Below are 124830 nucleotides of genomic sequence, written 5' to 3'. Positions count from 1 at the left end.
GTGTGTGTGTGTGTGTGTGTGTGTGTGTGTGTGTGTGTGTGTGTGTGACAATGTTGGTTTCTCCCAACAGAAAGGTAAGATTCTTAAAGACAAGGGTTGGGTTTTTTTTGTTTTGTTTTTTTGTATTTTGATGCCTGACACATTGTAGTCACTTACTGCTTGTTGAATGACTGGCACACAGTAACATTTAATGCTTCTTGAATAAATGACTTAAACTTATTTACATATAGGTTTTATCTATTCCTCTTCCCTGGACCCGTAGGAAAATGTAATCTCATTGGGAATGAGGACTTTGTTATTTTTCATATTTGTATTCCCAGTGACTTGGGTAAATTATTTGAAGTTAATTATGTGTTTGGGGAGGGGCATCAAAAAAAAAGAAAAGTTACTGAAAACAAACTTCAACCATTTTACAATTTTGCTAAGGACCACCTAAGGATTACCATATACCATGTTGCTGTGTTTTTGTGGTGCCAGGCATGTCATCTTACTTCAATCAATCAACATTTATTAAGCTAGTATTATTTATTAAGCTGGCACTGTGCTAAGCCCTGGGGATACAAAAAGAGGAAAAAGGATGTCCCTGCCCTCAAGGAGCTCACAGTCTAATGGAGGGGCAACAAATACAAACAAGCTATATACAGGATAAATAGGAATAATAAACAGAGAAAAGGCACTAGAATTAAGAGGAGTTGGGAAAGGCTTCCTATAGAAGATGGGACTTTAGTTGGAATTAAAAGGAAACCAGGGGATCTAGTAGGCAGAGTTGAGGAGGGAGGACATTTCAGGTATAGGGGACAACCAGAGAAAATGCTGGGAACTAAGAGATGGAATGTCTTGTTTGTGGAATAGCAAGGAGGCTAGTGTCACCATATCAAAGAGTACATTGTGGGGAATAAAGTATAAGAAGAAAATGATAGGAGGATGGCATCTGGGCCATGTCCAGTCATTCTGATCTATATCTTGCCACTGGACTCAGATGGCTCCAGAGGAGAAAGTGTGAGGCTGGTGACTTTGCACATCCCTCCCTCACTTAAATCCAATTCACTTGCAAGTCATGGCATCATGTTCTTGATGTGATGGTCCTCTTTGAGAACAAGGACAAACAACAATTTTTTGATCCTAGAGGCAATGGGGAGCCACTGGAGTTTATTGAGAGTGATATGATTAGACCTACAATATAGGAAAATCACTTCAGTGGCTGAATGGGTTGGAGGGCAGAGAGACTTGAGGCAGGCAAACCCACTAGCAGGCGACTGCAATGGTCCAAGAGGTGATGTGGGCCTACATCAGAATAGTGGCTGTGTCAGAGAAGAGGAGAGAGCATATTAGGGAGATTTTGCAAAATCACTGCTTTCACTGCTAAACCTGAAAAAGTTTACACTAAATGACTCAATTCCTCACTTCTCACTCTTATCACCTTGTAATCTGGACCCTCTTTCAAAACTCTTTACTGAAAATACTCTCTCAAGGTCATTGTTACTTCCCAAACCAGCAGCCTTTTCTCAGTCCTCTTCTTTGCCTCTTCTGTAGTATCTGGCAGCGTCAAACATTGTATCATACTATTGAATAATCTCTCTTCCCTTGTCTTCCTATACAGTACATTTGCTTGTTTTTCTCTTACATCTCCAATTTCTCCTCTTCTGCCTCTTCATTTTCTTAAGGTGAGAGTACCCTAAGGTTCAGTCCTTGGATCTTCTACTCTCTTTTCCATTATACTCCCTTTGGCCATGCCATTTACCCCAAAAGCTCAGCTATCATTTCTACTGGCCCAACTCCAGGTTTGGTCTCTGTCCTGGGCTCTGGACCTACATGTCTGACTGCTTACCGGACATTACTTAGATGTCACACTGGCAACTCAAACTTGACATGCACCAAACCAATCTTGTTCCCTTAAATCATCTTCTTCTTTCACTTTATCTATTGGAGGTACAACTATTCATCAGTTCTTCTACACTTAAAACTTAGGTGTTATCTTTGATTTTTCACTCTCCCTAATGTTTCAAATCCAATAAATTAAATTTAACATTTAAATGTCTTGCTCATTTTACCTCCATATTTCTAGAATCTGTTCCTTGCTCTCCATTCCCATTGACACCATCCTAGTTCAGATCCTCATCACTTCTTGCCTGGATTACTGCAAAAGTCTCCTTACAGGTCTTTCTGCTTCTTCCACTCTTCATATAGCTTTCAGAATAATCTTTGATGGTCACCTTAGTCCTCAACTTCACTAATGTTCAGTGGCTCCCACAATTTCCTGACTAAAGGTCAGACTTTTTTGCTTGGTGCCACACTACCTTTCTAGCATTCTCTCATATTACTGTCCTCTATTATCTATGTTCCAGCAAAACTGGAAAATTTATAAACAAACACATATTGCAAATATAGTATTCCTCATCCACATATTACTAATACTGAAGAAGAATCCAAGTGTTTTTCAAAGTTCCTTGAATACACTCTGCACTTCATCTCTGTGCTTTTGACCTCTCTGTTCCCTAGGCCTGGAATGTCATCCTTTGCCTGTTCAGGTCCTCTACGTTTAAAAGTCCAATTTAAATGCCAACCACTTCAGGATGCCTTCACTGACCCCATCCCTCTCTAAGAGCCTATCCCCGTAGACCTCACAAAGCACATTTTTTGCACCTCTCTAATGGTCAGGTGTATCATCCTGCTACTAAACTGAAAGGCTGTACATGCTTATCTAAACTTTGTACTACCCCCAGCACTCAGTACAAAGCTCTGCAACCAATAGAAGTGGAATGGCCGGAATGAATTCCTGTCAGCCAAGGATTCTTCTGTCTTGTGACAGAACCTGGAGCCCTCGAAAGCGACAGGAAAGCTCGTTATCCAGAAGAAATCATTTCTCCGATACTCCTCCTTTCCCTACAGCTTCTTCTTTTATTTTTCTCGCCCTCTCGATTTTTTCTCCATTTTAGTTCGGGTCTGCACCCCCGACCCACTCCAGTCAACTCCATTTTCAACTCCATAGCCCAAAGCAGGAGTGGAAAACCCCCAGGCAAGCAGTTTGGCTCGCAGATCAACTCCACGCATGCGCAATTGGTCTGGCAGGCTGCATCGCGAGAGGTACTGTGCGCCGTCGGTTGCCCTCCAACCGGCGGCCCAGGCTCCGCCAATCAGGGGCCACCTTGTTGCCCGGAGGGCCCCTCCCTCCATCCGGGTTTGGCAGTATGGTGTCAGAGGAGGGTCATGAACCGTAACTCCCTTTGAGGTAACCGCAGCCTGGGTCCCTTGTAGCTTGGGCCAGGTCGCCGTGCCCTCCCTGGCCTAGCTTCTGTGTCCCTGTCCGTTGGGGAACAGGGAGCCGGGGGAGTCGGGCTCCTGTTCAGGGAGCAGTCCGCCCGCCGGTCAGCAGGGCAGCCCATGCAGCTGAGGGGCTGCGGCGCCGGCGGCGGTGGTGGAGGCGGCGGCCTCCGCGACTCCGGAGCGGGCAGGGGGAGGGGGCCGGGCAGTCTGTGGCTAGGGACTTTCCTTTGGGCCCGGTGATCCCTTGGCGGCCCGGAGGAAGGGAAGGAGAAAGGGAAGCAGCAGGAGGAGGAAGCCGGGCCACAGCATCGCGAGCGAGCGAGCGGCGGAGCAGGAAGATGCTGCTGTCCCTGGTGCTCCACACGTACTCCATGCGGTATGCCCTCCCGGCCGCCGTGATGCTGGGCACGGCCCCCACCTATATCTTGGCCTGGCTGGGCTGGCGCCTCTTCTCCTTATTTCTGCCGGGAGCACGCATCTATCAGGAGGTGGACGATCGCTTCTACACCATCTACCAGAGCATGGTGCTCTTCTTCTTCGAAAACTACACCGGCGTCCAGGTGAGCACCCGCCTCTCCCTCATCCTTCCGGCCTCCCTCCCCCTGTTCCGGAGAGGCCCCCTTTTTGCTCCCAGTTACCTCAATTCCCCACCTCCCTTGGGCCTCCGGTTGCACCGGGACTCAGAGGAGCAAGGAATTGACGTCCACTGACCCTACACGTGGTGGGGACAGAGGCTGGATCCGTAGCATAGACAAGGGGCCGATTGTAGTCTGTAGGCCCCAGTTTCTCTGGGAAGACTTTGAAAAAGGTCCCTTCCAATCTCACCCTCGTTGATCCTCATTGATGCTTTTGGCACGGCTGGCCCAGTTTTGGAACCAAAAATTTATCAGACATAGGTTGTGCTTTAAGGTTGGGAAAGATTCTCAACAGATGCCCCAGTTCTGTCCAGCCTGTCCAGAGGCTCTTTGGGCTATGTTAAGGTAGTCTTACTGTTTTGCTACCTAGATGAAAGTGCCCACCACTGGAAGGAAGTGCTTCTGTGGTTGCCCTAAGTATAAATAATAGGGAACCTAAAAAAAGTTAATTTCCCCCTCCCACAAAATATTGAGTAGAGCTTATTAGTAGTACTCAAGTCCTTGTAAATATAAGTGTGGCATGTAAATTGATTACTTCTGACTTTTTGCCATAGAGTTAGCTGAGAATTGCCAATGTTATGACTCGTTTATTGCAGAATTCAGGAGTGTGTTTCTAATTGTTTCTTCCTAAAAATGGTCTGTAAAGGTGAGCAGATGTTACCTTTTGGAAATGAAACACAACCTCACAGATTCTTCTCCAGTATTAGTAATCTGTAGGTGAAGGAATTAGCCTCTCATTTGGCCAATCTTCTTTGTGATTTTTAAAAATTTACTAATCACAGAATGCTTATCCTTGCTCTATTGTGTTTATTAAATGTATACACAGAATATGCCAGGGTGAAGCAATAAGATGTATTAGGAACTCTAACCCTAACTTCAATTTCAGCTGCAGTGTTTTTATAAAAAAAAAAAAAAAGGTGTTTTGATTTTTATAATTTGAAAAATAAGAGCTAGCCTATATTTAATACTATTTTGTTGAGATTTATAGTATGAATAATTTAGACTTTGATTTTTGAATGCTGTAGACATTGTTTAGCCTTCAACATGTAGTTGGAAAACTTACTTTAACTTCATTTTGCTGACCGAGGTAGTTTATACCTAAGGGGAAGTGGTGAAATATGGATTAGAATTTTCACTTTGTGACTCCTAGACCTAGTTTTTTGTTTGTTTTTACTTTCAGAATAGCTATTTCTATTTCTATGCTTGGCATTCAGCTCCTGATGACTCTGCAAGGAAGTTGCTAATTTTCATTTAAGTTTTGCTAAAGCTGAGTTGAAGAGGGAGAGGAGAGTTGAAAGAGGTTTAGAAAGAAATAGAATCTAATGGAAGCTAACCTCCCTCTAACCAATAGCTGTTTAAGTGGTTCACTGGACAGAAGGGAGAAGCATTGTTTCAGACTGTTCTATTAAATTACTTTAAAAATAGCTCATTGGAGATTGTGGGTAGATGGCTTTTTGCTGTGCTCTGATTAATGTATTTCAGTTTCTCTATACACCACTTATGCTAAGTGTAGGATTTTCTAGAAAGATTGGATAACTTTACTGCATAATAGTTTTGTTTCTTGTTCAATAAAAAAGAAATTTAAAAAATGAGTAGTATGCCATGCATTCTTGTTCTATCTCCTAAATATTTCTATTAAAGAAGTTTTTAAAAATATAAAAATTATGTTTACTCTTATTCACTATTTTGGAAAGTTCCATTTTGGACATTTTTTAACATAACTATTAAATAGCTATATTGACAGCATGCCCAGAAATAGTAGAATAAAACTTCATTTATTTGCTTCTAACTAATTCAGAATTTGTGATCATTTTAGATCAGGGTTGAGTTGATCCAGTTGATCCAGTGTATTTAATTTGCATAGTAAATTTCCCCCCCCCCCCCCGAAGTTCAATATTCATGAGGGAAATAGCTTGATGATTTAAAAATAAACATTTTAAAAATACTCATTAAACAGCGCTCTCAATTTAAATAGTAATTAGCTTTATTTAATTTGGGTAAGTGATAATTTACAGTCTGTATTGTAAAAGGTCCTGTTACTGGATTCAACAAAGTGCCTACTTTGTGAAAGAGGAGTCTGGGGGACCTGGATTCAAGTCCTGACTCATACACACTGGTTTTTTGACCCTGAGTAAGTCACTTAACTTTATAAATTCTAGAATAGTTTCCAGTCTGCATTGGTAAAGGGAGTTTCTTCATGAGGAGCTCCTATACTGTCAAAATTATAGGTCCAGATAAAAAATGTGAAAGACATTTAGCTTCTGAACCTCCACTAGGCAATCCTTCATTCCACTTACTATGCATAATTGCAAGTCATAATTGCATTAAAAACTTATAATTTAGGCTTTCCCCCATTAATTTAATTTTACTCTCATCTTTTCAACTTCCTTTCCTATCAATAGTTTGAAATGTTGAGGCTTGATGTGTTGTTTAGTATTTGGACCTTTTAGTGTCCAGATTGCTGAACAGGGTTAGGACTGTGATTTTGTTGGGTACAAAACTTCCTTAGGAAAAACAACTCAAAAGTGCAAGCAAGTCTTACTGATGGTACATAGGTAAGTGACTAGTATGTCAACTGCAGCTGGCTGGTTCAGTAGATAAAGTGTTGGGCCAGGAGTCAGGAAGATCTAAGTTTCAATGTGACCTCAGACTATGCCAAAAAAACCCAAATGCAGTCATGACTAATTGGATAACAAAAAGCATAGCAATTATAATGCCTTAGTTATATTTGTGTAGTACTTTGCAATTCTTATTTTAAGATATAATTTATGAGTCTATATATAGAGAGATATTTTACGTATATGTCTACATAATTATAGATATATAATATCTATGCCTACCAGTAAAACACTTAAGACCATTATGCAGTTTCTATCATTCTAAAAGAATAATTTGTGAAATTGCCTATCTTATTTTATATACTGTTTTGTACTGCTATGGTGTTTTATTAATAATATAAACCCCTTACTTTGTAAATGTAAATGAATTTCACTCAAGTCTTTTGAGTTTAAGTACTTCAAGAACATTTTATTTTATTTTATTTTTGCTTTTTGGTGAGGCAGTTGGGGTTAAGTGACTTGCCCAGGATCACATATGTTGAGTGTCTGAAGCTGGATTTGAACTCAAGTCCTCCTGACTTCAAGGCCCGGTCTATCCACTGTGCCACCTAGCTGCCCCTCAAGAACATTTTACAATAAGATAAGATCTTATCTTATTGTAGGGGTGTTAAGTGACATCCCTAGTCTCATAGCTAGTATGTTGGTGATTAAATGAATGAAAAAGCACTGAAGTAACTCTTATAATGTGCCAAGCATAGTGTTTAAGGAGATAGAAATTATAAAAGCAGACAGTCCCTTTTATCTAGTAGCTTTTACTTTAATAGTGGGAGAATTTAACACAAATTAGGGAAGTAATGGCATTACAGTAATTTTAATTTGAAATGGTGAATGGAGTCCTGGAATAGATAAATGAAGATGATGATGATAATGATAAACATTTATATAGAACCTGCTGTGTATGTGCCTGGCACTTTGCTAAGTACTTTGCAAATATCTCATCTGATCTTAGCCCTTCGAAGTAAATACTATTATATATCCCCATTTTACAGATGAGGAAACCAAGGCAGACAGTGGTTTAGTGACTTGCCCAGGATCACACAGCTAGCAAGTGTTTGAGGCAGGATTCAAGCTCAAGTTTTCCTGATTCCAGGTCCAGTGCTTTATCCGTTGTTGTGCCACCTTGTTGCCCCTAAGAGATTGACAGCTCTTTCCGAGTTCAGTGAGCTAATAAGAGATGGAGTCAGAATTAAAAAAGAAAAGCTTTTTTAGATATGTTGAATTGAAACATGGGAATCAAAAGACCCTGGATTTAGCTCCCCCCTGCTACTATTCCAGGGATAATCCTTATTTAGAAATATGAAGAATATCACTTGATACATAATTCTACGTACTAAAATAGTGAATTTTAGTCATCTTTTTATCATTTTTTTCAGTTTAAATCTTTTTTATACATTTTATTTTATTCAGAACTTAAATAAAACAAGGATTTCCATAACATAGTGAAATAGGAAAAAAAAGATGATTGTACATGAAACTGGGACTCTATTATGTATAATTTACTATTCCGTTTAAATATATAGTAAAGTTATAATTATTGAGGAATGTTAATGTTGACATCATATAACTTTCTTTTTTTTCTTGCCCCCACTCGAGGTGGCTACCATTAGACACAAATATATGCGTTTATACATGCATACATACGTACATATACATATATAATACATATATATGTAAAATCATTCTTTACATACTTCTATTAGTTCCTTCTCTGGATGCAGATAGCATTAGTTCACATTTATAAAAGTGATTGCCACTACTATACATTTTTTAAAATGTCAAAATAGGACCGCTTAAATCCAAATAAACCTGCATTATTTTGGTGAAAAACCATTTCCTAATTGTGCTGTGTGAAATAAAGGGAGTGTGGAAAGGAAATTTGCAGTAACCATGAGGGCACTTTCTAAGTCTGGAATCTCCATGAAAGAGGTGCCCCTCTCTGACAATATTTCAACAGCTGCTCGTTCCTGTCCTCTGTTCTTGGTCTAAACTTGAATGAAATGGTTTTTTCTTCAAATACCTTAAAGGGAGGAGGGGGAAAGGGATGTATTACTAAATAACTTGTTTTTTCTTTCCAATGGGTAGTTTTTAAATGATCCTGTTATGAAACTTTAGAAATGAATTCCTTGTTCTTTCCCTCAGCTATTTTTTTTTACTTTTTAAAAAATTCCATTTTATTCATTTTTAGAGTAGTAGTGATTCCTGTCCTTTTCACCAAGTAAAACATTCTTGACCTTTTTTAAAATTTCTTCCAAGGCTCAACTTGGATGCCATCTCCTACAGCAGATCTTTCCTGATCTCTCCCTAAGAAAAATTACTTTTTATATTCTTTGTATTTAAATATTGCATTCCTTCTCTAGAAATGAAAAAGCAAATAAAAACAAAAAGACAAAAAAAAGACAAAAAAGAAAGACAAATGCCTTTGAAGGCAAAGGACTACTTCCATTTTGTTTCTGTATCCCTGTTATTGAACGCATCATCTTGTAAGTTTCATAGGTGTGAACAACTCTTGACTGGAAACTTCTTTCATTATACACACGAGCACACTAATCTTCAAATTGTAAGTTTAAATCTGGCCTTAGACAAGTAGTAACTGTGTAACTTTGGGTAAGGCACTTAACATCTGACTGCCTCAGTTTCCTCAATTGTAAAATGGGAATCATAGTATCACCTACTTCACAGAGTTGTGAGTATCAGATGAGAGAATGTTTGTAAATCACATAGCAGAATTCCTGGCATATAGTAAGGTAGGTGCTTAATACATGCTTATTACTTTCCCTTTCTCCTTAGGGGCACCAAGAGGTTAAGTGACTTGCTCCAGGTTCGCGCAACTAATAAATTATCAGAGGCAGGACTTAGTCTTCTTGACTCAAAGTTAGATTCTATATTCACTATGCCATGTTCCTCTTGTCTCATGCACTTAATAAAAACTAATTAAGTTGAAATGACCCCTAAAGTATTACCATAAAAGTCAAACCATTGAAGGAATTAGAGTTCGTTTCTTTTTGAAGTGGCATATTTCTCTTAATTTTCAAACAAAAAAAATGATTTGTTATATAGTGACTGAATTTTTTTCCCTTTACATAGAATATTTAAGATGAAGAGAAGTAGGTCCATGATGTTCATGATCTTCTATGCTTGGCAACTAAACCTGCTTTTAACAAATATTCTTGATTATTTCATTGGATTCTAGTTTCTTCCCAATTCAACCAGTTTATATTCTTATAAGGTACATAGAAAAGAAAAAAAAAATCACATTATAGTTTTAGCTTTCCTTTGATTTTCAGTCATAGCTTGTTACACTGCAGTTTCACATCTGACTTATTTTAACATCAACAACTTTGGAACATAAAAGAAATTAAATTTAACTAAGATGCTATTTCACCATATTTTTTCAAGTTTAATATAAATGATAAAATTATTATTTAAAGTAAAAGAAGTATTTCAAGAATTATAGTCTGTCATTCAGATCTTAGAATCTAGAGGCAGAAGGAATCTTTAGAGATTACATAGTTTTTCCTCTTTTCTCTACCCCCTGTCGTTTTACAGATAAGGGAACCGAAGCCTAGAGAGTTTAAATAACTTGGCTGAGGGCACAAGGTAGTAAATAACAGAACTGAGAATTAAACCGAGGTGCTCTTACCCCAAATCCAGTGCTCTTTTCACTGTGTACAGCTTTTTTATGCTCATTTCATAATTTGTATCTCACTTAAAGTACAGGAAATATTTATTGTGATTTTCTATGCTGTGGTTTTGAACATGCAGTGAGTGTATCAGTGAGTCTCTATAATAATTTTCTTTTACATTTCTTCTGTCCTCATATATGAGAATTGATTTTGTATTTTACTTTAAAACTAAAATTCACATAAAAACAAATTGACCTACTTATGTGTTATGCCTTAAATACAAAATAGTCTTTAAATATTGGCCTATAACAATGGAGCAAAGAAAACAGAAAAATCTAATGTTTGATGTTTCTATGACTCTTTAAGGAAGTTGATATAGTGATTTAAAGCTGAAACACATTTTCAGATTCTTAAGGGAAACATTTTAAGGCTTTCATATCTAGAGTACATTTGTAATCCCTTCTTTGTGTATGCTTGAGGCTTCATAAATACCATACACTTTATGAATTATATTTAATACTTTCATCTAAATTACACTGATGAAAAGGCTATTATTTATATATAGTATTCCTTGTATAGGGAGACTGATAATTTTGTTCTTTTTTCCTATTGCATTTTTTATTATGCTGATTTGAAACCAATGAATTTCATCTTTTGCTCTACTGCAAAGGTCTTAAAAGATGGTAGAATTATTTAATTTGGAAGAGCACAATAGAACTTGGTAATAGCAAGTTATAAGCTTTTACTTAAATCTTATTTAGCAAAATGACTTTCTTAAATGGGACATAACAGATCCAATAGAATATAGTCACTTTTAAACTGAGTGGTAAACTCACTGGTGTTTAAGTCTTAAGAAAAGCCATGTAGAATTCTATTTTTGTACTTGATAGGAAATGTAAAATTTTGACAATTATTCTTCGTAGTATTATTAAAATTACTAAATATTCTTCATAGGTTTCTTTTTAAGGACCTTATTTTATGTAAATTAGGTGAAAAACTCTTACTAAATGAACAGTAACATTTTAAAAAGGCCTTTACTGAAAGAAAGCCTGAAAGCAACACAAAGAATAATGGTACTCATATCACTTCTTGAACCCTAGGGATCCACAGAGGGTTTTCTGAAATAAAATTTAGTTATTATATACATGTTTAATTTGTTTGCATTATCCATAAATGTGATTGTAGTGTGTATAAGACTGTGAAAAAGAATTGCAATCACAATGATTCACCAATACTTTTTTTTTAATTTTTAAAAAATTTTTTTCACCAATACTTCTAACTAGGAGGTAATAGTTGTCCATTGAGTATTAAAATGTCCAATAGCTTTTCTCATGAGATGACTTAAAAATTACCATCAACACTGAAAAACCTTGGTGATTCTATTAAGTATATGAAATATAAAATAGAAAAATTATTAATTTAAAATGTTGGGTAAAATTTTAATGTATGTTTTATTATGTTAATATTTATGCATAGGCCTGTGAATTTATATCTATGTAGTTTTATAGTCTTGGAAATGTTAACCAAATGATGAAAGACTCCAACATTGTCTATTTTCTTTGATTTTATAAACTTTATTACCTGTGTTTTGCTTTCTTTGTGGTCATTATCTCATTTATCTTGTGAGATTTAATAATTCCAGTTAATAGGAATAGTATTTTTAGGAGGAATAATAGTTTGCAGTTTGTAATCTCTAACTTGATATTTTCAGATATTTCTACCTTTTACATTATAACAAAAAAATGTTTTCCCCATGGCTTTATTTCTGTTGATAATTGTTTTGAAAGTAATGGACAAATAAACAATTATTTCGAGGGAGAAAATGTGTAATTAGTCACAAATATCTTTTGAGAAAATCTCTCCCTGATAAAATTACTCATGAGTGAACATGTTAGGTTTGACTGTCATCCTTTGTTGCATAGTATCTGCAAAGCACTTCTGGAAAGGCCAGATATGTTTGCATGTTGAGGAATCTCGAGAGAAAGAGCAGCCCTTTTTAAGGGGGTTTTATTAAGAGCAGCAATTGACTTGATATAATTCATGAGCTTTTCTTAATCAACTAACTGAAATCTATGATCTTTAATTTTTTTTTTTTTTTTACTCAATGAAATGCAGGGTTTTCTCAAGATGTTACCCACACACTTGTTTAGCAATGTTTCGTGTGTTGAATTTTGCAACTTGATCTAATGAAAGGATTTTGTTGGACAGTTTTGAATTGTTATCATGTAAGAGAAAGTATTTAATTTGTAGGAAAAATACATCTAGTGAATATTGTTGGAGTCACACAACTTTAAGTGTACATAGAGAAACAAGCAATAGATTCTGGATTAGGTACCAGAGTTTAAATCAAAGCTCATGATTTATCATGACTTGCACAGTTTTGACCAAGTCACTTAACCCCTTCGTCCCTCAATTTCTTGTCAAATGAGGAGGTGGGTGGGACTAGATGATTTCTAAATTCTCTTTCAGCTCTAATTTTATGATAAAATTAGAAATCCTAGGGAGCTATACCTTTTCCACTGGCTTCCATTTGGGGCAGTTAGGTGGTGTAGTGAATAGAGTGCTGTGCTTGGAGGTAGGAAGACTAGAGACATTTCCTAGCTGTGTATCCCTGGGCAAGTCACTTAACCCTATTTACCTCAGTTTCCTCATCTGTAAAATGAACTGGTGAAGGAAATGACAAATTACTCCAGTATTTTTGCCAAGAGAATCCCAAATGGGGTCATGAAGAGTTGGACACAACTGAACAACATTGTTCCATTGAACTTCTCATTGCTCTGCCCTCAAAAATCTCATATTCTTTTTTTCTGGACTGCAGAGTGGGTAGATTTTATGTCTTTATGTAGTTTTAATATCCAACTGAATTTATTCTGCCTAGGTAATGCTCAGATGGTTTTAATGAAACTTTGTTCGCTTATTTGAGGATTTGATGATCTTTTTAAGAAGATGAGTATATTTGTTTTTAAAAAAGCAGTAATTAGAATTATATTGTTTCTGTTTTTGTGATGTAGTGTAATTTATGAAGAATTTCTTAAGCTTATTGAGTCTCCAAAGGCTGTAGCTTCTTCCTCTAATCACTAAGCAAGAAAGGGAAATGAAACTTTCTTAAATTGTTTAAGCATTGTTTTTAACCTGTGGCAAAATATTCCATGCTGTCTAGGCATGTCTCTGAAGGGAGCAATTTGGGTTGAATTAATTAGCCCCAAAGGCTTAAATGTGAATATCTTATCCAGAAAATTTAGCCATAAATACTAAAAAAATGTGTCTTGGTTTACTGTTTCTGTAACTTGTTTTTACATACACTTTCTCTCTCTCTCTCTCTCTCTCTCTCTCTCTCTCTCTCTCTCTCTTTTTCTCTGTCCAAAACTATACTTAATTTTAGACCTAAAACTTTGTGCAGTGAGTACAGAAAATTTAATTTTTATCTCTAAAGGTAGAGAAACAGATCTATTTGACTTTTATTTTTAATTAATGCCTCATTTTGTAGATTCAAAGCCTACATTTATAATATTTTTCCTAGGATGTGTTAAAAGTAAAAGAATAGTTTGAATAGTTATTTGTTATATTCTTGCTCTATGCTTAGTGCTAGGCACAGGAAGATTCAAAATCATAAGACTTGATCACTACTTGCTTTTTTATAACTTTTGCTTATAAAAAATCACAATAATTAATAATGTTAGCAGATGGACTTCTTTTGACTTCTTTCTTTGGTGGAAAGACTTATTAAATGATCAAAAGGCAAACCAAATGGAGAAGAAAGCCGTTATTGTTCTGTTTACATAGTCATAGAGTAATGGATAGCTGGCTATAGGTTGTAAGTATATTTAATTAACAAAGATTTTTCATGTAGTGGTATACAGGAAAAGTTTTTTTTTATGTATTCTTTATGTTGAATTACTGTGACAGCAAAATACATACATACACACATGTATATATGTTTTACAATGCAAATATTATTGATTTGAAGTGCAGTAAAAAAGCAGTAATTTGATGTAAATGGAAGATTATGTTTGAAAGGTTAGGGAAAGGACAAAATATTTATAGCATTACATGTTTTTAAAAAAGGATCTCAAATTTCAGAGTGACAAGTCTTTTAAATTTGATTTTTTTAAAATTTAAACATTTAAAAAAGAGCTATATACTATCTAGTTTCATTAATGACTTTTCATTTTTACTAATATATCACCTTGGTTTATTTAATGTTTAACAAATTTACATTGGGTATTTTTATAGGTTCTTTTACTCTCTTATTTCCCCTCTGCTTAAGTAGTATAGTAGAAATAATAATTACTGGCATTGAAGTAATAATTAAAAGATTTGCAAAATGCTATATACATTCACATTTGATCCTCAAAATGACACTGTGAGGTAGATACTGATGGTATTATTTCAATTTTATTGATGAGGAAATCAAGTTAGCCCCTAACAGATTAAGTGACCAGGCCCATTGACTCGGAAGTACTAAGTGTCAGATGCAGAATTAAGCCAAGATTACTCCTGACTCCCAAGTCTGGCACCCTAAATTAACTTATTCTTAATAACATCTGTGTGAACAGAGGACAGTAGAAATGACTGTTTTGATCAATTTTTCACCTTTTCACTTCTGACCTGCCTCCTATTTCTTAGTGCCACTTGGTCTTGTGGGCTGTGAGGGGCCCCTAACTTTAAATCACTGATTGTTGTTGATTGTGTACATTTCTATTCATGACATCTTGTATATACATGTGCCTTTGTTAATACTTCATTATTTTTGTTGTATCTTATTTTGTAGGTTAAAGTGTTGAATGTTAATTTTAAAAACTACACCATCAGAAAGTAATGTTTTCCTTTTTGTTGTTGTTTTATCTTTTAGATAATACTATATGGGGATTTGCCAAAACATAAAGAAAATATAATATATTTATCAAATCATCAGTGCACAGGTTTGTATTTTGTTTGTCTGCAACCTAGGTCTTTTTTTTTAGGTACATAATTAGTAAAAATAGGTCTACCATCCTTAACCTTTTAAGTTGAACTATATAAAATATGTACCTTGAGTGTGGATGTACCTGAGCTTATTTTTTTTTATTGTGCATGTTTTTGAAAAGTCAGGCATGTTAAAACCTTTTTTAAATCTCTTCCACCTTCCTATTATAAATATTTATGGTATATTAAATCACTACCAGTTAAATTGGGTCATCAAAAGGCCTTTTTAGAAAGCTATAAAAACTTGTTTGGCTAAATGTGCCTGGGAAACAGTGTGACAATTGATAAATTTCATGTTGGATTTGGATGAACAACTTTTCATTATATTATGTCTGCTTTGCTCACTACCAGGTGATTTCCCCCTGAGTGCTATTTTTCCCCCTCCTAATGAGTTGGGAAGAATGCCATGTTTACTTTAGGCTTCTGGGAGAAATATGTATGTATATGTTCATGTATAAAAATAATCTTACACTTTTATATTGATATAATTGATAAGTACATTGTATTACATAAGGAGAGGCAAATAGAGAACCAGCAAGGTTTGGGTTTAAGTCCTGCCTGTGATATGTACTGGCAATGTGACCCTGGGCAAGTCACTTAACCTTTCAGTGTTCTAGGCAACTGTCTAAGATTATAAATTGTGGCAAAGATGCTGAAGTACTTTGGTGGAAAGAATATCCTCATTTGGGATTTCCCTGTACCAATGAAATCACAGGCTTAAACCCTATCTCTCTCTCAAGCCTGGTTACACAAAAGTGGTGAAGTTGACATTGCAGAAGAGTGATATTTGTGGAAAACCTCTATCTTGTAAATTATCTTTTTTTTTTAAAAAAATCTTTAAATTTTATTGATGTACTTTGTTTTTACATCACTTTCAATTCAGACTATATCTTTTTAATCCTCTCCTAGTGAGTAAACCACTAACAACAAAATAAAAATAAAGAAAAGTTAAAAAAGGAAATCAGTACAGCAAAAGTCACCAACACATCAATTGAGCCTTATAAAATAGGATATGCATTGTTCCACATTGAATCCCCACACATCTTTAATGAAGAGAGGGAGATGTATTTTCTCATCCCTTCAGGGAAAAGTTTGGTTATTATAATTGTACAGTGTTCAGAGTTTGTTTTTGTTTTTTTGTGGTTGTATATCATTTTTTCTATTAAATACTTCAGTTTTGTATTTTACCTAAAATATTTGGAAAAGGATGGTTTGTTTTAGACATATACAGGATTTTCATAGTTCATATATAAACAATTTTGTTTAGGAGACTGTATGACCTTTGCAGAAATAGGATATTTTTAGTTCGATCTAAATGCATATGAAATATTGGCAGTTTGAGTTCAGTGACTAGAAATGGAAAAGGATTTTGTTACTTGATCCATTTGTCATCTTTCAGGGATAGTAATATTCTTACCATTCCAGATGAATTCTTCTCTAAGACCATGAGGAAAGAGATAGAACAGGTTGCTATGGAAGTTTTTCTTTTATTTAAGAATTGTATAGGCGAGTTTTTAATGTCTGCTGATAACAGAATTTTGCTGTATTTAAAATCTGCTTCATTTTTGTTATAGTTTAATATTTTGTTTATGCACTTTGTCTTTGCTGTTATAACTTAGCATACTTTAAAATGAATCCAATTTTTAAATATCTTCCCTTGTCCCTTTTGTATGCCTTTGGTGACATAGCTCCAATTTCCATTTTATTTCCATTGTTTTTTAGTTAAAATTTTTTTTTTGGAGACTTAGGGCTGCAAAAAGTGGTTCTTGTAATCACTAATGGGCCTGATTCTACTTATTGGTATGGAAGCTCTGGCCTGTTTCATTTCTGGCCTGTTTCATTTCCAACCTGGCCCAGTTCACCTCTTCTTGGGCAGTCTAGTGTAATCCCTGCTCCCTGATGCTCACTATATTGGTACGCTTAGTTAGGTACCTTTGGCACCTGGACCAGAATGCAGGCAAGGGAAATAAAAGATGAAAGTGAAATTACTTGGTTTTGCTCTATGTTGACAATTTTGATAGGAGAGTAATTTGAAGTCATAGGCTACAATTAAGATTTGGGGTTTATGTTAAGTTTAATATATCCGTATTCTCCCTGACCCTGATTAATGTGACCAGCAGGATCTGTATGCTGTGACTATAGCTGAAAATACCTATTTAACATGATTGATAGTTGCTTAAAAACATGTCCTGTATTTTGTTAAATTTCTTCCTGTACTTTGCTTTTCCTTCTGTTAGCACAGTCATTATTATTAGAAGCACATTATTACTAATTGGTATTCAGGTGATGGTTGATTTCTTCTTTTTTCTTTTTCTTTTCTTTTTGTTGAGGTGATCAGAGTTAAGTGACTTGCCCAGGGTCACACAGCTAGTAAGTGTTAAGTGTCTGAGGCTGGATTTGAACTCAGGTCCTCCTGACTCCAAGGCCAGAGCTTTTTTCACTGTGGCACCTAGCTGCCCCCATTGGTTGATATTTTTGTTCAAGTACAGATATGCAAATATAAAGTACTTACTGCCTGAAGCAAATATGGGATGGATTATTTCCCTAAGTTCTTCAAAGACATTTCATCTATAAGATGGAAACCCATCTAACTCCAAGAAGGTAGAAACTCTAGAACCATATCAGATTAAAAACCCTTTCTTTTTTCCTAGATCCACTAGAGGTTCCAGGCACCTCATAATGATATTTTGCCAGTTAATCATAGACTATTTAATGCCTAGTTTTTAGGTGAGACAGTCTTATGGAAGAGTACTTGGCCAGCTTCCCCAAAATTCAGTGGATATCTGATGGAAAACAGTAGATCTTGATACCATTATCTTTGTAGTTACCTCAGAGTTATCTTTGACTTGTCCCCTCTCCTTATACCATATCCAGTCATTTGCCAAATTCTGTCCATTTTTATAAAGTTCTATTACACTTCCAATTTCAGGCCTCAGCCTTTTTCTCTATCCTAGTTCAAATATTCATCATCTATTGTAATAGCTTCCTAACGGCTCTCCTAACCTCCAATCTTTCCCTGTACTTTCATCCTTCCTAAAACTTCCAGAATCATCTTCCTAAAGTCATTTCCGAATTCAGAAACCTTTACTGGCTCCCCATTACCTTTGAGATCAAATATGAAGTCCTTAGATTGGCAGGCTAGTAATCTCTACAGTCCAGTTCCAGTCTTCATGCAGTCAATATTCCAGCCAAATTGAAACTACAGGACTGCTGGCTCTTTCCATATTGCATTTGCCACCATTCCTATAGTGCACTTCTTCCTCATTTCTACCACTTTCTCATGAAACCATCCTTGGTTCCCTAGCTATAAGTTTTCTGTTTCTCAAATGTTCCTGGAGCACTTCATCTGACTTGTCCTTTGCCTTCTTCATTATCTTGCCTTGTATTGTACATGTTGTCTTATCCCTGCTGGTAGAATGTAAGCTCATTGAGTTCTGGGACTGTGTTTTGTCTTTTTTTTTGTCTCCACTGCTTATTACAGTGCTTGGCAGGTGTAAAATTATGAAGACACATAGTAGGTGCTTAATTAAAACTTGTTTACTGCTTGAATAAAATGTTAAGTTAAATTGAATTGCCTCTTCTATATGAATGCTGATAGGCCCAAGAGAGGTGGTAGTCTGGGAATCTAAGTGAACAGGAGTTACTGAAACAGGTTGAAAATTCTCACAGGCATCTAGGGGTAGAGGTAGGGGTGTATCTCTTTTTATTTCTGTAAAAGAATCTTCAAGTGTCTGTAGCATTCCCAATTTTGAACTAGTCCAGATCCTAACTCTAAGGAGCATTCAAATTTCTAAAGTTACCTCACAATGTGGTGCTTGTAACATAACGCATTGAACCTCTTAACTATTATATCTGTTTGTTTGCTAGTCTTGGACACATTATTCCATCTTTACTTCTCAAAAATTATAGCTAAATGTTTTTGCAAGTTATAATTTTAATCACATGCGTGTTAATTCTGGTTTGACATGTAAAACAGCTTTTATTTACTGTTATATGTGTATTCCCCTCTTATTAATCTTTCCAACTAAATCACTTTTCTTCTTATATATACAGTCTCTTGTCCATTTATCACTTTTACTGTAATCAATAATTATTTAACTTTTGATATTTTTCCCCTTGTCTTCTGTGAAATTTCCCTACCTCTCAACTGCCCTTTGGTTCTTATTGTCTTTGATCATTTATGCTTACTCTCCCCTATTTGGTCTACCTGTTAATTCGATCCTGGTTTTGAATCTCATCACAGCTATTCATTCAATTCAACAAGTATTTATTAAATACCTACAATTTATCAGGCATAATGCTAGTTGATGGTGATTTCAAGACAAAAAGAAAACAGTTACTGTTTTCAAGGAGCTTAGGTAATTATGGGGGAAAGCTTGTACAAAAATGAGTAAATTCAAAATAGAGTATATCCACCATAATTTGGGGATGGGAAAAACACTAATGACTGGGGAAGTCAGGACAGGCCTGGGGACATGCTACTTGACTAGAATCTTAAAAGGATGATGTGGGTGTGATGAGGAGGAAGAAAATTCCAAGTATGGAAGACAGTCTGAAAAGGTACAGAGATAGGAGAACATAGTGTTGCATAAAGTAAGTATGTCAATTTGTCTAGAATATAGTATATGCAAAACGGGGTTAAAATGAAGTAAATCTGGACAAGTTGGAGCCAGATTGTGATAGCACTTTTAAGTATTGAACCTAACCCAGGTGTATTATCTTAGGTAAGTCCCTTAACCATCACTCTGAGTTTTCGTTTTCTAATTTGCAACATGGGGATGATAATTATTATACTACGTAACTTATGGTTGCTTTGGGAGAGACATTTTCTAAATGTTAAAGCACTATGTAAATATGAGTAGTTATTATTATATCATTCTCCTATATTGCCACTATAAGAAAAAAAATGTCAGAATTATTCAGGAGGGAAGTGTGTTTTTTGAGTCAATGTTGGGGAATGTTATTCAAAACATTTATTGATACCCTAAGTATAAACTGTACTTGTAATGATTATTAATACAGAAAGAATTGTTGGTGCTTAGCCATCTGGCAGCTTTATCCAGAACATAGCCAAGAACTCAAAAAGGAAGCAAAAATAAGGCTTCTAAACAGCAAAAGTGTATGTCACAAACTGCACTTTATGGTAGAACTCATTCTACCCACCCCAACCCCTCCCCCCTTATTCAAAGCCTATTTGCTTATTAGAATTTGTGTATGGTCAAGGTTTTGTTACCTCGTTTCCTAACTTGTAGTGACTTGGGGAAGAAACACTGTTAGAGGCATACTGATGTCATTGAAAAGTGACAGCTGTTTTTCTGGTATCATGGAAGGAGGGAGGAAAAGTATAAAAAGCAGACACGAAATAAATCCTGCAGTCTAGAGCAGACTTAAGGGTCGCACATCTCTATATCCTTCTACAGTTGCTGAGGGCATCACTTTGTTAGCCCATAATAAAATAACAGGTATTAGGGCTGCAAGGTACCTGAGAAATCATTGAACCTAATGCCTTAATTTTTCAGAGTAGAGGAAAGACTAAGAGAAGTGAAATAACTAACTTGTCCCAGGTTACAGCCAGTGTCAGAACCAGATGAGATAGATTACAGGTGTTTTAACTCTAGCCCAGTATTCTTTTTACTTTATCAAGTTGTTTTACTTTAGAATTGTGACCCTTAGTCATCAAGAAAAGGTTAAATTATGTTTCGTGCATTTCATCTATGTTTCCTGTAGGCAGGGAAGTGTTTAGTTCTTCATTGATTTTGGATGAATTTTTGGTGCTTCAAGATGGGAGGTAGCAACATTTGTAGAGAGGAAGATAATACTCTTGGCTGTAAAGAAAACAATGTAATATCCTTAGAAACAAGAAACAAATAATATCCTTAGAGCTGACAGTCATTTAAGAGATCATTTAACTCCATAGCAGAGCTAGACTAGAGAGATTTCTCACTGACTACAATGTTTGTTCTACTATATCATGTTGTTTTCCATTCTTTGAGGGATCAAGGCTGCACCACCAACAACAACCACCTCAAAACAAAATTTCTTCCATCATATAAATGGGATATGACTCAAAGAGGTTCTAACTAGGCCCTGGGAATACCTGTTCATTCTCAGGATTGTTGAGGGGGGAATGATAGAGAGAAGGACAAACTCTGGATATCAGGCAGGTGTGCCCATGTTCCAAGTACTATGTTGTGAAATTATTACTTACCCCATAAGAACAGCCTGTGTATTTTCCCAGAGAAGAATTATATAATTTGAGAGTTGGAAGGTACCTTAATGACCATTTGGTCCAACTCCTGGACAAGAAATCCCTACTAAAACATGCCCAACAAGTGGTAAATACAACTCTTTGCCTTGTAGACCTTTTTGGGTAGTTCTAATTGTTTTCTTGGCATCAAACCTCAATTTGCCGTTTTCGTACCATTTGAACCATTTACCCTTGATTCTGTTACTTAAAGTTCAAATGGAAAAAGTCTAGTTCCTCTTCGTCATGACAGACTTTCAGATACTTGAAGACAGGTTTTATATCCTCCTGAGTCTTTTATTCTTCAGGCTAAATATGTGTAGTACCTTCAAATCTTCATTCATTCCAATAAGATACTAGTCTTTCTTATAGTTGGTGGCTATCATGTTTATAAAAAAAAATTTCTAAATCAACATCTTCAATCCTCTCTAATTTTAAATTTGTAATGGGCAATTTCCACATGGATATCCTGTTCACACATTAATCTTAACATTGCCAACTTCACCATCCAAAATATATTTTACCCTTTTATAAATTCTAGATTGATCTCAGTATTAGTATTCTGGCCAAAGCCCACAGCCTTAGAATATTTTTGGTTCCTTCCTATCTTTTGTCCCTTTTATCTTATTTGTCAACGGTATCTACTTTTTAATGTAGTATTGACTTTATGCTTCCTATTTCTATAGTCTAGGACCCTATGATCTTGTGCCAAGATGGCTGCAAGAACTTCATAGTCTTCTCTCTTTCAGTATATTTTTTTACTCAGTTTTATGCCCAGCTAATAGAAGTACCCTTTTCAAGCACAAACCATGTTTTTCTCTTCTGTTTAAGAATCTGTTGCTTGTTTTAACATCCAGATTTTTCTCCTTGTCCTTCAAGGCCTTATATCGGTTATATACCTTTCTTTTATCCCATTTCCTGTTATTATTAGCTTTTCTAGTCCTTCTCTTTAAGTGAAGTTAATTCACTTTCCATTATCTGCATATAACTTGCATATTTCCATTTCTGTACTTACATATTTGACATTCCCTTTGCTTAGAATGCTACCCTCTTTTTTTTCTTTAAAAATTATTAAAAAAAACTTCTTAAAAGTTTTATATTATAGATTTCACCAGATCCTATGCTTCTGTTTAACATTTTTTAAAAATCAATTGTCTTTTTGTACTAAATTGTGTTGTACTTCGTTTATATTTTGCTCTGTAAATGTGTTTTCAGTTAGTTTACACACACACACATGCACACACATACAGATACACATATTATACATTCAATTGAGCATAAACCTCTTGAGGGGAGGCACCATGTCTTTCCTGTGTACTTCCATACCATTTGTCTGTGCAAACAAATTCTTAGTAAATTTAGGCTACGGGTAGGGAATCTGTGGCCACATGTGGCCTTCTAGGTCCTTGAGTGGGGCTTTTTGACTGAGTCCAAGTTTATAGAATAAATCCTTTTATTAAGGGGATTTGTTATGTGAAGAAGGCCTCAGGTTCCCCAACCCTGATCTAGGCTGTCTTTTCTGTTATGGATCCCATTTGAATTTTTTAATCAACAGAAGTTAGATACAAAGAAAAAAACCCACAAAGTTTTACCTTTTTGTGTTATTTCCCATTTCCATTTTAGAAGAGAAAATATTTTTCGACATTTTTATATTTTTTTGTCCCTTATGTAAGTTTTATTTGTGACTGGGTTGTTTATTTTTTTTTTAAATGACCATTTAATTCCTATGATATTTAAGAAAAATGTAATAGAGTTTTGCTTCTTTTAGGAACTGATTTTATGTTTATTACATCTAAAGTTGTTATTTAATGACATCTATTACTATTATTTTGTTTTGAATTATGGAGTAGATGGAACTTTTAGGCAACTTTTGAAGCAGTTTTGGACTAATGAATTCGGGTTTCTTTTGGCAGTTGACTGGATTGTTGCTGACATTTTGGCAATCAGGCAGAATGCTCTTGGACATGTACGCTATGTTCTGAAAAATGGCTTAAAGTGGCTTCCGTTGTATGGGTGGTATTTTTCTCAGGTAATTTGTTTCATTTATTTTCTTAAGTTTTATGATGACATTGTAGGCCCCAACATCTTACTCTAAACTGAAATACTTTTATGATAAGCTTCTTTCTAATTTTACATGTAGATCTGAAAGAATTTTAAAATGTAGTAAGTTTAAAACTTTAAAGTGTATAAAAGATAAAAGTGATTTTGAAGGTGTCATATTTCACATAATATTATCTTAAGAAATAAAATGGTAAAGGAAATAATGCTCTCCAGGATTATATATTCCTTAGTAATTAGTCATTAATTCCTTATGATCTTTCTCTCATTTTATAAAGTGTAACTGTCCATGTTTTTATTTTTCCTGCTAAAATTATTTGACATTTAAAATTTTCTCAAGTATGAAAGTGGTCTTATTATGTGAAAATAATCATAAGGTATGGGTCATGTTGTAGTAGAGGGATATTTTAAAAATAGTTGAAGGATATAGATTTCAGATAAAAATTCTATGGTATAGTCTTAAAGATGTCAGACTAGAAAGGATTTGCATTATTACCATGGATAATATATACCCGCATTAGTTTGTGTCATCCATCAATTTAATTATCTGTTATAAGTGTTTTGGATTTATATTTTATTTTTTTTTCATTCATTTTGCTTTACTATGTATTTTTCTCTTTATTGCTCTGTTTACACATCCCCAAATTTCTTGAAATTAAAACCCATATTATCTTACTGGCAAATAAAAGCGATTGTGTGTGATGTGTAAGCTGTTGACTTCATCAGACTGGCAAAAGGGGATTCATGACAAAAAAGATTTAAGAACCCCTGCTTTAATATTCTTAGGTAATAAAGCAGGAACTAAATATGTACTGATAGAGGAACTTTAGCTCTTGAGAGTCCCCTCAGTGAGCGAATAGTCGAAGGTCTACACCAAAAAAAAAAAAAAAAAGTATGTGTGTCTCTTTATTGTGTGTATATATATTTTAAGAAAAACCATTACTGACTTTGAGACTTTATAACAGGTTCATATTGATACATCTTATTTAGCAACAGGTGTTATTTTTTTTATAATAAAGACCTATTATTTTCATTCACACTTACTGATAAACCCAAAACTCATTTTATGAAAAGTTCTCAATATAATGGATATATAAACAGAATTTTGCTCTGAATTTTATAATTTATAATTTATAAATTCTTTGACCTGCTTTATCTATATGGAATTTGACTAAAATAATTTTTTTTTATTAGAAATAGGAATCAAATAAGGGAAATAACAGAGACTGGTAATGAGATTTTTCAAGACAAATCAAATTGGCTGGGACAGTTTTATCTAATGAGTTATCTTAAGATTTTAGGACAAAATTGTCAAAGGCCAAAAAGAGGTCTCAATAATAATTTACTAAATCTATTTTATATCTGCTTCGCAAATAATGTCTACTATTACACCAGAGTTTTTACTCACTTCTTTCCTATTACAAGTTATTTCATATCTCCTTACTCACTGTTTTTAGCTCTTAAGTACAAAACTCCCATTCTTTCTATTTATCTTTTATCATCAGCGAGTACAAAGATTATGATGTATAATCAAAGAATGTCATAAACATTGATGATCACCCAGCCCATTGCCGCAATTTCACTTATGGAAACAGTCTGCAAATAATACAGTTGAGCTTATATAGGTTTTTCAATGACATTTAAAATTAATGTAATTTTAATAGCCTATTGCTTGTAGGTATGTTAATTTTTTTAAAAGATGCCTAGGGTTAATTAATAGATGCTGTTATATTTGTAAATTCTTTGTTGTTTTTGTCCAAACTTTCATCACTGTGGGGTTAACCTTCCTTTTTTCCTTACGCTTATCAATGACAATATCTTGTATTTATATAGTGCTTTGTGGTTAAAGAGTGTGTATGCATGTATGTGTGTATATATCTGTGTGTGTGTATATATACACACATGTACATATATAGACATATTTAAAACAACCCTATGAGGTAGATAATGTCATAGTTAGCAGTGATGATAACAATAACTACTTATATTTAAAGTGTATTCTACAGAGTTCTTTTTAGGAATCTCATATTTAACCATCACAGCAATCCTGTGAAGTAGGTATTGTTTAAGTGTTATTTACTAGTCAACTAGCATTTATTCAGCATTACATACAGGCATTGTGCTAAGTAATGAGGTTATAGAGAAAGGCAAGAAACAGTCCCTGCTTTGAAAGGAGTTACTATCAGTCTAATGGGAGAGACAACATGCATACAACTGTATACAAACAAGATAAATAGATATTTATCTATGCACACATACATACATACATACATACATACATACATACATACATGACAAATTAGGGATAGTCTCAGAGGTAAGGAGGGACTGGGGAAAGCTTCTTAAGTGGGACATTAGCAGAGACTTAGAGGAAGGCCAGGGAAGCTAGAAGGTAGAGATGAGGAAGGAGAATATTCCGGGCTTGGGGGACAGAAATTCTGTCTAGAATTGGAGTGTCTTGTCTGAGGAACAACAAAGAAGCCAGTATTAATGGGTAGTAGAGTATGCTAAGAGGAGCAAAGGTAGGAGGGGGCCAGGTTGTGAAGGGCTGTAAAATGATATAATATAATGGAGTTGATTGAATAGAGGGGTAACATGAGGCAGCCAGGTAGTGCAGTGGATAGACTGCCAGACCGGGAGTCAGGAAAATCAGAGTTCAAATCCAGCCTCTGACACTTACTAGCTGTGTGTCCCAGGGCAAGTTACTTAACTCTGTTTGGCTTAAAATAGGCTGGAGAAGGAAATTGCAAAGCACTCCAGTATTTTTGCTAAGAAAACCCCAAATGAGGTCATGAAGAGTTGGAGACAACTGAAAAATGACTGAAGAGCAACATGGTCTGACTTGTACTTTAGAAAGTTCAGTTTCACAGCTGAATGCAGGATGGATTGGAATGGGGAGAAATTTGAGCCAGATAGACCAACAGGTTATTGGAATAATCCAGTCATGAAGTGATAAGGTCCTGTCACCAGGGTGGTGGCAGTGTCAAAAGAGAGAATGGGATATATACAAGCGATGTAATACTAAAGGTAGAAATGACCCAGATTTGACAATTGAATTAAATTATGGGGAGGTGAGAGTGAAGAGTTAAAGATAATGCCTAGATTTTGAATCTGTGTGACTGGATGGTGGTGCCCACGAAAGAAATAGGGAAGTTAGGAAAAGGGGATGGTTTGAGGGAAAAGATAACAATTGCTGACCTCCCACTGCTCATTAAAAATCAGAAGTGGTGGGATTAAATCCTTATAACAAATAAACATATATGTCAAGCAAAATAAATCCAAATAGTAAGCCATATCCAAAAATATGTCTTTTTATCTTGTGTTTATTACCTCTCTGTCAGGAGGTAGGTAACGTGTTTCATCATAAGTCCTCTGGAGACATGATTGTTCATTGCAGTGATCAGAATTCTTAAATCTTTTAAAAGTTTTTCTTTCTAATTTTGCTATCCTTGTATAAATTGTTATTCTGATGCTGTTCATTTCATTCTGTATCCCTTCATACTACCCAGGACTTTCTGAAATTATTTTTTTGATTGCTTCTTACAGTGCACTAATATTCCATCACATTCATATACCACACTTTGCTTTTCCATTACTTAGTTGTCTACCACTAAGTTTAAGTATTTCTCGTTCTCCCCCCCATTTTTAATCCCCCTTCAAGACTAAGAACTATGTTTTGCTTGAGTATTCCCTCCCTAGTATTATCCTCCCTCTAAACCCCTCTGCTGCCCCCTCCCTTTTCCCCTTGTTTCCCTGTTGAATTTGCTGTACTTCTATATCAAACTTTATATGATAGTATACATGTATTCAACAGTCCTTTGCTGATTGTGGATGAATGAGATTTATCTAATGCCCACTTTCTTCACTCCTTCCTCCATGTTTGTATATTCTTATGCATTCCATTTATGAGGAATAGCAAGTTATACCCTCCTTTTCCCTTCTACATTCTTACTCTCCTCTTGAATCCCTCAGAATAGAAACACTTTATCTCTTAGGACTTTTTTTTTTTACTCCTTGAATGCACTTTGAAAGCATTACTGTACTGAAGAGACACTTCTTTCTTTTTTTCCCTGTTAACATGTTAGCACTCCATCATCCTACAACTCTTTCTTACATAAATTTACCTTTCCAAGTCTTTCTGGGCTTTTGTGTTTGTATTTCAAAGTTCCTTTTCAGCTATAGTTTTTTCAGAAATGCTTGAAAGTTCCCTCCTTCTATAAAGGTCCATTTTCCTCCCTATAGGTTGTATTCAGCTCTCCAGGGTAGGTCATTCTAGCTTTGTCTTTTGGAATATTATAAGATCTCTTGAATATAATGTAAGCTGTCCAATCTTGTGTGAGCCTTCTGAATGATTGCAGTATCTTTTCTTTGGGGGAGCTCTAGATTTTGTCAATAGCATTCCTGAGACTTTTCCTTTTGAGAATCCTTTGAGGAGATGATTGGTGGATTCCTAACACTTTAAACTTGATCTCTGGTTCTAATAGACCTAGGCAGTTCTAATTTGTGATTTCGTGTAACATAGTGTCAAAGCTTTTTTTTTTTAAACATGGTTTTTAGGGTGTCCAGTGATTCTTGATGATCTCTCCTTACTCTGTTTTCCTAGTCAGTTCTTTTTTTTTTAAAATTCATTTATCTTACTTCTTCCAGCAATGTAGGCCAGTACCTTTTGTACCATGAACTGTCTTAGAGAATTGCCTAAAGCAACTTTCCAGTCTACACCATGTTGGTTCATATAAATAGCAATATTACCATATTGATAAAAAAAATTCTACAAAAGCCCTTATTTATGCACTGTATAAACAATGATAAAATAAAGATTAAGAGTTACATGATATTTAAGGTTTATGTATGTGGGAGGGTTGTCTTTTGAAAAACTGAAATTTTCCTTGTTTAAAGCAACAATTACTATGTAGGGTTTTTATGTATATCTTTAACACTATCCATTAATTTTTGCTGTCTTGGGGCTTGTCTCCAACATAATAGCACCTATTCTTATCCTTAAACAGGACCCAAATCTGACTGCTTCCTCAACTCTGCAAGCTACCAACCTCTTCACTGCCCATCTACTCCCAACTGCATGTCATGATCTTCAGGATACCTATAACTCCTGTATGACACTAAGAATAGCCAGAGATCAGATGGTTTTGAGAAAATTGCTACCTCCCCTCAAGCACAAGGGTTGCTCCTTGCCTTTAGGAGAGATCCTTCAGAGGCCAGATTCTGTTCTGAGTTAGTGATTTTTGAGTAAGAACCCTGATTTGTTCCCATGTCCACCTTAACTACTCCTCCCCTTTTTTTGTTTTTGTATGGGATAAATTGAGGTGTATGGAAGAAGCAGGCATGAGTGGGATATGACCCATTACAGATCTTATATCTTTTTTTTTCTTATCCATTCTTTTCCCAAATTTATCTGTTTCTAATAAAGAGCATCACCCACTTTCTGGTCATCTAAATTTATAACCTTACTGTCATCTTTGACTCCTCATTTTCCTTCATTTCACGTATCTGGTCGGTTGCCATATCTTCTACTCATAGAGCCACAGCTCTAATTCAGGCTCTTTAACATTCATCATCTGGACTACTGGCATATATAATCATATACAGATTTTTACTAAGTATGTCCTGGTTTTAAATCCCACCTCTGATACTCACTGGCTGTGTGATGGTTAATTTCTCCACTGTGTTCTTACTTGTAAAATAATGCCTACCTCATAGGATAGTTGTAAGACTGAGATGAAATAATTTGTGTAAAGCATTTTGTAAACCTTAAAGCACTATATAAATGTGAATTGGAATTTCTTCTAATGTTATATTTTGAAAAGGACAAAGTTGGTTGAAAATGCCAGTTACTTTAAAAGGGACCTTAATATAAAAAATAATTCATTCCTAAGCATAAATAGAAAAAGAAATACTGCTACTGACTAGAACTGAAAGTTTTGTCTTATTTAAGCATTAAATTGTTCTTTGTATCAGCTCATTCTGTTTAATATCCATTACTTAATGTAGTGCTATAGAAACTATATTTGGCTATACATGGAATTGTTGATTTAAGAATAATGTGTAAGGGATACTAAGAATTTCATAGTTCTAGTATCATAAGAAAATTGTTTTTATTGTTTTGGTATATATAAAATTTGTTTTCTCAACACTATCTTTTGAGTGCTGAACATTTGAATTTTAAGATGAAATAATTTCTTTTTAAATTTTCTGTGTTTAAGCATGGAGGAATCTATGTAAAACGAAGTGCCAAATTTAATGAAATGGAAATGAGAAACAAGCTACAGAAGCAGATGGATGCAGGCACTCCAGTAAGATTATGCTATGTTTTCCCTTTGTTAATGTAATTATTATTTGCCTATGATCCACTATGTTTTAATTGAAGAAACCTTTTTTCTCAAATTAGTGTAAAGTTCATATTGATTTTAATTAAGGAGGTTTCATTTTTTGACAGTTCTTATTCAATAGATAACCAGTATTAGATTTAGTTACATATTTTGTAGTCTTTCTATTCAGTGCATTTTTGTTAGGGTCATGTATAGATAAAATGATAAACACAAAATGGATGGACAAAGGTTTTATTCATCTTGATTATTATTAAGATTAATATGAAGCAATCAATTCAGTGATTAGTATTAACTAAAAATATGGCTAACATTAACATTTTAAATTTTATTTCTTTTATTCAGTGCACAAATATGGTATAGACTTAGTAAAAACTAAATGACCTTCTGCCTTTCAATAGTAAACCTTTTTGTGTTGAGCATAGGTTTTTTTTAAAAATTGCATTCATTGAATTGTCTGAAAGTTGTTTCAGGATTCATAAATTTACAAACATAAAAACATACTAATTCATTTTTAGCAATATTTTGTAATGGTGTGACTTTGCTACCAAAAAAAATTTCAGTAATTTTCCTTTAAAAGTATATTGTTACCAAATGATTTTTTCCCATGACTTTAGAACCAAAGCTCAACGATTGTAGTTGTCATATTTTGATTTGTTCTTTTTATACCCACACCCCCTGTCTATATATATCCCTTCTAAATTTGATTTGTTCTTGATGTTATAATGTAGTATAACTTTCTGACCAACTGATTCAAACTCAAGTGATAGATTGCAGGTAATTTTTTTTTTTTTTTTTTTTTGCTGAAGCAATTAGGGTTGAATGACTTGCCCAGAATCACACAGCTAGTGAGTGTTGTATGTCTGAGGCTGGATTTGAACTCAGGTACTCCTGACTCCAAAGCCAGTGCTCTATCCACTGCACCACCTAGCTGCCCTGACTGCAGGTCATTTTAAAGAAGATTATTTTAATGTAGTCTAGTGAATCATGAATCAGTTTATAATATTGATAAGTTCGTATTTTTGTCTTACCATAAAACCCTGTTATTACTGAATGTTTTTGCATTTACACACATGAAAGCTTTAAAAATATAAATGTACTTGGTGTTGGAAACTTGGGAATTCTCTGTGAGGGGACTTCCTTTACCAATGTAGATCAGCATCTATTCCACAATACAGTATTAGATAATTGCCTAGAATACTATGAGACTAAGTGACTTACCCAGGGTCACCTAGTCAGTAAATGTCAGAGGTGGAACTTGAACCCAAGTTCTCCTGACTTGGAGGCTAGTTCTCTAGCCACTATACCACATAGGCTGTTCATAAGTAAGCAAAATCAAAATTTTTTTTATTATAATTTAACAGCTAGCAAAATTCGTTTCTATATGTGAAACCACTAAGTGACTACCGTAGTATTTTAATAATAATGTGTAGTTTGTTTGTTTTTTTTAAATTAAATGAGTTTTCTAATTTCCATTGCTTTTTGTTTCTCTACCTTAGGGGGGAAAACCCAATTTGAACTTAGAGTTATTCTAAGGAAAAGGTCATATGTGACTGAATATTATTCATATTCCTTTCCCTATAGTTTTGTTTATACTGTGTTATACCTTTATCTCACTGAAAACAAATTTGGTTGTTCCTCAGCTAAAGTTAATTTGCAAGAAAATGGTTATAATGCCACCTTTTAAAGAAGAAAAGATTGTTCCTTTGCTTTCTTAAAGTAGAGGTGATTTAGTTAGTATGATATGTGTGTAGTTTTATGTAGCATGATATGGTTGTGGTTTGGTGATACGTGGATTTATCAAAACTGAGATTGTGTAGAAAGAATTCAATGATCGGTTAGTCTACCTGCTTCTAATCATAACTAAATCATTTCAGGAAGATAATGACGTATTCTTACCTTTTCTTTTTTCTACACTCTACCTTAGGTAACCAATTTTGTAACATTTTTTAGTAATAAAGGAAATTTTTTGAAGAAAGATTATCAATCACTCCTGCTTTGGAATGACATAACAGAATGTCATTACAACCCCCTTTCCTATAATTTGAGGCCAGATGAAGGGGATTTAGATGTTCTGCCATGATCTGAAATGACCTTTAGATTCTATGTAAGATTACTTTGACATCTGAAACCAAAATGCAGTTTGGGGTTTATTCTTCAGTAGGCCTTATTATCCAGAATCATTTAGGTTGTCCCGTTAAAGCAAACCTATTGTTTTATTGCTAGAAGCTAGGGTCTTTTGAGTGTCTTTGAGAGCTGAGTTGGTGACTTAGCATTACATTGGGCTTCCTGGCACCACTATGGATAGAGACACAGATTACTTCAGTGTACTTTGTTTCAGGATTATACTGGAACTAGACTAGCATCAGTACCTAGGATAAGCAGTTTTAAGATGCTTATTATATTTCATGTTAAAATAATGTAATTTTTGTCTATTGCTCCTGGTTCAGTGAAAATATGTTAGCTGGTTTATGTTTTCATTTAAAATAGTATATTTAAGATTTAATATATTTAGATAGTTTATATATTATATATGTATTTAATATATTTAATATAATAGTATATTTAAGTCATTCCTTAAGCATAAACTTTAAAAAATTTTATTTAGAAGTGTCACACAGCTGGTATTTCACTTTAGTATATTCTTTGATTTTAAGCACTACTTACTTATTATGTTGCCACTGTAGATATGAGTTTAGTAAGGCAATGCACTAGTTCAAAGTCTTGAGCCTCTTGAGGACATGCCAGCACTAGGTGCCAAATTAGTATTGCCTCAAATTAGGCCATGCCACCAAGAATAAAGAAGGTAGTAATTAGAATAGGGAATTCTGATTTTTTAAAGATTTATTTTTAAGGGAAGAGTCTAATACTTTAAGTATTTTAAGTAGTGCTTTATAGGCATATGTGGATAGACTGCTGAACCTGAAGTCAGGAAGACCTGAGTCCAAATTCTGTCTCAGACACTTGTTATTCAACCTGAGGCAAATCACTTAACCTCTTGTTGCCTCTGTTTTCTCAACTTTCAAGTAAAGATAATTCTAGTAACTAACTCCCAGGATTGTTATGAGCATCAAAGGAGATAATATTTGTAAAGCATTTAGCACACTGCCTACCACATAGTAGGTGTTTAATAAATATTCTTTCCCTTCATTACCCCCTTAAAAGCTTATTTTGTACTATCATGTGCAGATGTATTTACACTCATACATTCATTATAAGTACGTAGTCTATCGGACATATAGGAGGTGAACAAACACTACTGATGTCATGGAAAAAAGGTAGGATTTTGTTTGTGTATACACACATATATCTTATGTATATGATTAAGATTGTTTTCCCCCAAAGAATCTGGTTTCACTGGGCCTTTTATTTAAAAAGAAATACTATAAGGCACTTCTCAGGACTTTGTTTTTCCACCTTCAATCTAGATTAATAATCACTCTTTTACGTCTTCAGCCTCTATTCCTTATCTAGGTGCTAGTTCTTGTCCTTTTGTATACAGTCTTTAGATTCTTACCGGTTTCCTACAAATTTTGTTAACTCAGTTTTGACAGATACCTTTCAAACAGAAAAGAGAAATATTAATAACATTAATAGAATTAATCTCTTTAGATTACTTTGCTTCTTTTATAAATTATAATAAAGTTATTTTAGTTTTATAATAGGTCTCTAAGTCTTTATTGGTTCACTAGCACAGCTTGGATTTTAGATTACCTTAAGCAATCATACCTTGCTCCTTAAGTCTTACGCCTTTCGGCAAGAGGAATTCAGCAAACACTAAACACCTAAGTGCAAGGAACTGTTCAGTGCTGGAGATGCAAAGATGAAAATGGGAGTCTGTTTCCTAAAAGGAACTTGTATTCTCTTGGGAAGTAGAGTGGATATAATATGCAGATACATAAGTAAAGTATAAGATACAGAATGCCAGACAAAGCATTGGAAGAGAATTTGAGGTGGGAAGGAGCTTTAGCAATTGTGTGAGGGCCAGAGGAGTTTGGGAAGGCTTTGTGGAGAAGGGTATTTCCTGACTAAGCATTTAAAAAAGATAAGGATCTTGAATGACTAAGATGAAGGAATGAATTCCAGGCTTTGGCAGAGACTTATGCTAATGCCTAAGCAGAGATTGGCATGTCATGGAACAGAAAGTAGTCTAATTTGATTGGAATGGAAAAAACTATGAAGAAAATCATCTTAAATTAGGCTGGAAAGGTAGGTTGGAGCCATATTTTGGAGTTCTTAAATTTTAAACTGAGGAGTTTGTGTTTTATTCTAGAAGCAAGAGGGAACACAGTAAGGTTTTATGATCAGAGTAGTAACGTGCTCAAATCTGTGCCTTAGGAAAATTATTTTAGTTGTATGGAGGATAGATGATAGATGAAGAGGAAATATGAAAACAGGGAGACCAATTAGAGGGCATATTGTGGTAAAGGCAAGTATCAATAAGAGAGTCTAGATTTTGATGGCTATGTGAGTAGAGGGGTTGGCTGTGAGCAGATTTATGGAGGTAGACTGGATAGCCTTGGCCAATGACTAGATAGGGACTTGAGGGACAGCATGGTATTCAGTGTATAGTTAATTCTTTTGCCTTTGTCAAAGGAAAATATTGGAGCTATTCCCATTTCCCTGATTATTTTGTGAAATAGGTCAGATATACTAGAAAAATAATAGGAGTTAATTAAACTGAGTGTTCTGGACTTAATTGCTAAACTAGATGGATATTTCTGATCTCTCCCCTCCTCCTTCTCCCCTAAGTGAAAGTGACTCTTTGGATTCAATTTTTCACAGAACTTTGGGTAGATCTTTCTTTTGCACTTATCCTAGTCTTCCTTTTTTCTTATTTGTGTATTTTTTTTTCCTTTCTTGGGTTAAACTCCTTAAAAGTAGGGCATGTGTTATATTTATTTTAGCATTCTCAGTAGAGGCAGTGAAATGGCAATGGATAGAACACTAGGCCTAGAGTCAGGAAGACCTGAGTTCAAATCTGGCCTTAGGTACTTAATAGGTGTGTGACTCTGGGCACTTGTAAAATGGGAATAATAACAGCACCTATCTTGCAGAGTTGTTGTAAGGATCAGATGAGATAATAGCACATGGAAGGCATTATATAATGCTTCTTCTTTTCCCTTCCTAGCACACTGCAATGTACACATTAGGTTTTTAATAAATATTTATTGAATTGAATATTGATGAATTCTTTTGTTTTTGTATTTTCAGCATGTAGCACAGTGCCTGACATAGTGTGTGTTTCATAAATGCTAATTGATTGTTTTCAGTGCTTAATTAAATCAATTCTGTTACATGTCCTTTTTCCAGAAGACATCTGAGCTGTGCTTCCATTTAGCTGTAATATATCTTTCAGTTTTGTTTATGTTGAAAGTCTCAATATGAACCTGATTCAGTTTCTCTAACTCTTGGAACCATAGGTCTGAAGCTAAAGATGAAGCTAGCTGGTGCAGGAGTCAGGTAGACCCAAGTTCAAATCCAGTGTCTGATACTGAATAGCTGTGTGACCCTGGGCTAGTCACTTAACTTCTGTCTGTTTTAGTTTCCTCATCTGTAAAATGGGGATAATAATGGTACCTACTTCCCAGGATTATTTTGAAGATGAAATAATATTTGTAAAGTGTACACAGAGTAGAATCTTAATAAATGCTAATTCCCTTTCCTGCACAATATTTCTGAAATCATTTAGTTCAGTTTCCCTTACATTAAAGATGAAAAAAGTGAGGTCTAGAGAGGTTTGAGTGAATTGATCAAGGTTACACAGCTGGAAAGTAGCAAAGACATGATTTTAACCTTTAAAAAATTTTTTTACCCTAAATATAGGGCTCTTTCCATTATAGGAATATGATTTTGTTGATTATTGAATCCAGATTAGATTTTAACAGTACCAGCCATTATGTTAATTTTTGTAGTTGGCCTAAAGGATGGGATGATTGGTATCACCTAACAGAAACAGGGAAATTAAGTTTTGATTGGTGTTCATAATGATCATTCTAAAATATTCTAGATTTCCTGAAATTCCTTAATAACAAAAATAAACTATGTTTAATATATATGTATGATACACATATGTGTGTATGGATATCTGTTTCTTTGACAATTATAATATATGTTACCAATGTGTATATGCTTTTCTATATATGATAATGCTGTCAAAGAACATTAATATTATGCCCTATAGTTTGCTGTTATTTTTTGTCTAAACCTTTTGAAGAAGATGTCAAAACTGGTATAATTCCCTTGTGTTTTCTAATATATCTTTCATACCTCAAGACTTTTTGAGGTAACATTTAGAAGACTGTTCAACAAGGAAAGGATGATAATATGTTAAAATACAGTTTGGGTTAACACTCCAGAATAGCCAGTTCCTTCTTCTAGACTACTGCTTCAGGGTTTGAAAAGGATTTCCTACCTGCAATTAATACCTTCACCGTGTATGTCAGAGACCCCTGCTTTTAGGTTGGTCTGTGCAACAATTGCTTAGGTGGTTGGGAGATGATGATAACATCTAGACCAGAGTTAAGTTTTGCTATCACACTTAATCCATTTCTCTAGGATTAATCCACTTCCCCAGGAAAGGCCTTTTGTCCTCAACCTATCCCACCTTAAACCTTTAAGTGTGACTTTTTTTCCCTTTAGGTTAGAGAAATGTCTTAATATTTTCAGTTTTACTGAAGAGGAGGTTTTAAAAAATAATATTTCCCCCTAATTACATGTTAAAACAATTTTTAAACTTTTTTTTAAGTTTTGAGTTCTAAATTTTATCCCTCCTTTCCTTCCTCCCTTCCCCCTCACTGAGATGTTAGGCAGTTAAATATAGGTTATACGTGTGCAATCTTGTAAAACATTTCCATATTAGTCATTTTGTATAAACAGACTCAAACGACAACAACAAAAAAAATGAAAGAGAAAAGTGAAAAATAGCATGCTCCAGTCTGTATTCAGACAATATCAATTCATTCTCTGGAGGCAGAAAGCATGTATGCTTCATCATGAGTCCTTTGGAATTATATTGAATCATTGTATTGCTCAGAATAGCTAAATGATTCACAGTTCTTCATTGTACAATATTGCTGTTACTGTGTACAGTTTTCTCCTGGTTCTGTTCACTTCACTTTGCATCAGTTCATGCAGGTCTTTCCAGGTTTTTCTGAAATCATCCTGCTTGTCATTTCTTATAGCACAGTAATACTCCATCACAATTATATACCACAACTTATTCAGACAAACACCAGTTGATGGGCATCCCCTCAATTTCCAATTCTTAGCTACAACAAAAAGAGCTGCTAAAAATATTTTTGTACAAATAGATCCTTTTCCCTTTTGTTGATCTCTTTGGGATGCAAACCTGGCAGTGATATTGATTTTTAAAAATATGCTTCCCAAGTACTATACTAGCCAGTGTACTTGATTTAATCAGAATGTCTTTTTCCCAGTGGCATTAGAAAATAGTTACCAAATGTGTGTATGTAATCTATATATGTGAAATATATGTAACATGTGTATATATATAATATGATATAGGCGTATTATGTATATGTATATATAGTTACATATAATGAATGCAAACTCTTTGAATAGGCCATCAGTGAATGAATTGCTGATTTATCTGATAATGCTAGCAATTTGGGAACAACATCAAGGAAGACTTCAAGGCTTAACATGGGTGTTTATTATTGCTGTTAGTCATTCAGGATATAGAAGTATTTGAAAGATGGATTTCCTTGTCCTTTTGGGAAAACATTATAGTGCATGACTAAAGATGAGTTTGGGCACAGAAAACATGAAAGCTGTGTTTACTAGGGCACAGTGAGAAAGGTAAGAGCTTGGGTGGGTCTGTAAACATTCTCTATGTGAACCTAATGGTGATTCTACATGCAAGTGAATCAGAACAAATTGCATATCATTAAACTCAGAATTTTTTTTTTCCTTTTAGGCAATGGGGGTTAAGTGACTTGCCCAGGGTCACACATTTAGTAAGTGTCAGGTGTTTGGTCTGAGGCTGGATTTGGGTCCTTCTGACTTCAGGGCCGGTGCTCTATCCACTGCGCCACCTAGCTGCCCCTTTGTATTGTGCTTTTAAGAAGATTGGGATAGAGCTAAATATATATCAACTCTTGAGATAGACCAATAAATAGAAATAGTTTGATGGATTTACCAACTTTTCCAAGGAAAGTTTGCTTTGAAAATAGTACTTCAGCATGCTGAAGTGTATCTGAGTTATCTTCAGTTTCTTCTTTAGACACTCTTAAACTGGTAGTTAGAAGATGTTCAAATAAATTACCATTACCCTTGAACCTTAATGATGTGGTGTTTTAACATTGATTATAGTTTTGTAGTACTTCCATATAGACTTTATTTACATTGTTGTAGTCACTTTATGTCTTTCTTCTCATTCTGCATTATTTTGTGTCTTCCCACGTTTCTCTAAATCCTTGATATTTGCCATTCCATAGGGCTCATTATATTCATAAACCACAATTTGTTCAGCATCTGCAATATTGGGCCATGTATTTTGTTTTTAGATTTTTACAAAATGCTGCAGTACACATTTTTAATATGTCTTTTCTTGCCATTAGTAATATTCCTGGTACATAGGCCCAATACTTAAACCTGTGTCCAATGGTGTGGAGTAACTAGTTTCTTGTCAAATTCCACATTATCTTCTAGAATAATTTGAACAAATTCACAACTCCATCAGTTGTAAATTAGCATTCTTGTTTCCCTATAGCCTCTCTAACAAAGAACTTTCCCATTTTTAGTATTTTGGCTAGCCTATGTATATGAAATGATATAGCAGCAAAATTTTCTTTTTCTCCTAGTGATTTTTATGGTTTTTCATGTGGTTATTGATTATATTTTATTTGAAAACCATTTGTTCTTATCGTTTGACCATCGTCTTTTTGTCTATGAGCATAGTTTTATATTAAAAAATTACTCCTGTTTCTCTGCAATAAAGGAAACATACAGATATTAGAATGTATTCTGCATTTGCACTCATTTTATTAACTTTGATAAACATTTAGAACATAAAACATTTGGATTAACTATAAAATTTGCTTATAATAAGATTACAAACTTTATTGGGCTACTTGTAAACCATCTCAAATGTCCCAACTTCAGCATTGGGAAATTCTCTTTTTCATCATGAGAAGTACATGAGTATTGGAATATGAGATTTAAGATTTATCCAATAGTGATATACTTCATGAATTTTCTCAACCATTCTGGAAAACAGGTTGGGATGCTGAAAAAGTGATGAAAATATCCATATCCTTTGACCCAGAGATATCACCTCTTGCTAAGCATATCTCCTAAGGAAGTCAAAGACAGAATATAGTCATAAATATTGATAGCATAATTTTTTGTGGCAGCAAAGACCTGGAAACAAAGTAGATGTCTATGGATTGTTTAATGACTTAATAAGTCATGGTACAAGATTGTGATGGAAAACATAAGAACTAATGTAGAATCAAGTAACCAGAACCAACAAAACAATACGCAAAATAACTATAGCAATGTAAATGGAATGAACAATCCCCCAGAATCATTGAAACTGAATGCTGTCTCAGACACTGTTAAACTAGGTTTTACACTGTTAAACTGGGTTGATGTTGGTTAGTTTTGCTGATATTTTTTCTCTGTTTTATTCTTTGTTACAAGGGATGATTAGTAGGGGAGAGATTATGAAATAAAGGCAATTAAAATATAAGAAATTTAATAACTATATTACTTAAAAGAATACTTTTTGAATGGTTGGATATAAGAATTCATTTAACATTTTTCAAGATAGAACTTTATGCCCTAAGAAGAAATTTGTATGATCTTGCTACTGTTTTGTATATGAAAGGCAGATTTATCTCTAACTTCCTTGCTGCTTGTATTTTCTCAAAAGATAACAGCAACAGTAATAGCTAACATAGTGCTTACTCTCTATCTGCCACACACTGTGCTTAGTACTTTATAATTATCTCATTTGATCCTCATAACAACCCTAGGAGGTAGGTGCTATTATTATCATCCCCATTTTACAGTTGAGGAGACTGAGGCAAATAGACATTAAGTGACTTGCCCAGGGTCACAGAGGTAGTGAGGCTGGATATTGAACTCAGGTCTTTCTGATTTCAGGTCCAGCATCCTATCCACTGTGCCACCTAGTTGCGCATGGTGAACATTATAACCCATCCATGCCTACCTGACTTATAGCCATTGTCCATATCCTCCCAGAACCTCAAAGGATCTCCTTGGGGTCTTGCACAAATTGTTAGAGGTCTTTCTCAGGCTTTGCGAAGATTTCAGAGAAAGTAGACTGTCCATTTTTCTTTCCTTGTCCTTGTTATGTAACTAATCTTTTTAGTAATGGATTTTTTTTGGGGGGGAGACAGTTGGGGTTAAGTGACTTGCCCAGTCACATAGTAGTAAGTGTTATATGTCTGAGACTGGATTTGAACTCAGGTCCTCCTGACTCCACAACTGGCTGCCCCTCAGTAATGGATTTTTAAAAATGTCCTCCTTTATAACAGTTCTGTGTAATTTTTTATTTCTATTGGGTTACAGTTTGTTTATGCCTACCATATGCATCTTCATTCATTGCCTTTTGAGTGGCTGATCTTCACTTTTAATTCTTTGGAGGTAGTAGAATTGAATCCTGGCAATCTAGTACATGTTCTTTTTTTTTTTCCAGCTAAAGCCAAGGTTTATTAGAACATCCGTTATATTGGACAGACTCTTAAGGAATCTAAGCATTTGTATCACTAATGCACATGTGCCAGATTTTAAGAATCTGAGCACTTTAATGGAAACAAGATGGACCTTATATACAGAAAGATTGTGAGAGGGATCTAGGAGTGGCCAAGTAGTTTGGGGAGACTGGAGGGGTCTCAGGAAGATCTGGATGGGAGTGACCAGTAAGTTGGGGTGAACAGAACACCTGGGACCTGGGACCTGGGCCACGTCCTTGTGGCCAAGGGAGAATGAAGTCTAAGTAGGATTAAGGGTAGAAAGTGGCCCAGGGGCCATCTGGAGGTAATATACCATGGAGGGCTAGGTAACTGGAATTGGGAGATTGGGTGTAAGTGATAACGAAAGGCCAGTTGTTAGGATTATAGCCTCAGGTTTTTTTTTGTTTTGTTTTGTTTTGTTTTGTTTTGTTTTTTGCTTTGTGGTGAGGCAGTGGGGTTAAGTGACTTGCCCAGGGTCACACAGCTAGTAAGTGTCAAGTGTCAGAGGCCAGATTTGAAGTCAGGTCTTTCTGAATCCAGGGCCTATCCACTCTATCCACTGTGCCATCTAGCTGCCCCTGGTTATAGGTTACTTTTAAGCAAAGGTTAGATGACCACTAATGTGGGTAGTGTGGGAATTGAGTGAACCACACTGACTCCATTTTGTGATTCAGTTCTGGAGCTCAGTTCCCTTTCTGTTCAATATGGGGCTAGTCTAATTTTTATCTTGTGAGAGAATTTTATTCAGTTGTGGGAATTGTGAGAATACTTTACTATATTGTTTGAATTTAAACCGGAGTGGCTGGGAAGCTGGATCCCCTCACTTAGAGGTTACTTAGAGAACCTTAACTAAGAACCTAGGTTATACTGAGTAGAATCATAGTCAGATCCAAAGATTTCTGCAAGGAGTTTTCTCACAGCTACATATCTCAAGCAACCCATATGTCTTATCTCAAAACTGGCCCTGTTCTGGCCAATCAGTTATTGTTTCCGTGTTCCTTTGATTGAATACAGACACTTGGGGAAGTGCTACTCCTCTTTTTCTGATTTCAGGAAATTAGACCTGTTCGCTCTCCCTCTCCCAACTTGGAAAGTCCCTAATCTTTCTTCCAGTTAGGAATGATCACCTAATTTTGCATCTGGCTTAATTGTTTTCTTTTAATTAATTGGTCTTATTTGATTAATTGTTTTTAATGCATAAAACATCTGTCTCAGTTCTGTTTTCAGAGTCTTTGGACTTATTGCAGAGTCTGACCCATTTATTATGCCTGTTAATAAATTATGTGACTCAGATTGTGTTTCCTCAGTTATTAATTATCCATCGAAGTTTAAAAGATTTTTGTTTGGGTGGGCTTGATTAGGTGCTCTGATATTTTGTGATTTTTTGTGAACCCATACATGCTTCTTTCTCTGATATCTCCTACATGTTTTACCAATAGTGGAGGAAGTACAACCAGCAGTGGCCTCTCTTCCTTCGTTCCACGCAAGCATTTAACTGGTTGCCTTCCTACACATCTATCTCACAACTAAGCTATCTTGCCTTTTGCTTCCTGTTTGATAATATTTAAATGTTTTGGACTACTACACCAGATTGCGTGGCTTGGTTCTTGTAATATCTGGAAGATGTTTTATATGGGTTGTATTATATGGGTTGTAACTTGATTCACCTTATTGAACTGGGATTGAAAGTCTTTTAGATGGAAAAATCAGTTGTAGAGAGCCTAAGTCATCTAAAGAAATATAGAAATTTGGTTCTGTGAAAGACAGAAATAATGAGACTTATCTAAATAGGAGTTTATATCCTTTTCAATTCTCCCTATCTCCTTTAAACAGGAATTCCATGGTATTTCCTACGTCCTTGCCCTATTTCAATTTATTTTCATCCTTCTTTTTGATAATACACTATATGACTGTAGTCCAGTTCTTATCTAGGTAGTCTAACCAAATACATTTCAAACTCTAAATTTCTCACATAGTCCTATACCTTTAATAAAGCATGGATTTTGATTTTAAAGAGAATCCAATAAGAAAAAATATTTCTTTGACAAGTGAACAACTATATCTAGTATCCTTTTTCAAATATTCCAGTGGATGAAAGGAACAAAATGTGTCTATCATACGAGCTCGCTTCCATTTCTCTGTTCCTATGATTTATGTGTGCTGTGAATGCTGGTAAATTGAAAAGAACTGGCGTGGATTCTCTGTTTTTGACCTGTTTTGAGTCTGTAAGCCATATCTCTAAGCCAGTGTAGTTTTTGTGGCTTTTCCAGGTCTCAAATTAGATTAGGGGTTAAAAGAAATCTGAGCTTTCCCTTTCTAGCTTTCTTTGTTTCTTATTCTCTGTCTAAAAGGAAAAGACAATATTAGGATAATTGGCTATTCCACTAACATCTCGTAATGGATTTCTCAAGTCTAGCTTCTCCACTTGAAAGTATACCTACTTCTATCTACTAGATTTGTTCCTGAAAACTCAGGTATAAATTGAATCATTCTAAGTGCTCTAGGAGAGCTTTTTATTTAGTGGAGTCCTATGTTGACCCTCTTTGTAAAGTGAATAATCACTCTATATTGCATTAAAATATTTTATACAAGTTGTATGATTATGTGATGATGAGTATTGGTACTGATTTTTTTTAAAAAAATGTTAACTATTTTTAAAAATTCAGTTTAAAAGTGGTAACTTAGTGTGTGGCAGTACTTCATAGTTAAATTTTGAGTCAATAATGACATTGGAAATATTGTTAAGCCTGCGATGCCCTGACAAAGAATTCATGAAATGTAATGTATTTTATATTATTTTTCAGTCTCTTTTGGGTCTATTTGTGCATGTTTACTACTCTACTTGAAATTTAGATTATATGTAAAAGGAAAGGCTATTGGGGTTTTTTTTTCTTCATTAAAAAAATTCTGTTAGGTCTGGATGGGTTATTTTCTTTGTTTAAAATAACATATATGTACATATACATATATATATTTCTTTCACAGATGTATCTTGTGATTTTTCCAGAAGGAACAAGGTACAATCCAGAGCTAACAAAAGTTATTTCAGCTAGTCAAACATATGCTGCTGAACAAGGTAAGTTGAAATTTAATATTTCAGTGTTTAATTTCAGAGTTGATTTTTGACATGTTGTTCTGATAGTTCATATATTACATTCCCTCATGAATTAATTTCCTTGACCATGCATGCTTACATGCATGCACACACACATCCTTTCTCTATAAACTCCTTTTTTTCCCTTATGCATTCTTTGATGTCTCTAACATATAGCCAAGAGATTGGAAGTAAGTGAAATAAGATCGTCTTACAGTAACTCTTGATGCCAAGGTTCTGATTATACTGCCTCTTATGTATATTCAATTCAACATACATTTCTTGAGTGTTAACTGTATATCAGGCATTGTTAGGAAAAAAGGGAAACAGCTACCGATTTAAAGGAATGAGCTTATGTTCTGTTGTGAAAAACAAAATTTACATAAATTTAGGTGTGTAAAGTGAAAAGTAGTAATCATCTGGTATGGTAGAGGTATCACTTGATCCATAAAGGTAGTCCTTTATGGATGCTAGCAATTACAAGAAGTGTATGTGAGGAAGGGAGAGCATTTTAGGCATGGGAGAAAACCTACTTAATGATGACATCATCATCATCATCATCATCATCATCATCATTATCATCATCTGTTAACATTTATATAGTGCTTTTAAAGTTTGCTTTACATATATCTCATTTTATTCTCATAACATCCCTTGAAATTAGGTGCTTTTATTATCCACATTTTACAGATGAGGAACCTGAGGCAGAGATTAAATGACTTGCCCACATTCACACAACTAAGAAGTGTCTGAGGATGGATTTCAACTCAGGACTTCTTGAATCCAGGTCCAGTGCTCTATCTGTTACTTCAACTAGATGCATATAAAAGGTGAAATATTGTGCATAGGGAAATTTGCAAGTAGGGAAAATAGGCAAATTTGACTAGAATGGTGTGTGATAGGGATAAAATTTGACTAGAAGAATAGTTTGTATAATCTAGTTATGATAGGCTTTATATGCCAAACAAGTGATTTTGTATTTTATTCTAGAAATAATATATTTTATCCTAGAGGCATGATTAAGCCTGTGTTATAAGAATATCAATTTGGCAGTTGTTTGGACAATGAATTTGAGAGGGAAATAACTAGAGGAAGAAGTGAATTAAACAGTTATTTTACTAGTCCATGTAAAATGTAATGAGGGCCTGAAATAGGGTGGTTGTGGTATAAGGAGAGAAGGAAATGGATGCAAGAAATATTATGGGAGCAGAATAGAAATGATTTGACAATTAATTTGGCTTTGATGAAGTGATAGAGAGTAAAGAGATAAGGAAGACTCTTTGGTTTCTAAACTGGTTTGACTTGAAAAATAGGAATGCCTTTGATGAACATAGAAAAGTAGGAGGAAGGTGGATTTAGGGGAAAAGTTAATAAATTCTGTTTAGGACTTTCTGAGTTCCTAATAGTTATAAGAAGAATAAAAATAGTAGCTAGCATTTATATAGTGCTTTAAGGTTTGCAAAGCACTTTAGAATATTTTACAATATTCTATCCTCATAGCGCCCTATGAGGTAGGTTGGCCCCATTTTACAGATGAGGAAACTGAAGCAGAAAGTGGTGAAATGACTTGCCAAGGGTCGCATAGCTAAGAAGTGTCTAAGGTCTGATTTCAACTCAGATTTTCTTGATTTCACCTGATCTATTTCCTGATCTATTGTTCCACCTGTTTACCTTTGAGTTCTCTAAGGAAAGAAGTCCAGTAAACAGGAATTTGAGATTGAAGCTTACAACAAAGAAATATTGTTGTCAATGAAATTTTTGGCTTTAGCAAAGGTTTTATTTCCAACACTAAACCTATAACTGGATTTTAATAATCAACTCAGTTTTATGAATTAGACCATTTAAAGAAACAGTAATTATACAACTTTTTCAAATTCATACAATTGTGAAGTAAATATCAGACCACAGGCTACATTATGTTGTAATTAGATGTCTTGTTATTAGTATTTGAGTACTTAGTATATATCTCTTGTACTCTATGTGCCAGGTAGTGACAGATGAAAATAAAATATTCATGTCCTTTGGCCATCTCCAGTTGTCCTGATCTATTTCTTGCTAATAGACCCAGATGTCTTTGAAGGAGAGAATGAAGCTTGGTGAATTGCACAGTCCTGCCTCACTTAAATCCAATTCTCTTGCAAGTCAAGGCATTACCCTTCCTGATGTCATTGATTCTCTTCAAGAATGAAGGGCAAACAACATTAATGTTCTTATTAAGGACTCTTCCTTCATGGAACTTAAATTCTAGGTGGGGAAATAAAGTATATATAATTGGTGAAAAATAGAGCATTCCACTTAAATGCAATATATCATAGAGTGTATTTTACCTGGAAAAGAAAACAACAGAGAGATCAGTGGGACTAGTGATACCATGGAAGAGTAGGTTTGTTTTAATAGTGAAGGTATATCATCGTTGATATGCAGACATTTTATATAGATTTACTTATTTTTAAAGAAATGTTACCCCCTCCACCTCAAGGATAATACAAAGTAAAATTGTACTTGTACATATTTACTTCTACTTGTACATATTTCTTACATATCTTATTAAACAATTTAACTAAAGCCTTGGTCAAAAACTGATAATTCATCCCATCACTAGTTTGTTTGTTTTTTTCCTATCAGGAATATCTTGAAAGCAGTAAATGCTGCACATCATTTATTGTTGATACCTGGGGAATATAAGCTGGTAAGGGAAAATTTTGGATGAAAGCTTAGTTCTCAATACATGATTCCTTTCCTAATCTTTCCCTCTTGTTAGTGCCTCCCTCTTAAAATTACCTTTTATTTATTTTGTATCTAATTTGCACAGTTTTGTGTAACACATTTCATTAGATTATTCATTTATGGAATTTTATTTTTAAGGTGAATAATTTGTTAAATAATTATAAAGGACAGTTTTATTCTTACAACTAAATAGAGAAAACCTTAATTTAAAAAATTAACATATTTTGCCTAAATTTAAAAAATCAGATATGAAAATACATTTTTTTTGGAAAACATTAGGGTGTGCTTAGAGACACAAGACATACTTCATGCATATCTATCATTTTGCATATACCTAAGCACCCCTGAGCATCTCAAGGGCATAGGATGTTTCATTTTTGTCTTTGTATCCCCAGTAACTGGCACATAGTAGACACTTAAGAAATGCTTGATAATTGACTGTCCAGTTTAGCTTTATTTGACTAAAATGATCTAAATTTTGGATGTGCTATGGCTTCTATAACAGATAAATATCAATTGGAAATTTGATACAGTAGTTTATCTTTGCATATCACAAGGATTTGGTTACTGGAATTTCTGGAAAGACATTGCTATACCAGTTTTATCTGTAATATGATTTCATGCAGTAAATCAAATGATAATGTCATAAGTGTGCCTTTGATACATAAATTTCTTCTTACCTCCCCCGATTTTATTTTATTTTTTTCCTTTTTTTTTTTTTGGCTGGGCAATGAGGTTAAGTGACTTCCCCAGGGTCACACAGCTAGTAAGTCTTATGTATCTGAGGCTGGATTTGAACTCAGGTCGTCCTGAATGCAGGGCCAGTGCTCTATTCTACTGTGCCATCTAACTGCCTCCACCTCCCCCCATTTTAAGCATATGCAGCATATGACAAGCAGAATGTATTCAAATTAGTCAATAGATTCTTTGCTTTGCAAAAAGAATTCTACATGCTATTTCTCTCAGTTGTCAGTTCATCACCTACATTTAATTTTTCAACTTGCCTGAAAATTTTATTATTTTTTATAAGAAAAAATGAATCTGTTAATTACTACTTACTTTCCTTTTTAAGTGTATAATTCAACATGTAATTTTTAAAGCTGTCCTTGTCTGTGATTTCTTGTGTGCATAATTCTTTTTTTTTTTTTCCTTTGGTGAGGCAGTTGGGGTTAAATGACTTGCCCAGAGTCACACAGCTAGTGAGTGTTGATGTGTCTGAGACTGGATAAATGACCCTCTTCTTTTTTGGGGGGAGGGTTTGCCCCTATCTCTATATCCCCTCTTTCCCTCACCTTGCTGATTGGGAAAAGAAAAAGAAAAGCAAAACACGTGCATAGTCAGACCCTTACCCAATGGTAAGTTTGTTGAATACTTTGTTACTATATTCATTTGCTTCTGTGCAACAAAGATAATAAACAAAACAACTGGTATTTATGTAACACTTCAAGTTTGCAAAGTATTTTGTATTATCACTCTCATTTATTCTGATGCCAACTGTAGGTGATATTTTTGAAAAATGTTAAGATTTCTGTTGCCTTTTCATATTTCTCCTTTATTTCATATTTTATTTTTCAAAAATAAATTTGGCCAGATTGGAGCCTTCATATTGGATGTAGCATGTCCTTTTCAGTTGAACTACGAAAAAAAAACCCATTTTTAAAGATTTTTTTTGCAACTTTTACTTATATTAGACTGCTCAACCACTTCATTTTCAATCAGAAAACATGCATGAGAATATTTAGGGAACTTTAGAGAAAAAAATTAATATTGACTTTAAATAAAGCTTTCAAAATTTATTTAAATAAATATCTCAGATAATTTTATTCCAAAGCTGATTTTAGGTGTTTTTTCATACACATATTACTTTGATAAAACATTCATTTTAATTGATAATTTTGATCTTTTGTGATTCTCAAACTGAGAACATATTTGATTCTGAAACTTCTAAAAGAGTCTGATTCACTAGGGGTGAAGAGAATTGGTAGTCTCTTAAAGGGTAAACTGTTAGTTGAATTTCTATATAACTACTGCTTTTTCTTATTCATTTCCTGTAAAACTGAAACTTGTTCTTCTGCAAAATATATTTGGCCCTAAAATACTATTCAATCTTTAAATCAAAGTAATCTTTTAAAAATTATATATTTTTGAGAAAAATAATCTCAAAATATTGATATAATAAATCAGTGCAGCATAGGATTATTTTTCTCTTTGGTCCATATAATTAAAAATTGACAAGAAAAAGTAACAGCAGTGGCAGAATTAAGCAAAATACATAGAGCCAAGAAGTCATTCAATTCAAGTCAACAAGCATTTATTAAGTGCCCACTATGTGGTAAGACTATGCATATAAAAAGAGATGAAAAAAAGAGAAAATAAAGATTTAAAATTAAAAAAAAGAAATAGTCTGTACCCTCAAGAAGATTACATTCTAGAAGGAATAAAACCAGTTAACAAAGTAATTATAAAAGCATAAACAAGTGATTTAAGTTGAGAAAGGACACTAAGAATCATGGATGGGATGAGGCAGGAGGTAGAATCAGAAAAGTCCTCATGTATAAGGTGACCCCTGAGCTGAGTTTTAAAGGAAGCCAGACATTCCATAAGGTAGAAATAAAGAGGGAGGAGTATATTCTAGACATATGTGCAGAGGTCCAAAGACAGGGGATGGAATGTCAAGTATTTGGGGGAAAGCTCGCAGGCCTTTTTGACTAGGCTGGAGAGTGCATGAATAGAAGTAAAAAGATAAATGATTGAAAAAGTAGGTGGGAGTCAGATTGTGGTGCTTTCAATGCTAGTCTGAGGGTGTTTTATATTTTTTCCAAACAACGACAGGGGAGTTTTTGAAGATTTTTAAGGAAGTGAGTAATAATGCTTAAATCTTTGTCAGATTCATTGATTTGTCTCCCTTGATATCAGAAAAAGTTCCTTTTATAGAAACTGCTTGTAAGATGAAATACTTTAAAACTGAGGAAAAAAGAATTCCTAAATACCTGCAAAGTCACTCCTGTGTCACATAAATATGCCTATATGGCAAGCACATTCCTAAATGACTTTGTAGTTAGTAACACTGAAAGATTTGTGATTGTTTAAGTTGCAAGAGAAAGAGTTGGAATAAGTCAGTAGGTTTTCTTAAGTGAAAGAATTTGAAGGTGAGGGTAAAGCGGGTGGGAAGAATGTGATCTTGCCAACTTGTTAGCAGCAGAGGCACATGTTAGGCTACTTTAGCCCCAAGCTGTATGCTGTTCTCTTCAGAATATGTGCCTCAGAAATGCTGTTGGGAGGAAATTTTTAACGTTGAAAAGTAGTTGCTAGTATAAGTGAAAATAACTAGGAATTAACAGTGTATATTAAAATGAAAATACATAAAATAAGTGCCCATATATAGAGAAATGGACGTAAAAAATAATAGCACTAGAAGAAAGTGCTAATACCTCTAGGGTACAGGAAAGCTCTCCTCTAGGATTGCACTTGAATTGCACCTTGAATGAAACTGGATTCTAAGAAATACAAGTGTGGAAGAAATGTGTTCTGGGCATGGAGGTCAGTGTAAAGACATTAACATTTGATTTACAGCTAGTAGGAAGGTTGTCTAGAATGAAGAATTCATTCACAGTAGTATTATAAAATAAGTCTAGAAAGTAAGTGGAGATAGATTATGGAGGATTTTAAATACCAGACTGAGAATTGTATATTTTATTCTAGAGGTAATAAGGAGCCCCTAAAATTTTTTGATTAGATAAAATAGATGTTTTTATAGGAACATTGATTTGGCAGCTGTATGGAGAACAGATTAGAGAAGGTGGAGAAACAGAATCCACTTAGGTTATACCATTTCCATACCATTTCTTCCATCTCTTCCCTTATGTTAACTTACACAGTCTCAATTCTAGTTGGCCCTTATCATTTCTTGTCTGAACTCTCAGATGTAGAATCTCTGTGAGTGGACAAATAGGAGAAATGATGTGGAGGTAGAATTGACAATATTTGGTTGGCTGATTGGATATGAATATTTGGGAGGGAGAGAAGACATTGAGAGGGAAGATTGTCAAGTTTTGAACTTGGGTGACAGAAAGGATCATGGTGCCCAGGATAATGGTGCCCTTAACAGAAGTAAAGAAGTTTAGAGGAGAGATGGGTTTTTGTTACTAAGTATACAAAGATAGATGGATCTGGTTTGCCTTTTTATATGATTTTAATAATTTTATTAACTAATGTAGCCTATAATGATCATTTTAAAAACCTTACTTTAATTTTTATAACATCCACATGAAACATTTAGGAACTATGTCTTCTTTTGAGAGATGTGGAACCAAGTAGGTTGGAACTTGTTAAGAGTCACAAAGCCACTTATTGTCAGAGTTAGGGCACAGTTTTATTTTTGAATTCTATGCTCTTGGTTATTTTTATTTGATCATCTACTTTTTTCTGAAAAAAAAAATGGAATTCTGTAAGAAGTTTTCAAAGGAAGTTACATAAACAATTTGTCTATCAGGGTTAAGCTTTAAATACTAGGTTGTTTGAAATTCTTAACTTTTCCAGTTTATTTATTGGTGACCTATTTTCAGTGTGAATATGGAGTTGAATTTTTTTCCCCACTGTGCACAAAGGAAATTAAGCTTTCTGGACAGGGTAATCTAAAAAAAACTGCATTTCCTAGTCTTTTTTTTTTTTTTCCCTCTGAGATCACAAGTAAACCGTTAGTTGAAAATAAAAACAAAGGAAAACTCTAGTCCATCTGTTAAGTTAATTTTTCTTGAATAGAGTTGAAACCAGAAGCACATGTGGTATTTAGACTATAAAACTTAGTCATAAAGTAGTTCATCTTTTCCTTCTGATTCTTGTTACTTTCTATGAATGTATATATACATTCTTTATACATATGTACTGCTCTGTAACACTTAAATTCTAAGATAGTCTTTTCCTTCAGTTTCTTTTTTTGAATGCTACCGAGTAGTTTATATTTTGTATAATTATTAAACACAAGGTTAGATCTTGATTCAGTGTGAAATTTACATTTTAAAATGAGGAAATTTTCTTTGTTCATTGTACCAGGAGTACCCAACATTGTTCATAATCTTAGTTATTACTAAGTACGTTATATCTGACCCACACTTAATGATGAGTCAGATGCTATAGAGGCTAATTTTGTATTTCATGGATTAAAAAAAAGTAACTAGTAGCATTATTGTAGTTATTTTAAAAATATAAGTGAAGAAAAGGGGCCTTGGGAATCAGTTAGTGATGTTTTTCAAAATATATGCTAACTTTTCTTTCTTCTTGTTATTTGTCATTGTTGTATATATGTAGTTTGATTATTTTTTGATCTAAAATTCTAATTTTCTATTAAATATTATCTTAGTTCTCTGATTTAGCATACTGTTGCGTTTAACTTCATCTAAACAATGATTCTTTTCATTCTTAGTGCCAACTTTAAAAGAGAATCATTATTTTTTTAGCAACCTATTCATGCTTGTCCATTGTGTGACATAAGTGGTCCACTGAACATGTTGAAGATTCTTCTTGCTTTCTCTTGACATTGCAAAGATGCCAATAGAGCAAGCTAGCTGTCCATCACTTTTTACCACATTGTAGTCCATCTTCCTTTATGCTTACACATTTCTTTGATAGGGTCCATTATCCCGCTTCTTCATAAATTATTGTTTGTAATATGTTTTACCCAACTCCTAGCCACCAAGCACCACTCCATTGGCCTCTGGGTGGCAGTCATCTCTAATTTTTTGGAGGCTATGATATTCCACAACTAGCAGTAGACTATGATATTCCATAACTGGCCATCATACATTATCACAGGAAGGACATTGACATTAAAAAAACGGACATTTATTTCAAGGAGAAGTTTGAGACCGTTAGAAGACCATTGCAGTTTTCCAAAAGCAATCTAGGACTAGTTCTCTACCTTTTCTATTTTGAGGCCAACTCATATATTTGCAGTGTTTATACAAGACAGACAGAAAGACACACACACACACACACACACACACACACACACACACTTACTTGCTCTGTCTCACAGATAGCTCTTCAGATTGTTTATCCGACTGCATTTCCTAGTCTAGAAAATAAGCATTTTTCATCCTGGCTGATGAAGAGGAGAAAAAAGAAGCCTTAGGTAGCATTTCTTACATCCACTATAAAGGAGAGTAGATGTTCTCTACTGTTTGGCTTGCTTCTAGTGCCTTGTGATGTAAGGTTTTCTACTTCTGCAGAAGTCCTACTCTGATGCCCCATTGTGGCATGGAGGTGACCCTGGGTTCTCAAAGGCTTTGCCAATGGAATACAAGCTCTGGCAGCTTCTATCAAGCTGGAAAGTTTTAAAGTATGGTTTCATTGACAAGCTCTTATCTTCTGTCTGAGGCCCAGCCTCTCCGTATACAGAGAGGTTCAACTCTGATAGGTTGCATCACTCGGTGAGGAATGCTTTTCATTCATTCATAGTGAAATTGGAAGAGGGAGGGAACACTTTTAGCTGGAGGGAATAAAGGAATGTGATTTAGCTACAGTAACATGTTGATTTTTTAATCATGAACCTGAATCACTTAAAAGCTATTAAAATACTAACTAGAACACCAAAGAAATTAATTTTATTTTTTGTTAAGGATATTTGCTTGTATTCTAGTCTTTTAACAATTCAAGTTTTTAAATTATATGTGAAGATTCTGTAGTAGGGTTGGAGTTAATGTCTTGCAACTGTAAATAATAATAGCTAAAATTTATGTGTGGTACTTTAAAATTTGCAGTGTGTTTTAAATATATTATCTTAACTGATCCTCACAACCACCTTGTGCGGTAGGTGCTATTATTATGTTCTTTTTATAGATGAGGAAAGGGTGAGAGATTTGCATAATTCAATGAAACAGGATAAAAACTCAATAGTATATATAAACTTGTCGAGTCATGTCCCCCAAAACAGAATTACATATAACAAAGGGTAGGAAATGCTTCTCCCCGCTAGGTGCTTATTTATTTTTAACTATTGGATATGAAATAATATATTGAGCTTGTTAATTGAAAATGTACTCTTTGGGTCACTTAAAATATTGTGATTTTATCACATTACTGAGCCAAAGAAGCAGGGAATTATTTTAGGTGGTAAAAGAAAATTATTTGGTTTTTCTCTGCCTTTTGGTATCTTCGTTTTCCAAATCTGTTTTTTATTCTGAGCTGATTCAATAATATAGGCATTTTCATTTATATGATAGAACAGAAAAAGAGAATTACACATATAACTGCAGATTTCTATAAAGTAGTTTCCTTTTCTTTTTAAATACATAATAAATTCAACCTGTAGCTTTCAAATCTGTCCTGGTTGTGCTTCTTTCTGGCCTTCAAAACAATGTTATTTGAAAATGAGTTAATAAGTTTCATTTTAAAATCAGCAAATGATTCCTACACACCCTTTATGTCCAGAACACTTGCTGGGGATATAAAAATAAAAAAATGACACAGAGGTAAGTCCATTTTAGAAGACTGTGACAAATGGATAGAGAATACTCATCACATAGATTATAGCTAGAAGTTAGGTGGTATAGTAGAAAGAGTGCCACACTTGGAGTAAGGAAGACCTGAGTTCAAATTCAGCTTTACTTTGTAACCCTGGGCAAATCACTTTACCCTGTTTGCTTCAGTTTCCTCATGTGTAAAATGAGCTGGAAAAGAAAATGACGAACCACTCCAGTATCTATGCCAAGAAAACCCCAGATGGGGTCATGATGAGTTGGACATGATTGAAAAGACCCAACAATTACAGATTATAGCTGTTAAAGTGTAAAGGGTACCTAAAGAGGCAGTGTAGAGAATAGTACTTAATTTACAGAATTAGGAAGATAAATAGAATGTAAGGTCCATGAGGTTAGGAACTGATTTTTTATGTGTTCCTAGTGTCCCTAGGATTACTTCATAGGTGACAAATACTTGTTTGGAAATACTACTATATTGAGAATATAAAAGATACCCTAGGAATTTAAAAGTATATTCTCCAGTGAAGGAAATATTGTTTTAGTATGTTAGATTAATCAACTGAGTCCTTTACATCTATTGTGCCATCCTACTAGATTCTATTCTAGTCCTTCTGCAAAATGTTCAGCTACAAATTTTATTTGCAGAACTTTATTACAGGATTTTAAAAAATATTCCTGCTTTTATAGATCTCAGCAAGAAGTCATTTTTCTTCAGGTTTATGGATGAATGTTGCTTTCAACCTTTGGATTTCCAAATTGGATAAGATTCAGGAGCCCAAGAAAGAAAATATTTTATCTAATTAAGTTAATAAGTTCATAACCTTTTGGATCCTTTTAGGTTTGACTGAAAATAAAGTAAACCACGTCATTCCCAGGATTTAAATCAAATATGTTGGTTGGGGGAAATATTTTCTTTTGCACACCGGCCCATCTCCATTGTAAAAATACTTTTATAGGGAAATCCCCCTATCCTATTGCTGATCTCTATGCAACTAATTTTCCTAGAGGGAGTAGTAGCTAAAGAAAAGTAAAGTTAACATTTTCTGAGTATGCTTCTTGTCTTTTCTCCTACTGAGGAATAGTGTGATAGGTAGAATGTTGAATTATGAGTCAGAAAAGAACTGAGCTTGATTCCCTTCTGAAAATTATTAGCTATGTGACCAATGACTGATCATTTCTTTTTCTTGGAGCCTCAGTTGCCCCATTTGTTAAATGGGTATAATATTTGTATAATGCCTACTTTAAAGTATTATTCTGAGGTTCAAATGAGATAATCGTATAGCATGTTTATTTAGTAAACCTCGAAGTTTTATTATTAGCTTTTACTGTCATTAGTAACATAATCAGATGTTAAGCATAGTTTGTTGAAGTGGAAAAATGAGATTTTCAGTTTAGGTCCTTCGTATATATGCATCTATACATATGTGGGTAGGACTGTGTATGTATTTGTGTGTGTGTATATATGTGTATATGCATACATTAATATGTATATATCTCCTTTGTCTAGTCACCTAATCTTTTTGAGCCTCAATGTCCTCATCTGCAAAATAAAAATAATACTCAATACCTAAAAATTGTCCTTCATTCTTAGAGTACCATTTTTAATGAAAGAGTAAAGAAAGTGTTCTTGATGCTAGTTGGAGAATTATAGTAATATTCTTGGGGCCCTAATTTTCCCATTTGTAAAATGAGAAGTTTGGACTAGATAGTCATAAGGTCCCATCAGCTTCATCATCCCTTGAGGCTTAAGATGTGATAATTGTCCCTGTATTTACTTGTGGAAGAATTTCAAATCAGAAAGCTTTAATCATAGAAGCATGAGGTCCTTGATTCACGCAGAACAGTACAGTATGTCATTCTTAGATGATGAACACTTATACAGTCCTTTTCAACTCATCTGGATTATTCTGATAGCTCCTGGGTCAATTGATAAAGTGATCCAGGATTTTTTGTTTTGTTTTTAATGATTATGTTGATCACGTTAGGATGCAACAGGGCATAATGGGTAGAGAACTGGCTTCAAAGCCAGGAAGACTTGGGTTTAGGTCCTTTCTCTTCATGGCCCTGGGCAAGTCACTTGATCTCAGTGCTCTTTAAGTTATGAAAAGATAGTGGTTTACATTGGTAGAGATTTTTTTCACCTAGGAAGTTCCCTATGCTAATGAAATCACAGATCCTGTTTCTAACACTATACCTTATGAGTATGTTAATGCTTTTTCTAATGGTGAACCATACTTAAATTTCTGATATAAATTCAATTTGATTGTGATGAATTTTAAAAACATGGTTAGTTTTCACTCTTATTTAATATTTTTGAGTGAATATTTATTATTATGATTGGCTTATAGTTTTCTTTCTTTGCCTTACCTTTCTTTAGTTTATGTATCAGGACTATGTTTGTCTTATAAAAAGGTGTTTGGTATAAATTTTTCTATATCAATTTTTAGAACAATTTGTATAGTATAACTATTACTTGTTCTTTAAAAGTTTATGATAGAGTTCATCTTTAACTCCGTTTGCACTAGGTGTTTCCTTTGTTAGTTCCTTTATAGCTAATTTCTTTATAGCTAATTTTAAGTTCTTTTTGAAAATGAGTTGTTTATGGGATCTCTTTTGTGTTATGTTAATTTGATTATTTTTTAAAAGGCGAATGAATAAAAAAAATATTCAGCAATTCTATGTTCACATCAACCTTCATTTCTTTTAAATTTCAGTTTTGCTCACCTGATTATCTGTAGTAGATTCTGTTAATTCTTTTTATTTTCTGTTATTTTACCTTTTTCATTTTATATTTTGGTAATCTGATTTTCCTTTCTCTTCTTTCTAATAAGATTAGCTAAAGATTTATCAGTTTTGTGACAGTAACTTCCTAATTGGTCAGCTTTCTTCTCTTCTTTTTCCGATCCATCTTTTACGTAGCTACTAAAATAATCTTAAACCATAGCTCTAATTATATCACTCCCTTTTGAGGAATCTTTAAAGTCTTCAGCTTGATGTTTAGAGCCCTTCATGTTTTGTTTTCATCCTATTTCCAGACTTATTTCATGTTACATGCATTGGCACACACTGTATTCCAACCAAGCTGTACTATTTGCCGTTACCTGTTACTCAGCCTTCTTTCTTCTACCTCTCTGTGCTTTTGCACATAGTCTGTTCTGCATGCCTAGAATACGCTGGCTTCTTGCTATCACATACAGGAATCCTTTATTGATTCTCTCTAGTTTAGTGGCCTTTCTTTCCTCAGATTATAGTATATGTACTTACTTGTGTGGTAAATGCTGCCATTCTTCGCAAAGAATATAAGCTCTTTAAGAATAGGTCTATTTTTCATTTGTCTTTTCATCCCTCGTGCCTTGTACATAGTTTGCAATTAATACATTCATTTTAAGAAATCTAAGTAACTATCATTGTAACACATTTTAACAATTATATTTGATCAGAAGAAGACATGTATAGTGTAGAATGAATAGTGGAATCAGAAATCCTGGATTCTAATCCTGATTTTTTTAGTACCCGAGTGACCTTAGATAATTCTCTGTTTATCTACCTTTTTCTTATCTGTGAAACAGGTGAATTGGATTAAAGGATCTTTCAGATTCCTTCCTGTTCCAATTCTTAATGATCTAGTCACTGAGCCTTAGCTTTGTCAGGGTCCCCAGGAGTCATCTTACCCAACCTCTTTCATAATGTAGGAATCTCTTCTAAAACATCTTCAAGCAAGTGGTGTCCATAGTCCTGATTGAGTAACTTCAGTAATGGGAACTCATTGCCTCCCAAGAAAATTCTTTTATTCATTTTCTGATCATTTGTTATCTTTTCATCTTTCCCTGTGCTCCAACCCTGTTTTTTATCCTAACCATGACCTCCAATCCTCTCACCCCAGTTGTTTTTCAGGCTATTACCTCTGCACTGGATACACCCTCCACTTTTTTTTATCTTGATCCTATATTCAACTCCCTACTATGTACTCCTTTTCTCTGTTATCATTGATCATATCTTGCCAAACTGCAACCTTGAATTACTCCCATCATTGTTTATCTTTACTCCTATTGGCATTGAGTGCTAGAGAATATCACAAAACTTTGCTGACTAGGTCCATTAAAATTTTGTTTTAATCTCAACTGTGCTCTCACTGCATCAAGGTAATGCTTTTATACTTACCTAATCAATTAGCTGTCTGACTCATAGCACCTTTTCATCCCTCCCTAAATGTCTTATGACTTTCTTTCTCTTGCCCTTTCAGCTAAGAATGTTGCTTCATATTCCACTGAAAAAAAAAAAGAGAATATTTTCCAGGAACTTCCTCTTTTCCTCTCCTTTTCATCTCACTTAATTTAGATGCCTTTTCTCACTAACTCCTCCTTCACCCCTGTTTCATGTGAAGCATGGCTCTTCTCTTCAAGGCAAACCCTTATACATGGATGTAGCATTCTATTCCATCCTATCTTTAGTAGATTGTGCCTTCTACTACCCCCACTATCATTTACTTTGACCCTGTCTATTTGCTTCCCTGCTTCCTGCAAACATGCCCATCTAATTTTCAACTGAAACTGTTCTCCTAGGTTGCCACTGATCTCTTAAGTGCCAAATCTGATGGCCTTTTCTCAGTCTTCCTTCTTGATCTCTCTAGCCCTTGACATGGTTGGTTACCCTCTTCTCCTTGATATACCCTTCTCTAGTTTTTTTCTGGTACTGTTCTCATGTTTTTCCTTTTACCTATCTTATTATTCCTTCTCAACCTTCTGTGCTGGATCTTCATATCCATATCCATCATGGCTGTTAACCATGGATTCCCCAAGGTTCTGTCTTTCCTCTATACTATTTTATGTAGAGATCTCATTAGCATCCATGGTTTCAGATATCAGCTCTTTGCAGAAAATTCTCAAAAATCCTTGTCAAGCCTTACTCTTGCTACTGACTTTCAACTACTTATTTGACATCTCAAACCTGGATATCTTATAGATATCTTAAACTTCAGCATGTCCAAAACTGAACTCATTCTGTTTTGGGGGAAAACCCAAAACCTTTCCCTCTTCCTAACTTATTACTGTTTAAAGTAGCACCATTCAATCACCTAGGCTCACAACCTAGTTATCTTTGATCTTCTATCACCCCTCATGTCCAATCTGTTGCCAAGTCCTCACTTTTGCAATGTCTCTCTTACGCACACCTTCTCTTCTGACACTCCTGCCACTTTGGCAGGTCTTCATACCCTGCTGGACTAGTTGGTCTTTTTACCTTGTGTAATCTGGAGACTACTATTACTAGTCAATATTCCTGTTTTATTCCACCACTCTCCCTGTTCAGCAAACTCCAGTAACCCTGTTATCTCCAGGATCAAAAATAAAATACTGTTTGGATTTTAAAGCCTTTCATAGCCTTCCAGTCTTCTTAATGTGTTATTTCCTTCTATGTACTTTGTAATACAGTGACACTGGCCTCCTAACACAACACACTTTCCTTCTCAACTGCATTTTTTCTGACTATTCCCCCATGCCTGGAGTTCTTTCCTTATCTTCGCCTACTGGTTTCCTTCAGTTAAAATCTCAACTTCTTCAAGAAGCTTTTTCCAGGTCCCCTCAATACTGGTGCCTTCCCTCTGAGATGACTTCCAATTTGTGGGGTATGTGTGTATACACACACACACACACACACACACACACACACAATTGTTTATGTGTTTTGTTTCCCATTAAAATCTGGCAGGGACTCTTTGCCTTTCTTTGTAGTGCCTGGTACATGGGAAGGATTTAAAAAAGTACTTGTTGACTTGTCAAGGAAAATCATTCCATTTTAATTGTGTAGTAAGGCAAATTTCTGTGTAAGTTAACTTAAAATACATTCTACCTCAGTATACTTGTAGAGTGAGTAGATGGAGAGCAGGTAAGTGATCTAGCCATATTTATAGTACAAGGGAAATGTAAAATTCATTTACAAAGAATTAGCTTTTCAAACTTGTTTTTTCACATTTAAGGTTAGTTTTAAATTGTGAGTACACACATATATACTTATGTATGTATTTACATATACTTATGTATTTTCTAGTTAAAAGTGTTTAGTTGGTTGTTTATTATATTCCTTGAAACATGGCCCGTGGTTGTCTCTCTCTCTGTCTCTCTCTCTCTGTCTCTCTCTCTGTCTCTCTCTCTGTCTCTGTATATATATATATATATATGTAGTAAGTGATGTGAGTTATAGACTCATTAATCAATCAGGACAGCTCAGTCCTAAGGCCTGAGTTCCAGAGTTTAGTATACTAAATCCCTCAGCCTCAGATTGTAGTACAAATGGTAAGAAGATGATTGAATTGGACAGTGAGTTGGCATGTAAACCATAGTCTGTTCCGATTTAGGGTCAAATAGTTGTAATAGATAAAAGTCTTTTGTACCATTTAAACATGAAATTATCAGAAGAACCATTTAAAAGAATCATAATCACATTGTTAGACCTGGAAAGGCCCTGAGAAGTTCTCTAATCCAACCCATTAAGGGATTAGTGACCCCAAGTACTGGGAATTGAGAATGCAGAAAAAATTTTGCTAGCCTTCTTAGCTCAGATTAGAGAACCTTCCTGGGAGCACAATTGCTGAAGATGGATTACTACCAAAAAGTTGGTTCAAATGAAGGTATTACTTACAGTTGGAAGGAATCTTAGAGATAATCTAGTCAATTCCCTTATTTGTGGAACTTGCTGAAGGTTACATGGGTAGTAAGTAGTAGAATCAAGATTAGAATGCAGTATTCTTTTCACATGCTATCACATGTGTTGATACTTCAGCTCCCTTCTTCCTACCTACCTCCCTCATCTCCCTTATCCCTCCCTCTGAAGCTTTGGTTTTAAAGCTCATCACTCTTTGGAGAACTCAAGTTAAGAAGCACTTTTTGTAGGCTCTGGCAATTTACTCCCCAAAAGTTATACTCAGGATATAAAATTACACTATACTCCCCCATATAAAATTTTCTGTTTATGGACAAAAGCTGGGAAGAAAGTATTTAAGATCAAGGTAGGGATTTTAAGAAGAAAAAGACATGAGGGATTGGTAGGGTAAGTGTTACCACCATTTTGCAAATAAAGAAATTGGTCCAAAGTTGATAGAAATTTAAGATAGTATATATTGTAGGCTATTTCTGGCAATTAAAAAGAACCACCTACATAAAGATCTTACTAGTTTCATTTTAAAATTATAATAGATACCAAATCAACTTGTTTCATAATAGGGAACATATAGAATAGGTTTGTTTTTTTTTTAATTCTTTGTCCTTTCACTTTTTGGAATTTTGTTTTTCCTTCCTTAGGCCTTGCAGTGTTAAAACATGTCTTGACACCAAGAATAAAGGCAACATATGTTGCTTTTGACTGTATGAAGAATTACTTAGATGCGATTTATGATGTCACAGTAGCATATGAAGGTACTGTGGATCAAATGGGAAAAAGAAAAGAAGCACCTTCTATGACTGGTGAGTCTGATATTCTCACTTTTCTAATTTTATTTTATTTTTGTAATGGATGCTTGCATAGATGTATAAGTTTTACCAAATACATTCAAAAATTAATTTTAAAAATTAAACTGAAATTGATAGCAGCCTTTTTATTTTTTGTGTTAATACATACCTTAGAGTAACTTAGTCATTTATGGGGCAGAGACTAATTTGCATGCCCTTTAAATGTTTTCATGATAATATAAAAGCATTTTTTAAAAACTTAGTGTGTAATACAATTTTAAGGTATTATTGTTAATTTGGAATCCTTGAATTGTATTTTACCGATATTTACCATGAACCACATTCAGGCATATCAAACAGCTATTAGACCTACAAAAAAAGCAGAGAATTAGCATGTAAATTGCTTATGTGCAATCTGATGTCTTCCTACACAGATTTGTAGTTGAGATTTTTTTCTGCCCTGAAACATTTATTTTCCATCTGTTTCTTCAAATTCTCTCATAATTACTAGTTCACATTCTTTTTACGTGAAGTATATAGCTAATCAGAAAATATATCACTAGTGTAAATTAGGTAGGATGGAATCCGAGACACATCCCTACATGTCTGTAAAGTCACTTGGAGAACACTGGCATAGCACATTGAGTTGTGCTATAAGTATTCTAAGTTTGTGTGTTTGTATACATGTGTGTATGTGTGTATGTATGTGTCCGTATTTCTCCTGTCTTCTTTTCTTACAATTTTTTTATCTGTGCTAATGAATTACCTCCCCAAAAGATCATTTCTCCATACAAAATAGAACAGAAAAAGATGACTGTATATGAAATTGCTCATCTCTGCTAAGTTTATTGCTTAAAAACAAAATTCAAATGATTACTTTCAAAGCTGTCCTTTCTGTATCTCCCTCTGAACTTCATTCTGTTCTCCTCTGTGAATTCTCTTGTGTTTTAGTAACATTGTTTTTAATGATCCCCTTTTTTTTCCTTATCCCCTTTGGCAACTCCATCCTTACACCATTCTCCCTGATTTTTTAGATAAAATTGAACTGGCATACAATAATAAAAATGCTAGTGGGAAAATATTTTAAAAATCAAATTCTTTTTTTTTTTTAAGAAGGTACCTGGAAATCAGGTTAAGGAATTAAAAAAAATTTATTCCCCCACAAGTCCTTTGGAATTTGCTTACTCTTTTTCTTTAGTCATTCATTTTTTCCCACATTCTGTTTATCTTAGTAAGAGTGATTAGTAGATAGTCTTTTTCAACTTCACTTTGATTTAAGACATATAGTAAACAAAGCTATATCCATGAAAACCAAACATAAAAATAATATATTTATAAAAACAATAACAAACATTGTTACATGCTTATTATATCCTAGGTTCTGGGTTTGCAAGGACAAAACCCAAAAAACAGCAATAGTACATCTGGTGTGAAAGAAACAAAAATAATGATTCAACAAACATCTTTTAAGTGCCCATTGAATGCAATGTATTGGTTCAAATAGTAGAAAAAATTGGAATTCTCATTGTAGTAAGCTAAAACTTGAATTCATTTGTAACTAAACTTCATTTTAATAACATTAATTGGCATTTATGTAATGTCATTTAAAATTGATTTATCTTAATTTATGGGAAGTTTTTTCATAAAAACTGAAAGCACTGTTAACCAATTTTTCTTTCTCAAAAATCTTTTCTTTATTATTCTGTTGATTTGTTCTTCTTTGATTCTACCTCTTTACTTTGTTCTTTAAATGCAAAAGTTTCATTCTTAACCTTTCTGTTCTTTTTTCTCTAATCATTCTCATCTACTAATTTCAACTAGCAGATGGCTAGTGGAGCTAGTTTGGGATTGCAATTTTAATAATCCTCCCATATAAAAAGATACTTAAAGTAAAAACACTAGCACAGTAACTATTCTTTAATGTCATCTCTTTATAGAACACTGTGCTAGATTCCAGTGATAGAAAGAGGTGAAGTGGCCCCTGCAGTCATGGAGTTGAAGTCTAATTAAGGAAATAAGAGTGGTTGAGGCAATACATAGGTACTAAAGGAGTGCCATTGAAAGTAGTTGTCACTGGGAGCTCTGGTAATCTGTAAAGTTTTCATGGAAGGAGGTAAGGCTTAAAGTAAAGGCACTACTTAGAGGAGAGGGGATGGCATTCTAGTTGGGAAATGGCATTAATGTTTGAAGTTAAGAATGTGTGTCGTAGTTCTTGACATAAACAAAAGACCTCTGGCTAGGCTGTAGGTTTCATGTAAGGAAATAATGGGAGTTAAGGTTAGAGAGTAAGAACAAGATTCATCTATGAATCTTTGTGGATCCCCCAGATTGTGGAAGGCCTTGAATGCTCAGCCAAGGAGACTAGACTTTATTCACTAGGCAACAAAGGCAGCTATTGAATATTTTTAGGTAGGACAAAAGGAAGCATGTGGGGAAAAATAATCTGTTAGTGGATTATGATATCCATTTGGCAGGGAAAGGAAAGGTTAAAGTAATGGAAAAGCATATACCCTACTTAACCTTTGCTTCTTGCTCTCAATCTGAGGAGTGTTTTTTAAATATAGAGATAAGACATGTGGGGAATGTAAACCTATTGTGTTCATTGATATTCGAACACAATTTTAATGTGATTTGGGTATCTTTTGGGAAAGTATTTCCCTTTATCTTTAGGCAGCTGATTTGTGGGGGCAAAGAAGAGAATTAAGTGTTTGATTGTCCATATAATTTTAATGCAATGAGAATGATTTAGAATGAATAACTATTCCATTTGTCTTTCACATTAGTTAGGTTCAAGTGTTAAGCAGGAGACTAAGTTGAGAAGTTTCTCAGTTAGAGCAGCCTAAATTTGATATTTCCATTATCTTGTTTCTATAATGAATAATTTCTACATTATATAGTGTGCATTTAGAAGAAGAGTTAGATAGAACTCTAGTCAGCAAAATTTCAATCTAGAAAGAGACTTTTTGGGGCAGCTAGGTGGTGCAGTGGATAGAGCACTGGCCCTGAAGTCAGGAGGACCTGAGTTCAAATCCAGCCTCAGATCAAACACTTGACCCTTACTAGTTGTGTGACCTTGGGCAAGTCACTTAACCCCAATTGCCTTCAAAAAAAAAAGAGACTTTTTGACTTTGTTGGTCAAATAACTTAAAAAAAAATACCAGAAATTCTAAGCCTGCTTATTCAGTGAAATAAAATATTCATAATGTTTGCAATCTGTTTTCTACTTAATTTCATTAGAACTATATTAGTATTATTAGAGATATTATTGTATAAGATCCCTGCTCTGATAATTACTTGGCTATGTGATCATAGTCGATCACATAAACTTTCTGAGACTCATCTGTAAAATGAGAGTGTTTAGGTGATCCTCTAAAACTTAATGATCCTATTTATTTCTCCAATTTCCATCCTAACTTTTTATCATTGAGAATATTTTCCAAGTTTTTCCCATTATCTCCTCAATGTCTTGAGATTGTTGTATCAGGGAAGGCGTGATTTAAAAAAAAAATTATAATACAAATAAGCATCATAGATACAATTCTTTTTCTTTTAAAATTTGTAGTATACATTTTGCTAGTACAGGAATGAATAAAAAATAAAAACACAAGAGTTAGTAAACTGCTAAATAGTAAGTAAAATTAAAATTGTTGTGTGACCTCTATCCAACTTGCATTTATCAGGCATATTTAGAATTTGCCAGTTCAGTTAGCTGTTATTATGATATGGAATGACATGTTATAAGATGTTGCTCTTATGTATTTGGGGAATGTAACTCAAGAGATTAATTAGTAACCTATTTTAAACCCTGTACATAACTCTCCTCCATTGAAAAATAAAAGAAAAACAAGATCCTTTCAACAAATAGGCATAGTCAAGCAAAAATCCTCACATTGGACATATCCAGAAATGTGTGTTTTATTATGTATCTTGAGTCCATTATGTCTTTGCTAGGAAGTGGGTAGCAAACCTCATCATAGATCCTTTGGAATTGTGGTTGCTTCTTGCCTTAATCAGAGTTCATGAGGCTTTCAGACTTTTATATATCTTTATAGTAAAAAAAAAAAACTAATATTTTTCAATCAACAAAAATTATCTTACTCTTCGTCTCCCTTTCTCCCCTTACCCAATTGAGAAAGAAAAAACAAAACTCTTGTTACAAACATTTATAATCAACTAAACAAATTCCTCCATTGGTCATGTACCTTCCATCCCCCTGCCATCCCCCCAAAATGTGTCAATCTGAGTCCATCTCTTCTCGGTCAAGAGAGCATGTTTCGGCCTAACTCTTCTGTAATTGTGGTCAGTCATTGGGATGATCAGAGTTCTAAAATCTTTAATAGTTGTTTGTATTTTACAATAATGTTTTATTATATAAAATGTTTTCCTGTTTCTGCTTCACTCTGCATCAGTTCATTCAAAACTTTCTAGGTTTCTCTACAAGTTATTATTAAGTTAATACAAGTTGTCAACAGTCCGAAAAAAATGCTCCATATCACTAATAATTAGATAAATGAAGGTTAAAATAACCCTGAGGTTCCACCACCCATTACACTGGCAAAGTTAACACAAAAGGAAAATGGTGGTATTAAAGAGGCTAGGGGTAATAGGCAGTTTTAGTTGTAGTGAATGGAGTTGTAGATTGCTTTCAGCCATTCTGAAAACAATTTGGAACCCTGCATCATTTCATCATTTATTTATTTATTTGCTTTTTGGTGAGGCAGTCTGGGTTAAGTGACTTGCCTGGGGTCACACAGCTAGTAAGTGTCAAGTGTGTGAGGCCAGATTTGAACTCAGGTCCTCCTGACTCCAAGGCCGGAGCTATATCCACTTCGCCACCTAGCTGCCCTCTTGCATCATTTCTTAAGGCAAAATAGCATTCTATTACATTCATATACCATAGCTAGTTTAAACATTCTTCCAATTGATGAGGCTTACTTCACTCTTATTGGTTCATATAAGTCTTCTGGGTTTCTCTGAAACTATTTCATTGACGATTTCTTGCAACACAATAATACTCTATCACATTCATATACTTTGTTCTGCTATTCCTTAATTTTCACTTCTTTGCTGCTAAAAAAAGAGCTGATAAAAAGTATTTTTGTACATATAGATCCTTTTCCTCTTTTTTTAAATCTTTTTGGGCTATAATCTTAGTAGTGGTATCAAAGGGTATCACAATCTAATGTCTTTTTTGGCATAGATTCAAATTGTTATATCATTTGACTGTTGATAACTTGTATGTTTTTCTTTTAAAGTTGCCTGTTTGGCACATTAATGCACTGCTTCAGAAGCTATGGATTTATCCAGTCATCCTATTAAGCAACTTGGAACTATGCTTGAAATGTTACTAAACTGTATAGCCCAGGGGTGGGAAATCTGTAGCTTCGAGGCCACATGTAGCCTTCTAGGTCCTTGGATGCCTTTTGACTGAGTCCATGTTCTACAGAACAAATCTTTTTATTAAGGGGATGATTTGTTCTGTGAAATTTGGATTCAGTCAAAGGGTCAACTTGAGGACCTAGAGGGCCACATGTGACCTTAAGGGCACAGGTTTCCCATCCCTGTAGACCCTTTGATCTATACCTCAAAGAGATAAAGCAACAGGAAAAAAGATCTATATGTACAAACATATTTATAGTAGCTCTTTTTGTAGTGGCAAAGAAGTAGAAACTAAGGGGATACCCAACAAATAGAATAATAGGACAAATTACGATAAATTAATATTATAGAATAATATGGTTTTGTAAGGAATCATGAAAGGTTGGACCTGGGATGACTTTTTTTTTTTTTTTTTGGCTAGGCAGTGGGATTAAGTGACTTGCCCAGTGTCACACAGCTAGTAAGTGTTAAGTATCTGAGGCCAAATTTGTACTCAGGTCCTCTTGACTTCAGGGCTGGTGCTCTATTCACTGTACCACCTAGCTGTCCCCCCGCCTCCTTTTTTGTTTTTTGCTGACCTGGGATGATTTTAATCATTGTGAACCAATGCAGAGTGAAGTGAGCAAAAGCAGAACAATTTATATAATAATGATTTTGTAAAAATGAACAACTTTGAAAGAATAACTGTGATCAAACATTTGACAAGCCATGATTTCAAAGTGCCGAAAAATGAAACATGCTACTTAACTTCTGTCAGAGAGGTAATGGGCTCCAAATGCAGAATAAGACATACATTTTTGGACACGAACAATGTGGGGATGTGTTTTGCTTACTAATTTGTTAAAAATTTTTTGCTTTTCCATTTCTTCTCACACACACTCCTTTTGTTGGAGGAATTGGGTTTTGGAAGGAAAACAAAATAAATGCTTTTAAATTAAAAAAAAAAGATGAAAAATGCTTTTAAAAACCTACCAATTCATATTCTTTCATCATTTGTCAATTACAGAATGGTTCTTATTTCTATAAATATGAATTAGTGTTACATATCTTGGAAATTAGATTTGTTTTCCAGGCATATCATTCATAGGCCCTATTTAAAAAGATGCATCATTTGTAGTATGTGAGTCTATGCCACACTGCTTAAAAAGTGTTAAGGACATAGTTGTCAGTTATATGGTGAAAATAATGGAGGGGTACATGTATATATAGTAGGCTGTTCAGTCATTTTTCAGTTGTGTCTGACTAATTGTGACTCCATCTGGGCAGTTTTCTTGGCAAAGGTACTTGAGTTGTTTGCCCTTTCCTTCTCTAGACCATTTTACAGGTGAGAAAACTGAAGCAAACAGGGTTAAGTGACTTGCTGAGGCCATTCAGCTAGTCAGTGTCTGAGACCAGATTTGAACTCAGGAAGATGAGTCTTCCTGACTCCAGTCCAGCACTCTATCCACTGTGCCACCTAGCTACCCCCATATATAGTAGTACATGATTAGAGGCTTATCTCTCTTTCTTTACAGGGTTAAAAAGAGAGGTTTCCATAAACAGAAATATTTTCCCATTCTGAAATGTGTTTAGATACGTATTAATAATTACTAGATAGCATTTAGATCACCAACTGAGATTAAAACTCTGAAAAACCCAGTTTTCAGACAATAATAGCAGAAAATTAAAATTTTAACCTTTTTTGTCAAATAAAAACAAATCAATAAAAATAAGGTATTTCTGTATATGTTAGGATACCTCTTTAGGTGCTAATTACAGTATATTAATAAATTTAACTAATTAAAAGTTATGGGTATAGGGAATAATAAAACAAGGAGCAAAACAACCTCTTCTCTCTCTACACTATCTCATCTGGTGATTTCTCATCAGTTCCCGTGGATTCAACTATCATCTCTACGCAGATGATTGTCAGATTTATTCATCCATTCCCTAACAACTCTTCTGTGCTCTTGTTTCACATCATCGCTATCACTGGGCGTCTTAAACGGCAGATCACATAGATATCTCAAATTTAACATGTACAAAATAGAACTTAAATTTCCCCCCAGTTCCTCTCTAACAAATATTACTATAACTATTAATGACTACTATTACATGTTCTCTTTCACTCAGGCTTGTAGCCCTATTGTCATCCTTGACTTTACTCATACTCAAACCATAGATATCCAATCTGTTACCAAGTCTTATCATTTTTACCTTCACAACATGTCTTATGTATGTCCCTGTCTCTACGCTAAGCTGCCACCCAGGTGGAGGCTTCTGATTGGTCTGGTTAGTCTCCCTGGCTCAAGTCTTTTTTTTAAAATTAATTAATTTATTATTAGTTTTCAACAATCACTTTCATAAGCTTTTCAATTTTAAATTTTCTTCCCCCTCCTTTACCTCCTCCCTCCCCAAGATGTCATGCAGTCTGATATAGGCTGTACATTTACATTCCTATTAAATATATTTTCACATTAGTCATGTTGTAAGGAAGAATTAGAATGAATAGGAAGAACCACAAGAAAGAGGAAACAAAACAAAACAGAAGGAAAAAAAAAAAGAGCAAAGAGTATACTTAGATCTGCATTCAAACTCCATAGTTCTTTCTCTGGATGTGGATAGCATTTTCTATCATGAGTATTTTGGAGTTGTCTTAGATCCTTGCATTGCTGAGAAAGGCTAAGTCTATCAAAGTTAGTCATCGCACTATGTGGCTGTTACTGTGTATGATGTTCTCCTGGTTCTGCTCACTTCACTCATCATCAGTCCATGCAAGTTTTTCCAGGTTTTCCTGAAGTCCGCTTGCTCATCATTTCTTACATCACAATGGTATTCCATTACATTCATATATCACAACTTGTTCAACCATTCCCTAATTGATGGGCATCCCCTCAATTTCCAGTTCTTTCCCTGGCTCAAGTCTTAACCCACACTAATCTCCACACTTAGCTGCCAAAGTGGTTTTCCTAAAACATGTTACTCCCCCCAAATCTCTCTCCTAACTCCATGCCCTTTTATTGCCTGCTGTCCCCATGCCTGAAATGCTCTCCCTCTTCATCTTTACCCCCTGATTCTTTAAGAATGAGCTCAAACCCTACTTTCTGTTTTTGTTTTTGTTTTTTTTTTGGTGAGGCAATTGGGGTTAAGTGACTTGCCCAGGGTCACTTAGTAAGTGTCAAGTGTCTGAGACTGGATTTGAACTCAGCTCCTCCTGACTCCAAGGCTGGAGCTTTGTCCACTGTACCACCTAGTTGCTCCTCAAACCCTACTTTCTGGAAGAAGCCTTTCCCATTTTTTCTCCCCTTCCCCACAAGTACCTTTTCTCTGAGTTTATCTCATATTTGTACTGTAAGCTTCTTGATGGCATACATCATATTTTTGCCTTTATTTCTGTTTGTAGGGCTTAGTACAGAGCTTAGCATTTTGTAAATGCTTAATAAACACTTGTTGACTGACTGATCTATCTGTAATCCCTAGGATGCATCTTCTCTTTAAATACACATCCATCAAGGGACTCCATAGTCATGTTCTCTTTGAGGCAAACCACCTCAATAAATTACAATAATTAAAAAAGAAAACTTCATAATTCACATTCCTTTCCTTGAGAATTTTCCCATTTCTCAGCTTCCTCTTCTATTCTGGTATTCCAGTACACAACTTTTTTTTCCTCTTTCTTTAGCATCACAGACAAATGATGGTTCTATAACTCCCAATTTCTCTCCTACCCTGGGACATATGCATATCTAGTTATCAGCTGTGTAAGAAATGCTAAGTTAGATATAGTTATAACATGACAGTTGTGAGTTATATTAGATTATAATACTTCATCTTCCTTGGAAATTTTAGAGTAGTAGACTAAACAGTTTCTGTTCCAGTGAATGGGGAGAAAAATCAGCTGAATTGTAAAGAGATTTCAAAGGGTATCCCAGTTTTGTCTGGATGATATTATAATGAAACAGGGAGAGAAGATTGCATCTGAAGAGAAGAATTGATCCTGCTGCATTCTAACTTCCTTTTCCTTTACAGCCTAGATCCCTAAATTTTTCAACTGTTTGCTTTTTACAAGGTCTTTGTTGCTGCATCATCATGAAAAACAGACTCAGTATCTTAATTGTCATTGGAGGAATTTTACATTTTCCTCTATTTTTAAGTGAAAAATATAATCTATCATCAGTTTAATTATAATGCCTTCTGAAGTTATGGCAGAAGTAAAATAAACAGATTTTCACGATTCTATATCAATATGGAACCAAAAAGCATGAATTTTCCATTCATTTCATTAAAATGGCTGTGGGTATCATTTGTCATTTTTTTTTTTTAGAATTTCTATGCAAAGAATGTCCAAAAGTTCATATTCACATTGATCGCATAGACAAAAAAGATGTCCCAGAAGAACAGTTGTCTATGAGAAGGTGGCTTCATGACCGCTTTGAAATAAAAGATAAGTAAGTAATGTGTATACTTAAAACGATTCTGCATGTGACTGAACATCTTCATCTTTAACATCTGAAGACAATTTTTATGCAAACAATGTCTGTTAGATTTCATTCTATGAGTAAGTTAAGTGTCTTCATTTTTATGTGACTAAAAGAATTTTCAAATTGAATTGGCAGTTTTTTCATTCCGAGTTATTTTATTCTCTACACATACATTAAAGAATTTGCTTAGGAAAAGAAAATAATTTTTTTTTTTTTTAGTGAGGCAATCAGGGTTAAGTGACTTGCCCAGGGTCACACAGTCCATAAGTGTCAAGTGTCTGAAGCTGGATTTCAACTCATGTCCTCCTGAAAAAAAAGAATTCTTTTACCATAACAGACAAAACAGAGAAAATACAAAAATGCCTTCAGTCCTGTGTGACCTCTTTCTGCTTCCTCACTGATGGTGACAGAGGGTCAGAAAAAGAGAATGAATCATGGATTGGATGACTTTTAGACCATATAAATATTAACATAACTATTTGTATTCTAAACATGATATTTTTGTTCCGTTCTAATAGTTGGATATTATGGAATAACATTCTTTTAATCTTAATATTCTCATGTAAATAGAAATATAAGATACATGCTAATGACCAATTATAAGGAACTAAATAAGGATAGAATGCTTATATGTTTTATGTATGAAAAATGTAAAACCTATGTCTAGTATTGTTACTAGTAATTATGTAAAAGTTATTTCAATCACCTTTTTCTTTTTTTTTTGTCAATGCTATTCCTATCATCCCTGCAATGTCCTACTCCCTCTTTAAAAACAAACTGAAAAGCTTTATCTTTGTAATAAATAAGCAGTTAAGCAAAATAATTCCATACATATACCATGTCCAAAAACACATGGCCTTTTTCTGTACCTTGAATCCATTACCCCTCTTTCAAGATGTTAGTATTATGCTTTTCTTAATTGATCCTTTGAAGTTGTGGTTGTTAATTTCATTTAGCAGATTTCACAAGTCTTTCAAAGTTGTCTTTCTTTACATTGTGGTTGTTGCTATATAAATTGATTTCTTGATTTTGTTAATTTTACTTGGCATAATTTCATTTAAGTCTTCCTAGCTTTTTCTCAAATTGTTCCTTGTATTGTTTCAAAGCTAGAGATTCTAAGAGGCATGAACTTCATTTCAGACATGAGATAGGAAAGGGGACATTATGTACAATGAATAACAAGTAGACCAGTTTTCAATATAGAAGTTCCAGGGGTGGGAGGTGGGGACAATGTTATAAGCTTAGAAAGTTAGGTTGGAGCTAGATTGTGATGATTTTTTTAAAATGCTAAGCAGAATTTATACTTGATAACTTAAAGCATTATGTAGCACTATATTCCTGGAACAGGACAGGTTCCTAGGGATACAAGGACAAAAATGAAACAGTTTCTGCTTTCATGCAACATTTTTTTGCTATCATCAAAAGTTCTATTTTAGGAACTTCTTTTCCTCTTTGACCTCCTTGGAGGTCTCTTGGTCAAATGGTATGGAAATTTTAGTCACTCATTTCTCAGAATTCCTAATTTCTTTCCATCATTATTGGATCAGTTCATTATTACTCAAACAGTGCATTAATGTACTTGTCTTTGAGCAACATGTCCAATATTGACTTTTCCTCTTTTGGCATATTTTTGCCTCCTTGCTGGATGGGAATCCACAAAGTTGTTTTGATTTGCATTTTTCTTATTAGTGATTTGCTGCAGTGGAGCATAGATCTAGAGCTAGAAGGAATCTCAGAAACTATCTAGTCTAATGCTGATTTTACAAATGAGAAAACGGAGACATAGAGGAATCATGACATCACGTAGGCGTTTGATCACAGGTCCACTGATTCTATAGTCAGTGCCTTTTCTCCTTTACCTCTCTAATTTGCTTCCTCTCTAGTTAGCAATTATTACTTTTTAAAAATGTTTTCTTTTTTCATATATTTTGAGAGTATCTATTAAGGAATGGTTTTTGATCCTTATTTGAATTCCTACATGTTTTGGCTATTAGACCTTCATTTGAGATATTTAAAGCAAAGATTTATTTCCCAGTTAGTAGCTTCTTTTCTTATACTAGCTCAGGGCTTCTTACACTTTTTCCACTCACAACCCCATCAGCACTTCTTAAACTCTGGGTTGCGACCCCATGTGGAGTTGTGACCCACAACTGCATTTATTGGGTAAAAGCTTTTTAAATTTCACCTGATGGAAAAATCTACTCTAACTTTTGTGATTATCTAGATCCCCTTTTATGTTAAGAATTCTTTACTTAGCTCTTGCTGTGAAAGATACATTACTTACGTATGACTTTTTATATTCAGGTTAGGTATTCATTTTGAGTATATTTTGTTTCATGATGTAAAATCTTTGTATAAACCTAATTTCTGCCAAATTGTTTTCCTGTTTTCCCAGAAGTTCTTGTCAGATAGATATTCCTACCCATATAATTCATGTACTTGGTATATTGAATACTGATTATTGAGTTATTTTCATATCTTCCTTATCCATTTTTCTATTTTAAACTAGATTTTTATTTACATTGCCTAGATTTTCCTCTATGTCTCTGCCCCTCTCCTTCCCAGATGTTCTCTTTTCTAACAAAGATTTTTTTAAAATGAAATGATGTTAATTAAATGTAGATTGAAATAATCCACATTTTCGTAGACCTCAAAAAATTTATATTCCTTGAAAATGACGTTAAACTTCCTAACCATATGGCATTATGTTAGCAGGTATTCGCTTTACGTTGTCATTCTATAATACTGAATATATGCTACTAAGAAAGAAATTACCCATAAAAAAAAACAACTTTCCACTTCTATTTTATGTATCCATAGGTTGCTGATAGAATTCTATGATTCACCGGATTCCCAAAGGAGAAGCAAGTTTCCAGGGAAATGTATTAATTCCAAACTAAGCCTCAAGAAAACTTTGCCATCTTTACTATTCTTAGGTGGTCTGACTGCTAGTATGCTCATGACAGAGTCTGGAAGGAAATTGTATGTGAAAACCTGGATATATGGAACCGTAATTGGCTGCCTGTTGGTTAGTATTAAAGTGTAAGCAAATGCTGTCTCCAATCAGTGGAATGAGCTATCCTGTCTCTTGAGAGACAGCTGCACATTTCACTAAACTGTTTCCTGAATTTATAAAGAAGTGTAAATAAAGCCTTATTGACTGAACATTGGATAAATTACAATTTGTGACTTCAGCCTATTTGTGGTTGGTCTTGGATAAGCATACGTAATTTTACAAGTTTACTCTTGAATTTGCTGTAAAGTGAATAGATATACTGAGTTGTGTTATACCTTGCATTCCCCATGAACTTAATGTCAGTTTTGGATGAACTACAGAAAATTAATGGAAGTGTATAGCTTGTTATTTTTTATGTAACTCAAGTTGATCAGTGAATATATTCCTGGATATTAATTTGCAGTATATATTCTTCCATTTTTTTTTTGTTATTTTAGGTTGGTTTTTTTTTTCCACAACTTGTGACTTTATTAATTGTAGCTAACAAAGCTAGTATTTTGCAGTTATGTGACTTTTTTTGTTGTTGGTCAGTGTGTTTCTTCACAGAAGTCTAAGAAATTAGTACCTAGATAAGGAAATGTATAAAGACACAAGAAATGTTTATGGGGAAGAAGCTCTTTTTACCTAGTCTTTTCATTATTTCATTATTAGCTGATTTAATTACTTATATATGTAAAACATTTCACTATGTCTATTTTTAATCAAATTAGCCTAATTTTCACACCTTGTGCTGTGCACAGAAGAATGTATAAAGTATAATGAAAATTAAGTCTAAGCTAAAATTGTCACCCAACCAAATTGTAGGAAAACATTTTTAAAAATTGTTCAGTTTAATAAAGATTTCAGCTAAGCTAACTAGAACATATGTGCCATAAATAGTAGATCATTTAAGTTTTCTGTTACTTCATAATTATCTGAGCAATCAATTTGAATTGTATGTTTATTCTTTTACTCTTAATGGGTCAAAAGTATATTTGAGGTAGCATAAAGCACTCAAATGTTTCTGCTAAACTTTTAAGCATGTGCCTTTTGCCTACTAGTTTGGTTTTTAACTTAATATTTAGTAAAAAAAGAAAATTATTTTTATTTTACTATCATATAATTCCATTGACTATCATATAATTTTCATTTGAATTAGAGATTGTAGTGTTGATATGTATGGTTTATACAGTAGACTATTAGTAAAAGAAATCCATAGCCAGCCAGTATTTGTCCTGCTTAAAATTGAACCCTTTGTTTGGAGGTTCTCACTGCTACTGCCAATGCTCTTTGCAGTTGTCTCACGTCAAGAAATTCTTGTTCCTGGAGGCAATGGGATATTTATTCCATCAAGCAGGACTAAGGGAATGATCTTCCTTTAGAAAATGTGTTTTTTTTTTTCCAATTCTGTTGGAAAAATCTTGACCTGGCCACAAGGCAAAAGATTAATATTGCTCTCCTTGATTCTTTGAGTTTTCCATTTTAATGGGGTTTGTGGCTCACTGAATCAAATTAAGAAATTGCATTTTGACAACTGAGTCATTACACTCATCAACCATAGAACAAGATATGGTTTGCAATGACTGTTTTACTTTTTTTTTTATTTCTTATCATTTATAGTAGTCCTTTAGGGTCACAATTCTAGGTTTAGATTTGTTAACCCTGGGTTTTTGTTACTGGATTTGCAGCATCAGTGACTAAGGCAAGAGACGCTAATTAAATCATGATGAATCATGAAAACAATTACAATAAATAATGTTTAATACAATACAGTGTGCTTCTCTGAAAACAGAGTGAGTAAACTATATTTTAAGTAACAGCTTTGAAGACTTAAGTATGGCATACATAAGCAGCATAAAATTGGTTTAACTCTGACATAGGCAGATCTATGTGCGGTGTTATAATGCCAAACTTATTTTAAACTTCCTTTACCATGAAATTTAGAACAAATTTTTTACTGTCTTTGAAAATGTTTTTAAGACTCACAAGTACACACACACACACACACACACACACACACACCACAGCTAGTTAAGTTAGGATAATAATCAAGCTCCACAAAAATAATTATGATATTTATTTTTCACCTAATAACTGGATATCTAGTTGGTGTACCTTAGGTAAAATTTTAAAGTGCATTATTGTTTAAGTTATGTTCTTCCACAGTGATACAAAATAGCAGTGTGACTAGAATGAAAATCATCTTGAACATCTGGCTCTTTGATTATGCTGACACACTTTTCTCACAGACTGGAAAGCCTAATAAAATAATTCTTATTTTATAAGTTCATTTGCTTATGTATCAAGATGTTTGGAAAATTAGTTGCTCTTAACATGCACTGATATTAACTTGAATTTTTTCTTATTAAGGTCAAGGGCCCCCTGCTCATATTTTTTGTTTTTACTTTTAGTGAAGTATTCTCATAAAATATCCCTTTAAGCTTTTGTTTATATCATTGTTTACAGCTGAATTATCGCTTAGTTATTCTTTACAAAATACAATCACTGTGTATGCATCTTGTGCTTTTCAGCAAAAGGGTTTGTGTGAAAGTCAGCAAAATAAAAACTTTCCGTCTCTTATGTCTGTGCTACTTAAAATTTTGTGAGCTTGAAATAATTCATGAGCAATTACATGCAGAGAACAGGTGTTGTAACTGGCTATACTTTCAGAACTTTATAAAATGGTAATCTTTTTCTAAGGTATGGTGAGGAGATAAGTATTTTTTCATAGACGATCATACCCCAAGTGCATAAGATTTTTTTTTCTGTGCATCTAAGTTAACAGGTATTGTTTATGATTAAGGGTAGGAGGATTTTGGAGCGAACTTGCTGGCAACTTCCTGGACAGTTATTTGTGCAATAGTAAATTAATTACTTGAGGGCTAAAAAAAAGTTCAGTGAGTAAAAATGCCAATTCCAGCCATTCATTGTATTGAATCATATCCTTGTATCAATGATGTTCTCACATTTTCTTGTCTGTGGTTTCTTCTTTAAGAAACGTGCCAAATAATTTTATTAGACACTCTTTCTTTTGCTGTTTATATAATTTTAATTAATAAATGATTTTGCTGCTCTAAATATAAAAAGCAAGGCATAACTCCATGCCTTCTCATTTGCATTTTGCAGATTATTTGTTAAAGATGGCCAAAATAACCAGATTAACCATTTTATTGTTTTGTTAACTAAATGCAGACTCATATATCTTGATGTGTATTAAACACGTATTCATTGAAAATTTTTAGGTCTAGGTAGTATTTCATATGTATAATTTTACATCAGATATCAAAAGTCATCAAATAAATATTTGTATGTGATGAAATATAGTATATAAGGGAAATGTCTTTGACATTTATTCCTAGTGATGTAAAATGTTTTTCAAGTGCTTAATTCAGTCTGTTTCATAGAAATTTGTCTATTAGTGTAAATTACATTTCAGGGTGTATTTAGTTGGGGCAATTTACTTATGATGAGCAAAATATATTTTCAGATCAGAATTTAGCTAAATCAGTATCACAACCTGCCATTTAAGGCAATTTGCATCATATAGAGACTTATGATATAAAAAATGCAAATGAAGAACTTGGAATTTCATCATCCTGACTGAGGAGGTTTCCAAATATATGGTAGTACATAAGCAGAAGATCTATATTACTAACCAAATTTTTCACTTTTCAGCCGCATAATTTGGAGTACTGTGGACCATGTCATTGATTTAATTTTTTCAGATTGGTCACCTTGAAATGCCAGCTATTTCATGTAACTTAAGGATGAATGGATAAAATGTTTTAAATTTTTGCTATAAGTACATAATTCCTGTAGGACTTGAATTTTAAGTCAAATGATTTGGTTATTATCCTGAAGAGAAAGAAATCTGAAACTATTTTCTAGGTAGCCACACAAGAAGAGAAAACTCCTTTACCCCTATTCTATTAAAAAAAAAAATGAATGAGGCCTGGAGGGAGGAGACCTGGATCTTACTCTAGCCTTAATTAGCAATATGACAATGGACAAGTTTCCTCATCTAAATAATGTGTATATCACCTACCTCACAGGGTTGTTGTGAGGAAAGCGCTTTGTAAAACTTAAAGCGCTATAGAAATTTATGTTACTATTGGAATAGGAATTGATGTGATATATAGTGGTTCCTTGTATGAATTTGTTGACAGTTATCAGTTCATTACTCAATATTAGTAGCCAAATTTTTAATACTGTCTTAATTTACATGTTCTTGTTGTGTATGTGTAAAAGATGTATCAGTATGTTTATTTAGACTTTCATATTTGAAGGTAATGCTACATCCTGATATGATTATTATTTGTGTTCAGTCCCAGCTGGAAAGACTTGCCTGATAGTCATGCCCACATTATGCATACATGAAGAAGCCACAGAGCACTGTGTTATGCAGTGTTTGGTGATCCTGGCTGTTTTCATGCCACCTGGGCTAGCCCTTTCCTATTCAGGATGAAAAGTGCTCGTGCTTAAAGTTTTTACTTCTATTCTCTTATCAGAATTTTGAATGTAGATTTACTACTACCTCTATATCTTAATAAAGGTAAGAAGATCAGTTTTAAAATTGTATTTTATAATCAGTTTTTAAGTCGTTTGCAAAATGCACAGACTGGACCTAGTTAATTTTTGTTTACTGAGATGGATTCATATTTTATAAGAGGTTTTCAAATATTGATGTGGTAGAAAGAGCCCTGGTTTGGCATCAGAAGAGTTCACTATAAATCCTGACTCTTACTACCTATATGTGATCATTCGAAGGCAAGTTACCTCCCCTCTCTGGGCCTCACTTTCCTCATTTGTAAAATGAAGGAGCTAGATATGCCATCCTATTCTAAATTTTATGAATTTCATGATACAATGACCTATTAAGCTTAAATTGGCATGACTTGATAATTTAGCACATATATTTACCACAACTTTTGAACAGAATTTCATTGTTTTAAAAATATTTTGTGTGTGTTCTTTTAGTCCTAAGGAGATATGGGTAAAATATGTCAAGTTTTAAAATTATTCCGTTTTGTATTATTTTCCCTTGTCATTCAATACCCCTGTAAATAGTTTTATAAAATTAAGTTTGCTTTTTGTAATACTTATGGAAATGAAATGCTTCATCAGTGGTTTTTTTTTTTGTCTCTCACAAATACAGTATATTTTAAACAATTACTGTGGCCTTCATTTAGAAGTGAATGGTGACATATCTTATGGTAACTAAAAGAATAAGGGATTAAATTCAAACATGGATCAAATTACATATAATGAATTATAAGTTACAACTACAAGGAGTCTTCATTTTGAAAATTTCAGCTGTTGATATCTTATGGGTGTGCAGAAAAAAATTAAATGGATAATTTTAAAAACCCAGAGATTTCAGAAGTTTAAATTTCAAGTAAGAAATTTATGGGAAATAGGAGAGAGAAGCAAAGAAAATTAACTAAATTTGAAGAAAGTGTTCACATAGAATCTTATGGATATTATAGAGAATTCTCAAAAGGGAACACAGTGATCCCACAATGTTAATGCGGAGCATTAACAATTTTTTTTTTTATCCAACAATCATCCTTCTCCCTCAGTAGTCTAGGTTTTCTAATGTTGTCAAGAACAAAACATCAACTCGTACATTTGATGTCTTTACTTATGGAAGTTATTTTTAGTTAATGTGAACTGTTTCAGTCCCTCTGTCCCCTTACTACCCTGCTCAAGAATCCAGCCTTCTCTGGTGGATTTGATCCTCTCAAGCAGTCTCATTCAGCCTTTGTTATTTGCTATTACTTTAACATATGATTCCACTATTCAACTCGGTTGTAAGTATCTTGAGGATAGGAGCTAAAGGAAATACTGTTTTGAATTTCTGCATTCATTTGAAAATGTGGAAAATTTGATTTTGAATTTTGATCACTTGAAGATTGGGATAAAAAAGGAAGAGAAAATACTGTATATTGGAAAGTGGTTAATTTTTCTCAAGTAAGATGCTACAGTTGGCTGAAAAGGAAACAGCAGTACTCTTAGTAGGTACTTTCCTCCTTTTATTAGAGATAAAGTTAGTGTTACATGAAAAGGTAATTGAAACTGATTTACATGAATGCTCATGAATACTGAGAAACTCATTTAAATATCTACTTGATGGAAAGGGAGATCAGGGTAATTCTCTCTAGGTCTTTAATTACCAGCGAACAAGGTAAAATTTAAAAAGAACTATATAGATGCTAAGAGTACTGAATGAAAAGGGATAGAATGTTTATTACACCAGTGGTCTATGAAGATATTTTGCAGTAGAGCTTTTAAGGGGTTAAAAAAGGGGTATGTGAGCTAAACTGATTCTTAGAAAATTAGGTTAGCTATGTAGTATTACAGAGGTGAGAATGATAGTTCTTACATAAACACAAATCCTGTGCTCATGCTATTGCCTGACTCCAGTCTACATCAACTGAAATCCTATGCAACCCCCAGGGCCTAATATTTTCATGGTGTTTTCCTTGTTCTCTCAATCAGAAGTAATCCCTTCTGAGAGTTCTTCCCCTGTTCATTATCACAGATTACATGAGAGAGAGAGAGAGAGAGAGTGTTTTCCTTAAGATAATGGATCATGTCAGTCAAACATTTGTTAATGCCTTCAGTGTACTTCTATGTGCTAAGCTCTGTAGCCCTTAAGGAGCCCATAATTTAATGGAAGAGCTGAAAAGGTTGGGGGAGGAGTAGAAGGGCAACTGTGGGCATTATGAAGTCCTGCAGCCAATTGGAAAATGATTTAGGTATCTGCATTGCACCCTGTCCTTAAATAGAGGATCTGGAAAGAACTCTCTGATGTCTACCCTCACCCTATCTAATGGGTGTGGGCAGGAGGTACTGAGGGAGCATGAATTTCAGAACTGATTGACCATGCTTGAAATTGAGTTTCTGGAGACGATAATGTACATGTCTCATTCTTCATTGTATGGACCTAGTTTGTTACCTTTCACATTAATAAGCACTCAAGCGTTTGTTTAAATTTTCTCTCTTGCTCAAATCACATCTGGAGTACTACGTTCAGTTCTTGGCTCCAGGGGAGGGAAATCAGAATTGTAAAATGTCTTGAGCTCATGCCATGAGAAATCAGAAGGAGTGGAGATATTTAACATGAAGAAAATTTTTACGATGAATATGCTAACTGTCCCCAAGTATGTGAAGAGCTATAAAGTGGAAGGATAATACTTGCTCTTTTTTAGTCCCAGAGGACAAGACTAAAAGCATTGGATAGAAATTACAAAGAGACAAATTTATACCTAAGTAAGGAAAGCTTCCCCAAAAACTGAAGCTCTCCAAAAGTGGGATAAGCTGTACACCAGGAGGATAGGGAGCTTCCCTTCACTAAAGGTCTTCAAAAGCTGAATGACTGATCATTTATCAGTTGTGTTGTATGTTTTTTTCAGGTATGGGTTGACCAAGACGGTCTTTGTCATCCCTTTTGACTGACATTCTGTGGTTCTGTGACTTGAATTAAAGGGTCAGAGGAATCCAAGTATGAGAAACTCCAGATAATTGCATATCTTTGGTCATGATAGAATTTCATTGGAAGAAGTCAGCAAACATTTATTAAGCTATATTCTAAGCACTTTACCAAGTACTTGGGATTTTGAACAAAACAAAACAAAATGAAAAACTCAGAGCTCACATTCTAATACTGGAGAAAACATGAAAAAATTATACAAACAATATATACAAGATAAGTATGAGATAATCAAAAGAAGGAAGGCACTAACAGTAAAGGACATCTGGAAAGCCTTCTTGTAGAAAATGGGATATTAGCAGAAACTTGAAGGAATCCAGGGGAGGTGGAGATGAAGAGGGAGAGCATTCCAGGTATAGGAGACAAAAATACTCAACATCTGGACCTAGGGCATTTTGTTTGAGGAACAGCAAAGAGGTCAGTGACACTGGATTGCAGAGTATGGTCATGATGGTGCAAGGAGACTGGAAAGGTAAGAAGGGAGCAGGTTATTTTATCCAATATTATTTATTACTATTAATATTTTTACATGGTCAGATCTCTACTAGCAAGAGATTTGAGACAAAGAGACTAACCAAAAGCTATTACAGTAGCCCAGTGTGAGGTGATGAGTGCCTGCTTAAGGATAGTGGTAGTGTCAGAGGAGAGAAGGGAGTGTTCACTGTAGAGCTAAGGAAACACCTGTCACTTTTTTGCAAGAGGAGTAAGGATTTTGGGGAAAAAAGTATTTTATCTTCTTGGATATCCATTTGGATATTTGCTCATGGAGAGATGATATAATGTCTTTGTCAGACGTGTTTTCAGAAGTTGATTTTCAATGTTATAATATGGTAAAAAGTTATAAAACTCCATGATCTCACAGAATCACAAAGTTGGAAGGGACATCTAGTCCCTCTCTACAACAAAACCAACAAGAGGTTATCAAACCATTGCTTGATTCTCATAATGTTTCAGGTGACCCAAGGGGTTAGGTAGTAGAGGGCAGCTTTGTGGCATAGTGGATAAAGTACCAGGCCTGGAATCAGGACATCTTCCTGAGTACAAATTTGACTTCAAGTACTAGCTCTGTAATCCTTCACAAGTGACAATTCTATTTGCTTCAGTTTCCTCATCTGTAAAGTGAGCTAGAGAAGGGAATGGCAAACCACTCCATTATTTTTGCCAAGAAAACCTTAAATAGGGTCATAAAGAGTCAGACATGACTGAAAATGGACTAACAACAAAGAGGTAATGGAAAGGCACAAATTAGGTATAAGTAGGCTCTAGCATACACCAATCATACAGTACATAAGAATTGTAATAGAAAACATCAATAGCATGTGTAACAGAGAAAGGAGGTAGACCACTCCTATTATAAGAGTGAAGGATTGCAGATCATCTATGTGCTGCACATATTAAAAGAACCAAAAGGACTTCTGCTCATTGGATCACTCCTCTTAAGTAGAATGTATATGGCGGTATGAGGAATAATCACAATATAGGAGATCACAGATTGCAATTTGCATGTACTCATATGAATGTGATCTTGTTTCCTTTGAAGTATCAAAGAATTGCCAAATAAAGTTTAACTGGATCACAGAATCTTTGATATGGAAGGGATCTCAGGTTATTGACTATAACAGGCACCTGAAAAAGATTCCTTTCTACAACATTTCTAACAAGTAGTTTGCTTTGAAGACTTCCAGTAGGATTAGGATAAGGGAGAAGCATACTAGCTATAGGAGAGGTACCTCATCACTCCTCTGGAGCATTCTAAACATAAGAAAGTTTCTTCTTAAACTCAGATTTTCCTCTTCCCACTTCTCAGCCATACTTCCTTGACTGGCATTTCAGACTGAATATCAAATTATTAAATAATCCAGAGCTTTTTAAACAATTTTTTATTTATTTTTAGTTTTCAACATTCACTTTTATAAGATTTTGATTTCTAAATTTTTCTCTCTCCTCTTCCCCCTCCTTAAGCTGGCATGTCTTAGGCTATACTTAGGCTATAATTATATTAAATATATTTCCACATTAGTCTTGTGAAAGAATAATCAACAAAAGGGAACAACTATAAGAAAGGAAAAAAGAAAATAATATGCTTTGATCTGCATTCAGACTCCATAGTTCTTTCTCTGGATGTGGATAGCATTTTCTATCATGCATCTTTTGGAATTGTCTTAGATCATTGCATTGCTGAGAAGAGCAAAGTCTATCAAAGTTGGTCATTGCACAATGTGGCCTTGTACAATATTCTACTGGTTCTCCTCACTTCACTCAGCATCAGTTCGTGTAAGTCCTTCCAGGTTTTTCTGAAATGTGCCAGCTCATCATTTCTTATAGCACAATAGTATTCCATCATATTCATATACCATAACTTCTTCAATCATTCCCCAACTGATGGGCATCCCCACAATTTTCAATTCTTTGTCAGTACAGAAAGAGCTGCTATAAATGTTTTTGTACATGTGGGTCCTTTTCCCTTTTTTCTGATCTCTTTGGGATGAGGACTAGTAGTGGTATTGCTAGATCAAAGGGTATGCACAGTTTTATAGCCCTTTGGGTATAGTTCCAAATTGCTCTCCAGAATGGTTGGATCAGTTCACAACTTCACCAACAATGCATTAGTGTTCCAATTTTCCCATATCTTCTCCAACATTTATCATTTTCCAGTTTTGTCATGTTAGCCAATCTGATAGGTGTGATGTGGTACCTCAGAACTGTTTTGATTTGCATTTCTCTAAACAATTGTGATTTAGAGCACTTTGTCATATGAGTATAGATAGCTTTAATTTCTTCATCTGAAAACTGCCTGTTTATATCCTTTGACCATTTATCAATTGGAGAATGACTTGTATTCTTATAAATTTGACTCAGTTCTCTATATGTTTTAGAAATGAGGCCTTTATCGGAGATACATGCTGTAAAAATTGTTTCCCAGCTTTCTGCTTCCATTTTAATCTTGGTTGCATTGGCTGTGTGAAAAACCTTTTTAATTTAATGTAATCAAAATTATCCATTTTATATTTCATAATGAGTTTTTTTTTACAAACAAGTTGATATTTTTGCAACCAAGTGTAAAAATTTAAATTTATTAATTTTAGCCAATTTGGCCTATTGTTCTAGCCTCATGGATTTTGTCACCCACTGTTTTAGCTAACCCTCTTACCTTAGTATTATCTTCAAATTTGATAAGCTATTGGCTAAAATAATAAACCTAGAACACATCCCTGGATACAACTAGAAATTTTCTGCATTGATAATCAACCATTAATGACTGCTCATCATTAGGCTCAGTCATTTCAATTCTGAACCCACCTATTTTCACTATCATCTAGTCCATATCTCTATACAATTTTTTGACAATAATAGCATGATAAAGTTGGGCAAATGCTTTGCTAAAATATAGGTAAATTGTGTCTATGGAATTCTTCCAATTTACCAGTTTAATCACCCTGTCAAAAAATCAAGGTTGTTTTGGCCAGACATTCTTGATTGAGCCTTTCTGCCTCTGAGCTCATCATTTCCTTTTCATGATTTTAACTAACCATCCCCTTAGTAATACATAAACTCTGACACTGTTTGACCCTGGGGAAGTCATCTAACTTTTGTCTCCGTTTCCTCAACTGTAAAATAATAACAACTACCTCCCAAGGTTGTTAACAGTTCCTGACTTAATAAATGGTTGTTTGCTTTCTTCTTTGAGGGCAGTGACTTTTGGAGGACACAACACTAAATAAGTTCTAAACAGACATAAGAGGTAACCTTGGCTGGAAAAGGTACTAGCAGCTGAGGAGACCAGAAAAGGCCTTCAGCAGGTGGCACTTGAGCTTGGTTTTGAAGGAAGCCAGGAGGTAGATATGAGGAGAGAGAATTCTAGACACAGAGGACAGCCAACGCCAAGGTACAAAGAGGAAGAGCAAAAGTAAGAAGGCCAGTTTGTCAGGACTGCGGTGTGTTTAGAAGAAAGTAATGTGAAATGAAACTGAAAAGGCAGGAAAGATGAGGTTATAAAAAATCTTCAAATGCCAGACAGTATCATAGTGGTTATAGGTAACTCCGGGAGTTTATTAAGATTGAGGGGTGGCACTTGATAAAAATCACTTTGGTGCCTCTATCTCAGAAGATGGATTTGAGTTTGAGGTATGGAATTCAATTAGGAGACTTTTATAATAATTCAGTGGCTAAATGAATGGAAAGGGAATATATGAGAAATGTAGATATAGGAATGACATGATTTGGAAAGTGATATATGGGGTGAGAATGAGGAGTCAACAATGGCAGCTAGGTGTATAGTGGATGGAGTGCTGGACCTGAAGTCAGGAAAACCTGAATTCAAATCTAACCTCAAATACTTAGTAGCTGTGTCACCCTGGACAAGTCACTTAACTACTTAGTCTTCTCATCTGTAAAATGGGAATAATAATAGCACCTACTTCCCAGAGTTGTTGTGAGGCTCAAATGAGATCGTTGTAAACTGCTTAGTACAGTGCCTGGCTTATAATAAGTGCTGTATAAATGTTAGCTGCTACTTTTAATGGCACCAAGGTTGTGAACCTGTTTTTGTTGTGAACAAATTAACTGACATTGACAGAAACAGGGAAGTTTGGAAGAGGGTGGATTTGAAAGAAAAAGTTTTATTTTGGATAAGAAATGCCTTGGGACATCCAATTGAAAGTGCCCAGTAGTTAGTTGGTAATATGTGACAGGAGCTCAAAAGAGATAGTAGGAAAAAATACAGAGACCCATAAATCATCTACATAGAGATAATATTTGAACCCTTGGGAACTGATTAGGTTATCAAATGATAGTATAAGGAGAAAAAAGGAGAGGGATCAGGCAAGAGCTTTTAATTACACCCACAGTTATAAAGATGAGATTATGATTGAGGCAAGTCAAAAAATTACTAGCTTTTGAAAGAATTGCAGAATTTTAAATGTTGCCAAAGACCTCAGCATCCATCCCTTCCAATCCATCCCTGAAAAAAATGTCAACTACAATACATAGTACAAGCGATCATCCAGTGCCCTGGTACTTATGTACCTAATTGCCTAAGTAGCAAAGTACCTAAGAGCAGCAGGGATTAATTACATAATTGCATATTTACCAAGTACCTAATGACCAGTACCCTAAGTGCCTCAGTACTTGGTTGGTTAGTGTCCTTTAAGAGGACCAAAATGATATGATTGTTGGGGTCAAGGTACTATGTGTCCAATTATAGCTTATCAGAACAATATGAGTGGGAAAGCAGGTCAGGCACAAATAGTCCATGTGAACATTTGGAGTGGAGATGTCTCTAAATTTGTGCATTTCACACCTCCTTTGAACTACTGCAATTCTGCTTTGCTCAAAGAGGACAGTACCTTCTTTGCCAGCACATCATGCTGGGCAGTCCTGTGCTAGTGTTTCCTATGTCTCACAATCAATTTCACAGTTCTTTAGAGAAACCTTGAGAGTGTCCTTGTATTGCTTCTTCTGACCTCTGTGTATGTGCTTGCCTTGTGTGAGTTCTTCATAAAATAGTCTTTTAGGCAAACCTACATTTGGCATTCAAACAACACGGCCAGTTCATCAGAGTTGCCCTTTCTGAAGTAGATTTTGAATGTTTGGTAGTCAAGATCTAGGAAGGGCTTGTATCAAATGTACCAAGGTTGCATTAATGTCCCAATTTTCCCACATCTTCTCCAACATTTATCATTTTTCTGATTTGTCATGTTAGCCAATCTGATAGGTGTGATGTGGTACCTTAGAACTGTTTTGATTTGTATTACTCTAAACAATTGTGATTTAGAATATTTTTTTCATAGCTTTGATTTCTTCATCTGAAAACTGCTTGTTTATATCCTTTGACCATTTATCAATTGGGGAATGACTCGTATTCCTATAAATTCATCTCAATTCTCTATAAACTTGAGAAATGAGACTTTTATCAGAGAAACTTGCTATAAAAATTTTTCCCCAGTTTTCTGCTTTCCTTCTAATCTTGGCTGCCTTGGTTTTGTTTGTGCAAAACCTTTTTAATTTAATATAATAAAATTATCCATTTCATGTCTCATAATGCTCTCTATCCCTTGTTTGGTCATAAATTCTTCCTTTATCCATAGATCTGACAGGTAAAATATTCCGTGCTCACCTAATTTGTTTATGGTATCACCCTTTATGTCTAAATTGTGTACCCATTTTGATCTTATATTGGTGTACAGTGTGAATGTTGATCTATACATAGTTTCTGCCAACCTGTTTTTCAGCTTCCTCAACAATTTTTGTCAAATAGTGAATTCTTGTCCCCAAAGCTTGGATCTTTGTTTGCATTTATCAAATACTAGGTTTGCTATGGTTATTTACTACTATGTATTGTGTACTTTATCTGTTCCATTGATCCACCCCTTTATTTCTTAGCCAATACCAGGTTGTTTTGATGGATGATCACTTTGGAAGACAGTTTGAAATCTGGTACTGCTAGGCCACTTTTATTCACATTTTTTTTTCATTGATTGATTCCCTTGATATTCTTGACTTTTTTTTTCTTCCAGATGAATTTTGTTATTATTTTTTTCTAGCTCTATTAAATAATTCTTTGGTAGTTTGATTGGTATGACACTGAATAAGTAAATTAATTTAGGTAGAATTGTCATTTTTATTATATTGGCTCAGCCTACCCATGAGCCATGAATATTTCTCCATTTGTTTAGATCTGTCTTTATTTGTGTGAAAAGTGTTTTGTTATTGTGTTCATATAGTTCCTGGATTTGTCTTGGCAGGTACACTCCCAAGTATTTTATATTATTTACCATTATTTTAAATTTTATATTATTTACCATTATATTATTTACCATTATTTTTTATCAAGAGAATTTATCTCTTGCTGCTAGACTTTGTAATATATAGAAATACTGGTGATTTCTGTGGTTTTTTTTATATTCTATAACTTTGTTGAAGTTGTTGATTATTTCAACTAGTTTTTCTAGTTGATTCTCTAGGATTCTCTATCTATATCATCATATCCTCTGCAGAGAGAAAGAGTTTTGCTTCCTCATTGCCTATTCTAATTTCCTCAATTTCTTTATCTTGTCTTATTACTATAGCTAGTATTTCTTCTTGTTGTTTGTCCTTTATCGAAGTGGACTAGGTCTGGTGGCAAGATGTAGATGAGGATGACTGGAGATGGCCTCAGATGTAGACGGAGACCTTGGCCTTTTTAAGCTAAGGTCTGTCCCAAGTCTTGGTTTGACTGAGGCAATGCCCATTCAGTGATTAAAACTAGGTTAGAAATTAGTTGGGGAATAGCCCCTTTTACCTAATTAAAAAAATCTGGGAAGGGAAGACCCTCAGGGTTTCTGGCCAAAACACAAACAATTACTATTTACATTCACTCTGAGGCTTCAGGACCTAAATAATGACCACTAAGTGGGGCTTAGGCTGGGACCTATTGTTGGTCAATCAATGAGAGCCAGAGTGAATTGGGTTCTTTAAGAAAGAAATCTAGCCTGTAAACCCCAAGATATCTTGCTGGGTTTCAACCATCAAATTTTACATTCCTTTGGGCAAAGCACCCACAGGTAAGGAAGGGTATGATACCCTATGTGGGCAGAGGGAGAGGAAGAAGGGAAGGCAAAGGGAGAGAGGAAGGAAGGAAGGAAGGAAGGAACTGTGTTGCCCAACTGGAATTGGCTGGTTGGGCCCCCAGTGGGCCAACTTGGACTGCTCACTGGTTGTTGTTTGCCCTTCATTCTCAAGGAGGGCCATGACACCAGGAAGGTGATGCCATGACTTGCAAGTGAGTTGGATTTAAGTGAGGGAGGGCTGTGCAAGGTCCCCAGCCTCATTTCCTCCTCCAGAGCCATCTGAGTCCAGTGGCAAGGTATAGATCAGGATGACTGGAGATGACTCCCAGCTAGCATTTCTAATATAATATTCAATAATAGTGTTGATGATGGGCATCCTTGCTTTACCCCTGATCTTATTCAGAATGCTTCTAGCTTATCTCCATGACAGATAATGTTTGCTAATGGTTTTAGATAGATAATGCTTATCATTTTAAGGAAAGCTCAGTTTATTCTTATGCATTCTAATGTTTTTAATAGGAATGAGTGTTGAATTTAGTCAGAAGTTCTTACTGCATTTATAGAGATAATTATATGTTTTGTTGGTTTTGTTATTGATATGGTCAATTAGGCTGATAGTTTTCCTAATATTGAACCAGTCCTGCATTACTGATATCAATCCAACCTGGTCATAGTGTAGTGTATATGATCTTTGTGATATATTGCTACATCTTCTTGATAGTATTTTGTTTCAAATTTTTGCATCAATATTCATTAGGGAAATTTGTATATAGTTTTCTTTATCTGTTTTTACTCTTTCTAGTATAAGTATCAGCATCATATTTGTGTCATAAAAGGAATTTGGTAGGACTCTTTCTTTGCCCATTTTTCCAAATAATTTATATAGTATTGGAATCAATTGTTCTTTAAATGTTTGGTAGAATTGACTTGTGAATCTGTCTGATCCTGGGGATTTTTTCTTAGGGAGCTCATTGATGGCTTGTTCAATTTCTTTTTATAAGATAGGGTTATTTAAGTATTCTATTTCCTCTTCTATTAACCTGGGCAGTTTATATTTTTGTAAATATTCATTCATTTCACTTAGATTGTTAGTTATTGGCATACAATTGGACAAAATAGATCCTAATAATTGCTTTAATTTCCTTTTCATTGGTGGTGAATTTACTTTTTTCATTTTTGAAACTAGTAATTTGGTTTTCTTTTTTTTTATCAAATTAACCAGTGGTTTATCTATTTTATTGACTTTTACATAAGACCAACTCCTACTTTTCATTTTTTAGTTTGATGTTTTTTTTAAAATTTCAATTTGATTAATCTCTCCTTTGATTTTAGGGATTTCCAATTTTGTGTTTAGTTGAGGAATTTTAATTTGTTCCTTTTTTTTCTTTCTTTCTTTTTTAGTTGCATGCCCAATTCATTTATCTACTCTTTCTCTATTTTATTGATGTAAGCATTTAGAGATATAAAATTTTCCCTAAGTACTGGTTTGGCTGTATCCCATAAATTTTGGTATGTTGTCTCATTTTTGTCATTCTCTTTAATGATTTAATTGATTGTTTCTGTGATTTGTTCTTTGACCCACTCATTCTTAAGGATTAGATTATTTTGTTTCCAATTAATTTTTAATCTCTTTCCATGGCCTTTTAGTGAGTGAATTTTTATTGCATTATGATCTGAAAAGGATGTATTTCATATCTCTGCTTTTCTATATTTGGTCATGAGGGTTTTATGCCATAATACATGGTGAATTTTTGGGTAGGGGTTATGTACCACTGAAAAAAAGGTATATTGACACTTACTAGCTGTGTGACCCTGGGCACTTAACCCCGATTACCTCACCAAAAAGCAGAAAAAGAAAAGAAAAGAAAAGAAAAGAAAAAAGAAACAACTGAAAAAAAGGTATATTCTTTTCTATTCTTATTTACCTTTCTCCAAAAGTCTATCATAGCTAACTTTTCTGAAATTCTATTCATCTCCTTAAGTTCTTTCTTGTTTATTTTTTCATTAGATTTATCTAGTTCTGAGAAGGGAAAATTGAGGTCCCCCACTAACATAGTTTTACTGTCTATTTTCTCCTGTACCTCATTTAACTTTTCCTTTAAGAATTTTGATGCTATATCATTTGGTACATATATGTTCAGTATTGATATTACTTCATTGTCTATGGTACCTTTTAGCAAAATGTAATTTCTCTGCTTAACTTTTTTAATTGGACCAATTTTTGCTTTTGCTTCATCCGAGATCATGATTACTACCCCTGCTTTTTTTTAAATTCCATTGAAGCATTCTCATCTAGCCCCTTACCTTTACTCCACATGCGTCTCTCTGCTTCAAGTGTTTTTCTTGTAAACAACATATTGTCAGATTCTGGTTTTTAATCCATTCTGTTACACACTTCTGTTTTATTGGTGAGTTCATCCTGTTCACATTCACAGTTATGATTACTCCATCCAGTACCATGTCTTGCAGGGCTAAATAAATATTGAATTGGATTGCTGATTGTCACAGTAGTGACAATATGTCTGCAGTATACCACAGGTCTTTTTTAGATGAACTGCTATCTAACTACACTTCAACCAATTTATATTTGTAAAGTTGGTTCTTTGAACACAAATGAAAGTCTTTACATTTACAACCACTAAATTTCATATGATTTTATTTGACTTACTGTCAGTGTTGCAAAAGAACCTTTGAGTCTGGATTCTTTTATCCACTTTATTATCCATTCTCAGCTTTATGTCATCTTCCAAATTTATAAGTATTCCCTTTAATACTTTATCCATCTCATTGATAAACATTAAACTACACAATGCCAAACAGATTGCTTGGACATACCACAGGGCACTTTGTCTAGCTCACATCTTAAAATCTTTTCCCCAAGAATAGCATGAGAGAATTTATTATATACTCTTTAAAATCTATGCAAACTAAAAGCATTCTTTTGGTCTCTGAGTTTGATAAGTCTCTAAGTCAGTTAAATGGCACAATGAATAGAGTGCTAAGCCTGGAATCACAAAGACCTGAGTTCAAATTCAGCCTCAGACACTAGTTCTGTGACCCTGGGCAATTACTTAATCTCTGTTTTCCTCAGTTTCCTCAACTATAAAAAGGAGATAATAGTAGCACCTGTACCTCTCAGGGTTATTGCGTGGATCAAATGAGATAATAAAATATATGATCTAATAAAGTGAATACGTCATGGCCTTTATGAGGCCATCCTGTCTCTTTTTGATCATTGCTTCTTTTTCTAGATATTATTTATCCATATCTTTAATAATATATTCTAGAATTTTCCAATCTAAGAATTAATGGTAACTTATTATCTTCTAAGTAGATGAAAAGCACAGTCTTGAGGTTGCATTCATATACCGATTTTAGGGAATCCATTAACTTGGAAAGGAAAAAAAATTTACATCTTTATTTTTATTAACCACTAACTAAAATTTATCATTTTCTTCAACTATGAACATAATCATGGCAGCAAATCACAGCAGTAATATCAATACTAGTGACTTTGTCACCAACAGAAATCAGTGATATTTTCACATCGAATCTTCATATCGAAGATATCTCAAAATATTGGTTACTCATCACTACTTCAACATTATTGTAGGTATCAGACCTGTCACTAGACTGCATATGATTTCAGTCTCCCTATCTACAAATACTAGTGCAATGTAGCTAGCAAACTATTGAGAAATTCTGCAACTAGTAGCATTCAACCACCAAACAGGGAAGTCATATATTTTCACCTTACTGACCCATACATATATACCTGCAATTGTTTGTTGATCAGTATGTGAAAAGAGGTGAGTCATTTTCATTGTTTGCCAAAGTTTTGTAAAATCATACAATTCAAACAAGAATTTTAAAATTACATTAACGCATCAAGGCATTTTAGAACATGGATAGATATGTATATGCCTAATATAGGCACATGAACAATGAGTGCAAGTTCAAAGATGTCTGATAACTGATATAACTATTGTAGTGTGTTATTTAAAGTAAGTTCATATAAATAGAATGCACAATGACAGGGATCATTCACATGTTGTAAGTTCTATGGGTAGACAGGGTCTTTTATTGATTTACTTTTTTTTTTTCTTTTTGCTGAGGCAATTGGGGTTAAGTGACTTTCCCAAGGTTACACAGCTAGTAAGTGTCAAGTGTCTGAGGTCACATTTGAACTCAGGTCCTCCTTACTCCAAGGCCAGAGCTCTATCCACTGTACCACCTAGCTGCCCCCATATTTATTTACTTTTTCATGTTTTTTTTTGTACACTGTTAGAAAGTCTAAGCAAATACATATAGTAAGTTGTTCAAGTGTTATGTACTATTATTTCGTGAAAATATCATACATCTTAAAAATAAGTGAGAAAAACTGAACAATATTAGGAATGAGAATCATTATTTCTAGGAAGGCACAGAATTTCACCAGACTCTGCTTTCAGTAATAGCCAAATTCTAGTAATGATGTCATTCTAGAAATATTGCTGTAATTCGCATATCTATCAAAGAGTTAAAAGCCACTAAAAGTGTTAAAACTTTGGAAAAATTATAAAACTTGACTTACTTTACTTGTTACATGCATTTCTAAATATCTTACACTTTACTTAAAACACAAATTACTTATTTCTATGCAGATATCAAATGAATTACTTATTGTAAGTATCATTTATATGGTGCCTATTATGTGCCAGGCACAGTACTAAGCACTTTACAAATATTACCTCATTTCATCCTCACAACAACCCTGGGAGGTAGGTGCTAGTGTTATCTCCATTTTACTTTTAAGGAAACTGAGACAAACAGAGGTTAAGTGACTTGTCCTCGGTCACACAGATAGTAGTAAATATATGAAGCAGAATTTGAACTCAGGTTTTCTTGAGTCCAAGTCCAGTACTCTAGCCATTGCCCCACCTAGCTGCTTAATTGCTTTGAAAAAAACATACAAAACATTTTTTTCAAAAATATTAATTGAATCATGTATTTTGTTTTAGATTTATTTTATATTTTTATAGATCCAATTTAAATTGAAATGTTGAAGAAAAAGAAGTGTAATAAAGATAGGAATTATGCAGTTAACTTACATTAATGAACATGATGGGACACAAAAGCCTAAAAATTTTTGTGAAGTATGAATCCAGAAAATCTGGAAGAGCACGTCACATTTATCCATCCTGAAAATGTATCTAAAGATGCAATTTCTTTTTTGTGAAAATAAAGGTCAATTTGAAAAAGCCAGGATCCTTTCAAAACTTGGATTTGCCAATGCACACAAACCTTTTTTTGAATAGTCCTATAAAGTTCCCTATCAGATTCCAAATCAAAAAAGCTTCACACCATTGGAGAGACTTTGAGTAAGGCCATGTGCTTTGAAAATGTTCAAGCTGGTTTGTGGACTGGACCAGTGAAACAAATTGTAATCAGTTTTATTGTCAAATGATATAAGATGCTCTAGGATAGTTAATATTTCTTTTAATATTGTGAAACAGTTCATCAAGGGATTGGCAACCTCCCTTTCCTTTCATTATGTAGCTGAAACTACAGACATCTCTAATGTAGTCATCTCTTTGTTTTTGTTTAGTACATGTATACTGGTATCATCAAAAATGAATTCTTATTTTGTTGAGTCCGTTTTGGAAATTATAAAGGTCACCAACATTTTGGAAATGTAAAAGTTGTTTTTTTATTTTGTTTTGTATTTTACCAAATACAACTCCTTATACAGATTGAGCCTCTGGTCTTGCTTTGCATTGTCAAAGATTATTGAGTTGTTTTAGTCATGTCTGATCCTTTGTGACTCCATTTGAGACTTTTCTTGGCAAAGCCACTGGAGTGGTATGCCATTTCCTTCATCTGCTCATTTTACAGATGAGGAGACTGAGGCAAAGTTAAGGAACCTGCCTAGGGTTGCACAGTTAGTAAGTGTCTGAGGCCAAATTTGAACTCAGGTCTCCCTGACTCCAGGTCCAGTGCTCTATCCACTGTGCCACTTAGCTGCCCTTGTCAAAGATCACCCAATAATTTAATGTTCTATTCAAACTAAGCAATAGCAACCTTCATGCTGATATGTCTTCAAAACACAAAATATAACTTTCTCTTGCCTATATTTTAAATATACCATCTTAGTGTATTAATGAATAAATATTACTACATCATGCATTTTTTTATATTTTGATAACTGTATTTCAATATAATTGGTTTCCTTTGTTATCCATTTTATTTGCTACATTTTAAAACATTTTTTTCTGAGAAGGGATCCATAGGCTTCACCAGACTTCTAGAGAAATCTATGTCCCAAATAAGCTCAAGAATCCCTGGTTTAGAAGAATCAGAAAAAAAGGTGCATTGGGAGAGGTTTTGTTGTAGCTGAGCCTCTCAGAATCTGGGGTTGGGCCTAAGTCCCAGCTCGCCTTTGAAAATTTTCCACTCAACAGAAGTGGAAGCAGGAAGTTGGTTGTATGGTAAGAGGTAGCTGCTGGGGCGAGCAGAAAATTAGCAATGTGCATTTGTGCTTGGATGATTTGGAGATCTGGTATATAGCATCTTTCTTTCAAAGCACTTCACATCCATCATCTCATGTGTAGATTTGTTTTAAGCCATCTTTGTGAGATAAGGAAATGCATATCTTACCACATTTTAAAGATGTTCTATGTAATCTTTTAAAACTCATTTTAAGTCATACATTTGCATAGTACACCATACCACACCACTTATTTCTATTTCATGAAGAGGTTCTCACTCTCTTGCTTCAAATATTCACTTCAACTCAATAGCTAGAAAAGTAAAATGTAAACTTTTAAAATATAACATGAAACAATGAATTTCTGAATTGAGATTTAGTTTTTCACAGTTTGAATTTTATATGTATTTATATTTATAGTATATATTTAATATATAACATATAACACACACATATTGCAAATTTAATGCAATAGTTCCAAATACTTAACCTGCTTATGTGTTCTTTTCTGAACTCATTATCTTTCTCCCAAAGCCTTCCTCTATTCTATCTTCCCTATTACTGTGGAAGGTAATCTTCCCAGTCACCCAAGCTTTCAACCTAGGTGTCTTCCTCATTTCCTCATTCTCTTTCCCCCATCAGCCACATATGAAATCACTTGCCAATTCCTGTAGTTTCTACCTTTGTAATAACTCTCATAGATCTCTGAGATTGCCACCATCCTGGTTCAAGCTCTCATCACCTCATACCTGGGCTATTGAAATAGTCTGTTCCTCCAGCCTCAAGTCTCTCAATTCCATCCTCTATTCAGCTGCCAAAGTGATTTTCCTAATCTGACCATGTCAGTCTTCTTATACCTTATACCTTACTCTCCACATACTTTATGACCATATCCCCTCCCCTCAATAAACTCCAGTGGCTCCATATTCCATCTAGGACCAAATACAAAATTATCTGTTTGGCTTTTAAAGCCCTTTATATACTGGCTCTTTCCTACATTTCCAGTCTTCTTGTATTTTACTCACTTGTGTGTACTCTTTGATCTGTTAACCCTGGCCTTATTGCTATTTTTTACATAGTATATTCCACCTCTCAACTCTGGGCATTTTTACTTGCTGTCCACCATGTCTTGAATACTCTCCATCCTCATCTCTCTCTCCTGGCTTACTTCAAGTCTTAACTAACTTTTCCTTGATCTGGTACATACCTTGTTTATACATAATTGTATATGTATTGTTACTCATTACACTGTGACGTCCTTGAGATCAAGTTTTATTGTCTTTTTTTTTATCTTCAGTGCTTTTCACAGTGTCTGGAATATAGTAGATATCTGAAAATCTTTCAAAGATGACATCTGCCAGTTCTTTTAGTTTCCTGATATAAAGAGTGCAAGAGGTGCAGTGGATTGAGGGCCAGGCCTGGAGTCAAGAAGACTCTTCTTCCTGAGGCCATATCTGGCCTCTGACTCTAGTTGTGTGACCCTGGGCAAGTCACTTAACCCCATTCATTTCAGTTTCCTCATTCATTAAATGAGCTGGAGAAGGAAATGGCAAATCACTCCAGTATCTTTGCCAAGAAAACACCAAATGGGGTCATGTATAGTCAGATGTGACTGAAAAATGACTGAACAACAATATACTTCATCTGGGCCTGACTAAATTCAACAAGGACAGGTAGATATTCTCTTGCTATGTTCCTGCTAATGTTGCATACCAACTCCCTAACAATCCTTTTTGTTCTGTCCTTTTTAGTCCAAATACTGTTTTCTTTGGCAGAAGCATCTTAAGAAAATCAGAAGTAAGCAACTCTCCCCTCCAGTATCTGTTGTGAGCATCCTATTTGCCCCCAATAACAATCTTATTCCTTCTTTAATATTCTTTCCATCAATATTTCTTAAAAAAAAAACCAAAACATCCTTATGGTACCCTTAACTTTACTAACTAGCCCTAGTTTATGCTGAAGTTAAAGCTGTTTCTTCACCAATTTCAGTTTTATAGTTGAGAAAGTAGAACCTTGAAAATATTTGCTTCTGTCAAGGGATTAGAAAAACTAGGAACTGAAACAGGTTTCTGACTATAAGTAAGAGTTAAACTGATGAAGTCAAAGGATAGAGAAACTCAAAGGACAACTGTAATGTTAGCTTTCATATCTGCTATTTTCTGCTGAAGCCTTACTAAGGAGAAATGGTTCACATCTGAAGCTTTCCATTGCTGGGGAGAACAAATATAGCAATGCTAGTGGATAGAATATTAGATGGACCTCAAGATAGCTGGATAGTTGAAGGCAAACTAGAATAGGAAGCAAGGGTATATGGTGGCAGTGGTGAGGCAAACAGATGGGTGAACTGCCTCAATATGTGCACACCATTCCAGGTAGGTACCTTGCCCACATGTGCTCCTTTTGTGATATACCCTACTGGTGATCTTCTCATTTTCCTTTAAGGATGTTTGCCTTGTGAGACAGTAAACTCCAGGTTTATAGTTGGTATGATATTTTGTCACTACTTTTCTTGCTATAGTATTTCATTAAATGTTTTTCTTTGAACTTTGTCCCCTCTGACTGATTAGTAAAAGGGAACACATCAATTGAGGCCTATGAACTGTGGGCTGGAGAGTATTTTCATTCACAAAGTACCTAGAATCTAGGATAGCTTTCTGGGAATCCAAGCTTAAGGTACAACACATGTATTTATATAAGAGACCATGGATTTTATTGTTGGCTCCTTTCTTGGATTTTGTCTTCAATGAATTTCTAGGTGTCTCTAGTGTTCTTCTATAGCTGTTCTCTGGGGTTTCTGGCTTAGAAGACCTATTTAGGAAATTTTATCACTCCTTTTTCTTTGCAATTTAAAGGTGCATTATGTGAAATTACCTCAGAATACCTCATTTCCTTAACTGAGTGATTTTTTTCAAAGAATATTTTTATGCTCTTGGAATCACATAGCGAGAAATTATAGTCAAGTCAGTCATGTGTAGTGGGCCCTTGCCAGCTTTCTGCATTGCATTAGCACTTTGGGTCTGGGTGCTTGAGGATTTCTTTTCTGTTGAATGCAAAGGCAAATGAAGATAAAGGTTGGTTAGAAAATATGTTCCAATGACATTCTGTCCTTTGTGGTCTATGGTTTAGATTGCAGCATGATGAAGAGTTCATTCTGGGTCAAGTGACAGTTGCCTGAGGAAATATACTCTGTGAAATTACAAAAAGGAATCAGCCTACACTCACGAAAAGAGCAACCAGCTGGAAGCACTAAGGCCTCACTGGAGGTTTGTAGTTCTGTGTAATATGTTAATTTAGGTGAATTCTTCATTTTCCCTCCTTTGAACTAGGGTAACTTTATAGATGACTGGGAAGATGGTGGTACCCTCGAAAGTAATTGGTAAGTTAGGGAAGAGAATGAAAATGCAAAAATAGCATTGTGAACTGATCTTCAATTCCTAGCAAAATTCTAGAACATAAAGAGAAAGTTAGTAAACATCTAGAAAATGAAGTGATGGCAAGGAATCAGCAAGAATTTAAGCAATTGGTTTCAGCAAGAATATGTCATACCAATGTAGCCTCATGTTCTCTAAACATTTTAAAAAATTTTTTGTTTGTTTTTAATAATATTATTTTTCCCAATTTACCTTCCAAATTCTCTCTCCTCCCTCCCTGAGATGGTAACTAATTTGATATGGGTTATACATGTGCAGTCATGCAAAACATATTTCCGTATTAGAAATGTTGTGAAAGAAAACAGACAAAAAAAACCCTCTAAAAATAAAGGAAAAAATAGTATGTTTTGATCTGCATTCAGACTCCATCAATTCTTTCTTTGGAGATGGATAACGTTTTTCATCATGAGTCCTTTGGAATTATCTTGGAATATTGTATTGCTGAGAATAGCTTAGTCATTCACGATTGATCATCATACAATATTGCTGTTACTATGTACAATGTTCTGGTTCTGCTCACTTCACTTTGCATCAGTTCATGTAAGTCTTTCTAGGTTTTTATGAAATAAGCCTGCTCATCATCTTATAGCACAATAAAATTCCATCACAATCATATATTACAACATGTTTAGCCATTCCCTGATTGATGAATATCCCCTCAATTTCCAATTCTTTGCCGCTAAAAAAGGAACTGCTATAAATATTTTTATACAAATTGATCCATTTCCCCCCCTCCCCCTTTTAAAAAATCTCTTTGTAATACAGACTTAGTAGTAATATTGCTAGGTCAAAAGGTATGCACAGTTTTATAGCCTTTTGGGCATGATTTCAAATCACTCTGCAGAATAGTTGGATCAATTCACAACTCCACCAACAGTGCACTAGTATTCCACAGGCAAGAGTTGGGTGGATTGGGTGGACATCAAAGGTAGCTCTCTTAAGAAGTTTGGAATTGATTGTATGATGTGGGAGAAACTGGCACCTAGCATGGCATGTCCTCATCAGAGAAGGTTCTGTGCTCTATGAGCAAAGCAGAATTGAAGTAGCTTAAAAGAAATGCAAGATGAAGATATGCACATTTAGAGAATCCACCCCAAATGTTCACATGAACTGTTTGTGCCTGACCTGAGGTAAAGCATTCCAAGCTTGTATTGATGTGATTAACCACAGTCAGACACACTGTATCTTGACTCTAATATAGTGATATCATTTTGGTCCTCTTTGAGAATGAAGGACAACAACACATAACCAAGTATTCCAATTTTTTCAGTCTCCTCCAACATTTATCATTATCCTTTTCTGACACATTAGCCAATCTGATAGGTGTGAGGTGGTAACTCAGAGTAGTTTTAATTTGTACTTCTTTAATAATAGTGATTTAGAGTATTTTTTCATGTGACTATAGATAGCTTTAATTTCTTTGTCTGAAAACTGCCTGTTCATATCCTTTGACCATTTTTCAATTGGGAAATGACATGTATTCTTATAAATTTTGACTCAGTTCTCCATATATTTGAGAAATGAGGCTTTTATCAGAGATAATTACTGTAAAATTTCCCCCCAGCTTTCTTCTTTCCTTCTAATCTTGGCTGCATTGATTTTATTTGTGTAAAACCTTTTAAATTTAATATAATCAAAATTATCCATTTTACATCTTATAGTGCTTTCTATCTTGTTTGGTCATAAATTCTTCTCTTGTCCGTATATCTGGCAGGTAAACAATTGCATGCTCCCTTAGTTTGTCCATAGTATCACCCTTCATGTTTAAATCTTGTACCTGTTTTGACCTCAGCTTGGTATACAGTATGAGATATTTGTCTTTACTTAGTTTCTGCCAGACTGTTTTCTAGTTTTCCCAGCAGTTTTTGTCAAATAGTGGATTCTTCTCCCAAAAGCTTGAGTTTTTGGCTTTAGATCTGGTACAGTTAGGCCACCTTCCCTTGCATTTCTTTTCATTAATTCCCTTGATATTCTGGACCTTTTGTTCTTCCAGATGAAATTTGTTATTATTTTTTAGCTCTATAAAAGATGTTTTTGGTAGTTTAATCACTGAATAAGTAAATAATAAACTGAATACATAAATTAATTTAGGTAGAATTGTAATTTTTATTACATTGGCTCAGCCTATTCATGGGCAATTAACATTTTTTTCAGTTATTTGCTTCTGACTTTATTTGTGTGAAAAGTGTTTTGTTATTGTATTCATGTAGCTCAAGATTACCAATTATGGAATTTCTCTTTCCATCTCTTGGTGCTGGATTTTGTTGGTAATATATAGAAGTGCTGATGTTTTATGTGGGTTTATTTTAAATCCTGCATGTTTGCTGAAGTTGTTAGTTATTTCAGCTAGTTTTTTAGTTGATTCTCTAGGATCTTCTAAGTATACAATCATATCATCTGCAAAGAATGATACATTTGTCTTCTGATTGCCTACTCTAATTCCTTCAATTTCTTTTTCTTCTCTTATTGCTATAGCTAGCATTTTTAGTATGATATTGAATAATAGTGGTGATAATGGGCATCCTTGCTTTACCCTTGATCTTATTAGAATCCTTCTAGCGTATCTTTATTACAGAATAATGCTTGCTGATGGTCTTAGATAGTTATTACTTATTTTAAAGAAAACTCCTTTATTCCTATGCTCTCTAGTGTTTTTAATAGGAATGGGTGTTATATTTTGTCAAAATCTTTTTCTGCATCTATAGAGATAATCATATGATTTCTGTTGGCTTTGTTATTTGGTCACTTATGCTGATAGTTTTCCAAGTATTGAACCAGCCTTGAATTTCTGTAGAAATCCCACCTGGTCATAGTGTACAATCCTTGTGTTTTCTTGCTGTAATCTTCTTGCTAGTATTCTCATGTCCTTTTTTTTTTTTTACAAAGTTACTGCCAAAAGAAAATGAGCCATAATTTACTTTTATTTTAGCAAAACATTTGACAAAATCTATCATGGTAACTTTGATGGAGGAATGTGAACTAAAAGAGAGTATGATTAGTTGTATTTGGAACTGATTGAATGGCTGGACCCAGTGGGTCAGTGTCAGCTTGGAGTTTTCCAGTGGAACACCCCAAGGATCTCACCTTGGCCTCGATGTGTTTAACATTGTTTTCAATAGCTTGGATAAAGGTAAAGATGACATGCCTATCAAATTTTTGTATGACACAGAATTAGGTGGGCTACCTATATGACACTATATGACAGAGACAAGATTCAAAAAAGTCTTCATAGTCTAGAATATTAAGCCCAATCAAGAAGACATTTAAAAGAAATAAATGAAAAATCTTACATTTGGGTTCAAAAATCAGTTTCATAAATATGAGATAGAGAAGCTGTGTTCATCTGAAAATGCTTTTTTTAAAGTGAACTGCAAACTTAAAAGTATGTTTGGAAGCCTAGAAAACTAATTTGATCTTAGGTTGTATATAGGGGAGGGTGGTAGGGAATATGTATTTATTAGGTGCTAGGCATTTGTTAAGCACTTTGTAAATATGACCTCTTTTGAGAGATACAGTTTCTAGTATGAGAGAAGTTACAGTCCCATTGAATTCTGTCCTGGCCAATCACATCTAGAGTAGTATACTCAATTGTGGATGCCATAGATTAGTAATTATATTGACTTTCTAGAGAACATTCAGAAGAGGGCAATCAGGATAGTGAAGGTCTTCAAGTTCATGCTATATAAGGATTAGTTTGTACAACTTTGGATGTTTATTCTTGACCTTTGGGGTCCCTTCCAAATCTGAAATTCTCTGATTCAGTCAAACTTCAGGCCCTGTCTTCTTTAGGAAAGGATCCTTTGTTAATTGCATAGAATGGGTGGTTTGGGGGGGATTGTGGAAATGTCTTGGTTGTCCTATTTCCTCTATTTTAAACCAACACTAGTACTCTTTTTATTATAAAGTGTCATCTCTGTGTTGTTACCTAAAGTTACCCCTCTGAAAAACTTACCACTGTAGAATACATAGGTAGATCTATGAGGCTCCACCTTAAAATATTTACTTAGGAGCATACACAAGATGGTTCTGTCCTAAACCTGTGGTCTAGGGCATGACATACAATAATCACAGAAAAAGAGAATATGAGCTGTATCACACATTGCTGTAAGAGTAGCATCAGTTGCATGGGAGCACCATGCTGCAAGGTTTCCCTGTGGCAAATTTTTTTTGCTAAGTAACAGAGCTCTCTGCCCTGGTTAAAACTGTGAAGTTAGCAAAGTTTGCCTTCACACTTAAGCCTTCCTGTTCTGTGTCCTTTCCCACTCATCCTCCCCATCTCCCTCAGAATCTCAAGTTTCTCATGCTTCCTCCTTTCTTTTTCAAAACTTGTTTTCAGTTATTAATCTGATATAATAAGGCATAAATGACTGTTAATTAATAGCTTAAATTCTTTCCAGAAGATAAAGATTTTGTCAGACCTCAAAGCTTGAAACTGACTGAATAAAACAAAATGAAGCTAATGAATATCTCTTGTGTTGTTACTGGACTGTATGGCCTCAATGCTACCACACTAGGAAACCTAAGTGTAATTAGATGGTCAGAAATGCAGAGGATAGAACTCATCCGCTGGTGATGAGAGTGCCTGGAAAACATTTACTAGCATGGTTTAGACCAGAGAAATAGCAATGGATTTGGAGACATAGGGGCAGCTAGGTGACACAGTAGTTGGAGTTCTGGACCTCGAATCAGGAAGACTCATCTTCCTGATTTCAAATGCAGCCTCAGAACTTACTAGCTGTATGATCCTGGGTAAGTCACTTAACCCTGTTTGCCTGAATTCCTTATTTATAAAATGAGCTGGAGAAGGAAATAGCAAACCACTCCAGTTTCTTTGCCAAGAAACCCCCAAATGTGGTCACCAAGAATAGAACACAACTGAACTGAAAACCATATTCCATATTGGAGTCATAGGATCTGGTTTCAAATCTTAGCATTGCTACTTGGTACTTATATTATTTTGAACAAATCATTTCCTTACTCTAGATCTCAGTTTCTTCTCTAGAATGAGAAGATTGGACTAAATAATTGCTAAGGTCCTATCCAGCTCTAAATCAATTATCCTTGACTGTGTTGGGAGGGAGAGCTACCCTACAGGCAAGGCCTACCACCCCTCATTTAGTTCTTATGGCTGCCACATAGATGGTCTATTGTTGGACCTGATCTGATATGTTATGAGACCAGAAATGAGTCTGAATTGCTGGGCATATGTCTAAAAGCATGACTGACACGAAAGATGCCAGTAATACCCAATTTCTGCTTCTGTGGATAGATAAGGAAAATGCTTTCCTCTTTCTTTTCCTAAGGCTGAGTTAGAATATGTCTGCTGAACATCCTAAGCATCTTAGAGAATGATGCTGTATAAACACAAGGCATTATTATTTCAATTTATCTTATAAAACTAAGTGGAAAAAGAGGAGAAAAGAATAGTGAGTAGATTAGGGTAGACCATGATGTAGAAGAAAGAGTCCTAGATTTGGAGGCTGAGGATTTGAATCCTGGCTCTTCTACTTTTTATTTGTGTGTATTGGAATAGTCCCTCTAAGTCTTAGTTTCAGTGACTTTAAAATGGGAGTTGGGAGTAGCTGATATTTCAAGTTCCTCCCAGTTCTGAATTCGATGATATCTTCCTGCCCACTTTAGGGAGTAAAAAGGAACTTCCCCTCAATTATTTGCAAAAAACTTCCCTTTCACAAGTTTAATAAGAATGAACTGCAGCAAAGCTAGGAATGCCATTCTTTCCTGTTTGTCATGGGATGATCCGGTATTCTACAGACAGTGACGGTAGAGGATGTTACAAGTCACAAGTTTGCTTTGGGCCAGAGCTGTGTAATCACATTATGTCCCATCCTGGTATGTACCTAGTCAAAAGTCACTGGGAGCACAAGCAGAAAAGAATTTCCACCAGATATATGTGGTGGCGATTGTGGGTACTAAAAAATTTATGCTCTCCCTTGTAAACATGATGATCCAGAAGCCCAGATGCTCCAATTTAGAGGCCTACTGCCAGTAAGCCCCCTGCTGAGGGCTCACTAGCAGTGCCTCCGGTTGGGAAGAGCCTCATGTCTGTGTTATCAAAGCAGCAATAAACAGTGATGGGTTTCCTGCCTGGGAAGAGGCTATCTGAAAGTCCTAACTGATAGAAACACACACACACACACACACACACACACACACACACGCACACACACATGCACACACACGCACATACACACACACACACACACACATATACACACATTCCACCCAGCTTCTGGCTTTAGTGCAAGGGTCTTCTCTGTGGAAAAAGTCTGTATAGATGAGCTGGGGGAGGGGGGAGGAGTGGTAGACAGGACTAGGGGCTGGACAGACAGCCACACAAGCAGGATGAGGTTCATCCTATTTCGGATCTGCTCTAAGCAGGTCATGAAAGGCACGACAATATGGAGGCAAGAGCAGGAGACTGCTGACTTGAAGTCAGGTGAGCCTTGGGTTCATATCCCTCCAGTGACACTCAATAAATATAGGATCTTGGACAAGTTATTTTACTTCTCTTGAGTCTGTTTTCTTAGTAATAATAACTGTCATATATACTTCACAGGGTTGTTATGGGAATAAAATGAGATGGCATATACAAAGTTCTTTGCTAACCTTAAAAAATTCTGTAACCATCAGTTGTTATAATTATCCCTACCTTGCCATTTTCTTTATACCTAATTTGCCCCTATATTCTTCTGATCCAGTGACACTGGCCTGCTTGCTATACTTTGTGCAAGACACTCCAACTCCTACCTGCATTTTCACTGACTGTGTCTCATACCTCTCTCCCTCCTCTTCACTTCCTGGCTTCCTTCAAGTCTCAGCTAAATGATCTTCTGCAACAATCCTTTTCTGGTATTATCTCCAATTCATTTTGTATATGCTTTGTCTGTACAAAGTTTGTGCATGCTGTCTCATCCATTAGAACGTGAGCTCCTTGAGGGCAGGGACTGTTTTTTCCCCATTTCTTGTATACCCAATATTCTGTAACATAGTAGGGGCTCAATAAATGCTTGCTGACTTGTTGACTTACTTATCTTCTCTCCAGGGGCAATCAGATAGCACATACAGCAGTTTCTTAGACTCAGTAGTTATACTTACATCAGATTTTCTCATAGTGTTGTTTCCCTGTTCTCATCTCCATCCCTATCCTCAGTTTTGAGACCCCTTTTGGATTTGAGATCACTTCTACTTTGGCACTAAATGTCTCTGACTAAGTCAAACTCAGAACCTAATTTTTCATCAGCTGAATAAGCTTTCCTTTGAGTCCCATGGCTCAGCAGTTTAGAACCATTGAGGGGAAAGTGGAAATAATTTAGGCTTGGTACTATCTCTGTGACCATTCTAGGCTAAGTCCATATGAAAGAAATAATGCTGGGGTGAATCCAAACCAATCAAAAATGAGTTTAAATAAAAGAAAAATCAGTCCAACTAGCCTTGCTTGGCGTCAGTTTAGCTCAATCTGGTGTTACTGGTCAACATGAAAGTTACAAGATAAAAGATTCACCTTGGTTATAAAAGATATTCACTGAGAGTTTTCAGAAGGCCAGACCAAATTCATCTTTTAAAAAGTAAAAAAAGAATGATTTTCTTTGGGAATTAGTTTGTACTATTCCACAATATCTTAATTCATTAGGGCAAGGGTAAGGTTTTAATTAAATCTTGTAGTTCTTTCAGTCCCCGCCACAGGTATTCAATATGTGTTTCCTGAATAAATGAGTGAATAAACAAGTATGTTATCTATCACTGTTATCTTTAGAGTACTGTGTCAGACACAGTTTATATTATGTGTTAGGGAGAGCCTTGTGCATAGGAGGAGTCAATAACCATCCTCATGGTGTAATTTGAGGGAAAATCCTCCTGTGGCTAAAATACTTCCTCTACCAGCTCACCAGTATTAGAGTTGTTTTTATTTTTAAGCTTCGAGCTTTAAATTCAATAAAATTAAAGTCCTTTAAAAGAAGATGAGGAACTGTTATAATTCCAGTGATTATTTTTCAAAGCAGGATGGAGGGAGGGAGGGAGGGAAGATGACGGCACTAAGTGAGTAAAGTGAGTAGGGAAGAAGAGGGCATAAGAACATGAATGAGGTGGGAAGAGGATATTAGTAGGTTGGGAAGAACATTGAATGAGAAGACTGGGACCACTGAAGGAAAGTTTTGACAACTTTACTATTTTGGTCAGGACTGGGCCATACCACTCCTTGGACTTCTAGAAAGATAGCTGAAGATCTTGAGGCTGGGTAATTTTAGGGGCCACACAAACAGCACTTGTGACTAGAAACTTCTGGCTAACTCTTTCCATTGAAGATGCAACTGTACCATTCCCATCCTTCTCCTCCCACCATGATAAATGATCAAAGGATATGAATATGCAGTTCTCAGAGGAAGAAATCTAAGTGATCAATAAGCATTACCCCAAAATGTTTTAAATCACTATTAATTAGAAAAATGAAAATTTAACTCATGTTCTGTCTCAAACCCATCAGACTGGCAATGTTGATGGAAAAGAAAAATGACATGCTAGAGATGCTATGGGAAAATAGATACATTAATGCACTATTGATGGAGCTATAAAGTGGTCTAGTCATTCTGGAAAGCAATTTGGAACTATGCCCCAAAAGCTATAAACTGTATATTATTATTATTATTATTTTTGGCTAGGCCATGGGGTTAAGTGACTTGCCCAGGGTCACACGGCTAGTAAGTGTTATGTGTCTGAGGCCGTATTTGAACTCAGATCATCCTGAATCCAGGGCTGGTGCTCTATCCATTGTGCCACCTAGTTGCCCCAACTATATATTATTTGACCCAGTGATACCACTCCCAAATCTAAGAGATCAAAGAAAGAGGAAAAGGATCCATATGTATAAAAATATTTATGGCAACTTTGTAGTGGTAAAGAATTAGAAATTGAGGAGGTGGCCCTTAATGGAGAAATGGCTAAACAAACTGGTATATGAATGTGATGGAATACCACTGTTTTGTAGGAAATGATACAGAGGACAGTTTCAAAGAAACCTGGGAAGACTTGTATGTATTGATACAGACTAATGTGTACAGAATCAGGAGAATTATTTATGTAATAACAAAAACATAAAGACAAACAACTTTGGAAGACTTATGAACTCTGAACAGCACAATGACCAACCATAAGTCCAGAGGATGCATGAGGAAGCATGCTAACCCCTTCCTGATAAGTGATAGATTCAGAGTGCAGATTGAGATTTTTTTTTTCGCATGGCCACTATGGCAATTTGTTTTGTTTAATTATACATGTTTGTGACAGGGGTTTTATTTTTCTTTCTTTTGCAATGAGTTAGAGGTTGGAGAAAAGATGGATTTTTGTTGATTGAAAAAAAATTAATAAAAAAATGCAGCTCCACATTCTTGGATGCTTAGGTCCTACCAAGTCTTGAACACTTATAATGAAAACTCTCCTTGCTGAAGTTGACTTATGACACGAGGGATGTTTCCAGTCTGGACAAAGCATATGAAGGTAGCTATCTCTGTTTTCCTTTCAGGAGGCAAAAGGAGAGAAATTCACTGTGTGACCCAAAACAATAGAAAATAACAGGCCCATTTCCGCTTGCCTCAGAGAAGGGGAATAACAGAATACAAAAATGTGCTTTTGTGTCCTAATGGGAAAAGGGGACTTTCAGAAGGTACTGGCTACAATGCCTAGAAAATGTGAAGTGTCAGTTCCTCTTTCAGTCACCCCTCTTTGCTTCTAGAGAAAGGACAGAGAAAAAGACTGCCACTTAAAGCTGAGAATCAGGTCCCACAGTCTTCTAGAAGAGACTTTATGGGATTTTGTTGAAAAAGAAATTTACTTAATTCCTTTACCTACTGAACATAGTTCATACTTTAAGAGATCTGGCCAAAGTTGACTTCATTGCCAGACTCACCCAAGCCACTTTGAAACTCAAAGAATAACTACTTGGAAATCTAAGGAAAACAGGTACATATTAAAACATATTAAGCCTTTTTTCCCCCTTTCAAAGAGAACCTGCCATATTAAGGCTTAAACAAATAAGTGACTCACATTGTTATACCACTTTAAGGTTTACAAAACACTGTCCTATGTCCAACTACTCTGCTTAGTTTTGATTCCTATCTCATCATCATGTCTCTCCCTCTCCTTCCCCTCAGAATTGGCTCATTACCAGGAAGTATCCTCATGGAGACTGCTTCAGTTCTGGTACTTACACCTCATCAGTACTATCAGTTGCTCTACCTCTCTGATTGGAGTGCTAGAAGGCAGAGCAAAAAACTCTTCCCATAGGGTCCCTTTACAGAAGGCCCAGAATCCCAGTCATCTCTTCATTTGCCACCAGCTTCCCTACTTGGTTTTGATTCCAACATCATCATCATACTGTCAGGGTACCCTCTGCTGCCATCCTTCCTCCTCCTTTCGACTTCTTTTTGTGTATTGTCTTCTCCCATTAGATTATAATGTCCTTGAGGGGAGGGACTGTCTTTCTTTTTCTTATTGTATCCTTAGTACTTAGTACATGTCTAACACACTGTAAGAGCTTAATAAATGTTTATTGTATTGTACCTATGGCCAATGTGAGAATTTGTTTTGCTTGACTATGCATATTTATTATAAGGATTTTCTTTTTCTTTTTCAATAGAGGATTGGGTTAGGGAGGCAGAAGGGAGAAGATAAATGTTTATTAGCCGAGAAAAATTTTAAAAATTAAATTAAATTAAAAAAATAGGGTTAGGGAGGCAGAAGGGAGAAGATAAATCCTTATTTACTGGGAATTTTTTTTAAACACACTATCTTCATAATATTCACAGGTATTATTGTCTCTATTTTATAGATGAGGAAACTGAACTTCACAGACCTTAACTGACTTGCCCATGGTCATGTAATTAGTAATTTACAGAGCCAAAATTTAGGACTGAATTCTCCTGACTCTAAATGCAGTGCTCTCCCTACTATCCTACGTTGCTACTCTTAAAAAAAAAATAGATAGAATCCACTTTTTAAAATGACACCACTTGACTGTGACCTAGTAAATGGGAGGAAGGAAATGTCCAGCTGTGAAAGTTCATTACATTGTACCCAATCTCTCCAGAGACTGGATGGAAGGAAGCCCCACTGCTCTAGTCAGTGAAGCCATTAGGGAAAAGCCCTGTCCTGTCAGGGATTCGATAGATTGACCTAGAAGGTATTTTCCATCTGTAATTTCTGTAATGCCATGAATATTATTTCTTCCTGACTATTAACTAAGTCAAATAATGTTTTTTATGACTTTCCATGTGGAAAATAACCTATGAGATAAATCATGGAATCATAGGATATCGGAACTATAGAGAATATTAAGGGATATCTAGTTCAACCCTTTGCCCAGTGAATAAATCCCTTTTATAATATCCCCAACAATTTGTTATTCAAGTTCAGCTTGAACACTTCCAATGAGGGGAAACCCACAACCTAAAAGAGGCATTTCACTTTAAGATAGCCCATGTGGTTAGAAAGATTTCCCTTTTTATTACAGAATGTTATATTAAATGGTTGCCTTATTTTGGATGCATTCCAAGTTACTAATTTAATTCCTATAATACTCTTCTCCCCTTTGTCTCCTCCACCTCAACACCCCACTCCCAGTGAAGAGCTGAACACAAATTTTCAGATGTAAGTGGTCCATGCCAGAGTAACAAAAGTATCACCACTATCATCTTGGAAATAGTGCTTCTTTCAACATGGCATAATAGCACATTAAGTTATTTGGCTGCTGTTGCATTGTTGATTCATATTAAACCTGTAGTACACTAAAGTCCTCCAATTTTTTTTTTAGGTGAATTGTTGTTTATTCACGCTTCCCATAGCCTACTTTAGTTATTTTGATTTTTTTGGGACCCTGTTTGATCAATCATTCCAGCCTATTTAGGTTTTTTTTTTAATTGTTGTTATTAATCATTTTTTTTTGTTTGTTTGTTTTTGGATTCCAAAACTAGTATCTCTTTAGCGTTAAGCAATCTGAAATTTTGATGAACATATCTTCAAATAAGTCATTGATAAAAACCATTGAGTGGAATTGGACCAAGGACAGAGAGAACCCATTAGAATTTAAGATATCTTGCAGCAAAAGTGGTTCTTAGGGGAAGTTTTACATCTCTAAATGGTTACATGAATAAAATAGAGAAAGAGGACATCAATGAATTGGGCATGCAACTAAAAAAAAAGCTAGAAAAAGAACAAATTAAAAATCCCCAATTAAATACCAAATTTAAAATACTGAAAACCAAAGGAGAGATTAATAAAATTGAAATTAAGAAAACTCTTAAACTAATAAATAAAACTAAGATCTGGTTTTATGAAAAAACCAATAAAATAGTTAAACCTTTAGTTAATTTAATTAAAAAAAAGAAAGAAGAAAACCAAATTACCAGTATCAAAAATGAAAATGGTGAATTCACCACCAATGAAGAGGAAATTAAAACAATAATTAGGAACTATTTTGCTCAACTATATGCCAATAAATTTGACAATCTTAATGAAATGGATGAATATTTTCAAAAATATAAATTACCCAGATTAACAGAAGTGGAAGTAGAATACTTAGATAACCCCATCTCAAAAAAAGAAATTGAACAAGCCATCAATAAGCTCCCTAGGAAAAAAATCTCCAGGGCCAGATGAATTTACAAGCTAATTCTATCAAACATTTGAAGAACAATTAATTCCAATGTTATATAGACAATTTGGGAAAATAGGTAAAGAAGGAGTCTTACCAGATTTTTTTATGATACAAATATGGTACTGATGCCTAAACTGAGAAAAGCCAAAACTCAGAGAAAGAGCAGACCAATTTCCCTAATGAATATAGATGCAAAAATTATAAATAAAATATTAGCAAAAAGACTGCAGCAACTTATCATGAGAATAATATACTATGACCAGGTAGGATTTATACCAGGAATGCAGGGCTGGTTCAATATTAGGAAAACTATCATCATAATTGATCATATCAACAACAAAACTAACAGAAACCACATGATTCTCTCAATAGATGCAGAAACAGCTTTTGACAAAATACAAAACCCACTCCTATTAAAAACACTAGAGAGCATAAGAATAAATGGAGTCCTCCTTAAAATGATAAGTAACATCTACCTAAAACCTTCAGCAAGCATTGTATGTAACAGTGCAATAACTATAGTGACCTATTGTTTGATAAACCGTAAGAGCCCAGCTTCTGGAATAAGAACTCACTATTTGACAAAAACTGCTGGGAAAACTGGAAAAGAGTATGGCAGAAACTAGGCATAGACCAAAATCTTATACCATATACCAAAATAAAGTCAGAATGAGCACATGATTTGGATATAAAGGCTGATACTATAAGCAAACTGGGAGAGCAAGGAATAGTTTACCTATCAGATTTATGGAGAACAGAAGAATTTATGACCAAACAACAGATAGAGAACATTATGAAATGCAAAATGGATAATTCTGATTACATTAAATTGAAACGTTTTTGCACATAGCCAATGAAACCAAGATTAGGAGGGAGGCAGAAAACTGAAAGAATTTTTACAACCAGTGTTTCTGATAAGGGCCTCATTTCTAAAATATATAAAAAACTAAGTCAAATTTATAAGAATTCAAGTCATTCCCCAATTGATAAATGGTCAAAGGATATGAACAGGTAGTTTTCAGATGAAGAAATATCAATCTATATCTACCTATAAAGCTAGCTGTAGTCATATGAAAAAATGCTCTAAATCACTATTGATTAGAGAAATGCAAATCAAAATAACTCTTAGGTACCACATCATACCTATCAGATTGGCTAACATGACAAAACAGGAAAATGATAAATGTTGGAGAAGATGTGGGAAAATTGGAACATTAATGCATTGTTGATGGAGTTATGAACTGATCTAACCATTTTGGAGAGCAATTTGGAACTATGCCAAAAGGGCTATAAAAATGTGTATACCCTTTGACCCAGCAATGGCACTTCTAGGGCTGTATCCCAAAGAGATCATAAAAATGGGAAAAGGACCCACATGTGCAAAAATATTTATAGCAGCTCTTTCTGTGGTGGCAAAGAATTTGAAATTGAGGAGATGCCCATCAACTGGGAAATGGCTGAACAAGTTGTGGTAAATGAATGTAATGGAATGCTATTATGCTGCAAGAAATGATGAGCAGGCAGAGTTCAGAAAAACCTGGAAAGACTTATATGGACTGATACTGAGTGAAGTGAGAATGTTGTACACAGTAACAACCACGTTGTGCAATGACTAACTTTGGTGGACTTAGCCCTTCTCAACAATGCAAGGATCTAAGACATCTCCAAAAGCCTCAAGAAAAATGCTATCCACATCCAGAGAAAGAACTATGGAGTTTGAATGCAAATTGAAGCATACTATTTGCTCTTTTTTTCCCCTTCTGTTTGATTTTGTTTCTTCTTTCTGGTGGTTCCTTCTATTTATTCTAATTCTTCTTTACAACATGACTAATGTGAAAATATGTTTAATAGGAATGTATATGTAGAGCCTATATCAGATTGCAGGCCATCTTGGGGAGGGAAGTGAGGAGAGAGAGGGAGAAAATTTAAAATTCAAAAGCTTATGGAAGTGAATGTTGAAAACTAAAAATAAATTAATAATAAAAAAATAAAAAAGGATTTAAGATTCTTGAGGGCAAGGACTATTTTTGTTTTTTTTTCTTTTGTGTCTCTAGCACTTAGAAAAATGTTTTGCACATAGTAAACATTTAATAAATGATTGTTGATTAATTCATTGATTAAGTGACACTTCACTAGAATCTTCCACCAGTCACTCTAGACTATCATGGATGAAATTCCAAGAAACAGATTTCTGGGTATGATAAATCAATTTATTAGTAAGGCTAGCAAATCACCAATAAATTGAGATCAGTGGTCTCTCTCTCAGTGATCAAAGACACCAGTTGAGAGTCCTAGGCTCCCTTAAATCCAGGTGTCTTCCTTTTGAGAGTACATCATTTTACTTCCCCTAACAAATGAAAGGCAAACCTGATTGGTGGACATTTAACAAGGAGCCTAAGAACTTTTAACTCCTCATCATTACTTCATGGAGAGGGGAAGGCCATCACCTGAAGAAAGTGGCCTGGTCAAGGCTCTGTTGCCTCTAGCTATCTGGGCAAAGAAAACTACTCCGATCAGTATCAACCTGGCTTAGTTTCCCCTTTGTAGACCAGGTCACCTCCAACTTTGATTAGAGAACAGGGACACAAAGGTCACTTCTTGGTAGCTTGTATGAGCTCAGGTTGGCTTCTCTTTATAGGGTAAACAAAGAGGTAGAGACCAGGCCTAGGGACAGGCTGGAAAATGATCACATTCTTTAGCTAGAATGGGAGAGGTCTCTAAAAGCTAGACTGAAAGATAGGGGTTCAAAAAAGGGAATGTTACATTTTAATATTGATAATCAAATGATATAGCATTAAAATTAATTTTCCTTAGGATCCAGAATTCAATGAGATATAAATCTGTTTAACTACTCTGTCATCTCACCCATGAATCTTCATTTTATCCTTAAGGATATTATTAGGTTGTCAAACACTTTTCTGAAATCCAGATATACTGTATTTGTAGCATTCCCTGATTTTTACCCTGGGTAATGCTAAACAAAAGGAAAAATGACTTGTTTTTAACTCTGCATGATCATCACTTTCTTTTTCAATGAGGTGAAACTATAAGGGACAGTTGTTAATATACACTAATGCCAATAGTAATTGACATTTGAGAAAAGGTGAAATTAGTAAAGACCAAATAAAGGGCCAATCTCTGAGTCCTTAATAGAAACCAATCCAAAACCATCACTCCAGTGCGTCACCTGCTTTATTCTTCTTTTTCAGTTCCACATTGGAGTGGGTCAGGGACCACCTAGCCTCAGGTTTTTATCACCACATCTGGATTATGATCACAGCCTTCTCAGTGGTCTCCTTGACTCCTTTCTCTGCCTTCTCCAATCTGTTCTCCACTGAACTGCCAAAATAATCTTACCCAAACATATGGTTATAACTCATGACTATGTCGTTTCCCTGCTCAAAAACCTTTATTTGCCTATGAAATAAATTTTGAAATCATTTTATCTAAAATTTAAAATATTTCTTGATTAGGCATGCCTCCAATTTTTGTAGCCTTAGCTAAAATTATTCTGCTCTGTATCTGCCACACTCCCTGGAACCTTTGGCTCATGCTCTTCCATATATACCTGTTATTTCTTCTCCCCTTTGGAAATTTCACCCATCTCTTAAGGCCTAGCCCAACTGTCACTTCTGCAATAAAGCCTTCACTATTCACCATTAGGAACCAATTCTTCTCTTTTCCCTCACCCTGATATTCTAGCATTTTGTATTTTCCTTATGCTGTTATTATGCTCTGTTTTGTATTACAGCTATTTGTGTGTTTCATTAACTCCCCACCCCCACTGGAATATAATCACTCTGAGATCAGGGACTATGTCTTATTAAGGACACCAGTGTTGGACACCTTGAGATATCATTTTACACCTATCATATTAGCTAAAATGATTGAAGGGGAAAGCAAAAACTGTTGGAGGGGATGTGAAAAAATTGGGACACTAATTGACTGATGGTAAAACTGTGAACTGATCCAACCACTTTGGAGAACAATATGGAATTATATCCAATGAGTTAATAAACTGCCTATACCCTTTGACCCAGCAATACCACTACTAGGTCTGTTTCCAAAGATGATTAGGGAAAAAGAAAAAGAACCTATATGTTCTAAAATATTGATAGCAGCTCTCTTTATAGTGGCAAAGAACTAGAAATTGTGGGGATGCCTGTCGATTGGGGAATGGCTAAACAAGTTGTGGTATATGATCATGATGGAATACTACTGTGCTATAGGAAACGATGAGTTCAATGATCTTAGAAAAAACATAGTTAGACTTGCATGAAATAATGAAAAACAAAATGAACAGAACCAAGAGAATATTGTATACAGTAACAGTAGTGTTGTTTTAAGAATGACTTTGAGTGACTAAGTCCTTTTCATTATTATAAATATCCAAATCAACAATTAAGGACCTATGAAGGATGCTATCTGCGTCCAAAGAAAGAACTGGTAAATAGAAGTATGTAGAGAATGATTTTACATATCTATATCTATCTATCTTTATTTATATGTATATACACATACACATTTATGTCTAATGTTAGAGATCTCTAGGTTAGGAGGAAGGAAGGGAAGAAAAAAGGAAGAAGTTGAGACTAAAGACTAATTTTAAATTTTGGGTCTTCTAATTACTGTTTGTGTGACTTTGGGCAAGTCACTTAACTTCTCTGGATGTCAGTTGCCTCCTCTGTTAAAAGGCTTAGACCAGATGATCTTTATGGCCCTTTCCAGAGCTAGGTCTATAATCCTATCTCCCTCAGAGTCAAGCACACAGTAGCTATTTAATATGTAGTTGTTGAATGAACAGCTGGCTATTACTTCTCTCTCAGGTTCTTTATATGACCACTCCCACCTCCCCATCTCTTCCTCCATGATCTTCCATGGATATACTTGAATATATTTGACATTTTACTTAGGAATAAAAAAAATTATATGTGAAATTATTATAACTGTCATAATAGCTTCCTGGTTAAATGAGCCTATATGGTATAATTTGGTGGTTATGTTTCCTAATTTTAATAGCATATTTCATAGTCACAAATTTCTTCTTCCTTGCTTGTCCTATGCTCTCTAATCCACTGGATGCCACTCACCCAATTACACCTTTATGACCATAAAGTTAATGATCCTGATTGATGAACCCAGGGAAATACAGTAGTCTCATGGAAAGAAGCTGGGACTAAGAGTTGCAACACTTAGGCTCTTGTCCAGGCCCTAGAACACTGTTGGCCATAGCCAGTTCTCTTGGAAGAAAGCTTCATTTTCCTCTTTCATAAAATGAAGAGGTTGAACTTGATTGTCTCTAGGTCCTTTTCCAGCTCTGACAGTTCACCCTAATCCATGAACTGACCTGTCTGACTGAATTTCACTTGGCGCTTGCAGTAAAGGCAAAAAGCCATACCTTGGCTTTCTTCTTAAATTACATTTTCTAAAACTTGTGAACATGGACAACAAAAAAAGAGAGAGCATTTTCTATATACACAGCAGAACACAAAAAGAGGATTCTATATGAAACTGTGAAACTCCATTTCATGTTGCTTGGTTTTGTTTTTTTTGTTATTATTGTTGTTTTGTTTTGTTTTGTAAGTACATAATAAATTCTACGTGTTACTTTCAAAATTGTCCTTCTTGTCTAGGCTTCCTTCTTAACATCAGTCATTCATTAAGCATAGCATTGACTATGTGCCAGGTACTGTGCTGTGTGTTAGAGATACAAAAAGAGGCAAAAGACAGTCCCTATCCTTGGGGAGCTTATAATCTTTCTGTGACTTTTTTAAAAAAAAAAGAAGTGTTATAATGACCCTCTTTTTTGGCATTACTATTGCTAAATCCTCCTCCCTCCATTGACCATGAGAAATTGGAAAAAAAAATCCACTAACCTTTGTAACAAGTAAGCATAGTCAAGCAAAACAAATCCATGTCCAAAAATGAGTATCTCTTTCTGTACATTGTGACCATCACCTCTTGGTCAGGAGATGGGGAACAGAAGTTATATTTTGTTTATGTCTATTTCCTCCCTGGTGTTATCCTTCTTAACCTGCACTTTCTTATACCCACTTCTTTCCCCATTTGGTTTGATATAGTTCTGCAGCAAACTCTGTGTGTGTGTGGGTTTGTGTTCAACCCTTTATTATCCATTCAAACAAAAATGAAATTTATCTGATGTCCACTCCCACTTCCCCATCTCTTTCTCCATGATCTTTCATTCTTCTCCCTGATCTTCTCGTGCACTCCAATTTTGAGAAATGCCAAGTTCTACCCCCTTCTATTCTTTTCTATATTATTGCTAGTGTATTCTTCCTTTTATCACCCCCCCACTTTTCCCTCTTAAAACCCTCAGAAGAGAGCCAATATCCCACCCCTCTCTCCACCATTGTTTATCTTATTTAACTCCCTCTTTATTTCATTCTCTGTCCAGAGGCAGCTAAGTGACAAAGTTGATACAGCACTGGGCCTGGAGTCAGAAGACTTGAGTTCAGATTTGATCTCTGATACTAGCTATGTGACCCTGGGTAAGTAATTTATCCTGTCTGCCTTAGTTTTCTCATCTGTAGAATGGCCTGTCTCACAAGATTGTTATGAGGATCAAATGAGGTAATATTCATAAAGTGCTTATCAATATGTAGCACATAGTAGGTGCTTAATAAAAGTTTGTTTCTTTCCTTCCTTCTTTTGAAAGACACTAAGGTTTTGAAGGGACACTTGTTTCTTCTCCTCCATTAGAAAATTAGCACTACATCATCCTATAGCTACCTCCAATTGCTCAAATAAGTGTACCTTTCTAGGTTTCTCTGGACTCTTGTATCTATATATCAAAGTCTGCTATTCAGCGGTGGTCTTTTCATCAGAAATTCTTGAAAGTCTTCTCTTCCATTAAAGACCCATTCCTCCTTCCCACCCCCGATAGGATTATACTCAGTTTTGCAGGATAAGTTATTCTTAGTTGGAAGCCTGCCTCTTTTGCGTTTTGGAATACTATATTGCAAGATCTCTTTTACTTTATGGTAGAAGCCACCAGGTCTTGTGTGATGCTAATTGTAGTTCCTTGGTACTTGAGCTGCTTCTTTTTCTGGATGCTTACAATATTCTTTCTTTGATGTTGGAGCTTTGGATTTTGGCTATGATACTCCTGGGACTTTTCTTTTTGAAATTCTTTTGATAAGGTGATTTTTTTTTTCTCTTTGAGTCTTTGCTTGCAGTTGATATAGAATTAGATTTGCAATAACTTTTTATACTATTGATGTTTCCTTTGACTTACTCATCTCTCTAGCTTTAACTCACAAGCTGGGGCTTTCTGCCAGGTCCAGGCTCCATCTTCTGATCAAAGGAGATTATATTTGTAAAAAATGCTTAGAATAGTGCCTGGCATATAGTAAATCCCATGTAGATGCTAATTCCCTTCCCTATCCTTTCCTTACTTTTGGGTAGGAATGTTGGCCTTGTTTGGTCTTATCCTGGATCTCCTGGGTTCTTGAATCTCTGTCTCCTGGAGTTTGAACCTGCTAGATTTTTCTTTAGGTTCAGAGCACCGAATCTTTAGGGCCCTCTGAGATACTTTGGGACCGAATATAATGGACATTAGCATTCCTGAGGCTGTTCCAGTTTAAGTGGTAGTTGCCACCCAGTTGGTTGCTACCTACTACTGTTCCCTTGGCGTCCAAGCTCCCCACCCTTGGGCTTTCTGACCACCTTTGGGTTTTCTCTGGAAGAGTCCTCTGTGCTTGCTGCCTCCATACCCACAACCTCGAAGGTTGTATATATGTAGCCTCTAGTTTGTCTATTTTGCTTGAGGCAATTCTTTCCTATTGCCCATAGTCTTCTGGCTGGCTTTTTGTGACATTCTGTGGTATAAGAGATCAATTACTTTTAGTTTCACTTTAAAGTACTTGATAATTATTAGGTTTGGTGCAAACTTAAGAGTTTTGCCAGGGTAGGTATGGGGGATATAGGTAGCCTGCCTTCCATTTAGACAGCCATCTTGGCAGGAAGTTTTGTGTCTTTCTTTCCAGGAGTGCCTGAAACTGTTCTCTATCCAAATTAGGGATATGGGAAAAGTCTGCATGTCTTTTTCCCTAATAGAAGCCATGGCTTTCCTCCTGACTCCCAGATATGAGAACCCACAGATTCTCATTAGACATATTTTCAGAATAATGATAACTTACAGTAATTCTTTAGAAAGCACATGGCCAATATAGCTGCTTGGCCAAGTCGCTTAGCTATATTGCCCTTTCATGGCTTCTTCTCTTAACTTTCAACCCTTTTTCAACCCTCCAGGGAGATGCCAGATTTCCTTCAGTTGATGATAACCCTTTCTTCTTTTGGCTCAGCTGAAGTCTCTAATATACACAGACTTACACCAAAACCAGTATCAGTTTTCTCTTTGGTAGAACCAGTCTCACTGTCACTATCTATAGACAGGTCTACTGAAAAACCCCAGTAATACCCCAACATTAGTACTGGGCATCCCTTTCACAAGAAATAACTTGGTTGTGATTTGTACCAATAATATCATGCATTCATTGAGGTGCTCCTCTGGAACCCCTGAGTGCCAAGATCAATAACACCTTTATCTTGTGGTTTCTTTTCAGCTGTTTGTAGACTTGTCATAGTCTCTTCCCCTTAATTGTCATAGATTCAGGTTCTCTAGATTTTGTTTTTTAGTCTTTCTTCACAAGTTACTCCCTGTAGCCCATTAATCCTTTGGATTTGATCCTGAATATATACAAGCATGCCCACCTTCCCACACCTCTCTCTCCAAGATTCACTTTTGACTCTCCAAATTTTTATTCAGCAGGGTGAAAAAGCTGTAGCAGTTTTAAATCAAATGAGATAACATATACAAAATGCTATATAAGTCCCAGCGATTGCTGTTATTATTATTATTTGCTGATAGCAAGGCATAGTGGAATAAGCACTGGACTGGGTCAAAAGATATTTTAGTCCTGATTTTGCCACTATCTAGAGATGTGGCTTAGGAATAAAATTGTATAACCAGAAAATCTCAGAGTTGTAAGGAAACTCAGAGGTGATTACACATGCCATCATCATCATCGTCACTGACTCTCTCTCTCTCTCTCTCTCTCTGTCATCCATCACTTTATGCTGTTTCATTTGGTCCAAAACATTCGTGAAGCAGGAATCCCCTCTCCAACACCCTTAATAAATAGTCTTCTAGCCTCTCCATGGAGACCTTCAGTGACAGGAATCACACTGACTCTAGAGAGGCAGCCCATACCCTGTATAGACATTTCTACTTGTTAGGAAGATTTTTCTATATGTAGCATGTGCTGTTGCTACAGGATTGATCCATTTCCTTTTTTTGGTCATATACATCTTTGATACAACAACTTTCTTGTATTAAACAAGCATTCAAAAGTCACTTCATGCCAGACTTCTCCAAAATGCATTCCCTGAGATTCTTCTGCCCACCCCTCTTTCCACCCATAAATTCCTCCAGGACAGGGATTGTCTAACTTTCGTATCTGTATCCTCAGTGCCTCACTCATTTCAGACACATAGTGGGTATTTAATAAATACTTGTTGATTGATTGATTGAATGATGATGCCTTTTAGATCATTTCTTGAATGCAAGTGACAATTGGCGTGCATGTGCCAGCCTATTTAAACCTTCAGTTTGTCATTCTGTTTTACTTTTGGTTACCTATAATTTTAATTCCTATGAGAATCAAGCAAAAGTTGAATATTCCCTTGGGTAAGTTGTGGGGATTGTTGTTCAGATAGAGATTGGATCAAGTGACATTCCAACTCTGAGATTGGGTAAATCTTGTGACCTTAAATATCATCTAGTCTATCCCCCCCTTATGTAACAGATTAGGAAACTGAGTATGATGCATTGCACATTTCTGTCATACTATTGAATGAAGGCCACTTCAGTGAGGGTAGCTCTGTCATGGGCTTCACTACTTTAGGTCTCTTGCTCATACTTTTCTAGCACAGGACTTTCAATAAGCGTTTATGAAACTTAGTACATTTTATGAATATGCATTTATGAAACTACTTAGTATACTGTGTTTGGTGCTGGGGATACAGAGTCAGAAACTAAGCCCTCAAGGAACTTATATTCTATTGCAGGATCACATTGTATGCACAGATAAGTAAATAAGAAGTATTCTTAAAATGCTTTTTGAATTGAATTTGTTTTGATGCATGTGAATATTTTCTAACTCCAGTTAACTTGTGAACTTGAGAGCAAAGATGACATCTCCTATTTCCTCATCAAGCCTAGTTTAGCACTCTTAGTTCACGCATGTTGACTAACTTAGGTGGTCTTTGAATTCAAAAGAGCACCTGAGCAAGATGTTCTATCACAGTCAGTCAGTCAATAAGCCAATAAGTATTTATCAAGCACCTACTACATATACCAGACACTGTGCTAAGTACTGGGAGTATAAAGAAAGGCAAAAGATAGTCCCTGATCTCAAGGAATTCACAGTTTAAAAGAAGGGAAAACATGCAAACAGCTATATATATGTAAGTTACATACAGGATAACTTGAAGATAATCAACAGAAGGAAGACATTAGAATTAAGGGAGATCAGGAAAGTGAAGTTTTAGCTGGGACTTGAAGGAAGCCAGGATGTCAGCAGGCAGAGATGAGGGAGAGCATTCCAGGCATGGGGGCCAGCCAGTGAAAATGCATGGAGTCAGGAGATGGAGTGTTTTGTTTAGCATGGAGGCTGGTGTCACTGGATTGTAAAGTATGCAAGGGGACATAAGGGGTAAGAAGACTAGAAAGATGGGGAGGAGACAGGTTTAAAGGGCTTTGCATATCAAATAGAGTGATAGGGAAGGAGATGAGAATGACATATAGGTTGTGGTTCTGAGTGATTTAGAGGATGATAGTACTTTTGATGCTAATAGGGACATTAGGTAAAGGGCGAGGTTTAAGGGAAAGATAATTCAGTTTTGAATATAGTTAGTTTAAGATGTCTATGGGATATTAAGTTTGAGATGTACAATAGGAGGCTGGAGATGCAAAACTGGAGGTCAGCAGAGAGGATAGGGCTGAATAAGTAGATCTGAAAATCATCATAACAGCTATGATAATTGAATTCATGGGAATTGATGTGATTACCAACTGAAGTAGGAGAGAAGAGAAGAGAAAGTCCAGGATAAAAGTCCTGTGGGACACCCATGATTAGTGAGTGGGATGTGAATATCAACAGTGTCAGAGGCTACAGAGTGGTCAAAAAGAATGAAAATTGAGAAAAGGCCATTGGATTTGGCAATTAAGAGATTGTTAGTATTTTTGGAGAAGAAGGCAATTTCTGTTTGGTGATGAGGTCAGAAACCAGAGTGCAGAGTTAAGAAGAGAGTGGGGCTCTCTTGGAGCACTTTCATTGGAAAGCGCCTGGTAAAAATGACAGTGACAAGTGTGGAGTGTAGCTTTTTCTTTTAGTTGCTTCATTCTGAATGCCTATGTGTATGAGTATAGGGGCTGAACCTGTAGTTTATTGATACATAGAACACATAGATGAAGAAACTCCCTCTAACCATACAGATTAGTACTTCTCTTCGACTCATAAATGGAGTTCCCAAAACACAGAGACTTGCCCAAAGTCACAAAGCTATCATGTGTTAGAGATTGGACTTGAACCTAGGTCTTCCTTCCTTCAACTCTCAATCATAGACTATCGTGTGTGTGTGTGTGTGTGTGTGTGTGTGTGTGTAAAGAGAGAGAGAGACACGCACATTTGTTATATGATTGCTCAACAACTTTTTGGCAGAGGGTAGATTTCCCAAACCTACTCCTGCAACCCACCCCTTCCCAAATGAATTAACTAAGCAAACTACTCTACCTTGGCAGTTGAATAAACCTGAAGCATTAATGAAAATATTTATTTGGAAAAACATGACCTTGGACTGAATTTGTCCATCTTCCTGGAATTAACAGCCTTTCAATTTTACCCTGGGATGTAGACGCCAAGGAGGGGACAGGGACAGGGATGAGGGTCAGTTGGTTTGTAAAAGGTTAAATAATGAGTCATTAGATTGCAGCTTGGACCAATCCTGGCTCACACTTCTTTCCCCTCCCATTAGCACAGACAATTTAATGCAATGTTGGCTTCTACCCAAAAGGAGAAACTTGTTTAGAGTGCTTCCTCTCCACTTCACCGGCACAAACATCTATTCTGGGGTTTTGGCTCTCTTCCAAATCTCTTTACACGATGATAAACAACAGGTTTTTCAGGGGGTGAAATTTCAACTGGACTTATCACATAAGATAACTTTTAAAACATTTAGACAACATCTCAAGCAGGAATGTTGAAAATTAAAATTTTGATTAAGGACAAATATATAATTGTCAAAAAAATTCAGTAACCCCAAATACCCTTAACAGATGATACTTATTGTTCCTTTATTTTTTGACATTTGGAATGGCCTGGCATGAAATGTTTTTGACTGGCAACATTTGTTTCCCATACAATTAAAAAAATTAGGAGAGAAGGTTATGATTCTTTTATAGAGAATCAAATACCGTTTATCTCCTTTCAAGGGTAAAATGCAAAGGGAATAGTTTGTGAAACTAAGGAACTGTCTGGAATTTGCGAGGGATCAGAGATAAGGACTGTTATTAAAGTTGTACAGAGTATATGCCTTACTCAGTAACACAATGCAGAGACAGCTTCTTCCCAGGCAAGAGTGTTGGAACGAAAGAAGTGATGGTTCCCACGTAGGCTCATAAATTCCCTGCCCTGGTGTATTGCAAGTCTCTGATTTCTAATAAAATTCTCATGAGAACACAGTATTTCTCCATTAAAAACTCCTGAACTCCCCCTGGGAATTGGCTGGTTTATAAAAGCTCTTGGGTTCAAGTCTGTGGTTTATTTATTAAAATTTTCTCAGTAAATATATCATGGTCCACTGGCTAGCACCCTGGGATGGTGGGGAGACTTCTCATTGCTGTGGCCCCCAAGGATGAAGACTTCTTTGAACTAGTAACCTTCTTTCCCCACCTCTCCCCACTAGAGAGATTCAAACGATCAGTTCCTTTGTTTTCTTTTTATCCAAGAAGACCTTATGGGAACTTCAAGTGTGCTTTCTGAACTGCAAAATGCTCACTTCCCTCCATAAATTATTTGGCTAAAATAGTTGGAAGTCAGTCCTGGGAGAGGCAAGAGGAGACTTGGTTTTTGTTCTGCTTTTGCTATGGAAACCGTGG

At 35.0% G+C, this 124830-nt stretch overlaps 1 protein-coding gene across 1 annotated transcript; it reads left to right on the top strand.

Annotated features, from left to right (window-relative positions):
* Nucleotides 1-3434: 3434 nt before the first annotated feature.
* AGPAT5 (1-acylglycerol-3-phosphate O-acyltransferase 5) lies at nt 3435-77989 on the top strand. Its single transcript, XM_027840413.1, has 8 exons — nt 3435-3824; nt 14993-15062; nt 23263-23378; nt 29626-29715; nt 43458-43548; nt 61067-61228; nt 70896-71019; nt 73873-77989. Exons 1-8 carry the CDS (start codon nt 3603-3605, stop codon nt 74096-74098), a joined length of 1101 nt encoding a protein of 366 aa, XP_027696214.1. The 5' UTR covers nt 3435-3602; the 3' UTR covers nt 74099-77989.
* The last annotated feature ends 46841 nt before the right edge of the window (nt 77990-124830 follow it).

Source organism: Vombatus ursinus, unplaced genomic scaffold, assembly GCF_900497805.2.
Source record: "Vombatus ursinus unplaced genomic scaffold, bare-nosed wombat genome assembly UNPS02014841.1, whole genome shotgun sequence".
Lineage (NCBI taxonomy): Eukaryota > Metazoa > Chordata > Mammalia > Diprotodontia > Vombatidae > Vombatus > Vombatus ursinus.
Note: the sequence above shows the minus strand (reverse complement) of the source record. Positions and strands in the feature narration are given on the sequence as shown.

Bases quoted from the DNA above. Each gene is read 5' to 3' on its own strand.
- AGPAT5 (XM_027840413.1), top strand. From the start codon at position 3,603: ATGCTGCTGTCCCTGGTGCTCCACACGTACTCCATGCGGTATGCCCTC. The intron at 15,063-23,262 runs GTTTGTATTTTG...TTCTTTTGGCAG, and splicing joins ATCAAATCATCAGTGCACAG to TTGACTGGATTGTTGCTGAC. The intron at 61,229-70,895 runs GTGAGTCTGATA...TTTTTTTTTTAG, and splicing joins AGAAGCACCTTCTATGACTG to AATTTCTATGCAAAGAATGT.